The 144,179-nt window shown below is 41.4% G+C and overlaps 2 protein-coding genes and 1 pseudogene across 8 annotated transcripts; 1 reads left to right on the top strand and 2 right to left on the bottom strand.

Annotated features, from left to right (window-relative positions):
• Positions 1–41,236: 41,236 nt before the first annotated feature.
• SLC9A6 (solute carrier family 9 member A6) lies at positions 41,237–97,373 on the bottom strand. Of its 7 annotated transcripts, none has more exons than XM_041740803.1 (17): positions 97,301–97,373; positions 96,936–97,160; positions 86,716–86,915; positions 85,255–85,332; positions 84,879–84,955; positions 84,455–84,567; positions 81,746–81,851; positions 76,988–77,129; positions 74,617–74,722; positions 73,933–74,021; positions 70,488–70,601; positions 65,942–66,053; positions 64,875–65,028; positions 59,482–59,512; positions 57,112–57,191; positions 50,812–50,917; positions 41,237–44,020 (listed from the first exon to the last, which is right to left on the bottom strand). In XM_041740803.1, the coding sequence occupies exons 2-17, from the start codon at positions 97,102–97,104 to the stop codon at positions 43,748–43,750; spliced, it is 1,950 nt and encodes a 649-aa protein (XP_041596737.1). In that variant the 5' UTR covers positions 97,105–97,160; positions 97,301–97,373; the 3' UTR covers positions 41,237–43,747. The 7 variants fall into 7 exon arrangements, 6 of the variants coding, with proteins under 6 accessions (XP_041596737.1, XP_041596741.1, XP_041596736.1 ...); XM_041740807.1 differs by lacking the exon at positions 97,301–97,373 and adding an exon at positions 60,699–60,788 and having other exon boundaries at positions 96,936–97,291; XM_041740802.1 differs by lacking the exon at positions 97,301–97,373 and having other exon boundaries at positions 96,936–97,291.
• Positions 97,374–107,118: 9,745 nt separating this feature from the next.
• Positions 107,119–117,856, top strand: MMGT1 (membrane magnesium transporter 1). The gene is made up of 4 exons (XM_041740808.1): positions 107,119–107,359; positions 111,168–111,220; positions 113,172–113,275; positions 114,889–117,856. Exons 1-4 carry the CDS (start codon positions 107,281–107,283, stop codon positions 115,046–115,048), a joined length of 396 nt encoding a protein of 131 aa, XP_041596742.1. The 5' UTR covers positions 107,119–107,280; the 3' UTR covers positions 115,049–117,856.
• A 22,222-nt stretch (positions 117,857–140,078) lies between these two features.
• LOC121482681 lies at positions 140,079–141,572 on the bottom strand (annotated as a pseudogene).
• Positions 141,573–144,179: the final 2,607 nt, after the last annotated feature.

Genomic DNA, 144,179 nt, shown 5'->3' with positions numbered 1-144,179 from the left:
CAAAACAAGCTGGACATACGAGTATATACCATATGAGTTCATTTATATGAAGTTCAGGAACAGACAACACTAATCTATAAGTGAGGGGAAGGAGCATGAAAGAGCTTTCTGGAATGATGGAGATGTTTTATTTTATGTATTTCTTTATTAATTTTTAAATTTTAATTCCTATATAGGTAACATACAGTTTTATATTAGTTTCAAGTGTACAACATTGCGATTTGACAATTCTATACATTACTCAGTGCTTGTGATGGAGATGGTTATGGCTTGATTGGGTATATAATTGTCTAAACTCATTGAACTTAAGATTAATGAATTTTTACAAATTTATAATTAAAATTTAATTAAAGTATACATTAAAATTCAGGGTACCTGGGTGGCTCAGTTGGTTAAGTGTCACCTTCTGCTCAGGTCATGATCCCGGGGTCCTGGAATCGAGCACAGAGGGGAGTTTGCTTCTTCCTCTCCCTCTACCCCTTGCTCATGCTTTCTCTCTTTCTCTCTCTCAAATAAATAAATAAAATCTTTTTTAAAAAGTACAAATTAAAATTAAAAATAAAGCCCTGAAAGCTGAAACAGCCAGAAAGGACCTCCTATATCCAACTACTTAATTGACATCACTACTTGGATGATTATGTAGGTATCTTAAATGGAACTCAGATATGGAATGAGTCTCAAAATCCTTTGACACTATGAAGAAAATAAAATAAGGTCATGTGACAGAGAGTGACTGGACAAGGGACTATTTTAGTTGGGGTAGTTAGAAAGCCATGCAATGAGCTGACGGAAGAATGTTCCAGACAGAGGGAAAGCAAATACAAAGACTAAGCTAGGAATGAGCTTGACACATGCCTGGAACTTCGTGAGCAAGGGAAAAGTGGTGGGAGGGGCGGTCAAAGAGGTAGGGTTAGAACATGTAGGGCCATATAGGCCATGGTGGGGAGCTTGGATTTTCTTTTATGTGGGATGAGAAGTCATCAGCGGAGTTTAAACAGGTGCATGGTGTGGTGTGACTTGCATAGTAAAGGATCACTTTGGCTGCTCTTTTGGGAATAGACTTGGTATATTGGGAAGAGGAAGCAAAATGATCCATCAGATTCCATGTTGGTTATTCTCCTTTTCCTCTTTCCCTCTTACCCTATTACATTCTCTGCCCCCTCTGACCCTGAAGGCTGAACCCTATAGAAAGAATCTTTAGGGCTTCTTTGCTGGTTGGTTTTTTGTTGAGTTTAGCCAATGGCAGGTGCTGGAAGGAGATCAGAAGGTGGGAGAAGAGAGATCAGGGTTCTTGCTACCACTCTCTCTGCCCCATTTCCTTTCTTTCTCAACCAGCTCCTAGCTGTGGCTGGGTTCCTGAAGCGTCCGGTGCTTGCTCCTGGTGCTTCACCACCTTTTGGTCCATTTGTTCTTTCTTTCTTTTTAAGAAAGAAATTTATTTATTTTAGAGAGAGATAGCAAGAGAGTGCAAATGGGGAGAGGGTCAGAGGGAGAGAAAGAATCCCAAACAGACTCTGAGCTGAGCGTGGAGCCTGACGTGGGGTTCAATCCCAGAACCCTGAGATCATGACTTGAGCTGAAATCAAGAGTCAGATCCTAAAATGACTGAGCCACCCAGGCACCTCATGACCTTTTGGTTGTTTTCTTAAGCCTACCCACACCTTGGCTAATGGTCAGTAGTTAATGGTTTATAAATATTGGTTAAGTAAGAATATATAATATATATAGTAATAATAATATATATTGGTAATATATAATGATTTATAGTGAATAGTTAATTAGTTACAGACTTTCTTTGGTAACATCTTTTGAGCATGCCATCTCTTTCCTGCCAGTGCTCTGAATGGCACAAGTGGCTGCTGCAAGCAGAAAGACTCTGGCTTGGACAACAATATTAGTGTTGGAGGTAGTGACAAGAGGGCCAATTTGAGATATATTTGGAAGTAGAAACCATAGAGAGTCCTTATGTATTGGGTGTGGAGGATGAGAAAGACACATGGAGGGAAGTCCTTAAGATTTGGGCTTGAGTGATTGGTGATGTTCTTTCCTGGGGGCAGGGAAGTCTGAAGGATATGTAAGCTTGTAGGGAGAGGCAAGAATTTCTTGTTTGCTTTGATTAAGTTGAATTGTTTATTATACTTTAGAATGGAAATGTCACATACAAATCTGGAGTTCGGTACAGATGTTGGCTTGAAATAGAAATTTGGGGGAAAAAAAGAAAGAAATTTGGGGCCATTGCTGTGTTGTAGCATTTAAAGCCAAGGGGCAGGATGAGATCATTTAGGGAGGAAGGGAGTTGGGGAATCCCCATTGCGTGAGTTGTGATGGGAGGCAGAGCCTGGCTTGCCCTGGGAGATTGAAAATGCCAGACACTCACTTTCCTTAACCCCTAGCAACCAGGGCACAAACATGGGACCTAGCTCCTCTCTAGGACTTTGAATCTGGAGCCAGTGTTACAAAGAAGCAAGGGATGGTTTTGAATTTGTTCTGATGGCAGCAGCTGTGGCCTCTAAGTGGCAGTGGTTGGTGGTGACGGTGTCAGCATTCAGTGTCCAGTGGGGATGGCAGAGGCACCTAACCACTCTGTTTTTGTGGTGTACACTTGGCTGGGACTCCCACCCCTGAACTTCCCTCAGTCTCAGATTGTTTCCAAGCCTGGTTCACTGGTTTTCCTGTCAATTCTGTGTGCTACCTGATTTCCTGCCAGTGAATTCCTTTTCTCCTTTGGTTAACCAGAGTTGATTTCTGTTGATTGCATCTGAAACTCTTTTAGCACAATGCCTTGGACTTGGATGGCATTCAACAAGTATTTGCTGATTAAGTGTCTGAATAAGTTCCCCCTAACTCAAAATGACTCAGTGAGGAATCCCCCGCTTTTCCACCATGGCTTCCATGGTTGAATGGTGAGTACACTTTTTTGGTTCATTGACATCTTTCTTTGGAGATTTTGAAGAACTGAGAAACAAGAGGTCAACAGCTGAAGTAACTGTCATCCTAATCTACTAGGAATAAACATATTGACTCATGGGTGAAGTCAGTCTCCTTCTAAAAATAACACGTGGGAATTATCATTCATGGGGAAGGACCTTCTCTGGATCCTCTCTTACTTCATGAGGAACCCACTCACCATTCACCATATTTCAGGTGGCGGCTCTAGAAACCTGTGACCTTCCGATTTTGAGACATGTATCCACAGTGCAAGCCAGGATGCCTTTTGTGCTCTGCAACTAGAATCAAGAGATCACATTTTCCTTTTCCAAACTTCTTGAGGTAATTCAATTCCTCCCTCCCCTCCAGGACTTTTAAATGAAAGTCAACTGTTGTCTTTGAGGAGATTTAAAGACATTATTGAAACAGCTGGAGTCTAAATCTCCTTTGGCAAAAACAAAAAAAAAAGTGGAATTATCCTTCACTGTTCTATCTTACATTTTATTGATTTTGAGCTGTGTAAGAGGCCATCTGCTGGGACTCCTGAAGAGAAACCAACTTTCTGTCCACAGAGGACTCCAGCCCCGAGATGAAGGCCAGCTCCTCAGCTGTGGTGGAAACCCGGTCCAGGAGGGTGTGCAGCCAGTTGGAGCCCTGGCTGATAGAAACGGAGAAGTGTCAGCAGATGGAGAAAAGAAATTCATTTAAAAAGGATCTCTATCTCTTCTGCTAAATTCTGCATGTTCCACCTTAATAGCTGTCTCATATCTATACCCTCCTGTCCGTCTTTGTTTAGTCTTGGTCAGTACTTTGCCAGTTTTAATACAGACCCTAGTCACCGGGGAGAACTGGTTGTGATGCAGATCAGATTCGGCAGGTGTGTGGTGGAGCCTGAAATCCCACATGTGTGACAAGGTCCCCAGTGATGCACATACCACTGATCTTGGACCACACTTTGAGTAGCCAGGGTCTAGGCTGCCGAAACACACCTTACCTGGATGTTTACGGCACCTTTCTGGCTGGTCTCCTGCCTCCATTCATTTTTCAATTCATTCTTTACAGAGAAGATAGGAATAGTGGATTTCTTGTTTTAAAGATTTTATTTATTTATTCATGAGAGACACAGAGAGAGGCAGAGACAGGCAGAGGGAGAAGCAGGCTCCTGCAGGAAGCCTGATACGGCACTTGATACCAGGACCCCGGGATCACGCCCTGAGCCGAAGGCAAATGCTCAATCACTGAGCCACCCAAGTGACCCGAAATAATGTATTTCAAAGCTAATCCTGGATCTGTAACATTATCTTTGCCTTTCTCCCCTTAAATTTCCCCAATAGCACCCAATGTTCTTAGAATACAATCTAGACCCCTTACAGCCACACCAAGGCTCTTTGTGTCTACGAGCTTCCAAACACCATTCTTTTCTATTCCCACCCTGCACCCCAGGTGGCCCACAGTGCTGTCTCTTGCAGCTCTATGTCTTTGCAAGTCTGGTTTGTACTTCTTCAATTGGGCCTCTGCCTGGTGAGTGATGGTTTGCTAAGTCTTTTCCTTTTCTCCACAGCTCCTGCTTCCTTCACGGAAGGAGGACCTCTTCCTATGTGCTCCCGTGGTAGCCTAAAAATATCTCTGCCACCAATTTTATCAAACTGCATTTTAATTGTTTATATGATGATTCCCTAGTACTTAATCATGAGCTCCTTGAAAGCATAGACTTCCTTCTCTACCTCCTTTCTTCCTTCCCCCTTCCTTCCTTCTACTCTCCCTCCCCATTCTCTCTCCTCCCCTCCCTCCCTCCTTCCGTCCTTTCTTATCTTCCTCATCTGTTTTTTAAAAAGATTTATTTATTTCAGACAGAGAGAGAGAGAGAGTGGGGGGGGAGGGGCAGAGAGAGAGGGAGAATTCTTAAGTAGAGAATTCCCACTGAACATGGACCCCAATGTGGGACTCCATCCCATGACCTCGGGACCATGACCCTAGCCAAAATCAAGAGTCAGACTTTCAACCGACAGAGCCACCCAGGCACCCATTTGTTTTTTTTTTTTTAAAAGATTGTTTTTATTTATTGAAAGAGAGAGAGAGAGAATGCATGAGCAGGGTAACAGCAGAGGGAAAGAGAGAACCTCAAGCAGACTCTGCACTGAGCGTGGAGCCTAATGTGGGGCTTGATCTCATAACCCTAAGATCATGACCCAAGCTGAAACCAAGAATTGGGTACCCAACTGACTGAGCCACCCAGGGGCCCCTCTCCCTCATTTCTTTTTTTCTGTTACACTGAACTATCTGAAATTTCTGAAATCTCTGGTTTATGGGATTTTGCAACACTATTTTATCTTCCTGGAATATCCTTTCCCTACCTTCTAGACCTGGTAACTCCTATTCATTGTGCAGGATTCAGTTGAGATGGCACATACTCCCAGGAGCTTCCGTCAATAATCCTTACCCCTACTCCATCCCCCAGCCTGACAAGGGCCCGCCACAACACTCCATGCAAACATATCATAGCATGGGTTATGCTGTACTGTAACTGAATGTTTACTTCTCTGCTGACCTAGACTATGTGCTCATTTATTCATTTATTCACATATTCGTTTTTTCAAATATTTATTGAGTACCTGCTGCTTCTAGGCACTGAGGACAGAGCAGTTTACAAAAAAGACAAACTCTCTGCTTCTGTTTCTTCGGAGCTTACATTCTAGTGGAAGGAGACATATAATAGACAAATACATATGTCAGGTGATGATAAAAACTAAATAAAAATAAGTCAGATCAAGGTGATAGAGAGGGGTGAAGAGGTGTGTTACTTAGAGCAATGAGGAAAGACCTCTTGGGTAAGATGGTATGTTTCGGCAGAGAACTTGAAAGAAGGAAGCAAGCCATGCAGATATCTGGGAGTGTTCTAGACAGAGGGAATTGCAAGCACAGAGGCCATGAGAATGGAATGTACTGGAAGCACAGAAACCAGAGTGCCTGGAATAGTATGAGTAAGGAGAGTGGTGGGAGACATGGCTGAGCCTTTGAGTAGGACAACCTTCAAAAATAAAGAAGATTGTGCACAGGGGAAGACAAGGAGCTTCACTTTGGTCCAGCACCCAACACAGAATCACGTTTCATGAGAGTCAAGAGCTGTCAAGAGCCCCTGGCATGGGCTCATTATCTTTAATACTCACAATAACACTGCCAGGGAGGGGGTGTTAGCCTAATTGTACACATGAAGCAACTAGGGCAGAGGGAGCACCACTTGGGTCCATCTAACTGCCTGATGTATCCTTATAGGTAACAAGCAGTATTGAATAATGCCAAAGCCTGATTTGGGGAGTGAAATGAAATATTCTCATAGCTTGATGGTTGGAATATTACTCAGCCATTAGAAATGACAAATACCCACCATTTGCTTCAACGTGGATGGAACTGGAGGGTATTATGCTGAGTGAAATGAGTCAATTGGAGAAGGACAAACATTATATGTTCTCATTCATTTGGGGAATATAAATAATAGTGAAAGGGAATATAAGGGAAGGGAGAAGAAATGTGTGGGAAATATCAGAAAGGGAGACAGAACATAAAGACTCCTAACTCTGGGAAACGAACTAGGGGTGGTGGAAGGGGAGGAGGCCGGGGGGTGGGGGTGAATGGGTGACAGGCACTGAGGGGGGCACCTGATGGGATGAGCACTGGGTGTTATTCTGTATGTTGGCAAATTGAACACCAATAAAAAAATAAATTTATTATAAAAAAATAAAAACGGGTTTGGCACATAGTTTAAAACTTAGAAGCACAAGAGATACCAGGAACATAATGTCATGGTGTTCAAAGCAGGACATGGACATTCCGAGTGAGAAGGGTTACATGGTGTGTTAGTCTGTTGTGGCTGTTTTAACAAATGACCACAAACTGGGTGGGTTGAGAGGACTGAAAAGTATTCTGTTCTGGAGACCAGAAGTCCAATACCAAAGTGTCAGGCAGGGCCAAAGTCTCTGGGTGAGAGTCCTTCTTTGCTTCCTCCAGCTTTTGGTGGCTTCTCAAATTCCTTAGCTTGTGGCTGGTGTCCCTCCAGTGTCTGCCTCTGTCTTCACATGGCCTTCTCTTCTTGCATCTGTGTCTTCTCATCTGTCTTCTATACTTGTCATCAGATTTAGGGCCCACTTGGATAATCCAGGATGATCTCATTTTGGGAACCTTAACTTTTTTGGGGGGGGGAACCTTAATTTAATGACATCTGCAAAGACCCTTTGTCCAAATAAGGTTGCACTCACAGCTTCTAAAGGTTAGAAGATAGTGGGGGAGCACCATTCAACCCACTACAGTTGGTGACATGACATTAAGAGATACTTTATTTTCTATTTATTTAATTTCATTTTTTCAAATATTTTTTATTTATCTATGATAGAGAGAGAGAGGCAGAGACACAGGCAGAGGGAGAAGCAGGCTCCATGCCAGGAGCCCGACGCGGGGCTCGATCCCGGGTCTCCAGGATCATGCCCTGGGTCGAAGGCAAGGCGCTAAACTTCTGAGCCACCCAGGGATGCCTAATTTCATTTTTTAGTAAAAAAGACTTTGAAGTCAAAAAATAAAACTCTTGAGGGGCACCTGGGTGGCTCAGGCAGTTAAGTGTCTGCCTTCGGCTCAGGTCATGATCCCAAAGTTCTGGGATAGGGCCCTGTGTGGGGCTCCCTACTCAGTGGGGAGTCCGCTTGTCCCTCTACCCCTCCCCCTGCTCATGCTCTCTCTCTCTCAAATTAATAAAATATTAAAAAATTAATGAAGCTCTTGATATAATTTTCTGAACCCTTGAGTCAGCTCAGGGAATATATAATCAGTAATTTAGGGATCCCTGGGTGGCGCAGCGGTTTGGCTCCTGCCTTTGGCCCAGGGCGCGATCCTGGAGACCCGATATCGAATCCCACGTCGGGCTCCCGGTGCATGGAGCCTGCTTCTCCCTCTGCCTGTGTCTCTGCCTCTCTCTCTCTGACCATCATAAATAAATAAAAAAATTTAAAAAATATTAAAAAAATAATCAGTAATTTAGCTGTGTAAGATTAAAGAGCTGTTACTTTACTTAAAATAAAATATATTTTAGTTCTTAAAATGTATCCCATAAAGTACATATTTCCTTATAAACTCCCTACATAACAGGTTAAAAAGTAAGTTAAAAAAAAACCAACAACATTAAGATTCATAGTCCTACCATGACCATCCTGACCACATTTGGATTCCTGTACTCCTCCTGATTCCTAGTCCTTTCAGAAGCCTTGGACCCTACAAAGGAGAAAAAGAAACAAAGTAAAATTAAGTGTGTGTAAATTATTGCATTGAAGTATCATAAAGTTAATCTAATAGGTTTGTTTTAGACATATGTGTGCTTGTCTGTCATTCCAGACAACCACTAAAGTGATACTCAAAGTATTTAACAACAGAGATGCCTGGGTTGCTCAGTGGTTGCACGTCTGACTTTGGCTCAGGTTGTGATCCCAAGTCCTGCCTCAGGCTCCATGCAGGGAGCCTGCCTCTCCCTCAGCCTATCTCTCTGCCTCTCTTTCTGTGTCTTTTATGAATAAATAAAATCTTTTTTAAAAAGTATTTAATAACTGATCTGATGCAGGTGCCAATCCATCAGAATGGGCACTGCAGCCCATCAGGATGGTACTCACTATAATCAATGGGCACTTCTATCCTGGTGTCTATTGGTGGACAAGCAGTAGTAAGTAGTTACTAATCCCTCACATTCAGGAAGTCTCTTCGTTTTCAGAGTTTTTTTTTTTATATTATTTATACTATTTGGTTTCTACAATGACTCTGGGAACATAGTAGAGCATGTTATCCTACAAGTGAGCAAACAAAATCAGAGAAGTTAGCTGACTTACCTTTTAAAATTTTTTTAAAAATTTATTTTTTATTAGTGTTCAATTTGCCAACATATAGAATAACACCCAGTGCTCATCCCATCAAGTGCCCCTCTCAGTGCCTGTCACCCAGTCGCCCCCGCCCCCCGCCCACCTCCCTTTCTACCACTCCTTGTTCGTTTCCCAGAGTTAGGAGTCTCTCATGTTCTGTCTCCCTTTCTGATATTTCCCACTCATTTTTTCTCCTTTCCCCTTTATTCCTTTCACTATTTTTTATATTCCCCAAATGAATGAGACCATATAATGTTTGTCCTTCTCCCATTGACTTACTTCACTCAGCATAATACCCTCCAGTTCCATCCACGTCGAAGCAAATGGTGGGTATTTGTCGTTTCTAATGACTTACTTTTTTTAAAAAAAAAAAAAAAAGAGATTTTATTTATTTATTTGAGAGAGAGAGAGAGAGAGAGAGAGAGAGAGAGAGAGAGAGAAAACGAGGAGGGGGAGGGGCAGAGGGAGAGGGAGAAGTAGACTTTCTGCTGAGTAGGGAACCCAACATGGGACTCTATCCTAGGACCCCAGGATCATGGCCTGAGCTGAAGGCAGATGCCTAACCAAGTGAGCCACTCAGGTGCCCCTAGCTGACTTTTCTGAGATCACTTAGTTGTGTGTGTCAGATGTAGGCCTTGAACCCTTCTAATTCCTAGTTCCACATTATGAGGCTTGGTCGGCTAGGGTAGACTTACTTTATTTTGTAATAAACATAATGAACACCCATAGGAGATTAGGGCTAAACGTCTCTTCAAGAAGTTAAATGGAGGAGCTAGGCCAGTGGTCAAAACCCAAAATGCCAGGATGCCTGGGTGGCTCAGTAGCTGAGCATCTGCCTTTGGCTCAGGGCATGATCCTGGAGTCCTGGAATTGAGTCTCACATCAGGCTCCCTGCGAGGAGCCTGCTTCTCCCTCTGCCAATGTCTCTATCTCTCTCTGTGTGTCTCTCATGAATAAATTAATAAAATCTTTAAAAACAAAACAAAACAAACCCACAAACCCCAAAATGCCTCCCATAGCTGGCAAGTGAACTAAAAGGGCACTGCTGTGGGTGGGGGGTAGGAACAGAGAACATGATGGAGACTGCATTGATCTGGAAAGCACATATCTTGCCTAACGGTGTTTAAAATAAAAAAAGTTTTTATAACACCAAGCTATCCCAACACAACACATCTGCTGACTTTATTCAGTCCCAGGACACCTGTGTGTCTGTGCCCTGTGATACTCTAACCATCTCGATGACAGATGATGAACTGGAGAGTCAAAGCAGTTCTCTCAAAGTCAAACATTTTGTTACTGACAGCTGACATGAAAACTGGGCTCTGCTCACCCTCTGCTCAGTCCTCTTCCCATCCTTATTCTCAGGCTGCACTTGCCCCTACAGTGCCCTGAGAAGCCTACCACCCCCTGACTGTGGCTCATAATCCAGGCTGTGACTATCCCTGTGGCACCAAACTCCCTTGGTCCTCACAATTCATTCCCCAAACCTTCTCCCTGTTCCCCATGGCCATGGCCCATTTTTGGCCTAACCCGAAAAAATAATTCATGCTGCAGTAGCAATGCAAGGCAATGCCTTAGTGTGAATCAGCACAGCCAGTTAGGTCAGCTGGTTATACCAAGTCAAGGATAAATCCCTTTATAGCAAAGTCATTGGGGAAGGCAATATAACATCATGGCTCACAGATGGGGAGCTCAGGTTATAGAGACCTGGGTTTGAATTCTGACACATGTTACTTTGGAAAAGTTGCCTATTTTCTTGAGGCCTTAGTTTTATTCTCTGCCAAAATTGTTTCAGATACTAGTTTCTACATCATAGCACTACAGTGAGGATTAGAGAGAGTACACGTGAAGTTCTTAGCACAGTGTCTGGCATATGGTAATTCATCACAAGTGACAGATTTTGGGGAAAAAAATCAACAGAAAAATTGCATCCCATTATGAGTATTCCTTGGCAGTCTGGACTGCTTCTGTTCCATGTCTGACTGGAATTCGGAGAAGAAAGGGGTGAGAAGGGGAGAAAAACCTTCTAGGTCAAATGTGCTTCCATATGTGAATGTGTATAGCCAGATTATGGGCTCTTTCATATACTTTACCTGTAAATAGGGGTTACTTGACAGGGCTTGGTGCACCAGGAATAAATTTAGAAATGAAATAATCATGGAATAGACAAATTGGAGTCAATATGCAGAATTGGGAGTGTCAGCCAAGAAACTGGAAGAGGCCAGAGATGACTGGGAATAAACCACAGTGAAAGAAAACAGGGGAAAGACTCCTTACCTTCTTTTTCTGCTCAACATTTCTTATTGGAACTAGAATCAAGACTAGAGGAAAAAATAATTGAATTTGGAAGTGGCATACAGCTTGGAAGGGGATGGTTAAACACCTTGCAAGACAGAATGAGGTTTAAAAGCCCTGAGGGGTGCTCGGCTGGCTCTGTTGGTAGAGCATGTGACTCTTGATCTCAGGGTTGTGAGTTCGAACCCCATGTTGGGGGGTGGAGATGAATTAAAAATAAAATCTTAAAAAAAAAGATCTGTAAAGAAATCTGACTTCCTGATCCAGTAATATAGTTATTACCACTAAAAAACCCTGGACACAACAGAACAAACAAACATATGAAGACTCTAAAGGTGTAAAGAAGAAGGCAGACTTGGCTAGGGACCTTGAGACTGAGAAACAACATGGTAGTGAGTTCTCTGGGTTTCCCTTTGTCTTGAGAAGCCTGCAACCTGGAACAACCAACAGGCAGAGATGAAAAAATCTTCAAGAAGGGTCTGCGTTTTTACCCAAAGCACTGGAAAAAGGGTGGCCTAAAGAAAAGAAAACGTTTTTGACAAAACCTGCCCTACACCAGCTAAACACCAGTCTGTGTGTCTATCTCTCCATCAATACCACACTGTCTTGATTACCATAGCTATGTAGTAGAATGATCTTACATTAGGTAGAATGATCCCTCCCACTTGAGACTCCTTGTTCAAATTTGTTTTAAGCTATTCTAAGTTCTTGCCTTTCCATTTCAATTTGAGTAGGCACTTTTATTGTTGCCTTGACACATTTCCTCTTTTCTAAAGTGTGAATTTAGTGCTATAAAGTTCCCTTCAGCCCTTCTGTAATTGTGTCCCACAAATTTTAATGTGTTGTACGTTCATTGTCATTTTGGGGAATGTATTATTTAGTTCCCTTGAGCCTCGTTTTTTGAACCTGTGGATTAGTTAGAAGTGTGTAACTCAATTTCCAAGGATTGGAGATTTTTCTGTTACCTTTGTGTTCTTAGTTTCTGCTTGGCTTCTGTTTTGATTCCATTGTGGCTAGAGTGCACACTCTGTATGATTTGAATTCTTTTAAATTTTGGGGGCAGCCCGGGTGGCTCTGCGGATAGCTCTGCCTTCAGCCCAGGGCCTGATCCTGGAGACCCAGGATTGAGTCCCACGTCAGGCTCCCTGTATAGAGTCTGCTTCTCCCTCTGCTTCTCCCTCTGCCTGTGTCTCTGCCTCTCTCTCTCTCTCTCTCTCTCTCTCTCTGTCTCTCATTAATTAATAAAATATTTTTTTAAAAAAGAGAAAAAAGGCACAATTATAAAAAATTGTGAATGTTCTTAGTGAATGTTCTATGGGCACTTGAAAATAATGTGTGTCCTGCTTTTATTGGGTGGAGTGTTCGATAAATGTTGATTAGATACTGTTGGCTAATGGTGTTGTTGAGTTCTCCTATATCATTGCTGATTTTCTGTCTAGTTGCTCTATGCATTGCTGATAGTAAGGTGTTGAAGTCTCCAACTATATAATTGTGGATTTTCGTTTTTAAAAAGATTTCATTTATTTATTTATTCATGAGAGACATACAGAGAGAGTCAGAGACATAGGCGGAGGGAGAAGCAGGCTCCCTGCGGGGAGCCTGATGCGGACTCGATCCCAGAACCCTGGGATTATGCCCCGAGCCAAAGGCAGACGCTCAACCACTGAGCCACCCAGGTGCCCTAATTGTGGATTTTCTATTCCTTCTTTCAGTTCTTTTCTTTTTTTTTTTAAGATTTTATTTATTTATTCATGAGAGACACAGAAAGAGAGGCAGAGACACAGGCAGAGGGAGGAGACGTAGGCTCCATGCAAGGAGCCCAATGTGAGACTCAATCCCAGGAATCCTGGATCACACCCTGAACCAAAGGCAGATGCTCAACCGCTGAGCCACCCAGCGTACCTCCTTCTTTCAGTTTTATCAATTTATGCTTTATGTATTTTGAAGCTCTGTTGTATGATGAATACATTTAGGATCACTCTGTATTTTTTTAGCATCATACAAGTTTATTGTTCTCTTATTTTATAGTCCAGATGGATTGGTTAATAAAAAAGTGAGTGAGGGAGGGCTTCTAGGTGGTACCATGTACCAAGAAACACATGTAAACCCTTCCCTTAGACATAGTTTTTTTTAATAATAAATTTATTTTTTATTGGTGTTCAATTTGCCAAAATACAGAATAACACCCAGTGCTCATCCCGTCAAGTGCCCCCCTCAGTGCCCATCACCCATTCACCCGCACCCCCCGGCCTCCTCCCCTTCCACCACCCCTAGTTCGTTTCCCAGAGTTAGGAGTCTTTATGTTCTGTCTCCCTTTCTGATATTTCCCACACATTTCTTCTCCCTTCCCTTATATTCCCTTTCACTATTATTTATATTCCCCAAATGAATGAGACCATATAATGTTTGACCTTCTCCGATTGACTTATTTCACTCAGCATAATACCCTCCAGTTCCATCCACGTTGAAGCAAATGGTGGGTATTTGTCATTTCTAATGGCTGAGTAATATTCCATTGTGTCTTACTGGTGGATTGATCCTTTTATCATTATGTAATTTCCCCCCTTTCATCTGGTAGTTCTTACTTTTGTCTGAAGTCTACACTATATGATATTAATATAGCCACTCCTACTCCTTAAAAATTAATGTTTGCACAATATATCTTTTCCTTCACTTTTCCTTTCAACCTCTTTATGTCATTATACTTGAAGTGGATTTCTTGTGGAGTTGAGTTATGCTAATTCACTCTGCCATTCTTCTTTTAATTGATATATTAGGACCACTTATATTTAATATAGTTGTTGATATGTTAAGATTTAAGTCAACAATTGTATTATTTTTTCTCTTTGTTCTATTTCCTTTTTCCTGCCTTCCTGTGGATCACTTGAACATTTTTTAGAATTTCATTTTGATTTATCTATATTTGAAAAATGAAGAAGGTAAAGAATTCTACCAACATTCTTTTTATGATGACATGAATTCTTTAAGGTGATAAAAGCTTTCTTTACCATGCTCCCAACTTCCTCATGAGCCCTCCCCAGCAGAATCTTTAACACCTATATTTCTATCAACAGTCTGTCCAAACCAATGCAGGATGTTTCTATCATGCTTTTCGAAATTCTTTCAGCTTCTACCCATTGCCCAGTTCACGAGTCATTTCCACGGGTTTAGGAATTTGTTGTAGCATCACTCTCCTGGTACAAAATCTGTATCAGTCAAGGTTCTACCAGAGAAATATAACCAGTAGGAAGGATGCCTGGCTGGCTCAGTCAGAAGAGCATGCAACTCGTGACTTCGGGGTCATGAGTTTGAGCCCCACGTTGGATATACAGACTACTTAAATAAATAAAACTTAAAACTAGTATGAAACATATATTGAGATTTATGGGAATAAATTAGCTTATGCAATTGTGGAAGCTGGCTAGGCAAGTCTGAAATCCACAGAACAGACCAATAGGAAAGGCAGTCTGGAATTCTGGGTCATGAGCTGAAGATGCTGTCCACAGGCAGAATTTCTTCTTCAGGGAAGCTTCAGCTCTGCTCTGAAGGTCTTTTACCCAATTAAATCAGGCCCATCAAATTATCTGGGAAAATGTCCCTTACTTAAAGTCAACTGCTTAGGGATTTTCATCACATCTACAATGTACTTTCAGAGCAACACATTTGATTGAGTAACTGGGGACTGTAGGGCACATAAAACTGGCCATCACAGACTTTAAATTGCCACAATCACATTTTAAAACTGTTAGACAGCGTATACTAAAGCTAAGCATATATGTACCCTATGACCCAGCAAGTATCCATCCAGGTTTATACCTAACTTAAATCCATGTATCCATCAACAGTCATGTACAAGAATGTTCATAACATTATATTATTAGCCTGAAATTGGAAACAACCCAAATTTCCATCAACAGGAGAATGGACAAATACATTGTGGCATATCCACATTTAGCAATGGAAAAGAACAATCTACTGCTATATGCAAGAGTACAAGTGAATCTCACAGACATCATGGTGGAGCAAAACAAGCCATTCACAAATGAGCACATTCTGTATGATTCCATTTACATGAAGTTCTAAAACAGGCAAAACTAATCTACAGTTAGAAGTCATGATAGTACTTACCTTGGGATGGGAGTTATTGACTGGGACCCTCCTGAGTACTACTGGCAATGTTTGGTTTCTTGATCTGAGTAGTGATTAAAAGTGTGTGTGTGTGTGTGTGTGTGTGTGTGTGTAAAGATCAGTCAAGGGATCCCTGGGTGGCGCAGTGGTTTGGCGCCTGCCTTTGGCCCAGGGCGCGATCCTGGAGACCCGGGATCGAATCCCACATCAGGCTCCCGGTGCATGGAGCCTGCTTCTCCCTCTGCCTATGTCTCTGCCTCTCTCTCTGTGTGTGACTATCATAAAGAAATAAAAAAATTAAAAAAAAAAAGATCAGTCAAGCTGTGCACTTAAGACTCATACACTTCTGGGCAGCCCGGGTGGCTCAGCAGTTTGGCGCCGCCTCCAGCCCAGGGCGTGTGATCCTGGAGTCCCACGTCGGGCTCCCTGCATGGAGCCTGCTTCTCCCTCTGCCTGTGTCTCTGCCTCTCTCTATCTCTCTGTGTCTCTCATGAGTGAATAAATAAAATATTTTTTTTTAAAAAGACTCATACACTTCACTTTACCTAAGTTATACCTCAATAAAATTGTTTTAAATAATAAGATCCAGACAGGCTAGAATAATGAGCTGAAACCAACAAGATGATCTTTAATGTCTAACAATTGTAAAGCAGAGGATGAGGAAGACCTGATTGGCAGTGTGGAGAAAAACATGGGGGCTTCAGCTAACCACAAATTCTGTAGGAGGCAGCTATGTGACATGGCAATTTTAAAAGTGCATGTAATTTAAGCTGCTTTAGCGAATGCAAATACTCTGTTATATTTCATCTTTTTGGTTCTAGCCCATCATTTTCAAATCTCTTTGCATCTTCGTTTTGTCATGTGGGACAGAATGCGGTTGTAAAAAGAACTCCTAGCTAGGAAAAGAAAGCTTTGAAAGTCTTCTTAATTAAGACAACCATTTTTAATGTTGAGCAAGAGTCCAATGCATTGTTTTCTTTATATCTGGACTTAGGTTTAGAGACCAAATGTATGCTGTTCAAAAGTTCTTGACAGGGGCCCCTGGGTGACTCAGCAGGTTAAGTGTTTGCCTTCAGCTCTGGTGATGATCCTCCAGGGTCCTGGGATTGATCCCTGTATCAGGCTCCTTGCTCAGCAGGGACCCTGCTTCTCCCTCTCCCTCCGCTGCTCTTCCTGCTTGTTCTCTCTCTCTCTCTCTCTCTCTCTCTCTCTCTCTCTCTCTCTCTCTCCATCAAATAATTAAATTAAAAATCTTTGTAAAAGTTATGGACACATTTAAGAGGATCCAGAGGCCAATAATTGGGATGGTAATGAGAAGCAACTCTGCCATACATGGAGGAGCTTGAGACAAGAAAACTAAACTAAGGAGGGACGTGGAAGGTTCTTTTCATTTTGAATATTGGAAGGGCTGACATACGAAGAGGGAATATCTGCTCATTCCTGAGGGCAGAGCTAAACCTGCAGATAGGTGTGATGGTGAAGTTTGCCTGCGTTCTCTATTGAGAAGGAACCGCCTGATGTCTGGGACGCTGAGAAAGAGAGAGCTGGCTGTGATGCTGTGATGGAAGAGTTTAGGCAGTCACTCAAAGACCACAGGTGCTGGCTAGTGTTCAGAGGACAACTGCAGCATAATACTTCTTTCCAGATGTGAAGAAGCAAAGGATGGGAAGGGAGGTGAAATCTCAAAGATCATGAGAAAGGACACATGCTAATACCCATGCTTCATCACTACTCTCCATTTGCCATGTCTTATAAGTGGTCAGTGGGAGTTCTCCGTAAAGGTAAAGGATCAAACGTTTTTAGCTAGAGATGGACCAGTAGAAGGTAAGGTTGTTGCAGCTGCTGCAAGGTACCTCTGTAAAATGGAGCTAAGATCAGCCACCACCATTATGTTTTCAGAAGACAGACCAGTTCCAAGTGCTGTCCAGACTCTCCAGTCCATTTATGGGGCCACCCATTTCAAAATCTTGCCTCTGTCAAGCAGCATAGAAAACACCTTATTTATAACCCTTTTAAAAACATCCTCATCAACCATACTCCCACTGCCCCTCCAAAACCAGAGTCCAGCCAAGTGGAAAACCCAAAGTGATTTTGCTTTAACTGTATTTTGTTTAGTAGTTGGCATAAAATATAAAGGATCATGCCAGCAAGTGTTGGTCAATCTGACCCTGTCCAGAATGCAATGCTTATTTTATTATACGGCTGCAAAAACATTGTCACAAGTATCTATGGCTATCTATAAAGTACATAAAGTTATTAAAACACATTCTCTTACCAAAGCAGTACAAAAAATGCATAAACAAAGCTAGGAACAAGCATATTTCATTTGTTTAAAAAACACTAAGGAAGCCACTGAAGCAAAGCTTCTGATGGGCTGGCAGGCTGCAGGGAGGTAATTTCAGTGATGATATGACATGATAAATTGCCTCTGCTGTACACAATTTTCACTCTAGAAAATAACTCATCTTCTACTCCCATCACATTGTTCTTTCTCACTGATGCGTGTGTCAGCTCTGTCATCTCTGGTGTCTGAGCAGGACCGAGTTTGTCCTTTGTGGCTGTAGCTCTGAAGATGCAAAACCGTGAAAGGAAAATAAACCCACAAAGCACAGCCTGCTTTTGGACAACTTCTAAAATGTAAATGTCATTATTTGGGTTCCATTTACATGTTTGCATTGAGAGTCCCATGGATACCCACAGAAAAATACTCTTTTGAGACAAGGTACTTTGAGAGGAGGCAAGAACAGCCACACCTTGACCCTCTGGAAGCTTGATTTGGAGTTCTAGCACTTACAAGACGTGTGAGTTTCAGTAATTCACTTAGCTCTCCAGTTTCCTCATATGCAAAATATGGATATAAAACATCTTTGTAGATTCCTTAAGAAAATTAGGTGGTGTCATAAATGTCGGATGTCTAGTCGCAGTTTGTGTCTGTTAATAGGCATTACCTGGTATAATAATTCAGTCATTTAATGAATATTTAATTTTCAATTTATTTTATTTTTTAAAATATTTTATTTATTCATGAGAGACACACAGAAAGAGGCAGAGACATAGGCAGGGGGAGGAGCCTGTTGCAGAACTCGATCCCAGGACCTCAGGATCACGACCTGAGCTGAAGGCAGATGCTCAACCACTGAGCCATCCAGATGCCCCTAATGAATATTTATTGGCTACGTATTTTCCAAGCACTGTTCTAGGTGCTGAGAATACAGCAGAGAATAAAGAAACCAAAATCCCAGGGTGCACCAGGCTGGCTCAGTCGGTGGAGCTTGTGACTCTTGAACTTGGGGTCATAAGTTTGAGCCCCATGCTGGGTGTAGAGATTAAGTAAATAAATATTATTTTTAAAAGAAACCCAAATCCCTTCACTAATAGATCTTAAATCTATGGAAGGGAAGCAAAAAATAAACAAAATAGACAAGTAAAACCTGTAGTTTTTCAGAAAGCAATAATTGCTGTGGAGGAAAACATAGCAGGGAAAGGAGACTGGAGAGTGCTTGGATTGAGTAGGGGGTTGCAAGTTTTAATAGGGGTGGTCACATAAGATGATGGCATGTGAGCAAAGAGGAAGGAAGTGAATGAGTGAGCCATGAGCCATGAACCATGAAGGGATGTCTGGGGGAAGTATGTTTCCAACAGAGGGGATAGCAACTCAAAAGCCCTGAAATGGGAGCATGAATGGGGTGTTCAGCACAGCAGAGTGGCCATGGTAGAGTGGTATGAATGATGGGAGGAGTAGTAGGAAATGAGATCAGATAAGTCATGGGGTCAGATCATGTAAGGCGTTGCAGTGCCTGGCATGTAATAGGTCTTCTGATACAATGCCATCATTATCACCAAATTTAAGTATTTGAAGAATCATCCTCTTCTGGGTTAAAAGCTATAGAAGGCACAAGAGTGGCAGCAGGGAGATTCTTGACATAATAAGATGAGAAATGATGGCAGCTTGGACAAGAGTAACAGCAGTGGAGGTTGGGAGCCATGGTCAGATTCTGGATATAGTTTGAAATTAGAGCCTCAGAATTTCTTGTAAATGTCAGGTGTGAGTGGAAGAGAGGAGTCAAAGATGACTTCAAGGTTTTGGTGCCTGAGCAACTGGAAATATGGGATTGTCATAATCTAAGATGCTGACTATATAGGTGGAGCAGATTCTAGACTCTCAGCACCTTGTTTTGTGAAGTCTATTAGACATCTGTGTGGACAAGTTAAGTAGGGAGGGGGGATATATCCAAGCCAAGAATTCAGGGTAGAGGCCCATGATGGTGGTATCAGTTTATGGATTGTATTTAAATCCATAAGCCCAGGATGAGATCACTAAGGAATAAGGATAAAGGGGAAGAGGAACTGAACTCTAGAGCAAGAAGAAAGTTAGAAAAAAGAATAGGTCAATCCAAAGAGATGGAAAGTAGATTCATGGTTGGCTGGGGGTGGAGATGGAGAGTAACTATTCATACATAAGGGTTACTTTTTACAGTGATGAGAATGTTCTGGAATTAGATCATTGTGACGATCACCAACTCTGTGAGTACATTAAAACCCACTTAATTGTATACTATAAAAGGGTAAATTTTATGGTATGTGAATTATATCTCAATTTTTAAAAAACGGAAGTCAAAGGGGGATCCTGGCTGGCTCAGTAGGTAGTGCATGTGACACTTGGTCTCGGGGTCATGAGCTCAAGCTTCATGTTGTATGTAGAGATTACTTAAAAGAGAATTTAAAAAAGAAGTCAGAAGAGGAGGAATCACCAAAGGAAACTGAGGATCAGTCAGTAAGGTGGGAAGAAAACTAGAGTGGATTGTTCTGGAAGAAAAGAGAAAAAGAATGTTTCAATAAGAGTATGTCAAATGCTGTTGAGATTTATCCTAGGTTGAGGCTATATCATTGGATTTAGCATCATGAAGATTATTGATGACCTTGACCAGAACCAGTTAGGTGAGATGATAGGGGTGAAAGCTTGACTGGCCTAAGATGGGAAAGAACTCCATGGTCACTTTTGGAGGGTACTAAGGATCCAACTCATTATTTTAAGAACTGGTAAATAGAAAGAATCAAGCATCTCTCCTGCCTTTCTATAGAAATGGTACCACTATAAAACCATATAGTAGATGAGGAGACATTTCTATTTTTTGAAGTATTTCCAGCTAATAAGTGAAGATGGGATGGTAGAATTCTAATATCACCACATGGCAATCCCCAATGGAAATCTATGCATGAGATTAGCTGTATTAGCAATAGCTGCCTAACAAAGAGGCATTATCACATTTTCGTACTTCCCAATGGAAGCACACACCACTACCACTGAAGTGGTCTGGCTAAAACAAACAAACAAACAAACAAACAAACAAACAAACAAACACAATCAACCCAAATCTGGTTATGCCTCTAGATTCAACCACCAGTACACAAAAAATACAGGAGACATATCTCATTAAGTATCTCGTGACTCTTGTCTCCATCCACCACCCTGACTTAAGCCAACATCTTCTCTCATCTGGATAACTGAATTCACCTCCTAGCTGATCTTCCTGCCTCCACTCTCACTCCCCTGTAGCCCAGCTTCCCCACAGCAGCCAGAACAATGGTCTTTTCAAAGCATAGATTGGATTATGTCTCTCCTCCTCTTAACACAGTTTAATCGTTCCTCTACTGTCATCAAAGTATGAATCCCAAATCCATAACGTCACGGTGTCTGCTTCTCCAGTGTCCCCTCCCAGGACTCTCGCCCCTTTTCAAGCTCTGGGCACTTTCCTTGATCCCTCAGACAAGCCTACGCACTATGAGCACTGGCCCTTCAAGTATGTCATCCCTTGTCTTCACCTCACCTTCACCCTGCTGACCTGGCTGACTTCTCATCCTTCATGTCACCGCTTATATGCCACTTGCTCCAGAAAGCCTACTTTGGCCCTTACACTCAGCCTTTGGGGCCCTTGCTCTTGTTTCCAGAGCTCTCTACATATTCTTCCTGTCATAGCATTGATTTCACTGAATTATAACTGTCTCTTTTCTGTTTCTCCATCTACATTAGAGGCTCTGGAAGGCAGAGACCTCTTCTCTCTTGTTTCCCTCTGTATGCCATGTGTCTAGCTCATAGTTGGCTCTTTGCTCCAGCTCAGCCTTATACCCTCATCTTTGAGAGTCTGGCTACTACTACTCATCCTTTGCATCTCAGGCTTGTGGACATCTCCTTATGGATGCTGTTCCTGGCCACCTAGTCACTCTACCACATTACCCTACTTTTAACTTTTTAAAAAGATTTATCCATTTATGAGAGAGAGAGAGAGAGAGAGAGAGAGAGAGAGAGAGAGAGCACATGAGCAGGAGAGGGAGAGGAAAAGGGAGAGAGAATCTCAAGCAGACGCCACACTGAGTGCAGAGCCCAATGAGGAGCTTGATCCCAGGACCCTGAGATCACAACCCTAAGCGGAAATCAAGAGTCGGACGCTTAACTGACTGAGCCCCCACATTTGCTGCATGGAACTTGCCACTCTTGAATCTTTTCCTTGATGTTTCTTTTTTGTCTGTTTATCATCTATCTTTTCCAGTAATAATGTACACTCCATGGGAACAAGGACTTTGTCTTGTTTTGCCCCACACTGTAACATGGCACCTGGATTAAAGCTCGGTACACGACAGGATGAATATTGAATGAATATATGATGGGTGAATTGGATGAATGAACTGATGAGTGAATGAATCATATGTAACCCTCAGAGGAGAGGAGCAGTACCCAGGTGGAAGCAAAGCAGTAAACTAAGTGGGGAGCCCACAAAGTCTGAGCTGGGGCCAAAGATGGGTCACCAATAGTTCCCTAAGGGCCAGGCCTACCTTCTTCTAGCATGAACTGCCTCTGGCACTCATGAAAGGACACTGGGACAGGTGCTTTTAAAATATTTCCAGATGGGACAGACCCTTGATATGGCAAGAAGGAAAAATAGCACCCCATGACTGGCTGAAAAAAAAAAGGGGATGGCAGAGAGTGGCTTCTCAAAACTTCCAGTGGCTGCTGGAGACTGGTTAATTGGTGAAAGGTAGGGCCTGGGGCGCAGATGTCCCATGAACACTTACAGACACCTGCATGTCACTGGCTAGTGATAAGACAGGACCAAGGGGCCCTGATGTCTAGTGGCCCTTTTGAACAGTCCCAGGCCCTTTTGAACAGTCCTAGCTTTTCTGGAGAGCATTGGAGAGGAATTTTGGCCAACAGTCCCCACATTCCATCTCTGTCACCTCTTCCCCCTGCCTGCCACCTGTGATCTTCAGCAGTCCCACCTACCTGGCCCCACCATACACGACACGTTCCCCCATACCCCACCCGCACCAGCAGGAACAGAGTCATCATTCCACCTCCAGAAGTTCTGCCCACAGGAACCCGTCCGACCTACTAAACAGAGTTCTTCACTCCTGTGAATACTAAGCAGGGAACCCAAACGGAACCCTTGCCAACATAACTTCTCCCTTGCTCAGCGTCGAAATTGAGGTTCTGAGCTTTCCAACAAACATTTCTAAAGCCACCTCCTTTCTTTTGTCGAAAATGCAAAGTAAAGAGCTCTCTCGCAAAAAGTCTCTCTTCCACCTCTCCCTTTGGTGGGGAGCCATGCCAGTTTGGACATCTCCCAAGGACCAGACTTTCTATGCCAGACTTTTTATGAACAAAGCACAAGTTCCCTCAAATGCTGCCTGATGGATGGAGGTCCTGTGGGATTCAGCCCTCAGAGGATTCACACCCAAAGGCCTCTTGATTATTAAGTATTAGCAGAATGGACACTAAACTCAAAGTCTAAAAACCTAATGCCCAAAGTTCCATTTGCTTGCTATTTCCCGTACCACTGCAGACAATTCAGCCCTTTATGTGCCCCAGGTTCAAAAGACCTTGCGTGGTGCTGCCCGAAAAATAGGAGACATAATTCCTACCCCCGAAAGAGTCAAGGGGGCCCAGATCCACGTATGTGAGGAGGACGTACATGTTAATGTAGAATCGTGCTGTGCGGTCGCTGCCAGACAGGGCAGCCAGCATTCTCCCTCTGCACCGTCTCTGGCCTGTGGTTACAGGCTCTCGGTGGCCTTGGGGCTCCAGAACCTGAGGACCAGGCCCTGCCCCCCACCCAGGGACTAGAGCTAATAGCTCAAGTTTCAGTTCTGGTTTCTGGAGCGAAAGAAGCTCAGAAGAGCACCAAAGCCTCCCAGCCGAAATCTATCTTCTTTAGATTTCCATTCTGCGTGAACTAAGTCACTGGGAGCGCGCCAGCCTCGCCCACTCTCAGCCGGGGTGGGGCGCGAGCCCAGGACTCTGGGGAGGAATGCACCCTTGTGGCTCCAGTCCTAATCCTCCCTGTTTCTCAGCCACTCTATCTGTCTCCACGCAAGTTCGTGGCAAGTATAAGCTCAAACACGGAGCCGAGTAACCCCTCCGCGGAGGCTTGCATCTGAGACTTAGCTGAGCAGAAATGAGCAGAAATCAGCCAAGTGACAGTGAGCTCAGGAAATGCAGACATTTTGTGTGGGAGGCACTGGCTTTTGGGGGGTGGGGGGGGGAGAGAAAGCAAGCAAGCAAGCAAACACCAAAAAGCAACTTGCTGAACTAGTTATTGTTTTTGCATCAGAGCTGGTCTTGCAATATCTCCATCGCAGAATGAGCTTCAGGGAAAGGAGAAAGCAGAAATGAGGAGCAGAAAACAGGCATCTCGTGGTTTTCAGAAACCATCAAACTCTAGAGCCTGCCCCCCCACCCCACCTCTGCAGTCCAGAGCACAAGGCAGTTGGGTCCCTGAGACAGGTGTGACCGCCAGAGGTTGACATGCCCACTGCACATCCCCTCCACCCCACCTCCCACTACCAGCCCCTTGGCCAGTGACCCTGGCCCATCCACTGCAGTCCTTGAATAGGGAGTAGAAAGCCCCGGTGAGAAACCACATGGCCCAAATGCTGAAAACATACACCCTAATCCCAAAAGGTGTTTCTGAAATAGAACCCTGATTCCCCATCCCTTGGGTAAGGCTGCCCTCTTTTTTTCTGAAGAAATCTTACATAGAGTGTTTTTTAGGGAACTCCCTTCATTCAGAACCTGCAGCCAATTCCTTGGGATAGCCTGAGTGCCAAATTGATTTTTTAAAAAATTGGCCAATGTTTGCTCCATGGCCATTAGGCCGATGTTCCAACGAGGCCATGCTACTTTGGGTCCGAAAAGGTGAAGGAGATTTTCTCAGGTGTCCCATAACTGGGCTCCTAGGAGCGCCCCCCCCACCGCCCCGAGATGTCCAGCACACTGGCAACAGCATTGGAATAAGTGAAGTTCCCAAGGGAACTTCTTGGAAGGACAACGCTCATTTACTAAATGTAAAAGTTCTGATGTCACGCATTAAATATGAAAGCTTTGATATGCTTGTCAAAAATCAATCTCTCTTTTTTGTGTGCCACGTGTTTTGGGAGGAGGGGAAGGGAATGGGGGAGGCTACCAAATTCACATGCTCACTTCTGGGGGTGGGGGGCTTGGCAAAATTTCTATAAGGGCCACATAGTAGATGGGCCATGTGGGTTCTGTCACATGGGCTCAACTCTACCTTTGTTTTGCCAGAGCAGCCATGGACAATGTGCAAACCAATGAGCATGGCTGTGTGCCAATAAAACTTTCTTTGCAAAAACACCCGGACTGGATTTGCTCTGTGGGCTGAATTTGGTCCACAGGCTGTAGTTTGCAACCTTTGCTCTCTGCAAAGTGAACACTCACTTGCAGACTTCTTGTTTAACATCTCCAAACAACTTGCTGAAAGGTAAGGGACAAGCTTGGTCCCTAGGCTCCCATAATCACTTCTCTTTAGCCATTCTCAGTTTAATCCCATGATGTCATTCTGCAATGCACTGGGTCATTGACAGGGTCACATTACTCAGAGAAAAACAGGATGTTTGACACCTAAAATATTCAGAACAAGCCCAGAGCTCATCTCTGCAAAAATGCTCTTACATAATGGGAAGCCAGGACAAAGGCAAGGCAGCAAGGGGTGACTTGCGTGGGGACAGTCACTCACACGGAGGAGGAGGAGGTGCACCAGGCCAGGCTCAGATGGCAGGCCCGCTGCCCCAGAGTGCACCTCTCTGGTTGCAGCTGTCACTCTAGAGGACAGATGACTTCATTTCAGCTCCCCCCCCCCACAAAGAAATGGGTAATCATCTCTCACTTGGGAGAAATACCATATGGCAGATGCTTTGAAAAGTTGTAAGAAAAGTATAAAGTACTTAGGGGGAAAAAAACTATATCCCAAAGCATGAAATTTGTCTAGAAAAGGATCAGGCAGTTTCTTTGAAATGCCATAGCTTCCTAGAAAACTGAGTCTAAAGCAGTGGGATTAGGTAACAAGAGGGGTATTATCAAGGCAGATCACCAGGGAGATCTGTTTCTTGTGTTTACATACCTTTAGCACAGCTCAAATCCGGAACATTTATCCGCAAAGCCTCCCCGTGACTTGCCCCTGCTGAAATATCGGTGCCCACAGCCCTTTGCCTTGTACTCCAGGCTCCAACCTACATCACGTACCGGCTTCTCGTGCCCTGGAGGCCGAGATATGTGACCTTATGCTTGTTGGGATTCCTTGTTCTGGAAGGCCCTTCTCCCCCTTCCAAATTCAGCCTCCTTTGGCTGTTCCCTGACTCTCCCAAATAGTTGTGCTCAGCAACCCCTCTTCCGGGCGACCCTGGGCTCTTACCCATGTTTGTCATGTTGCACTTACCACACTCTGCAGTCATTTATTGGTTTATATGACTGATTTATTCCAGTGGAGCGTGAGCTCCTTGCTGTCTGATTTGTCTCTGAATTCCCAGGGCATAGACAGCAAGGGCTCGCGGGAGGAGCTCCATAAACCTCTGTGGAAGTGGGTGCCTGATCCTGGAGACACCTTCCTTGCCCAGCTGTTCTGTGGTGAATCAAAGCTGTCATTTCCAGAGCTAGCCCGAGTGAGGGCTCCAGGTTAAGGTCTCTAGAATACAACCCTGGATTCCTCGGCGTGAAGCTCTTGTCAACTGAGTCACTGGTATAGCACCTCCATTAAATTTCTTAACCCAACTCCTATCCACCAAGACTTCCAGTCCTACTACTGGGGGTCCCCCAGCCAGCTCCTTCTTATCCTTCAGGGGCTCATCCTCAGGGTCTCCTGACAAACTATTCCTGACTCCCGCTCACAGATAGGTCTCCCCATGGCTCTGTCATGGCCCACAGTTCTTTTGCTTTGCCCCACTCATCACAATCTGTAATGATTGGTAATATTTCTTTATTTGCTTATGGTCTGCTTCTCCTACTAGTGGGTTAGATCTGTGAGGGTAGGGGCCATCCATCTTACTCATTCTTGTGGCTTTGGTTTAGCACAGTGCCTGGCACGCAGCTGGCATTCAGTAGCTACCTGTGAGATGCATGAACGAATGCAGTGAGGTCTGGGTATCATGACCCACCTGGAATGCCTCACCCAGGACCTGCTACCTGTAGGCATACCGTGAATGTTCTCTTTATCAACATCTCTTCAAACATGTGAATCCCAGGAAACAACTAGAATAATGAAGCCACATTTCCCCTGCTCCAGTCCTCCTAAAAATGCTCCCCTTCACCCACAGACGAATGTAAAAGGAGATGATTGCTGAACAGAGGATCAATTGTCATCTTTCGTGTCCAAATGAGATGGGTGCAAAGCTGACAAGCATGTTTCCTTCAAGTGTAGCAGAATCTAACTCCCCCACAGCCCGGGCAAATGGAAAGACCAGAAATGGTCACACATAACCTTAAAAGTGGATCTGACCATGCTGCAGAGCGAGACAAGCCCTGGTTAGGAGATTATGTCCATAAAAGGCCCTGCAGGCAGCTCCCAGTGGAGCCTGAGATAATTTGGCACCTCTCGGCAAAGACCAACAGGATTGCATTCGGGGCTTTGTTCACAAATAATCCTCGATCTGCTGTCTATGTTTTCTTATAAACATTTGAGGAAAAACCTTAATACCACCCTGAACATTTCAGGCCGCAAAGATTCTTGAAAGAAGTGATGAAAATAACCCAAAGGCAGCCAGCCGTCATGGAGATGCTCGCTGGAAGCTCCCTGGAGCAATCCCTGGGTTGCTGAGGAAGAAGTTGGGATAGGAGGTCTGGGCTCTGGAAACCACTTCAGTTCAGACATGGGCTGAGACCTGCTTTTTTTTTTCTCCTGCTAGTGACCCGCAGGGTGATGGGGTGGCAGTGGGGGGGTTGGCAAACTCTTCCTGTGAAGAACTAGAAAGCATTTTCAACTTTGTGGGCCATAAGGCCTCTGTCATGACTCGACTTCATTGTTGCTGAGGAAAAGCCTTGGACTATGTGTAACTGACTGGATGTGGCTGTGTCTCAATAAAACTTTATTGATTGACATTGAAATTTGAATCTCGTGTAATTTTTACTTCAGAAAATATTCCTCTGGGATGCCTGGGTAGCTCAGTGGTTGAGTGCCTGCCTTCGGCCCAGGTCCTGATCCCGGGGTCCTGGGATTGAGTCCCGTATAGGGTTCCCTGCAGGGAACCTGCTTCTCCCTCTATGTCTCTCTCTCTCTTTCTCTCTCTCTCTCTCTCTCTCTCTCTCTCTGTGTGTGTGTGTGTGTGTGTGTCTCATGAATAACTAAATAACAATCTTTAAAAAAAAGATGTGCATGTACTGGGTGCTCAATAATATCTTGATGAATGGATGATGAATGAATGAACAAATAGCTATTGCCCAAGCCAAGTCTTTTGGTGTTTGAAGCCCAAGAAAAGAGACCCATTCTCCCTCATCTCTAGAGCTTATGATATTGGAGGGCATTAGATGAGGGGACCCCTCTGGAAGTCCGCTTGGCGAGGAAGAAAGTCATCATCCAGTGCTACCTGTCCACCTTCGTGTCCTGCCTTCTTTGGCTAGTCACACGGGGGCTACTGGCCCACCCACCACCTGCCTCCCTAGGAAACACAGCTTACACAAACAAAACTGGGGCTTTTTCGAGCCAAAATTGTTCTCTGCAGACGCATCCTCATCCAGAGGCCCATTGCTCCAGCTGCTAAGGTAAAAGAGGGGTTAGCCAGTGATTTGGGCCCGTGTGCTTCATGGGGGGAAGCCATTTATTTTTATAAACAGCATATGGTGCTCATCTACCCCTGAGCTGGAGGCTGTGGGGGTTCCTGGCACGAGGGCAATTTGAAGTTTCAAAGTTTCTCCCAGGTCTTGGGGAAAAAAAGGCTGCAGAAAATACGGGATGGGAAATCATCTTGAGCCATCCGCAGTGGTCCCCAAACAGCAAATGGCATCATGAGCAGATCAGAGGCTCCAGCAAAGGGCTCGCTGGAGAGAGGCCCCAACAAGGCCGTGCCAGCAGACCCAGTGCCAATTTCCCCACCCGGAGACCTGGTGTGGGGGTGTGGGGGTCAGTGGGCAGACTCTCCCCACAGTTGCCTGCCTGGAAGGCCTCAGCCCCAGGGGCCACCAGGAAGGGGCCTGTGGGCTCTGTGAGCACTGTCCAGACCCTTAGACACTTCCACCTTTCCTCCAGAGGAAGGCTTGACTTGGCTCCGATGACAAATGTCCACCACATTATAGCTGTTTCATAAAAGCGCTTGGACAAGGGAAAATGTTTGGGGGTATTTGTGGAGGCAAACACAAGCATGGCATCATTTTTTTCCCACCACCCAAGGAGCTGCCTTCTCAGGTCTTGAAGAGTCAGAAAGGGGGACAGGGGGTCTCGTGGCCCACTGATCAGGCTTCTGTGAGCCCATGGCATCAGCCACTGCTTGTGCTGAAGAGTAGTGCTAAGATCCATAACAGCTACCACCGACAGTGTTCCCAGTAGCACTGTGCTAAGTGCTGACATTTACTGAACCAATCTGAGCCTCAACTGGCAGCTTATTCTGCAAAGGAGGGATAATAGCAGCACTTCGCTCAAAGGGCTGTCATAAGGACTCATCAGGGCAGTGTGTGCAAAGGGCTTAACCATGTCCCTGGCTGTGTGTAAGTACTCCGTAAGTGACCACTAGCCCATGTGAAAAATAATGCAATGGTGAGGATCAAAGGGGGAAACAAGAAGAGTCCTAACTCTGAATTCTGCCCTCCCTTGCCCTCCCTCTTCTCACTTTACCTGGGCTCTTAGACCCAGACCCTTTCAATTCTCTCCTGACGCCCCCAGGAGGGCAGGCCGGGCAAGAACTGACCGGCCACCAGGAGAAGCGTGAACACATCCTCCGAGGTTCTGTGTGCCCATAAGCAGCAACTCTGAGTGGCCCACCTCTTTCCTTACTCCCTGCCAGGCCCACCTTCTGCATCTCACATCTCCTTGACAATGAGACTTTGGCCTGCCTCCCTAGGGCCAGGTATGGGACGAGCCCCAGTGGCGTGAAAACTTGTCAGTTGGCTATCGTGCTGGGCTGAGTAGCTGAGAATTAGAAATGCCAAGTCATCCTAAAGTAAAATCCACTCTTTCTGTGATGGCCCACCAAAAATAAGGCCCCCAGGGGGATCTCTGAGGGTAAAGCAGAAGAGGGAACAAAAATGAGTGGTGTCAACTGGTCCAGTGAAGGGGGTGTTTCATCTTGGTGTGTTGTCCTGTTCATTCATTTCATTCTTAGTATCTACTATTCACTGAGTAATATGCCACAGGCGTGGGGGGAAAATGGGGCAAACAGGATGAGGTCACTGTGCCTGAGGGGGATAGCATCTAGTGAGGGAGCTGGATGGAAGACACAAACACTTTTTTTTTAGATGTATTTATTTATTTGAGAGAGAGAGAGAGAGAGAGAACATAAGCGCGGGGAGGGGCAGAGGGAGAGGAAGAAGCAGATTCCCCCCTGAGCAGGGGCCCCAATATAGGGTTTGATCCCAGGACCCATGATCCAGGATCATGGCCTGAGCTGAAGGTAGAAGCCCAACTGACTGAGCCACCCAGGAGCCCCAAAACGAACATTTCTAATGTGCCCTGCAAAGTCCTCTGCAGGAGAGGAGCACAGGGGTGTGGTGGGCCCCAGAGGAATGGGCCCCCTAGCTCAGCTTGGGAGAGTGTCTGTTTTAGTCTGAGAAAAAGCCAGCAGCAGCAACAAAAAAATAGACTTTGATGAAAACAAGTGGAACTCAGCAGCCCAGGAAACCAAATGCAGCCAGTGAGGCGCAGAACTTGCCAGAGGCAACTCTGGAGCTTTGCTCCTCTGGGTGAGGGCGATTCCGGTTTTCTCCCCTGTCCACCAGGCCCGAGCCTGCGATTAGGCTCTCGCTTCCAACTCTCCTGCAAGAGATCATCCTTCAGAAAATGCTCACAATGTGAAGTTACAAAATACAAAATGAAAAGACAAAATCTTGTAGACAATGGGATTCCAATTTTCTATAACACTTTCTGTATGCAGGAGTGCAAGTGGATATATAGCAAAAGGACTGGAGGGAAACCCATCAAAATGCTAATGAGTGCTGTCTTTGGGAAGCATTTTTATATCTTCCTGTTTCTTAGCTAAACATTTAAGTTTTTCCCGCACTGAACATGTATTAATCTTTATTATCTGAAGAATAGTGTTAATTTCAAAACCAAAGAGCCAGGGACCCCTGGGTGGCTCAGCCGTTGAGCGTCTGCCTTCAGCTCAGGGCGTGATCCCAGGGTCCTGGGATCGAGCCCCACATCGGGCTCCCTGCACAGAGCCTGATTCTCCTTCTTCCCATGTCTCTGCCTCTCTCTCTGTCTCTCATGAATAAGTAACTAAAATTTTTTTTAAAAAAATGTGATAGCCAGCAAAAGGTTCATGCTGTATGACTCTGTTTATGTGACATTCTGGAGAAGGCAAAACTATAGGAACAGAAAACAGGTCAGTGGTTGCCAGGAGCCTGGGATGGGGACACCCCGGAATTTTGCAGGAGTGATTAAAAATATTCTGTATCCTTCTTGTAGTGATTACGTGACTGTGTTTTTCAAGACTCATAGAACTATACACTAAAAAGGAGAAATTTCACTGTATATAAATCATTCCTATTAGTAAATCATTTTTTTTAAAGTTACAGTGTGGATCATTTCTCCAGTTCTACTATTGTGAGGGAATCTGATAAACCTAGGAAGATCATGAAAATTTTGGAGTACACAATTTTGAAAGGAAGATCACAGAAACAAAGACAATTTTCCTATGCCTGTCAGTCTCCCCAACTTCAGCTTTAGATGGCTGGGGCTTGAGTCTTGTTTTTCATTCTTTACTCCTTTTCTTTTCTTTTTTTTTTTTAAAGTCACTTGGGACTAGGATTTATGTGAAAGGCATAGTTTTTCTTGGTATTTAATAAGGTGGCTTTAATATGAATTCAAGTGTATGATTTACAACTGGAATGATATCTTTATGAAACATTTACATCTGTGACAACACCTAATAAAACTTTTTATTGGAAACACTGCTTGTATAGTTGGAGCTGACTGTCAAAGGAATCCCCCTTGGACCAGATGCATTACAAATTGATCATTTATACCGTTGCTCTTGCCAGTGTCATACCTAAATTCAATCGGTTGGGGAATCACAGGAAGGGCAAGTCCATGATGTCATTTTCTTTATGAAGCTTGGAGTTTCTATTTATTGCAAAGGACACAATGTAAAGACTATCTTAGAGCAGGAAACTATATGAGCCTGAAGCTGGCAAGAAATGATTATCTGTAGAGGTGTGAGAGAGAGATGCTTAGACACAGACCCTACCCCTCTCACATAAGGACCTGAGGGCTTACTCTATCTGCGGCATAGGGACAGGCCCTATGATTCCTGTCCTGAATGACCAGGGTAGGCCCTGTGGGATTCAGTCATGTCATTTAAATATTCAAGACTGCCAGGGCAGTTGGGTAGCTCAGTGTTTGAACACTTGATTTTTGGCTTGGTTAGTGGTCCCAGGGTCCTGGGATCGAGTCCTACATCGGGCTCCCTGCAGGCAGCCTGTTTTTCCCTTTGCTTATGTCTCTACCTCTCTCTGTGTCTCTCATGAATAAATAATCTTAAAAAAATATTTGCGACTGCTTTGTGCTTTCTTTCATAGAGAATCAGATCATTGTCCATCATTACTGACGTTAGCTGCTGTATAAATGAGATCAAATCTGAAGCTACCCATTGGTTTCTTCCTTAGGTTAACAACATGAGAATGGTCTATCATAATACGTCAATGCTTTGGAAAGGAGGTGGGTAACAGGCTCAATACAGAGAGAAGAGCTGTTCCAGCTCCTGTAAATCCTTCTGTTTTTCCTTACATGGCTCCAAATGTGTGGTACAGAAACTGTATGTACAGATGCTTTGGGTTCAAATAAAATCAGTTGAGAACTCACAGAGAAATACCGAGAATCAGAAAATGTCTAAGCAATTGATCCTAAGGGCATAATGAAAAGGTGGCATGGAGTTTCCTAAAGAAAAAACTGGCCACATCAGTTTACTTGATTTATAAACTCGGATTTTGAGGCTCTTGACCCATCTAGCTAATGGCCTACTGGCCATCCTTGTGTTGATACCCACAGGTACCTCATTCAATGTGTCCAAACCTGAACTCCTTCCCTCTCTCTCTCCCCCTATCTGCTCTTCCTGAGTTCCACATTGTGGCAAATGGGACCGCCACTCACCACTCATTCAGATCAAAAACCCGGTAGTTGGGCAGCCCTGGTGGCGCAGCGGTTTAGCGCTACCTGCAGCCTGGGGTGTGATCCTGGGGAGCTGGGATCGAGTCCCACATCAGGATTCCTGCATGGAGCCTGCTTCTCCCTCTGCCTGTGTCTCTGCCTCTCTCTCGCTCTCTCTGAATGAATAAATAAATAAATCTTTTTTTAAAAAAAACCTGGTAGTTATCTGGAACGTTCTACTCTTCCGTCACTTCCTACCTCCAAGCGGTCAATACGTATTTCCTAAACCTGCTTTTGCCATTCTCTTACCATCACTGTTGGTCAGTGATGTCTCCATATTCCTGGACTCAGTGGATGCTCCTCAGTCTATTATTTGGTCTCTTGACTGATTTTGACATTACTGACCATCCCTTCCTTATGAAAACTTTTTCTCCCTGGGTGTCTGTGGCGCCACTCTCTTCTTGTTTCCCACCAACCTCTCAAGTTCTTTTCCACCAGTCCCCTTTTATTCTACTTTCCCTTTAAATGTCACTGGTTTTGTTGGCTCTGGTTTGGTTTTGGTTTATTTCATATTTTATTTCTAGAACTCTTTCTATTGTACATTGCCTCTTGGTGATCTCATCCACACGCAAAGCCGAGATCTCTCTCCTGTGCTTTGGGCTCAGAGATCTAACATGTCCTTTAAAGCTCCACTCATTGCCTCCTTACCACAGGTCTGTCTCTACCACTATTCTGTGAGCTCCTCGAGGGCACAAGCCTTGCCTTATTCACCTTTTTTTTTAAAAAAAAGATTTTATTTATTTATTTGAGAGGGAGAAGGAGAGGGACAGAGAATCTCAAGCAGACTCTGCACTGAACGCAGAGCCCAATGTGGGGCTCAATCCCACCACCATGACATCATGACCTGAGAAGATACCAAGAGTCAGATGCTTAACCGACTGAGCCACCCAGGTCTCCCCCTTTCTTATTCACCTTTGAATTCCCAGTGGCCAGGGTAGTCACTCAGACAAAGTATGTTGAGTTAATAAATGATTAGTAGAATCAACTAATCAGTCACCTATGAAAGGTAGAAGTTTGACTCCGACTACTGATATCACTACCAACGGGTCAGAAAAAGTAGAGCTCAGCTGGATACAGTACAGAGTAATGAGAGCAAAGTTGCTGGCTCTATCATTCCACAGACCAGCCAGCTTATCCTGGATAGCAGCCATCAGCCAACTTTGAACTCTGACCAGCCATCTTGCAAATGTAATGTTGGTCACCAAGAGGCGTGGATGAGAACAGAGAATTATAAGCCCCAGGGGTGGTAGGGTCTGGCCCCAGCATATTATCTTCCCCTCTCCTTGGTGTCTCCCCCTGAGCTCCCTTCGTGGGGTGGGGTTGGTGCTGGTTCAAGAAAATGTTGGAGAGAGGGAGAGACTTTCTTCCTCCTGCAGCGTTTCCAGGGACTCTGTGTCTCACCCCAGCCTCTACTGGGAAAGACTTACGGGAGCCAAGAAAGTCTTCTTTGTAGTGTGAAAGGTATACTTTGTGAAGTTCTGAGCTTAATGCACATTTTTAGGTCAGCACAGTAGTCTTACAATATCTGGGTAGAGGATTAAAATCCTGCTGAGGAAGGACTATAAGAGTTAAACATAAAGGCAATTTTAGGAAATACCTATCAGGACTAATATTACATTGAAAAAAAAAAAACCCCAAAACGAAACGACACCTCTCTGCAGATCATCTTTCTCTCAAGGTGGTTCTGAAGTGACTTTCCCCAACGATTCTGAAGGCCATGAAGCCTCCATTTTGAAAACATTGGCTGGGCCAGCTGGTGACTCACACCTCAGATGAATTAATAAAAGTTAAGAAAACAAAAACCAGATGTTTCCTTCACTTTACTATAGGTCCCTATGCTTTTTGGTCACTGACACTGTCTGTTGCTGATTTCCTTCTATTGAGGCAAAGATCAATTTTTTTTTAAAGTTTTGGTCCCTGCATATGTGATGTACTTGGTCTCAACACAGTTGCTAGTTGGCTCAAACTTCCACGAAGACTGTGGCTCAGGAACCGACCCTTCAGCAAGCCAACGGCAGAGTGTTGGAGAACAGTCCACCAGAGAGCTCGGGGTTTGCTAGAGAAGCTTGTGACAGCCTTTGGGGAAAAGCAGAGAGTGCAGCAGTCTCTGCGCTTGCACATTAACCTCTACGGAACCAGCCAGAGTCTGGCCAACCAGCCGCGGCTTCCTCCCCAGATCCAGTATTCATTCCTTGGCCCTTGACCCTCCTGGAAAATGCTAAGAACTGCATTTTCAAGAGCCCACAACATATATTTTCATTCCTCTGGCCAGACCAGTTGGGGATACACTGAAATCCAGAGTAAAGCACTTTTTAATTTCCTAACAACACCACCCATCGTTCCCTGAGAACTTCGGAAGCTTTCTGCTTTTTGTAAGGAGGGAAAATAATTTATTTCTTCCTCCATCTATTGTACTTTGGTTCAAGCAATTCTTTTCCCTAGACACCACCCATACCAGAAAGCTCCAGATGTTCTTGGGTTATAATGGGAGAGTGGATTACAAGTCCTGGTGTTTCTCAAACTTTGCATTCTCCCTCAGATTTCTTGTTGGGGGCCCCTAGTCCCCTCCTCCCACCCCTTCCCAGTAGGGCTCTGTCTTTTCTTCCCTCAGTGATCCAGGGGCAAACTTACATTTGTACCTTGATGGCTACCTCTCTTAATTTTTTTAAAGATTCTATTTATTTATTCATGAGAGACACAGAGAGGCAGAGACATAGGCAGAGGGAGAAGCAGGCTCTGTGCGGGGAGCCCGATGAGGGGCTCGATCCCAGGACTCTGGGATCATGACCTGAGCCAAAGGCAGATGCTCAACCACTGAGCCACCCAGGTGCCCCTACATCTCTTAACTTGTCAGGAAAGTATTCTCTAGAACTGCAGTTACTGCCATTCTGCCCCCTCATGTGCCCAACCCAGATTGTGAGGTGTCACTGTAACTGCCCCCCCCCACTCTGGTCATTCCCTATAGTTAGTTGCTGAGTCCTGCCGAGCCTGTCCACTAAATGACTTTTCTCTAGCCTGGGCCAGCTCTCTCATCTGGCCAAGGGTTCTAAACCATTCTTCTGTGTCCACTTCTACCCCCATCTGGATAATTCATCCATCCCACTGCGGCCCCCAAGGAGAGCAACCTTTCTAGAACCCAAATAGGATCATGTTTTCCATATACTGCCACCCCCTGCAAATGCAGTGGGCATGGTGGCCTGGGTAAATTCCTTACCCCAATGAGTGATGTGGAAGTGTTCAAGTCATGGAAATGGCAGGGCCCTCCCAACCTCCTGCTCCTTCCCCTGGCTGTGCACTTGTCATCTGGACTTTCCTCCATCATGGTGCCATGTTGTCCGTATACTTGCTAGCCTTCCCCACTGGGCTGTGGACTGTAGATCTTTTTCAGTGGTCTGTCTGCAGCACTGAGAACAGGGCCTGGCACAGAGCAGACATTCAGAACTAACTGGCAACCGAGATGACACTCTCTTCCTCGAAGGCAGCATGTTAGTGACCTATTGCTGCCGTAACAAATTATCACAGACTTAGTGGCTTAAAACGATGCCCGCCTGTCATCTTATGGTTCTGTAGGTCAGAAGCCTGACCTGGTTTCACTGGGCTTAAGTCAAGGTATCAGCAGGCCGCATTCCCTCTGGAGGTTGTATGGGAGAATCCATTTCCTTGCCTTTTCCTGCTTCCAGAGACTGACTTCCTTTTGCTTCAAATCCAGCAATGTCACATCTCTTAGAGTCTGTTTCTGTTGTCACATCTCTTTCTCTGAACACAGCCCACAAAGGGTCTCTGGTTTTGTGAGCCTGTGTGATTAGATTGGGCCCAGGATAATCTCCCCTTCTCAAGATCAGCTGACTCACAATCCTGGTTTCACCTACAACCTTAATTCTCTTTGCCGTGTAACCTCATATATTCACAGGTTCCCAGGATGTCCCACGGACATCTTTTAGGGACCACTAGTCTGCCCAAAAGAAGCAGCAATGGGTGAGGTAATTCCATCTGAAGCCCCTTGCTAATGCTTTTCACACAATTGCAATGCTTTTGCCTAATTGGCCACAGTCACCTGGAGATCAAAACCATGACTGAGTCACCTTTGTGTCCCCAGGGCCTGGCCCTGGGCTCAGTCCATATGACATGTTCAGTGTTTGCTGACGAGAAGTTAGGGAGTGAAGTGTCAGTTGGCTGGAATGTTCAAATATCAATCTCTTGGCTCCTCTTAGAAAATGGAACTTTGACTGTTGAGGTTTCAAGAAAGTGTTAAAAAAAACAATTTTGTATCACAATCAGGTGTCCAACTGCTGTTCTCTTGCTTTCTCACACTAAACCAGCTCCACAGTTAAAAACAAAACAAAACAGGCATCTTCCATTATTTGAGAGAAGTCTTCCAGATTTTCCAGACGAAAAAAAAAACAGCTCACATGCTTTTTGCCTAGTCTACACGGGAACACAGCTGTATAGGAGATTCAAATGAACAAAAGAAGAAAAAAAAAAGCATGCAATAAAGCCTTGTGACTCCCAGAGCAACCAAGAATTGAATACTTCTCAAGCAATTTTTAAAAGATTAGTATTTATACACACAACGAGCCACTTCAGTTACAACAAATCTGGAGAAATTAAACCTTGTTTCCAAGAAGTGCTCACTGAGCCTTCGATGCATTTTTTTCATCATTGCAAAAGAAATAACTCGTACGACTAAGCTGTGTCTCTTTAGATGGACCCAGCTCCCATCAGACAGCACCAAGTGGAAAATGAGTCAACCTGGTGTCCAGGCAGATGCCAAGGGCAGGACTCCTAGGCTACTATTGCAGTATGGTGCATGGAAAAGGAGAGAAGCTCTTTCACTAGGGCAGAAAGAATTGTCCAGAAACTGTTGGGTCTCATAGAGTTCCGGCTCCAGCTATGACAGCCCCAGCTAAGCCAGTTTTCAGAGTTCAGTCTTCACCGTGGCAACTGTTTGGGACACCTCCAACTTGCTGAACTGGAGATTTCAAAGGGAAGCAGCCTGGAGTCAAATCATGGTCTGTAAAGTGTTTTCCATATTTTACTCATATAGCACCTCATCAGCAAAACCTTAAGAGTACTCAACTTTAGTTTCAAGAGCCTTCTGAATCCTGGTCAAAATGTTTTGACGTACGTCACTTCATCTGATTCCCCGAACAAGGCTGGCAGCTCCATGGGGCTGGGATCAGAATCCAGTACCTACCACAGTGCTGGCACCTGACAGCAGCTCAGTAAATGTTTACTGAATCAGTGAACTGGCGTCATTCTATAAGGGAAAAAAACAGGCTCAGAGATGTTTAAGTGGCTTCCCAAGAGTGCCCAGTGGTAGGTAGGGTGGGGCCTTTGGCCTATTGCTTCTCTTATTCCACCAGGAAGTCCAACTGAGTAAAGGTCAGGAGGACATTTTGCTCCTCTTCAACAGACATTTGTTGAGCATCTACCCTAAACCAGACCTTGGTACCACTCTTCTGTTTGTGGTCTGCCTGGCTTGTTCCCTCAGGCCTTGGTTTTAACGCTACCTCCTGAGCCCTCCCACATTCCCCCCACTGCCTCCTCATGCCCATCATCCTCTCTTATCACAATCTCTATTTTATGTGCACACTTATTTATGGTTGGCCTGCTCTGACTGGAATATAAGCTCTGTGGGGGCAGGGGGCTCGCTGCCCAGACTTCCTGGGGACAGTCAGCCCAGTGTAAGATGAGGGAGATGTGGTCACTGAAACAAAAAGCCAACATGGTCTCGAGCTCATTCATAAATAAGTCTAGAATAACAGACTCCTGGTGCGTGTTCAGAAATAGGAAGAGAATGGGGTTGTCAGCTGGGGACGGAAAGACCCAGAAGACATACCAGCTCTTTTCAAATGTCTAAAGGCTATATGCAAACAGAGGGCATGGACTTGCCTTGCAGGTAAAGCAGAAAGGTCTTAAGTGGAGGAAGTCGCAGGGACAGGTTTGGCTATGAGGTACCCCTTGTTACGACCGTTGGGTGCTGTCATCCACCGTGAAACACAAGTGGTATGACGGTAGCCTGTGTCTATTTTATTCCTCACTCTATGTATATAGCGTAGTGCACGGTATGTTTGTCACTCAGTAGCTATTTGATCGGAAGGAAGGTTGTGTGGAAGATCAATAATAGGTGACGAGTTGTCACTGTTCACCCTGCCCAGAATGCTCCTCGTCCTCACCCCCCTTCATCTGGTTGACCCCTTGCTTAGCTTCAAGGTCTCAGTTAACTACCACTTCATCAGGAATATCTGCCCTGCTCCCCTAACACCAGACAACAATAGTCCCCTCTCCCAGCCTCCGGTACTCTGCCATCATACAGTTATCCTTTATGACTGTCTCTTATGTTATCTTCTGATGATTTAAGACAGACATTCCCCTATCAGAAGGCCCTCCATCTTTCTTGCATGTTGTGATTCCTAACAACCCCATGAAACAGTTATTGGCATATCCTGTAGAATATGCTCTGTGAGAGCAGGGATTGTTGTGGAGTTGTTTGCTACTACAGTCACTGCATGTGGCACAAAGTAAGCACTCAAATATTTCCCGAATGAATTAACTTTATAGCTAAGGAAGTGGAAAGGCTTGGCAAAGTCAAGTAACTAGCTGGCATTACATGATAAGCAAATAGTGGAGCCTGGATTTGAAACCAGATCTGTGTAACTCCAAAGCCTGGGATTTTTCTACTATGCCAAATGACATGGGCACAGAACCACTATTCAGGACCACACGCTCTGCCACAGAAGATGGTGAAAATGGTGGAAGACAGAATGGGAAGGCATGGTGCTAGCTAGGTTGCCTTGCTAATGGGCTCAAAAAGACACAGGAGGTCACTTTACCAAGGATTCAAGAAACTTCCCAAACAGGCAAACTCATGTCTGGCAGCCAAGAGTGCAGCAAATGCACTTTGAGGGACAGTGCTAAGACTTCATGCCCGACCCTACCCTGGCCTGATGTCAAGCAAGTGGTGGGCAGGAGATGGAAATCCCGAACCATCCTTCTAGTTCTCAAGATGGATTAGCCCATAGCCCTTCACTGGAGCCACTAGAGCAGTAGTTAATGATCTAGACTTTGATCAGGACTGGATTTCAGTCCTGGCTCTGTCACTTACTAGCAGTGTGACCTCTCAGCACCTCATCTTTCGCATCTGTGAAATGAGAAAAATAGAATGTACTCGGGGCACCTGGGTGGCTCAGTCAGTTAATCATCTGTCTTCGGCTCAGGTTGTGATCCCAAAGGCCTGGGATCGAGCCCACGTTGGGTTCCCTGCTCAGTGGAGAACCTGCTACTCTCTCTCCCTCTCCCCCAGCTTGTACTGTCAAATAAATAAAAATAAAATCTAAAAAAAAAAAAAAGAATGTGCTCTCACATCATGATTAAAATGAAATGTAGATTTAAAAAAAGCCCATGTTTACACATAGTCTGTATCTAAGAGGGGCTCAAAAAATGAGAATTAGTAGTATTATCATTTCCAACTTATTCCTTATACTGCATCATCTGTGAGAGGTGCTACCTATCAAGGGTTGCCTGATGAAGTTAAAACATCAATACTTTCATCTCTTTTCGTTAAGTAAACTTAAGTTTAAGTAACTAAAGTAACTTAAATAAACTTAAGGAAAGAAACCCCCTGCCAACATGGGGCTCAAACCCACAACCCTGAGATCGAGTCACATGCTCCACCAACCGTGCCAGCCATCTCTTTACACTCCTGTGCTGAGTCAGGTTAACGAATGTACTTACTCAAATTGAACGTTGGGTTTTATTTGTGAATTAGAAAACATGGTTTGTTCCAGAAAGGAGATGTGTGTACACCCACTACCTATGTCTCTCACTGGATCATAAACAAACAAGCTGGCAACAAAACACAGTACTAATTTGGCTGGTGCCTTTGCTAGACAAAGCTGCTGTCAGCAAACCCTAACCTATGAGACTGCTCATGTACAGAGAGAGTTTCTTTAACTCAGAAAAAGGGCTATTTGCATGAGCCTGCTTTAAATCAAACTTGTGGATGGTCTTTCTACCTAACTGGACACAGAATCTACTCTCCCCATATCATGGAACTAACATTTTCAAGACATATCCACTACTGAGCTAACAGGCTACAAATCAGTGTGACAGAATTTGACTGCTTTGAGTGTCATTTCTTAAATGGTCCAATTGTGACCACAAGCAAATATGTCCAGCCTTACACAAAAGCCCCCCAGATTAGCAACCCCATACCTTATGTTCTGGTAGTTTTGTTTGTTCTTTTTTAAAATATCAGCCTTCCCTGCTTTCCCAGTAGGTGTATAGGTAGAAAAACAAATGAAGTCAGCACTCTTTACTACTCACTAGAATAAACTGTGACTCAAATATGGTGAGTGGTTATTTGCAAGGCTATAATTTTTTTAATGACAGATTTTCCTAAAAGAAACCACTATAACATCTGTCCAAGTACTCCAAGGGAAAACAAAAAATACATATAGATTAAGTCTATTTCTTTAACAGCACATTGCCAAACACAGACAACGAGGATAAAATGCCAAGGAACCTTACAAAATAACTTTAAAAGATGCAGTGTTTGAGTCATTCAAACGTGTAGGGTTCACAGAGAAAAGAACAGCAAGTCCAAGAGCAGCTCTACTTGTGCGTGATGGTAACTCAGACTGTCCTTCATTCAAGTTGACTCAGGTGTTGAAAACCAACGGGTATATGAGCACAGTTTGTTGTTTCTTCTTTGCTTAGAGATGTGCACACAGATTAGAGTAGAGGAGAATCTTCCAGATGCTGACATAAGCACAGCAGCCTTGGTTCTCCTTTGATAGAGTACGAAGGCAGATTTAGTTGACTCAAGCTGTATCGGTTTCCCTAAGAAAAAGTCTTATGCATGCTGAAACAGACAAGTTACTGAATTTGTCATGCTAAGTATTTACAGCCATTTTCATAAAGTGAGCTCAGTAACCTGACAGAATAAAAAGGTAGTTGTTAATTTCTTGTATAACCTTTTACAACTTGAATAACTTCGTGGGTGAATGACGCTGAAGCTCAAAGCCCCTCAAACACACATTAACAAGAAATTAGAGACAGCATGAAGAGGCACACGTCATATAAAATGCACACTTCACAGGGTTCCTGCATAGCAGGAAAGTCGCTACCACTACATAACAAATGGCTATGCCAACAGTTAGAGCTGCCACTCAAGGGTACAACAGTAGAATTCCCTTAAAATCTCAAGGAGTGTTTGCAACAGTACAAGTACCTTGGGGGAGAATAAGTACATACTTTGTTTGGAAAAACAGCTTTTGCTGGGAAATTTGAACATCATGTGAACAAATCAGTTTTTGAATTGGGTGAGATTTAAGGCATTGCTACTCGGACCTGAGTGGGGAAAGACCCACAAAAATTCAAATCTGTCTTCCAAAACATTAACATGTCAGGATCAGCATCAGAAAGTAGCCCCCTTCTAAGCATTCAATGCACCTGGAGGCATTTTCAGTGTTACAAAATAGAATCTACTGTCATTCTCTGACTAGGAAATGGAAAGTTGCTGTGTACTCTTCCTTGAAAACTGTAAAAGAAAAAAAAAACCCACACTCACACTCACCCACCCACCCGCCCAGACACACACACACACACACACACACACCCCTACACGGCAGCTTAAGTATTTCATATTAAAAAGTAACATGGAAACGAAGACAACTCCAGCCAGTACACATAAAGGAATGACTGCCCTTATGATAAGCTCTCCGGAGTGGTGCACTTCTCTACGGACTGACTTCGATGTAGTGTGGAACGATCATGGAGTCATAAATTAACTTTAAACATCAACTACAGACTAACGAATGACAATTAGACACAGTAAAGTTCAAAAATTTTACATTTTGCTCCTGTTCAGCTGCTAAAGAGCAGCGATTTAAATTGATATAAAAACATCTGACCACAAAGCTTGCTATACAGATAAAGTATATAATCAAAAAGTAAGCAGCAACTGAGTTTCTTATTTAAACTTATCTGGTATTGACTATTTACACGTTTGGGAAGAGAGATCTCCGAAGCACTCCCCCCCTTTCTCTTTACTCAGCTCTTGTGCTCTGCCCCAACCCCTGCTAGTGGAAACCATGTGCCCTGCACTATGTATACCTGTATTCTGGCTAACCTGGCTGGGTGATGTGACTCCTTCTTCCTATGGTCTTGGTCTGGGAGAAAAGCAACAAAGTCTTGGATGTCATTTGTACCCCTTCTTTTCTAAACACCAGTGTGCTATAGTCAAAGAATATGTTCCTTCACAGTGAGGGATGGGGAAAGAGGTGCCCCCCCCACCCCAACAACTTCACTCCCAACTCCAACGGGATATGATTTGATTGCCATCAACCTCTAATGCCACAACAGGCCACCAGAGGAAAAGGAAAGGCAAAGGTCATGACCAAGGCAGCAGCAATAAACACAAGTTTCCCAACAAAGGATATTCTCTCTCCCTGGGCTTCCCCAGAGATAGCACTCCCTCTTCCCTCTCCCTCCCCTCCCACAAAACAAAATTAATTCACGGCACAAGAACTTGGTACTCTAGTTAAGTATCCAGTAAGTGTAAAGAGTAAATCTGTCACTTCTTATACTTTAACTGAGACATAAAACTAACAGAACACACAACATCACTGTGAAAATAACTTTTTTCTAGAACAGATCCAATCTACATAGTGCAGCCAATGAAATGTAAAAGAATAGTTTGTTCACAATCTGCCTTGTACAGGATATTTATATTCTCTCAATGCCATATAAAGAGCATTTATATAGCTTAAACATTCAGAGACATGCACTGGGACTTTTTAGGTAGTACAAATTTCTTCACAATCACATGTGCAAATTTTACAAATCACTAAGGGAGTATTAGTAAGCTTAGGCTGGACTGTGTCTTGTATTATCTAACAAATTTAATGGGGGTTCGGAATCATCCATAGGAAGAACCAGGCGTGTTCCCCGAATGACCAGTTCGTGGTCCCCAAATGCAAGCTCCCGATCCAAGGCATCTTCGGAACTGTTTCCCATAAACCTTCTAGGGGCACCAGATGCTCCTGATTCGGTGTTCACAGTAGAATCCCCATATGTCAAACTAATATCACCATCATTGAGAATAAGATCGGAGTCATCATCTTTCAATTGCTCCTGGTTCTAAATGCAAAAAAGAGAAGTCTTAAGAATTGCTATGCGACTCAACAAACATTTTCAATAGAAGAATTTGCAAGGGTTCCCTATTAAAAACCCTTTAGGGCTAGCCTGCTGCCCTCAGGATAAAGCCTATAGCCCTCACCTTAGCTTAAAGATATTGCGTGAGTCTGGCCCTCCCCTCCCCACCCCTAGCCCCCTGCATCTGCCTCACCCACTCCAGCCTCCACATTGTGTGCCTGCTGTCTGAACTGCTGAAAGGTGCCCAAATCACTCATGCTTCCTCTTACCTCCTGTCTCCCCTGCCCTCCTTCCTGGGACTAGAGCCTGTTTATCACTGAGGTCTTGGTTAAAGTCCCTTCCTGCTGGACGTCTTCTATGATCTAGCAAAGCTGGCTTCAGTGTGCCTCCTGTGTTCTCTCCCGGCATCCTGTGCTGACTCCTGGCCCTACAGTGCCCTTTATCCCTGTACCACAACTGCAGGTGCACTGGTCTGCTCTCACATCCCACACTACTAGCCTCTGAGCCCCTTTGCTGTAGTCCAAACACCTAACAGGTAGGGGCACACAGAAAGTATCCTCCAAATGTAAATTTGATGGATTATTGAGTGGATTTATGTAAGTGAAGCTATTACTTCCATATGAACAATGCCTAGAGATATAATATCCCCCAAATATGCTGAACCCTCACCATATACTTGTGTTCCAGCTCAATAAGCTTTTGGTTCTAATGGAGACTTTGTGGCCAAAAGAGTAGAATTAAGTAAAGTTCTACAAAAGGGGGAAAAAATCAAGCATATGTAATGCCAATTTGGTAAATAAAAGAATGTTATATGTGCAGAGAAAAGTTTGGAAAGGTAATCAACAAAACGATGATCATTAATTCTGCATAATAAAATTGCTAGTGATTTATCTTATGTTTCCACGCTGTTTGAAATTGTATTATAATAAGTACATATGACTTTTAAAAATCCAAAAGTCATTGTTTTCTAATATAAAGTGAAACAATCATTCTAAACACTCCTATGGATCTGGCAATAAAGCTTCTGTGACTAATACTCCTTCAGAGAAGTAGAGTTGATACAAACTTTGACATCCAGCTCTTCTAAACTGTGTTTGGAAATCTTCAATTTGTCTAAGATAGACTAAGGAGACTGATACAAATTTAAAACAGTTTTAATTTGCTATTGCTTGAAATTTGCCTAAATACTCAAAGCCATGTGAATTAAAAACGAAACAAACTCATTCCACCAACCAACCAGAATGCTCTCTTGCCTGGTGCAGTATAACGTGAAAGCTCACCAGGGTCTGTCCCCTTCCTGAGCAATACTCACAACAAAGCTCTAGGGTGCCTTTGCACACCAGCAGGGGCTCTTCAGCACCTTCTAAGGTCTTTATTAAGTTTGAGGTTTGGGGCAGTATCTATCAAATTTTAAAATGCATATATGCCGTTTGACTCAGCAATTTAACCTTAAAATCTATTTTACATACCTTTATATACTTGTATAAATTCCTAAGTACAAGAATATTTACTATAAACATGGTTTGTAATGACAAAAAAAAGGAAAAGAAACAACCTAAAGGTCTAGCTGTAGGAGACTGATTAAATCAATGCTGGTCCAGCCACACTATTCAGCCATGGATAAAGAGAAGGTAATGGTCTTCAGGTACTCATAGAAAGGTAGCCATGCTATGTCATCAAGTGAAAAAAAACCAAGTAGCAGGACAATGCAATTGTGATCTCATTTATATAAAACCGTAACAAAGCTATATAGATATGTATGTTTGTGCAGAAAAAATATATCAGGAAGGACACACAATAAATCCTTCATAAAGACTACCTCTGGGGGGAGGATGTAGTTGGGAGAAGGAGCAAACTTCGATTTTTCACTTTGTTCCATACTGTTTGAATATCTGGCCACAAGTATGGTAACTTTTTTAACTAAAAAAGCAGGTAATTAAATGAAAAATAACATTAAAAATTAAGTTTTATGGTTGTTATGGGTTAGATGATATGTTGCCCCAAAAGATGTTGAAATCCCAACCACCAGTACCTGTGAATGCAATCTTACATGGAAATAGGGTCTTTGCAGATGATCAGGTTAAGAAGTCATTAGCGTGGGCCCTGATCCAATATGACTGTTGAGTGTCATTAAAAAAGGGGACATTTGCCCCCCCCACACACACAATGTCATGTGAAGATAAAGACAAAAGCTGAGGAGAGGCCTGGAGCAGATTCTTCCTCATAGCTCTCAGCAGGAACCACCCCTGCCCACACTTTGACCTCAGACTTCGAGCCTCCAGAACTATGAGACAACACATCTCTGTTGAGCCATTCAGTCTGTGGCACTTCATTATGGCAGTCCTAGGAAATGAATACAACAATGTTGTATTTTGCTATATTCCATAGGACACAGTTATTGTGGAACTCCTGGCTTCTGGTGACAGTGAGTGGGTCTCTGGAATCCAAGAGCCAAGCCTCGCTGACTGAAGTGACAAAGCTGGCTGCACTCTACACAGAGACTCGTCTGACAGGGCACAGAGGAAAAGGAAACTGCTGGAGAGGGGAGCCTGGGCAATGTGGCAGGGAGACAAGACAACATAGGTGCTCCCCTCACCCCGGTATGATCTGTCAGAAAGGTACATGGACTCAATGTACCACAAAGCTATAGGGCACCCTGCCCTGTGGGTGCCACCTCCATTAAGACTCCTTTTCCTGTCCATCCTCTGTGGGCTCTGCCCTAACATACCACAGAGGACGTTGTAGAGAACTACATGCTGCATGACTACACTGCTTTGCCACTGCCTTGCTGCTCTATTCAAGTGGTTGCATCAGACTGGTCCAGGTGGTGGGCTTTGTTCATGTGGGTACTATATTTGATGCCACAGATTATTTCTGAAGGGTTGGGTTGGAAGAAAAGTTTTTTTTTTTTAAAAAAGAACTTGAAAAATAAGAAGTTCATGTTTTAAAATAAAGGCTGGTTAGCCAGGAGTTGGTTCTTTGAAAAAAATTCATAAGATAGATAAATCATTAGCCAGCCTTAAAAAAGAAGAGAGAAAAGACTCAAATTAATAAAATCATGAATGAGAAAGGAGAGATCACCACCAATACCAAGGAAACACAAAAGGTTTTAAAAACTTACTATGAGCAGCTATACGCCAATAAATTAGGCAATATAGAAGAAACGGACGCATTTCTGGAAAACCACAAACTACCAAACTGGAATAGGAAGAAACAGAAAACCTGAACAGGCCAATAACCAGGGAGGAAATTGAAGCAGTCATCAAAAACCTCCCAAGACACAGAAGTCCAGGGCCAGATGGCTTCCCAGGGGAATTCTATCAAACGTTTAAAGAAGAAATCATACCTATTATACTAAAGCTTTTGGAAAGATAGAAAGAGATGGAGTACTTCCAAACTCGTTCTATGAGTCCAGCATCACCTTAATTCCAAAACCAGACAAAGACCCCACCAAAAAGGAGAATTATAGACCAATCTCCCTGATGAACACAGATGGAAAAATTCTCAACAAGATACTAGCCAATAGGATCCAACAGTACATTAAGAAGATTATTCAGGGGATCTCTGGGTGGCTCAGCATTTTAGCGCCTGCCTTTGATCCAGGACACGATCCTGGAGTCTCGGGATAGAGTCCCACGTCGGGCTCCCGCATGGAGCCTGCTTCTCCTTCCTCCTGGTCTCTGCCTCTCTCTCTCTCTCTTATAAATCAATCAATCAATCAATCTTTAAAAAAAAGATTCAAAAAAAGAAGATTATTCACCATGACCAAGTGGGATTTATCCCTGGGATGCAAGGCTGGTTCAACACTCGTAAAGCAATCAATGTGATTGATCATATCAACAAGAGAAAATACAAGAAGTATATGATCCTCTAATAGATGCAGAGAAAGCATTTGACAAAATACAGCATCCATTCCTGATCAAAACTCTTCAGAATGTAGGGATAGAGGGAACATTCCTCAACGTCTTAAAAGCCATCTACGAAAGCCCACAGCCAATATCATTCTCAATAGGGAAACACTGGGATCCTTTCCCCTAAGATCAGGAACATGATAGGGATGCCCACTTTCATAACGCTATTCAACATAGAATTAGAAATCCTAGCCTCAGCAATCAGGCAACAAAAAGAAATAAAAGGTATTCAAATTGGCATTGAAGAAGTCAAACTCTCCCTCTTCACAGATGACATGATACTGTACTTAGAAAACCCAAAAGACTCCACCCCATGATTGCTAGAACTCATACAGCAATTCGGCAGTGTGGCAGGACACAATATCAATGCCCAGAAATCGGTGGCATTTCTATACACTAACAATGAGACTGAAGGAAGAGAAATTAAGGAGTCAATCCCATTTACAATTGCACCCAAAAGCATAAGATACCTAGGAATAAACCTAACCAAAGAGGTAAAAACCTATACCTTAAAAACTACAGAATACTTCTGAAAGAAATTGAGGAAGACACAAAGAGATGGAAAAATATTGCATGCTCATGGATTGGCAGAATTAATACTGTGAAAATGTCAATGTTACCCAGGGCAATTTACACGTTTGATGCAATCCCTATCAAAATACCATGGACTTTCTTCAGAGAGTTGGAACAAAATCATCTTAAGATTTGTGTAGAATCAGAAAAGACCCCGAATAGCCAGGGGAATATTAAAAAAGAAAACCATAGCTAGGGGCATAACAATGCCAGATTCCAGGTTGTACTACAAAGCTGTGGTCATCAAGACAGTGTGGTACTGGCACAAAAACAGACACATAGATCAATGGAACAGAATAGAGAATCCAGAAGTGGGCCTTTAACTCTATGGTCAACTAATATTCGACAAAGCAGGACAGACTATCCACTGGACAAAAGACAGTCTCTTCAATAAATGGTGCTGGGAAAATTGGACCACCACGTGCAGAAGAATGAAACTAGACCATTCTCTTACACCAGACACAAAGATAAACTGAAAATGGATGAAAGATCTATATGTGAGACAAGAGTCCATCAAAATCCTAGAGGAGAACACAGGCAACACCCTTTTTGAACTTGGCCATAGCAACTTCTTGCAAGATACATTCATGAAGGCAAGAGAAACAAAAGCAAAAATGAATTATTGGGACTTCATCAAGATAACAAGCTTCTGCACAGCAAAAGAAACAGTCAACAAAACTAAAAGACAACCTACAAAATGGGAGAAGATATTTGCAAATGACCTATCAGATAAAGGGCTAGTATCCAAAATCTATAAAGAATATATTTAACTTTACAGCAAAGAGACAATCCAATCATGAAATGGGCAAAAGACAGCTCAGAATTTCACAGAGGAAGACATAGACATGGCCACAAGCACATGAGAAAATGCTCCGCATCACTTGCCATCAGGGAAATACAAATCAAAACCACAGTGAGATACCACCTCACACCAGTGAGAATGGTGAAAATTCACAAGACAGGAAACAACAAATGTTGGAGAGGATGTGGAAAAAGGGGAACCCTCTTGCACTGTTGGTGGGAATGTGAACTGGTACAGCCACTCTGAAAACTGTGTGGAGGTTCCTCAAAGAGGTAAAAATAGATCTGCCCTATGACCCAGCAATTGCACTGCTGGGGATTTACCCCAAAGATACAGATGCAGTGAAATGCTGGGACACTTGCACCCCAATGTTTATAGCAGCAATGTCCACAATAGCCAAACTGTGGACGGAGCCTGGGTGTCCATGGAAAGATGAATGGATAAAGAAGATGTGGTCTATGTATACAATGGAATATTACTCAGCCATTAGAAACAACAAATACCCACTATTTGCTTCGACCTGGATGGAACTGGAGGATATTGTGCTGAGTGAAATAAATCAATCAGAAAAGGACAAACATTATATGGTCTCATTCATTTGGGGAATATAAAAATTAGTGAAAGGGAATAAAGGGAAAGGACAGAAAATGAGTGAAAATATCAGTGAGGGTGACAAAACATGAGAGACACCTAACTCTGGTAAACAAACAAGGGGTAGTGGAAGGGGAGGTGGGCGGGGTGTTGGGGTGACTGGGTGATGGGCACTGAGGGGGGCACTTGACGGGATGAGCACTGGGTGTTATGCTAAATGTTGGCAAATGAACTCCAATAAAAATTTTTAAAAATTTAAAAATAAATAAAGTTGTACATTTGAAATAAAAAAAGAAGCTGGTTAGCATTTGTCATTTCTTTCTGTGTTGCAATGCTTGCCGAATCACCAATCACATGTTTATAGCTAAGGAAAAAAAATACTGTCTAGGTTCTAACTAGATATGCTCATGCTGCCTAGCAATGTGGAACACTGGTAGATAAACTTTCCCGGATGTCCAAAAGTTGGCAGGTTTGAAGTAAAGGACCATCTGTTGCACTTTAGGGGTATCAAAAATTGTTTTATTAATCCTTTCAACATGAGTGTGGCCACTCTAATTAGTAGATGAAAACATAATACATTCAGCACCAAGCTTTGGCCACATACTGCAAATAAATGAAAACCCTGTGAAAATAGAATTATTTACTGAAATCACTGACAGTTAGATGAGGTCATACCCTAGATCTGTTTTCAAATGATGTTTCAGAGACTGTGAATTGCATCTATAGATTTCTCTATGTATCTGTATGTACTTTCTGGCTGGGCAAAATAGGCTTATATTCCCTCTTACGGGTTTTATCACCTTAAAGGCAAGCAAAGCAAAAACAAACCAGTGATGCAGTCATAGAGCAGATAAATTTAACTTCATGAAGAACTTAGGTTCTGGATAAAACCAACTTACTTCATAAGCTTGGGGACTGGTCAGGCATCTGGCGATGGGCCCGCAGCAGGCAGGGAGTGTTGTAGTGAGAGGAGGTCCACTGTGCGTCAACAGAGGCTTCAGATAGCTGTGCTGGTTAAGGAATAGCCACATACCTGTCTTCGCAAACGCAAAAGAACAAGTCACATGATCACTACCACCACCCTCAAGGTGTACCCGCCACTTCAAAGGACAGCAAAGGGCTTTCACATATGTTGCCTCATTTCATCACCACATTATGCCAGTGAGACAGGAAAGGGAGATTTTGTTATGATCTCTGTTTCATAGAAATGGAAACCAAGGTTCAGGGAAAGGAATGATCTGCTTAAAAGTCACACAATGAAGCAAGTGAAGGACCCACACACAAACCCAGATTGGTTGGATTCCAAGTCCTCTGCCATGTCCACTACATCATATTGCCTTTCTGATTTTACTAAAACCAAAGGGAAGACAGAATCACTCTCAATTTAGCACTGAAGGAGAGAATGGTAGAAAGTAAAGAGTGCTAAGAGTTAGAAAAAAGATGAAATTTTCCAGTTGCAGAATTTAGTAGCAAAAATATTTTTAATCATTTATTGTGAATTCAGCTGGCCTCTTGAAGGTGTTGAAACTTTGTATCAAGGGAAATTCAATTCCAAAAAAGTTGAAAAAAATATGTATCATGAATTTCTCTATCATAGACCCTCATTTCAGTATTCATTTATTCACCAAAAAATAAAAAGTCATGATAATATATATGATACCAGGAAGAAAACAAGAGGGAATCAAGAAAAAGTAGAGACAATGGGAGAAAAACACATTTAAATATTCTTCACTTTCTAAAGTCACAACCTAAGGCTGTCCTCAGTTAAAAATGAGGAATAGTCTTGGGACACCTAGGTGACTCAGTTGGTTAAGTGTCTGACTCTTGGTTTTGGCTCAGGTCGTGATTTCAGGGTTGTGCGACTGAGTCCTATGCTGGGCTCCACACTTGGTGCAGAGTCTGCCTGAGATTCTTCTCTGCCTCTCCCTCTGCTCTTCTCCCAACCTGTGCGTGCACAAGCTCTCTCTCTCTCAAATAGTCTTTTAAACATGAGTACTAGGGGATCCCTGGGTAGCTCAGCGGTTTAACATCTGTCTTTGGCTCAGGGCGTGATCCTGGAGTCCTAGGATTGAGTCCCACATCAGGCTCCCTGCATGGAGCCTTCTTCTCCCTCCACATGTGTCTCTGCCCCGCCACCCCCTCCCCCCCGTGTGTGTGTGTGTGTCTCTCATGAATAAATAAAATCTTTAAAAATATATAAAAAATAATAAATAAAAAGGAGAACTAGTCCTTTATCTATTAAAGAAATAAAAATCCTTCTCAGACAAAATACTCCAGGCCCAAGTGACTTCACTGGTACAGTCTTCCCAGCACTTAAGGAAGAAAAAATATCAATTCTCCAGAAAATCAAAAAAGAGAAAAATTCTTTCCCACTCACTTCATTAAACCAGCATTATCTTGTTATAGATGCTTGACAAGGACATTACAACAATGACAAAAACCCCACAAACTAGTATCACTCATGAAAACAGACACAAAAATCAGACACAAAAATGTCAGTAAACTAAATCCAGTGACACACACAAGGGATGTTTATCACAACCAAGTGGGTTTTTGTTCCAGCCATGCAAGACTGGTTTAGTATTCAATGAAAATAAGCAAAATGACAGATTAAAGGAGAACAAATTAAATACATGATCATCTCAACTGATGCAGAAAGAGCATCTAATAATATTCAATGCCTGTTCATGATAAAACTCTCGGCAGACTAGAAATAGAAGGGGATATCCTTTTTTTAATAAAGATTTTATTTATGAGAGAGAGAGAGAAAGAGAAAGAGAGAGAGAGAAGGCAGAGACACAGGCAGAGGGAGAAGCAGGTGCCATGCAGGGAGCCCGACGTGGGACTTGATCCCGGGTCTCCAGGATCAGGCCCTGGGCTGAAGGCGGTGCTAAACCGCTGAGCCACCCAGGCTGCCCAGAAGGGGTATCCTTAACCTGACAAAGGCTATCTCAAAACACAATAGCTAACATCATACTTAATGGTGATTTATTAAAAATTTTCCTTCTGAGGTCAAGAATAGGACAAAAATTTCCATTATCATCACTTATATTCAACACTGTACTGGAGAGGTCTGGCCAGTGTAATAAGACATAAAAAAATGTAAAGTATTACAAAAGAAAAAAGAACACATTCTTTTTCATTTGATTTTATGAACAGTAAATAAGAAAGAATCTACAAACTATTTTATAATAATAAGTGAACTTAACAAGATTGTTGGATACAAGGTCAATATATAAAAAACCCATTGTAGATCTATATATTAAGAGCAAACAAGTAGAAGATAAAATAAATACCTTTTGCAATAGCATCAAATACTTAGGGATAGTAAATATTATAAAGATGTGCAAGACTTGTCACTGAAAACTATAAAACATTAATCAGAGACATTAAAGAAGATCTAAAGAAATGGAAGGATCTACTGTGTTCACAGACTAGAAGACCTAACATTTTTAAGATGTCAGTTCTCTCCAAATTCATTTGTTGATTTAATACAAACCTGAGAGAATTGCCAGCAGGTCTTTTTGGTGAGTGGATGAGTGAGTGAGTGAGTGTATGGAAAGTGGCAAGCTGTTTTTATAATTCAGATGAAAATGCAATGAACCTAAAATAAACAAGGCAACACTAAGGAATAACATACCTGTAGAATTTCCCATATTGGATAGCAAGATTTATTACAAAGTACAATCATTAACAGAATGTGGTATTGATGTGGAAAAAAAAGTCAAAGAGAAAAGAAAGTCCAGAAACAGACTTCTACTCATATGGCCAAGTGATTTACAACAAAGGTTCCACTGCAATTTAGTGGATTAAGGATACCCTTTTCAATAAGTGGTGCTGGGTCAATTGCTTACTCATATGGGAAAAAAGTAGGTCTTGACCCATACCTCACACCATACACAAAAACTAATTTGTGGTGGGTCAAACAAAGACTTAAATATGACAGCTAAGACAATCACATTTTTAGAAGAAAGCACAGGACCTTGGGATATAAAAGATTTATCAAGACACAAAAGCACCAAAAGAAAAGTAAACTTCATTAAAATGAAGAATTTCTGTTCCTCACAAGACAGGATCAAGAAAAAGAAAAGGTGAGCTACAGACTAGGAGAAGATATTCTTTTTAAAATTAATTAATTAATTAATTAATTAAAAATTTAAATTGCAGTTCAATTTGCCAACATATTTGTTGTTGTTTCTAATGGCTGAGTAATATTCCATTGTATACATAGACCACATAGAAGATATTCATAGTACATATAACCAACAGAGAACCCAATTCTGGAACAAAAAAGAACTACAAATCAGTAAGAAAAAGATAAGACAATTCAATTAAATAATGGGCAAAATAACTAAAACACACTTCAAAAAAAAGAAGTCCAAATAGCCAATAAACATATGAAGGGATGCATGATCTCATTGGCCATGACAGAAATGCAAATTACACCACATGCGGTATCACTACCCACCCATGGAAATGGCTAAAATTTAAAAGGCTGATTAAACATCAAGTTTTGGTGGAGATGTGGAACAAGTGGGACTCCCTTGAGTTGCTAGTGGGCATGTAAATTGGTTATGACCCTTGTGGAAAACTGGTTGACAATATCTATTAAAGCTGAACAAGTATATTGTATTTTAGATTTAAATTTAATTACTTAGATTTTTCTCCTAGGCACGTACCCAAGAGGAATGAGTGCTGATGGTCAGCCAGAGATGCATACAAGGATGTTTAACTTTGTTCGTAATAGCCAAAAGCTGGAAACAACCCAAATGTTCATCCACAGAATGGTTGGAAAAAAACCCCAAAGAAATCTGTAGTATAATCACACTATGGAATGCCATACAGGAATGAAGAAGAAGGAATTACTGCTACAAGCAACAATATGGATAAATTACATGTTGCTAAGTGAAAAAAGCAAGAGATAAAATAATACATAATATATGATTCCATTTATATGAAGATCAAAGCCAGGTAAAACCAATCCATGTTGCTAGAAATCAGAATAACTGGTTGCCCTTTATGGGGAAGGGAGTGGTAGGGAAGGCACTACTGACTGTAAGGGAACACAGGGCAGCTTCTGGGATGCTGGGAATGTTCTATGTATCTTCACATGAGTAGCAACCACATAGGTATATACACATAGGTGGCAAGCTTAAGATCTGGGTATATTATTTAAGTTATATCTCAATTATAACAATCTGGCTACACAAAGGACTTGAAATCTAGAATGATGAATGATTAATTCTACTAGGGCACTAGGTATTAAAATTACTGGGTCTTGGGGTACCTGGGTGGCTCAATCAGTTAAGCATCCCATCTTGCTTTCAGCTCAGGTCATGATCTCAAGGTCAAGAGACTGAGCCTCACGTCGGGTGTGGAGTCTGCTTAGAATTCTCTCTCCTCCTCTCCATCTGCCCCTCCCTGCCCCAGCTCTCAATCTCTCTCTCTTCTCTCTCTCTCTCTCTCTCTCATTAAAAACAAAAAAAATTACTGAGTCTTAGTCTAGTAGTACTTAACAGTGTAGTACTGAGTCAAATCTTAGTGTTTACTTCTATAAGAATATACAGAAAAAATAAGCTATTATTCTACTCTTTCTCTGCATTAGGATTATTTATTTGTTTTGTAAATACATTATGTAGAAAATGTACAAAACATTTTATGCAACAAACATTAGACAATTTTTGTTAAATCAGAGGGAAGAAAAAGCTCCAAGAGATACGGGAGTGGCTTATAACCCAAAATGCTGATAATGGAGCCAAAATTAATGACATAATCATTAAACAATTTTAAAGAGGCAGGATCTCTCTCCCTATTGGGAGTCTTAATACCACACACATGCTTGCATTCTTATTTCCATATAGTAATTTAATCTTGAGTACTTGCAAAAAGTGACTATAAAGATCTCGCAAAGGGAATATAGTAAATAGTAGCTTCTAATGGTAAGTGCCATGTGCACTTTTCTTAAATATATAATGCTTCCATCAGAAAGTCAATAACAAGGGAAACATTTTTTACATGGTTGTCCCAAATTCTCTTTGGTGGAACATGAATCACTTTTTGATTCATTTACTAATAAGCCTCAGCCTGAAAGAACTACATGTTAGCTTTTTCCAGTTCAATTTTCAACTAAGAAGTTGATTTCAGGGTCCCTGAGTGGCTCAGTTAAGCATCTGCCTTTGGCTCAGGTCATGATCCCAAGATCCTGGGATCGAGTTCTGCATTGGGCTCCCTGCTTAGTGGGGAGTCTGCTTCTCCTTTTACCCTTCCCCTCTGCTCATGCTCTCTTTCTCTCTCTCATGTTTGCTCTCTCTCTCTCAAATAAGTTAAAAATCTTTTTTTTAAGATTTATTTATTTGTTCATGAGAGAGACAGACTGAGAGAGAGAGAGGCAGAGACACAGGCAGAGGGAGAAGTAGGCTCCTTGCAGGGAGCCCAATGTGGGACTCGATCTCTGATCCCGGGATCAGGACCTGAGCCGAAGGCAGGGACCCAACCGCTGAGCCACCCAGGTGTCCCTAGTAAAAATCTTTAAAAGAAAATTCATTTTAATAAATAGTAAGGGATAAAATGTTTTTCAAAAGGCACACTTTAAACAGGTCATAGAACATAACACGACCCAAAGTAGCATTATGAAGAAGACAGTTACAACAGGAGAAGAAAGAGATTTGGTGAACAATGAAACACTGGCACCCTGAGTAGAGAGGCAAATCTTCCAGCCTCCTGAAAGCTTAGGGAAAACAGGCCCATCACTGGCTACTGTTATCTCTAATATGACTCTATTTTCATCTCATCCTTGAGCTCTTCCCTAAGGCAGCCTTTCCTCTTTTACCCTAGCAAGTGCACTGACAAGGACCAGCAAGTATCTTTTGCAAGATTCACTAAATCAGGTAAAAGACAATGACTGCTCAATAAATAGGACAAAAGATGGAAGAAAAGTCTACCATAAGGGCTCCTGAGGCTCTTCACACAGCCACGTTTTGCATGAACTGGTCCCTGGTGGCTTCATGGGTTTTTCAGGGGAACTGGTTTGTGTGGATTGCCTTTAATAACCTTCTCCAGCCATCACACTGAAGGGGAAAGGGAAGACCCAAGGTAGGTTTTGTATTCCACTTCAGGAAGGGAAGAGTCAGAAGAGCTGTTCCATTAAGTTGAAACTGGCCATGTTCACACTACCATGTTTTCCCCTCAGTTAAGGATACTTATGGTCAAAGTTGTACCATATCCGGAAAAGCCAGGCACTCTCTGCTTTGGTGGTTCTTCTCTCATTTTCAGGAATACCCTGCAAATAGATAATAAAGAAATCAATACATATACCAAGACAAAAAAAAAACATTTATTTAGAATCATTTATTTGTAGACTTGGAAATAGGGCCTACTTCATACAAGATACCCTCTATCATGGGTAACATTAGAAACTTAATAGCTTGTATATTGCAGCTTTGGAATACAAAATTGAAATGTTTTTCCAAACACCTCTATTACTCAGGCTGCCTGCTGATTTATGAGTCTATTGTCATTAAAAAAAATCAATGTGGAATAATTCATCCTTAAATCTGAAAGACTTATACCCACAATGTGAACTGCATCTTAAGTAGAAAATATCACATTGACATCCTATCCCTATCTTTGGGAGTTGTTATGGGTTCCAAAAGTAACTGGCGTTTGCAAAGATGCTACTAGGTTCTTAAAACACTAGCAAAATGAAAGCTAGCAAAAAAAAAAAAAATTCCATGGTAAGCCTGACTGGCTAGAACTGAAAACTAACATAGCAAGCAGGCCTCTTCTAAAATAGTTTCCAAAACCAAACTGGGTCCTTATTTGTAATGTGGCACAGTCAGCAATTGGAGTTAGGTAATCTGGTTCATCTCAGCTCTGACATGAACTAGTTGGACAAGTCCCTTCCCCCCTCTGAGCCTGGATTTCTTTGTGTATGTGGTGCAAGGTGTAAAGAATCTCAAAGGTCCTTTCTAGCGTGGATGTTCCACGGTTCTATGCTTTCTGAGAACACGGAGTTTATATACTGGATTTTGGTTCTTTCCTATCTTCCTAATCTTCAAAATCAATTAATCAATCTTCCTCTCAACATGTATCAAAACATATACAATATAAGAATGTTTGAGAATGCTGTATGGGCTTAGGAGAGCTGAAAAACACCTGTACTTCCTTCCTTTCACACTGGTAAACAAAGGTTTGTGTATCTGTGTTTTGAAGAGCAACTAATCTATAAATCTCACGATTCCCTCACCGCAAAACACTTATACACCTAAACCCTATATACTTCATTACTTACTATCACATTCCTCTCTGCTTCCCAGGGGACACTTGAAATATTGCCTACACAATATAACAAAGCAAGACACCCATAGGGTTTGGAGAGCAAGGGAAAAATGGTATTTTTTTTTCTGTATCTTACAGCTAGTACTCACCTACCTGGGTTTCTCCATTCCCCTTTCTCCTCTGTGGTGACAGAGGTGACATAGCAGGCGGAGACTTATGTGGATCATGACCAAGCATTTGTCTGGTGAATTGTATGATACTTTATTCTTGTTCGGACACGAGGGTGGAAGCACTGAAGAACTACTACCTCTCAGAAACTAGCCCAGCATCTCGGCATCATGGGGATTTATCCAACCTGGTTTGCACAAGTATTTCTAGCCCGTGAAACTATACTTGTCCAGTTCGGACCACAAAAGAGGCAAGTACTTACTGTATTACATACACACTCATCACTCAACAGCTAACAAAATTAGCATTTAGGAAATGAATCTGAGAAATGTTTTTCTTTTTTGAACTACACCCTGAAGACAAATAGACCACAGCTTGTTTCAGACAAGAAAAAGAATATGTTTTGGAAGAGAGGCTTTCCATCTTTTAAAACATAATTTCTGTGATTTCCTATCTAATGTCTAGGATAGTGTCATGTATTCAGTGGTGCTCAGAAGCCATTAAAAAGCAGATGGAAAACAGCAGAAAAGGTGGCCAGTCTAGAGAAGTGACCTACCGGGCTCAGGTTCAGAGGAACAAATGAGAAAAGGACACCTCGAATTAAGCAAGGATTCATGGGCAAGGTAGAGGCAGGGGGAAAGTACAAAAAAGTACATTCTCCTGAACAGCCAGGGAAGACTGGTTAAAGATTTCAAAGCTTCTAGGAGGTTCTCAAGGGCAGCTGCTGGTCATCCAATTTGAAAGTTACACAGGAAGAGCAGCTGGAGTGGGACTGACATCAGAGACAAGCCTTCATGCGCAAACCAGAGTGGAAAAAGGCTCCATGTGCCAGAGCAGTCGCTTGAAAACCCAGGAGCGCTTAAGGGACTGTTCCCCTCCACAGCCAAAGCTCAGGCTGGCCCACAGATAGGAGAGCCGTCACCCCTGATAACCACATGTTGTCTAAAATTTGGTTTTGTCTCTATGGAGCAGTGAGAAAAGCCAGTAATGATGTCAGTTAAAAGCTAGTACAAACAGGACAGGATCTAAAATAATAGTGGCATGAAGTCTACAGGAGGCCATTTTCTTTCTGAACGGCTGCACGTTTGGTGGAAATGCTAGAGACAACACAAATGCATATTTACCAAATGTTCTTGGTCGGAATCAACACCAACCCTAAAGGAGAAACACAAAAGGCAAATGAGATCTTGAGGCCAAAATGAGGTCTATTCACATATGTGCCACATTGGGCCCCTACTTTCCCTGACACACAAGCTCTGGAATGGTTAACATTTTCTTGCTTCTCTCTGGTTGCTGATGTCCATTTTTGGCTCCTGTTACTTTCCTTAGCAACAGCCTGGATCCCGAGGCAGGCATGGTCTACTAACAATTCTCCTCCTGCAATCCCACTTACCAGTTTCAGAAAAATAACATTCTCTTCCCTGAATGGCAGGGCACTGGAAGCAGAGGCGGGGAAAGCAACACTGCCCTAGTTGCTGAATAGGAACCAATGGGTAGTTCCAAAAGCAAGGCTGGCATAGTGCAGTTCCAGGAGAGAGCTGCGTGTTTTCGGACCTCTCGGCTCTCATGGCAACATTCTGTTATGATGACTGAAGAGAGGGCCCAGTTACAGTCCCCCCTACCGCCGCCCCACCCCGTAGGCTAATGGACAGATATTAGCCTGGGTTCTTCATAATTCTCTTTTATCTGCTTAAAATTCCTGCTTCCCGTATCCCAGGGAACAGCTTCATTATGAAGTTTTGACTCCACTCTCTCAACACCGGCACCCACTACTCTGTCTGTTCTTTCTCTAGACCATTTCTCACATCTCTCATTTCCATTCCAACAGCTCAAGCTCAAGGCCTCGTTGTGACTCATGAGGTCTGTCGCAATTGGTAGTAAGGTTGTCCAGCTGCCAGGCTGTCCTCTGCAGTTAGCTGTCTAAAGCATAGAACACACTGGGTCGTTCCCCCGACAAAAGACTCTCAGAGTGGCTTACAACCCAGAGGGTCAGGTCTAAAGCCCTTTGGGTGGCACTGAAGACTCTCTACAGACTAGCGAGCCCTGCCACCCCAAGCTACCTTTCCACTCTCATTCCTCTCATTCTCTTCTACATACCTTATATTAGACATATATTTATACCACCTACTCCTCTTCCCAAACTCGTCCTCTCCCAAGCCTCCATGCCTTTGCCCTCTATCTGAAATCCACTGTCCCCTATGTTTTCCTTATTCCTTTGGTGAGTTCCAAATAAACCATTCTATGACCCCTGCAGGTGGAACCATTCTTTCTTCTGGGCTTCAACAGCACTTTCTATATTCCTCTATTACAATACTTAACACAGTAGAGTGTAATTATTTACCTGTCAGTCTCCCCAAATAGACTGTGAGCTCCTTGGGGGTAAAGGCCATGTCTCAATTCATCTCTGTAGCCCCAGAGTCTAGCACAGTACCTGATACACAATAGGTGCTCAAATGTTTATCGATTAAGGTCACTACTACAGATAACACACAAAAAAATAGCAGTGTAAGAAGCTGTAGCAGTAGCATCCCAGAATGCGAATACACCATAGGGAGGAAACTGATGCAAGACCTCATCTGGAAGGCAAGTGAGTCATGGTCAAGTACTTGAAAACAGATGGCCACGACCAGATTCATAATTAAAAGAAAGGCTCGTCTCGTCTTTGTTAAATGGCCAGAAGCTGTTTAATACCTTCTCAGCCACATTAAACTCTAGGCATATTTGTGCATCTAAAGTGACATCTAGTGGTCTTGAAGATAGCACATTTGTAATACTAAGATGGAACGTTACTGGAAGCTAGTTCAGTGTAATAAACATTTATAGAGCATTTATTATCTGCCAGGCACTGTGCTAGGCACAGGGCATAGACACGAATGAGACACAGCGCCTGCCCTCAAGGAGCTCACAGACTAGTGGGGGGTACAGACATAACTAGAGCACTATCCCCAAGGGCTTTGCAATCGGAGAGGGCTGGGCTCCACGTCTGGCCTCAGCTCCTTTCTAGCTAGGTGAACTTAGGTTACGTAGCCTGAAGAACCCTGATTTTATCACCTGGAAAACGGGGACAATATCCACCACATAAAGTTGATACAAGGATTAAGTGAGAAAATGTATCTAAAGATTTTAGAAGTGTCTGATGCCTCAGCTCACACTCCCTGAACAGTAGCCCTTCTGGCACTGCTATGATTACAAGGCTGGCTGAGATAAGCGCTCTTACAGGCATGCCCACGTAAAGCAAAGGGAGGAGGGGGTCTGACAGAACAGGGCAAAGGGAGGAAGGGGCGTCTGAGCTGTGCTGTTTCCTGGGAGTGAAGGGAAGTCCCGGCAGAGGAAACAGTATGAGCAAAGGCTCAGAGACCAAGAAGTGCCAAGTCTATGTGGGAAATGACAGGGAGCCAAGTGTGACTGTCACAAACCATGTGAGAAGATGCAGGGAGAGCTGGCTAGCTGGCTATAGCTCACTGAGGATCCTTTGTCCGCACAACAGCTGGAGCGATCCTTTCACACTGTCAAATAGATCATGTCACTTCTTTGCTTTAAAGTCCTACAAGATTTCCGATTGGATTTTAAAATTCAAACTCCTTACTATGTCCTTCAAGGCCAGATATCAGGGTTCACCAAACTACGGCCCATAGGCCATGTCCAGTGTGCCTCCTGTTTTGTTGGAATACAGCCACGCCAACTGATTTACGTGTTGTCTATGGCTGCTTTCATGCGAGAGTTGAGTAGCTGAGACAGATACCATATGGCCTGCAAAGCCTAGAATATTTACTATCTAGCCCTTTACAGGACACACTTGCCAACCCCTGCCCCTGTAGGATCTTGCCTATCTCATCTCCTACCTACCCTGCAATCACCATATTCCAGCTATGTGGGCTTTTTTCTGTTCACTAAACAGGCAAAGTATGCTCTTGCCTCAGAGCCTTTGCACTTCTTTCCTGTACTGCTTGGGCCACTCTTCTTCCTGCTCACTGTTTAACTCGCCATATCTTGTCATTCAGGTAGACTGGGCTCAAATGGAACCTCAAAGAGACCTTACCGGACCTCTGTGTATAAAATTCACTCTATCCCTGGTCACTATCACAGTATCGTGTTTGTTATCACAGCACTTAATATCACCTAAATTGTTTTCATCCATTTGTTTACTAGCTTACTGTCTTCTTCCAGTAAAATGTAGACTTCATGAGACCAGAGACCTTTCCTATTTTATTGCTACCACTGTATCCCTCCAAAGCAGGGTCTTTTAGCTTTTGCATTACTGATATTTTGGCCCAGACAATTCTTTGTTGCGGGGGTGCTATTCTGTGCCCTATAGGATGTCTAGAGGCATCCTTGGCCTCTGCCAACTAGATGCTGGGAGCAGCCTCCACTCTTTGATTGTGACAATCAAAAATGTCTCCAGACATTGCCAAATTGCACTCCTCCACTGAGAACCACTAAGAGCCTAAAACAGTGCCTGGCACATGGCTGGTGATCATTTGGCATTAATCAAATAAATAAAAGGCACGTTGGAAGTGCTGTGCTAAGAGCTTTACAGACATTAGCTCACTGAATCCTCACAACAACCTTGGAGGAGGCAGGTACTATCACACAGGTTACAAATGAGGAACTTGAGGCATAAAAAGAGTCAAGAACTTGCCCAAGAACACAGAATTGGAGAATGAAGGAGCAAGAACTCAAAGTCAAACTTCAGTCTGTATGAATCTTAAACTTTAAGGACTTCTCAGCATCTTCAGAATTGTCCTAGACAAATCTGGAGTGGGGAGGAGGAGGGAAAAGAAACTTAAAATCCAGCCTCTGCTCACAGAGGCCAAAAAAAACCCCCAAACAACCACAAGAACTAACCTAAGGCAATGCGTATAATTAAGTGTCAAGCTATGCTCCAGGACAGGCAAGATGGGGCCAAAGGGCTTGCAAGTGTGCTGAGGTAGATTCAATTCTAGGTGGGGTTTTTAGTTGGGAGGGATAGGCATGGGTATTTTGTGTGGAGGGCTGCCAAGAAAGAGAATGGAGTCCATGGAAACACTGAGACTCTACTGAAGACCATTATTTTTCATCCAATATCTTATATTTAATTTGTTCTCAGTAGAATAAGGAAGAATCTTCATTTACAAGCTCTTAAGGAAAGGAGTTTAATCCTTCCAAAAGTTAACACCCTCCTTTCTTGAGGCAGCATAGTCTATGAGAAATGAGGTGAGACTGGAGGCTCCTCTGTCTGCTACTTAATTCTCTGTATGACCTTGAACAACTTAGAAACTTTTAAAGCCACTATTTCCTCATTTGTAAAATGGAGCTATTGTGATTAGATAAATATGTGACATGCACTTAGCACAATGCCCAGCATATAGTAGGTGCTCAACAAATGCCAGGCCCTCCCTGAAGTAATGATCAGAATTATAAGAACATTCTTTTTGATTATACACAATAATAGCACAGAAATGTTAAGAAAGGAGTTTGAACAGTAAAAATAAATAAAGACAATAACATACAAAGTGTGGTTTAGGGCCAGCAGGTCTTTAGAATGTTTAAAAGAAAGTTATAATACAATGAAAAAATGGAGAACAGATTCTATAAAATGTGAAATACTGTTTTCTGTAATGAACTCTACACATTCTATAGGCTCAGTAGAAGGTCTATGAAGTTTCAGCCAAACACAGAACTAAAATCTACAAAAGCTTTAGCAACACAAGCTGCTGTATCCATGGAAACAATACAGAACTCTTGAGAGACCAGAGCTTTCCAATTGAATACATTAACTAGTATGCATTTAACACTAAGTCCTCCAAATCTTGGGTTTGGATAATCAGGTCAGAAACAATGCTGATCATAAAGTTGAAAAAGAAGGATAATGTTTAGTATTGATTAGGGTTGGGATAAACTGGACTCTTTCATATGCTGTAGATGAGAAGAAACATTTTTGGTCTGATCAGGTGATATGAATCAAAAGCCTTAATATATGCATTATCTTTTGACCAAGCAATGCCACTCCTAGGAATGGATCTTAAGGAAATAATCAAACAAGTACACAATAGTGTGTGCTTTTATGAATGCTCACACTGTTAATGGTAACATTAATAGCAAAATTCTCAAATGGTAATGGTAACAGAAAAATCCTAGAAACAATGCAAAAATACAAAGATAGGGATTTGGTTAAATAAATTATGATGTATGCAGCCATGAATTTCTAATGCAAATATATTTCCTAACATACATGTCCATGCTATATTACATTTAAAAATCGCTTTACAAGAATACCTGCAGTGCTGTCCCTTTTTGTTAAAAATACATATAACACATAGCAAGAGATCTGGAAAGGCAACCCTCAAAGTGTAAACAATGGTTTTTAACTTTCTTTTGCACATTTCCCATTTTCTCTGTACTACAGGTTACATAATTTTTAAAAAGAAAAAATAAAACATTATACATTCGCCAAAGCTTAAACTTTTCTCATAATTGAAAGAAAAAAACCCTAAATTAAGAGTTTAATATTGAAATGAGGTCTCCAGACATGACCTACCTTATATGCAAGCACGACAGCATGGCAGTGGTGCCACCACCAAATACCCACACAGTAAAAAACACAATCAGAAGTGTGGTGCTGAACATCATTTGCCGTGCGTAAGTGGCAGTATCTCGAATGGCCAAAGCAAATGCCATTGCGCCACGGAGGCCTGCAAGGGCATGAAAGAGGCATTTTTTCAATAACTCATTACCAATGCAAGCTTCGGAAATTCAGAAAAATAAGGAACAGTCTTAAGAACTTAGAAGCACGTGAACAAATATGTAGTATATATTAACATACAAAAGTATGTATAGGTACAGAGAATTAGAGGATCCTGACATGTGCTGGCCTTTAGAAATATTTTAAAATTTATTTTTATATTTACATCCAGTAAAATCCACTCTTTTTTCACATTCAGTCCTATGAGTTTTAACAATGCACAGGTGCATGTCCATTAGCACAGCCAAAGCACAGAGCAGTGTCACCACCCCTACCTTCCCCCTCACCAAATCCTTGGTGCTATATCTTTTTAGCCCAACCTCTCTGTCACCCTGCCAAACCCCAGGTAGCCATTGAGCTGTTCACCACCACTGTGCTTTTATCTTTTTGAGGATATAATCCTTGGAAACTGGCTTCATTCACTCAGGGTGATGCCTCTGAGGTGCATCCATGTTGTTGTACGTATCACTAGTTTGACGTTTTAGTGCTAAGGAACACCCCATGGCCTCATGGATGTCCTACGATTTGCCTATTCATTCACCCACTGGGCTGTTTCCAGGTTTTGGCAATTATGACTATAACTGCCATAAAAACTCACATATAAATTTTTGTGTAAAAATGCAGGAATCTTTATCTTCTCCACTACATGTGACATATTTCTGAATCAGGAATTTGAAACCAGAAAAAAATTATCACATAACGGAACAGGACACTATAAAAAGAATTTTCCATTGGAGGTTGCAACTTCAAGGTTTAAGGGAGTCTTATATTATTAGCACATCATTTCTGTTTAAAATCAAGCTAGCATATGTGTTGTGAGTGGTTTCTTGGAGTGGGCCAAGAGAGGGAAAATTACAACTTACCAGCAAACATCATCATGTGCTGAAAATTTGATCCAATCTTACTTCTTCTACCCAAATTAAGTAAGAGGGACAAGGGGTAAATATTAGCAGCTCTTCCCAAGAAAATAGCAATCTGAAATTAAAATGTTAAGGCCGATTTCTTTTTACTATTAATATTATCTAGGCTACACATTCAAGATGGTGAGAGACTATCTTCAGCTCAGTCTCTGGGGTACCTGGGTAGCTCAGTTAAGCATCTCTTGATTTTTGGCTCATCTCAAGGTCATGAGATTGAGCCCTGTGCTTGTCCTTCCCCCCACCACCACGCATGCGCACTCTCTCTCAAATAAATAAATAAAATCTTAAAAAAAAAAAGAAATTCAGTCTCTAACAGTCTTTTGCCTCTGCTAACAGTGCTATCTGATGCAACTTTCTGGGATGACAACAATGTTCTGTATCTGCACTAACATGGTGAGTGCCTGAAATGTGGCTAGAGTAGCAAGGAAATAAACTTTCAATTTTATTTCATTTAAATTAACTTAAATTTAAATAATTACACACAGTTAATTACTACCAAATTGGACAGTGCAGCTCTAACATATGCGAAATGCATTAGATGAATAGAAACACATTTAAAAGCTGATCTTCTTTGGTATAATGGTAAGATTATTAATATCATAGGTTAAGCCATCTTAATTTAAGTCTGTGTTGGTGGGAGGGAAAGTTATACAGACTAAACTTGCCCTTGCTTCCTCAGAACAAAGAAAAGGGCAGCTCTAATCTCTCCTACAACTGAAATTCCTACTAGCCTAGATGTGTTCCTCCAAGTCTATACTTCCACGCTGCTTCAAATGGAAGTCTTAATGGAAATTCAGACTGGCTTTAACTAGAAACCAGTCCTCATGTCTTTTTGCCCAGCTTGCTGTGTGTAGAGATTCCTGCTTTGCAATTATAATGTTTATTTTGTCATAATACAGCCTCCGTCCCATTTTCTAAAAGGGATATAAAGGAACATTTAAGATGAAAAAAAAAAAAAACAAGGTTGGGGAAACTGGAGGAGGAGAAAAAACAAACTAGTTGGAGTAAACAGTGTTGACCTAAGTAACACTGGAGGTGTACAGAGGCTGTAAGATTACCAGCACAAGGAACTGCACATAAGCATCATGTGCTTGTTAGTCAAGTTGTTTGCTATGGGAGTACTGGTTAACAATTCTGATACTCCTATATGTGCTGGAATGGAACAATTAAGGGAATAGGATGGTGGACGGTGGAAGCCAGGTTTCTCACTACCGGAATGGGAGTTCACAGATTATCAAGAGGATGATTCTGAGAATCTGCATTAAGTATGAGCTTGATCTAAAGATAATGTGTCAATACTGGTTCATTAATTGTGGCAAGTGTATCATGCTAATGTGAGATATTAATAACAGGCAAACCTGGGTGTGGGCTATATGAGAACTTCCTGTATTATCTTCACAATTTTCCTATAAATCTAAAACTACTTTAGATTGCAAAGGTTTTAATAACAATAAACAACAATTAAATAAATAACAATTAAATAACAATTCAATAGCAATTCCCTAAAAAAATAAGAAAATAATAACAAAACACATGGGCCAATGTAGCAGTGACTGCTAGTTATATCCTCATTGTCTAGACTTCTCTTCCTCTCTAGTCATAGACCCTCCTCACTTTTACCTCCAAATTTCATCTGCATACATAGTCACCTAAAGAATAGAATGCCCAGCTTCTCTTGTAAGTCCGTGTAACCCAATGGATGTTAAGCGGAAGTGATGTGTGCCTATTTGGGGTCATGTCCTTAAAAGGAAACGGCAGACACAGGGGTGAGCCATGCTGGTCCCTAAGAATAATGGCAACTCCCTAAAGATGGGTACAAAAAGGCTGCTTGGGTCCCTGATGACCCTGTGGAGCACAGCTGCCACAACAGTTCAGACTCTGACATGAGAAAGAAAGAAACTTCTGTCTTGTTTAAACCTTGGTTAGGGCAGCCCAGGTGGCTCAGCGGTTTAGCTCCACCTTTAGCCCAGGGTGTGATCCTGGAGTCCCAGGATCGAGTCCCACATGGGGCTCCCTGCATGGGGCCTGCTTCTCCCCCTGCTTGTGTCTCTGCCTCTCTCTCTCTCTCTCTCTCTCTCTCTCTCTCTCATGAATAAATAAATAAAAATCTTTTTTAAAAAGTGAAAAAATAAAAAAAAAATAAACAAACCTTGGTTAATTTGGGTCACTGGCACATAAAGTCAAACCTATATCCTAACTAATACAGCCAGCAAGAGGACAACTCTCCCCTGGTAAAAGTCAATTTTCATGGTAGGCTTTTGCACTGAGGAACCTGAGTCCTTACAGACTCAGAAACCTATAGAGAATATTTAGGCTCATTTCAGGATAAGATAGTAGATCGAGCCAGTTGACTGCTCAAATGTTTCTCAAAGACTAGCAGGATATGAAGTGACTGATCTCATGGGAGTCTTACAGCTAGGTTTCTTCTCTTAATAGGGTTTTCCTCTTTTTTTTTTTTTTTTTTTTTGCTTGAAGTTCATTCCCAGAAGATTAAATACAGAATGGCATTTCAGTAATACCTTGCTTTCTAATAGAGATCCTGCTTCAAGCTTTAATTTTAAAAATATTTCTGGTAATCTCTTTGGCTTCATTCTGAAGTAGTTTTAAAAAACAGTTCTTTTGGAAACCACTAATTTAAACATCTCCCTCTCTAAACACATTCTCTGCTTTCATGTTTCAGGTTTATCTATTCCCCTTGGATGGCTCCTCACCTCTACCTCCCTGGGACCTCCCATCCAAAGAGCCCTCAAGTCTTCCCTCAAACAACCAGTCCTCATTTCTTCACTTCCTTTCTCAGCCACATCTTAGTAACACTCTTCCCTGTACCCTATACTCATTTGCCCCTCTCTGGGTTTTCACTGTACTCACTTGACTAAACCCCAAACCTCAAAGGACCCATCTCTCTCTTTCCTCCATGCTTCCAGCCAAGTACTCCTGAACAAAGTTGTACAACAGGGCAGACTTGATTCTACCATTAGTACCTATTCCTCAAACTCAAATGAGTCCTTAATGCTGCTCGGCAATCCTACTGCATTTCTTCAGTCAACTCACTCACTTGCTCGTCCACTCTCTATGTCTATTTCCAAGCCTTCTCCTCAAAACTCCTATCATCCATGGAAGCCAGCCTTCAAGATGGTTCCCAATCCCTGCTTCCTAGTATTCAAACCTTCGTGTAGTCCCTGTTCACACCGTACCAGGGTCCACCAGTGTGACCAATAGAATGTGGCGGAAGGGATGATGGTCACTTTCAAGATTAGGTTATAAACAGCACTTCAGCTTCCATCTTGGTGCTCTCTCAGCTTGCTCCCTCTGGGGGAAGCTATGTTGTGAGCTGCCCCATGGAGAGGTCCCCTGAAGCATAACTTAGGCCTCTGATTAATGACCATGTGAGTGAACTTGGGGAAGATCCTGCAAACCTCAGTCAAGTCCTGAAAGAGTATAGCCCCAGTCCAGAGCATGACGCATCCTCACGAGAGATCGCTGTGCCAGAACCCAACTAAACTGTTCTTGGGGGCACCCCCGGTAGTGCAGCAGTTTAGCGCCACCTGCAGCCCGGGGTCTGATCCTGGAGACCCAGGATCGAGTACCGCGTCGGGCTCCCTGCATGGAGCCCACTTCTCCCTCTGCCTGTGTCTCTGCCTCTCAGTCTCTCTCTCTCTCTGAATAAATAAATTAAAAAAAATACTTATAAAAAAATAAATAAACTGTTCTAGGATTCCTGACCCTCAGAAACTGTGTGAGGTAATACATGTTTGTTGTTTTAAGCTGCTACACTTTAGGGGACTTTGTTATACAATAAATAACTGATAGGCCACCTACTCCTCCCTCCCTCTCAGCAGATGCTCTCACCACCTACTTTACAGATAAAAATAGAAGCCATCAAACAGGAACTCCATCTTACAGGTGTTTACCTGCATCTTTACATTCCCTGTCCTCTCCTGGAACAATGGTGGGGCTGTTCCTCCTCCTTCTGGAGGCCAAACCCTGCCCACATGTTGGATTTCATTTTCTCCTGCCTTCTCCTGAGGCTGGCACTACTGAGTGCTCTCTTTCATGTACCCAGCTTTCCCATTTTGGCTGGTTTTTAAAGCCAGAGCCAGAGCCAGAGGAAAGCAGCCTCATTTAGCCTTTCACCATCTTGCAACTACTACCCTGTGGTACAGACTGGCAAACTCTTTCCCAGGATCTACTCTCTCTCTCTCTCTCTTCCATTTAGTGACAGAGGATAAACAGTTTTATTCTCAGGGACTGGTGGAATGAGCGAAGGCTTTTTTTTCTGTCATTTCAACCTGTGTTATTTGTGTAATAAACGAAAATGAAAAGAGAACAGAATAAAAAATAGAACAGGAACAAGAGTTGGAATCCTTCTTTGTTTCACTGAGGAAAATTTTATATATTTAAATGTATTCTTATCACCCATCATCCAGAAAACATGTGCAAATCTCAACTGAAAAGAAGTTTTCAAAACAGAACACATAATAAAGGATACAAATGCGCCTACTACAAATGTTGGGTTAAAGACATGGTTCTGGAAGGTGAACAGTGTCAGTCCCATGTAGGAGAAGATGAAATTCTCTGCCAAGAAATTGAGAAGCTCAAACAACTGAAACGAAATTTTAAAAGGTTAGTCCAGTAAATACATTAAGTTACGTAATCTGAAAACACAAACATCATGGAGATAAAGATGAAGACACCTCACATACATAAAACTCATGTATATCCCTAAAATATGTGCTTTGGGAGGAAGCAAATGCAGAGATGACATTTTCTAGTCTCTCAGAAAAAGCCAGAAATGTTCCCGCATATCCCCCATTAGCTTCCTTTGTCAATCCCCATGTTCAGTCACTGTCCTCCGCTTCCTCCTCCAAACCCTGTCAAGTTTTCTTTGGGGATGTTTCTTGCCCGTCACTGCCTTAGTCTATAGCTTTCATTACACCCCACCCATAATAATGCAAAGGACCCTGAACTGTATTCCTGTTGCCCCTGTTCTGCACCCTCACCCAGTGAGTCTCTCTTGACATGGCAGTTTGAAGACGCCACCCTCCTTTAGACTGGAAGATCCAGTTCAAATTCTTTTCTCTTGGCATCAAATGTTTCATGACAACTTTCATATCACCACCTTGTTGCTGATTTCACTTTTTACATGGGTCTCAGCCCTTGTTCAGGGAGTATGGGTTTACGCATGATAGCCCTGTTCTCTGTCCCCCTGCTGCTGTCTGCCCACCCCTGCCCCTTCACGCCACAGCTTGTCAAGTGTTCCTGACAGAGCAGGGATCTGAGCCTGGTGACTTGCCAAATGAATTCCAGGCCCTCTGTAATCCAGCATCCCTCTGTCCATCCGAGTTATCTACCACTGCTCTTGAACACAAGCCCTCTGCCCCACTAAAACAGGGTGGTGGTTAAGTAACAACATGGGCCCAGGAGTCAAAATGCCTTGGCTTGAATCTTGCTTTTCCCACTTGCTGGCTGTGTGGCTTTGGGCAAGATAACCTTTCTAAACTGGGCTTGCCTCATTCTTGAAAAATGGGAATTAAAAATGGAAATAAGCATGTACTTAATTTAAATGACTTAATATACTATTATCATTAGTTACTTATTTGTTTAATGATAATGGCTTAACTTTATCCATTTTTTTACTATGTGCCTGATACTATGCTAAGGACTTTACAAGCATTATTTCATTTTAATCTCACAACTCTACGAGGTAGGTACTATTGTTACCCTCATTTTAAGGATGACAAAACTGAAGCACAGAGAAGTTATGGAACTTGCCCCTGGTCACACAGCCAGCAAGTAGTGGAACCAGGATTTGGAACAACACAGACTCTCTGCTTTAATCCATAAAATCAAGAGCTGGCAAATTTTTCCTATGAAGGACCAGAGAGAGAGAGTAAATATTTTGAGGCTGTGCGGGCCACATAGGGCCCATCACAATCATTCAATTCTACCAATGTAGCACAAAAGCAGCCACAGACTACATGTTAAAAAAATAGCAGTGGCAGTGTGCCAGTAAAACTACTAATGGACACTGAAATTTGTATGTCATATAATTTTCATGTGTCACAAAATCTTTTGTTTCCAACCATTTAGAAATGTAAAAATCATCCTCAGCTCACAGACTTTACAGGGAGGTTTGGCCATCATTTGCCCACCCCTGTGCCAGACTTTTCGGCCTTCCTTTCGCTAACATTAGCTACCTTTTTGTTCCTGTCCTTGCCAGTATTGTTTCCCTTTTGATTTTTTTCTTATGCTTTTTCTGTTTTTCTGAATCCTTCCTGTCTTTCTAGGTTAACCATTTCTTCTATGATAGTTTCCTAGCCTCCTCAAGCCTCAGACCATTTCCCTTGTGACCTCTTGTATGACATATCATGTGAAACACACAATATAGAAGTTCTATTAATCTGGGTTTTTAAAAAGATTTTATTTATTTATTCATGAGTGACAGAGAGAGAGAGGCAGAGACACAGGCAGAGGGAGAAGCAGGCTCCATGCAGGGAGCCTGATGCGGGACTCAATCCTGGGATTCCAGGATCATGCCCCGGGCCAAAGGCAGGCACTAAACTGCTGAGCCATCCAGGGATCCCCTGGGTTTGTTTTTTTTAATGTTATACAGCTTTGTATTACCAACAAGACTGGAAACTCCTACCTTGTTTTCCTCGAATTCTCCACTCCATTGTCTAGAAAAATACTGAACACCCCAGCTGATTTTCCTCTCTATGCTTACTGCAGTGAATTAATTCATAAAAGGGATGGATTTGTAGCCCAGTGTATATGCTTGGGGGAAGAAAAATCTAATCTCTTTTGAGAAGTTAGGAAAAAAACACAGGCCATATACTAAATTTGTAGCTCCAGAATAAAGAAAAAAAGAATAAGGACATTTGCTCCTGCTTTATCAGGAGCCCTTTCCAGGGTACCTGGGTGGCTCAGTGGTTAAGCATGTGCCTTTGGCTCAGGTCGTGATCCCCGGGGTATTGGGATTGAGTCCTGCGTCAGGCTCCCCATGCGGAGCCTGCTTCTGCCTCTGCCTGTGTCTCTGCCTTTCTCTCTGTCTCTCATGAATAAATAAATAAAAATTTTTAAAAAGGAGCCCTTTCCAGGCTAATCTCACTGTGTAGTCATCTGGCAAAACTGAAAACATCTAATTATAATCAAGTATGCATTTGTTTCTATTGTAGACATTACATATTGTTCATTCATGGTCCCAAATGCCTCATAAGACTAGGAAATGCTGGGACACCTGGATGGCTCAGTGGTTGAGCATCTGCCTTCGGCTCAGGGCGTGATCCTGGGGTCCAGGGGCTGAGTCCCTGCGTTAGGGTCCCTGCATGGAGCCTGCTTCTCCCTCTGCCTATATCTCTGCCTCTCTCTGTGTCTCTAATGAATAAATAAATAAAATCTTAAACAAAGACTAGGAAATGCTATGCCTATTTCCTTTATAGTTCCCTCCAGGTACTCTGCACACCTGATCATTCAGTACCATATGAAACCTAAACACTGGTGTAGCTGACATTCCTGGAAACAGAGCAGCTGTGAAGGGCCTGAAACAGGTCGATCTTCTCTGTATCAGCCGGCAGTAGATCCAGTCAGATCAGAAATTAATCTTGTTTCTATCACTGAGCGGTACTCCTAGTCAGACCCGAGTGAACTTCCAAAACATTCCTCATAAAAGCAATTTGATTAGGGAAACAAGGAAAGGAAGCCAACTGATCCCTGGAGCCACAGTAATAATGGCCCCTAGCTATTCTGCTGAACTATCTCTACCTTAAAGCTGCTACTCTTCAACCCGCCAATCCCATCTATCTCTAGAGTCAAAGGAAGAGGAGCTGAAAGGAGTAGACATTGTTTGGAACCAATTAATGATTTTTCAGTTAAAAAAACTTTGGTTTTGCTGTAAGGAGGAAAAGTTTATTCACAAACTATAAAGTTTCTCTTACCTGTTTAGTTCTATGCTGGGATTCTGTGGACAAATTATTGTATGTATAATGGGCCTGTGTGATACCACAAAACAACACTGCAACCACACCTACAAAGACAACAAGTTCCAAGTTCACATCAAAGGAGACTTCTTGACTTTCATATTGAGGCTTTTTTTTTGTATATTTTTTATTGGGGTTCAATTTGCCAACATATAGCATAACACCCAGTGCTCATCCCGTCAAGTGCTCCCCTCAGTGCCCGTCACCCAGTCACCCCATCCCCCTGCACACCTCCCTTTCCATTTTCCCTTGTTCGTTTCCCAGAGTTAGGTGTCTCTCATGTTCTGTCACCCTCACTGATATTTCCCACTCATTTTCTCTCCTTTCCCCTTTATTCCCTTTCACTATTTTTTATATTCCCCAAATGGATGAGACCATATAGTGTTTGTCCTTCTCTGATTCATATTGAGGCTTTTATTTTACAGAAGATCATGTGCTTAGCACTGAAATTTCCAGTTGTGACTTACTTTGTTAAGATGAATCACTTCTATTAAAAATCTTTTTTATATTCTAAAGGGACAGCATAAATCCCAACCCTAGTAAGTATGTTCAGATGCTAGAAGATGTGCCCACGTGTAGAAAAAATGACTGGCAAAGTCATTCCCCATGAAGGCTTAGAGTCAAAAAGAGAAAGGACCCTACCTGTGAAACCCCATGCTTCAGCCAAGAGGAAGGTACTCCAGGACATCAAGAAGAACAAGCCTGTCTCCAACAGCTGGAACTCCCGTAATTTGGTGAACTTTGTCACGTAAGACTGTCAAGGTCGGTAATGAGATCTCGTAAAACAGAAGTAAGACTACAAAAAATAATAGTTGAGGCAAGGCAACCATGAAAGGGCAAGAAGGGTTCTCCAATCTAACACAGGACACAGAATAAGGAGGTGCCAACATGAAGGACTTCTTAAAATGAGCATTGGACTGAGGAGTCAGCAGTCTTTGCTTCTATGAGGGAGCCACAGTTTTGTCAATCCAATTGTTTTATGGGTATCGCACGCCTTGCCAGAAACCAGATTATAAAGGACAGAGACATGAACAACAGATCAGATATACAACAGGCCACGTCTATTAACCTGCAATCCAAAGCAAGACGGCTTCCATAATTATAGCAATTTACACTTACTAAGAATATGGCATTTCCATGAGATTTCATGTTTATTTAATCCCCTAGCACCTCCGTGATGTAGAGTATTCTGTGATGAAGAAACCATGGCATGTCACTCACTTACCCTAATCTAAAAAGTATTTGTTAGTCAACCAGAGAAGGGCCCGTGTAGACCTGTGACAAATCTCAGATGAATTCTCTCCCTACCCTCAAGAAGATTATAATGGGACAGCAGTATGATTTGTCCTGGCTTATCTTTCAGAACTTTTTTACTGTCTATCTGTGCCTCAGTTCACCTGTAAAAAGCCAAAAGACAAGTCTCCTCCAGCACAAAGCTGAATTAGAGCAAACTTACAAATCCTTGAAAAAGGTATTGGTTTTTTAAATTTTCTTTAAAGATCTTAATTTTTAGTAATCTCTACACCCAATGTGGGGCTCAAACTCATAACCCTGCGGTTAAGAATCACTTGCTCTATTAACTGAATCAGTCAGGTGCCCCCAAAAGTATTTGTTTTATATGAATATTTCTTAGAAGTTTTAGAGCTAGAAGCTCTTTAGAGATCATCTAGTCCCACTCATATTCCTGCTGTCTGCCACCTTCCTAAACTGAGGGCCCACAGGTCAAGTGTTGGTTCTTCTATACCATAAGCTCCAATAAGGCAGAGGCCATGTCTGTCTTGTCCATCTTTGATGCCCAGAGCATAGCATCTGGCATGCAGCAGGCAAGCATTTCAGGAAGCATTTTCTGAATGAGCACCAGAATGACTTTTCTAATAGCAAACTAGTAGCAGTGCCAATGACTCGAGAACCGAAGGTTAAAACTTGTAAGAGCTGAGATGAATTCCCATCTGTCCAAACCCAGGAAGCCTATTTTGTTCAACTGACATCATTGTCGTACAATTCCTATTTGTCCTATTCAACAAAGAGCAAATGAACAGCAGTGCAGAATATCTAGGGGCTCACTGAAATGTATTTACCTTTATGTCAATTTAGTCTACAACCTTAAAATTCACTCCCAGAGGGTCACTGTGTCTAATTAGATTTTTGTAGTGAAAGTTGGAGAGCATGGAGCCTAATGCAAAACAATGAAATTCCTTTATTTATTTATTGGTAAGGGTGATTACCTAATGTTTTCAAACCAAGTCTTTGGTCATAAGGTTAAGAATTATAGGGATACCTGGGTGGCTCAGAGGTTGAGCGTCTGCCTTTGGCTCAGGGCGTGATCCTGGAGTCCTGGGATCAAGTCCCACATCGGGCTCCCTGCATGGAGCCTGCTCCTCCTCCTGCCTGTGTCTCTGCCTCTCTGCCTCTCTCTCTCTGTCTCTCTCGTGAGTAAATAAATTCATTAAAAACAAAGGTTAAGAACTATAACACAATGGAGGTGCCTGGGTAGCTCAGTCGGTTAAGCATATGACTCTTGGTTTCTTTTTTTTTTTAAGATTTATTTATTTATTCATGAGACAGAGAGAGAGAGAGAGAGAGCGAGAGAGAGAGAGAGAAAGAGAGAGAGAGAGGCAGAGACACAGGCAGAGGGATAAATATGCTCCATGCAGGGAGTCCAATGTGGGACTGGATCCTGGGTCTCCAGCATCATGCCCTGGGCTGAAGGTGGCGCTAAACCGCTGGGCAAATGGCGCTGCCCTGACTTGTGGTTTCAGCTCAGGTCATGATCTCACGGATCATGGGATGGAGCCCCACATCAGGCTCTGTACTCAGTGGGGAGTCTGCTTGAAGACTTTTGTCCTCTGGCACCACCCCCTCCATTCTCACTCTGTTTTTCTCTTTAAAATAAATAAATAAATCTTAAAAAAAATAATTTAAACACAATGGAAATTATGGAACTAGGAGAGACCATGGAATACAGTATTCAACCACTTTTTAGGTTAACAAGGAAAGATTAATAAAAGGATATTAAAGCTGTCACCACACCAGTAGCAGCACCCATCGCAAAAGATCCACTGAAGATCCCAAGGAAAATCCCAATAGACTTGAACATGGCTGTGACATCAAAGGTGTGGCTGTTGTCTCCAGCTGGCTGGTATGCCACTATTGAGCTACAAAAGAGAGATTGTTTTTACTTCTAGAAGCAATTTTTACTTTAAAAGTTATCTTCAAAAATAATAAACACCTTCTCTAATGTAGTATCAAAAACAATGAATACCTTCCCCAATGTAGCTTAAAAGATAAAATCAGGGTGGGGGGAGAGGTTAGGGGGAGGGGAAAGAGGACAAAAACTTTTGATCTGAATTGCCAAAATAAGGACAGAAGGTTACCAAAACACCCTGTGGTGGATCTAGCTAGCAAGAAAATCCCTCTTTTACTTAAATGATAATTTCAAGAGAGAGAATGTTTTAAGGTCCTCTTTATGAAGTTGTACCAAGCCTTTTTCTCCAGTGTAAAGATACTGTGCAGAATTATTCTTTTATGACTCTGTTCAAGACTTACTAGCACTCAGTGCCTACAAGCCCCAACATACTAATGTGAATGAACTAATGAAAAATTCTACTTGTTTTCAGCAGAGGCATAAGAATATAATGAATACTGCTCAATACTCAACCTGGTCACATTTTGTTTTTCTTATGGGAAAAAAAGATGACTGAAGTACCCTTTCAACTTTTAGAATACCAGAATGGGCCCAATGCCTAACATCTATTCACTCACTGAAATGGACTTTTATAGGGAAAAGGGCTTGAAAGTCCATCCAAGGAATTAGAATCCACTTAGCTTACCCAGCTGGACCTCTACCTCAAACTTTGGAAAGAAAGTCACTCTGTGAGAGGCCAAGAAACGCAATTACAGAAGACACTTTCCATCTTGAACTTACAAGTCCAAACCTGGTCTAGAAATACTTCTTTTTGAAACGGTCACCCTGGGAAATAGAAATGGCTGAGAAAATCACTGTTGCCAGCAGGTGTCTGGCGAGAGTGCCTACCATTACTAAATCAGTTCTCATTGCAGCTAATTGACATATTAGTGTTTTTATAAAAAATCTGGACTCAAAGACATCATGCAAGTCATGTCAAAGAAAAGAAGGAGAAAAAACACATTCCTAGGAATATAATTAATTCTCCCTGTGGTTACCATGATGTATTTTAACGTTCAAGGCTGAAAAGTGGGCTTGCTATACCATGTACACCAAGTCTTTTTCATACCTTCACAATTAAAAAAAATATTTTAATAAATATGAAATGGTCTCTAATGTCATGCTATCTCATCTATACATAATGGGTCCCACCACCATAAATGATATCTGACCACATTATAACAGGAAAATAAAGCAGCTGCTGGGAGAACAGAAAGAATCTTGCTGCTATAACCTTCTTTCTCTCTGCTGACAATTTTCAAAATGCTGGCTTGGGAGTGCCTGGGTAGCTCAGTCCATTGGGCATTGGACTCTTGATTTCAGCTCAGGTCATGATCTCTGGGTTGTGAGATCGAGCCTCATGTTGGGCTCTGTGTTGTGTGGAGAGTCTACTTGGGATTCTCGCTCTTCCTCTGTCCCTCTTCTCCTCCCCGGCCCCCTCTCTCTCACTCAAAAAAAAAAAAAATGCTGGCTGGAACAAAATGTCTATGCCATGCCTCCTGAGACTGTTTTCCCTGAGTTAATTCATATAAATTCAAGATTCACAGCAATCATTATTTTATTTTTTTAATCATGAAAATGTACAAGAGCACATGAAAGCATGGTGGGCTGAGAACAGATGAGAGGCTTGTTTTCATCTTCTTTTTCTTTTTTTTAAGATTTCATTTTTTTTTATTTGAGAGACAGTGAGAGAGCAGGAGAGAGGGACAGAAGGAGAAGGAGAAGTAGATTCCCCACTGAGCAAGGAAGCCCAATGCAGGGCTCGATCCCAGGACCTGGAGAGCATGACCTGAGCTGAAGGCAGACACTGAACCAACTGAGCCACCCAGGTGCCCCTTGTTTCCTTCTTCTTTGCCAAACACTGGCCTCTGGATTGAAATCTTAACTGATTTTTCCCAAAATTTCAATATTTTATCTTCAGGCAGCAACATTTTATATACTTTTTTTTTAATCATAAAGGTAATACAATGTGTACAACTCAGAGGGAAAAATCATCCCATCCTTCTACTGCCCTGACAGGGCTATCTTATTTGCCTTCTGTATTTCTCTCCCCTCTTCTTGTTACATGTATGTTATTTCATGTTTAGTTATGACTGTAGGGAACATACAGTTTTGAATTGTGCTTCTTCATCTGATAATGACATAAATTACTGGTCTCTCTACGGTTTTTAAGACTTCAAAAGTGGTCCAAATGGATGTAAGCATTTGTTTAACCATTTCCCCACTGTTAGACATGTAAAAGGTGCTTCTAGTATTTTTGCTACTAAAAATAAAAATGTGAAAGAGCATATTTGCACTTTTTTTACAAATTTTGGACTATTTCCCTATGCTACATTGCTAGAAGCTGGGTATTATCATATGTATAGCTCTTTTTACATGTAGTGCAACTGGTTTCAAGTAGATGTTTATTACATTTTTAGAGGGAAATAAGACTGTACTTTTCAATTTTTTTTACTGATAATATGCATTAGCCTAGAAATTCTACTTCTAAAAAGCATCCTACAGAAAAGCTCACAAGGATTCACAGAGACTTACACATAAATATGTTCACTGCAGTGCCATTCACAATAATACATTATTAGAAAACACCAAACGTTAATCAGTAAGGGATATCAGAGGTAAACTTGTGCTGTATCCATACAATGGGATAATAGAAGCATTAACACACTAAAATGTCCAAGTGAGAAAAGCAAATTACAGAAGAGTATGTTTAGTACTATGCCTTTTTTTGCTTAAAAATTATTAATATATGGGTGGGGGATATAGGATAAGTGGGTGATGGGCATTAAGGAGGGTGCTTGATGGAATGAGCACTGGGTGTTATATGCAACTGATGAATCACTGAACTCTACTTCTGGAACTAATAATACACTCTAAATTTAAATAAAATTAAAAATAAAATAAAAATTATTAATATATTTAGATGCATGTTAATATCCTAAAGGAAAAGCCTAGATGAAAACCTTAACAGTGGTTATCTGAGGACTGAAATTTCAGAAATTTTCTACTTTGTAAGTCAAATACTTTGATGTTTTTGTTACAAACGTATTAATTTTGTTGTCATAAATAAAGACAAAGAGATGCTATATAAAAGTGTAGGTGATTCCAACTGCAATATGAAGAACAACATTCTAGTGACTTTGATTAAAACATCAGGGTGTCTCAGTCCTGGCACCACTGGTATTTGGGGCCAGATAATTATGTGTTGGGTGGTGGGTGCTGCCCTGTATACTGAAGGATATTGAGCAGCATTGCTGGCCTTCACCCACTAGATGGTATGAAGTAAAGGCATCTGTCTACGGGGCTAGATATTTGCTTAGTAGGAGTAGGCTGGCAGGACTGAGTTCCTCAGAGGTTCAGATTCATTCTTTCACCTGCAAACACCTTCTAATAACATGTATAGTAACTTCTATAGGTAGATTAAAGTATTGCTCATTTCAATAATTGTGTTTTCAAAGTATATATTATTTAAAACTTCTAAAAATTAACAGACATTTCTGCAGTGCTTATGTTAAATATGAGAAATACAGATTAAACTACAATGAGATATTGCTCAATCATCAAACTGGCAAAAATACAAGTCTGACAAATATTCTGTTGAGGAAGCTATGAGGAAACAGGCACTCCCATAATTCAGTGGTTAATGTGCAAAATGGCATAATCTCTTTGACAGGTAATGTAGCAATGTCTAACAGAATTACGAATGTATTTACCCTTTAACATAGTAATCTTACTACTGGAAAATTATCCTACTAATATATCTATGCATGTATAAAACAGGTGAGTTCAAGGTTAATCACTGCACCATTGTTTGGGATAGCAGAGGACTGAAAACTCTTTTATGCTTCTAGCAATATGAGACTGATTAAACCAACTATAAGTTCATAGTAAATCACATGGGATACTCTGTAGCTGCAAACAAAGAATGAGAAAATTCTCTGCTTCCATATGATAAGATCTCCAGGATATAGTTATGTGAGAGAAGCTAGGCATAGAATATGTTTAGCATGCTACTTTTAAAATAAGAAATGAGGCAAATAAGTATATTTATTCATATGTGTGCCTGTATTTGGATAAAGAAGTACAAGGATACACAAGAAACTAATCAAAATGGTTACATATAAGGGGCTGGAGGGACAGGTGGATGAGAACAGGAATAAGAATGTGGCTTTTCTAGGTTACCTCTATACATTTTTGATTCTTGAACCACGTAAATACATTATCTGTTCCAAAAATATAATTTAATTTAAAAAGAAAATGTTCATGTTATAATGTTAAAACAGAATAAAAAAGTATATACACACCACAATCACAACTATGTAAAAACAGCATGCATAGAAAGTAAGAATAAAAGGCAGTGCCCTCAAATTTTTATAGTAATTGTCTTTAGGTGTGAGAAGGATATACCATTTTTTTCTTCCTCACATTTTCCATGTTGTCTGTAAGTAGATATTTCTTTAAGAGGAAAAAAATACCTCAGTCTTTCAAACGTCTGCATTTGTAATGCACTTCATTCAATAAGTGACTTTTGGTTCATAGTACCCTAACATTCAAAATATAGAAGATAACAAGAAAACAAACACTTACGAAGACAGCACTATGGCAACAGCATCGTTGAGGACACTCTCCCCAAAGAGAAGTGCATAGAGTTCAACATCTACTTGAAGCTCGTGGAATATGGCAAGTACAGTCACTAGCAAGTAGAAAGAGTCAGAGGAGTATTTAGACATTACAAAAATAACATAGTCTCCTTCATAGATGATTATGATGGTTACTAAGAAATGCATCTTTTCCTCTTAGGATCTGATCCCAATAAACATTCTTTTACCATATTAAAGATTCAGTATGTCCCTTGTCCATACTTCTGTTTTCCCTAATTGTGTACCCGCAATATTTCCTTTATCTTATAAATAGTTGAAATTAACCCTGGAGGACTCAGCTGACCTACATGTTTCATGCAAATGCTAATAATCTTGTCTTGTACATTTCTTCTCCATAAGGAATATATGCAGAATTTCTTACAGACCAGGTGATCATTAATCTTTGATGAAGAAGGGTATTACTAAAAGCATTTTTTGCTGCAAACTTCACCTTCTCCTTGGAGCTTTACAACTCATTTCTATTTGACTTGCAAATTTCAAGCACACTGGTTTAGTTTAGCAAAGACAGTAGGAAATGAAAGCACAAGTTTGGTTTTTGGTTGAGATAAAATTTATGATCAGAATTACAGCTGCTATATTTAACTTAATGAGAAGCCAACAATTAGGCTATTACAGCCTGAGAAGATTAAAAACAAAACACAACAACCCTTCTTCTAGGCAACAATTCTATGAGAAATTCTTAGAAAATCAGATGAGATTGAAGTTGCATTATAACCTTAATTGCTGAGTCATATATAGCTCACCACTAAATAAATCCAAGCAGACATGAGAGATTATTATAACCAGGGATTGGAGAGCCCCTTCAAATGCCAACCAACAAAACAGGAAACTTGCATTTTAAAAGATGTAGTTTTTACTGCAAAGCATTTCATCTGGAAAACACTGATACAAAAACTTACCAAGAGGAGAAAAGGAGGACAGAAGTAGTACTGAAGAATTTTGCAAAGAGAACCTATGGCTCACTCTTTTAACAAATAAACAATTGCAGAATAACAAATGATTATAGGAGCAAATAAATGCCTATATAACTCAGAAGAAATGTAACTGTCCAACTTAATATGAGCAAAACAGTTTATCTTGAGCCATTCAGGCAATTCTTCTACCAACACAAAGCCAGAAGGTTGAAGTAATGTAGCCAATCCAACTGACAAGATTTCTCAGACACTGAAAAGTCGAGCACCTTGCTTCTAAGCAAAAGGACACAGAAAACGGAGACCACTGGCTCCTTGCAAAAACCATCTTATCTTCATACAGATAATGGGAGCAACTCTAAACAGTAAAGGGGGCAGCCTTGGTGGTCTTGGAGGGAACAATTTGATTTTGTTTTTAAAATGCTAAACTATGCAAACGCCTCTCTAAAATGCCCTCTGAGCTTGATAAAATCATCTCATATAGAGAACAAATTTTCCTACTTCCTATATATAATGCCCTATGTTATCAGAGTTAATACAGGAATTCAGAGATAACCTTAGGATCCTACCTTATATTGTGCTGAATGACAATTAAAGAGGATGATTAACTTACAAGGCCAAAAGGTAGAACAAACCTTTGCCAAGGTCCTAAAGTCCAGTGAAAAAAACCTTGCATCCTTAGTTCAAAAACTCCAGTCTCCAGTCCCATCGCTAGGTCTTCAGCCTGCATCCTCTCTAAGTTCCTACCATAAGCATAGCTGTGAGACTCATCAATACCACAGTAGGAAAACTACAACCTAACTATATAGAATGACATCCATTCTCCAGCTGTGCTCATATCAGAACTACATCAGGGGTGCCTGGGGGGGGGCTCAGTCAAGTAAGCATCCGACTCTTGGTTTTGGCTCAGGTCATGGTCTCAGGGTTGTGAGCTCGAGCCCTGCATGGAGCTCTGCACTCAGCACGGAGTCTGCTTAAGATTCTCTCCCTATACCCCTCCCACTGCTTGCTCACACACACTCTCTCTCTAAAATAAGTAAATAAATAAAACCTTTAAAAAAAGTCGATTTTATATAAAGTCGATTTTATATAAAAACAACTAATGCATAGTAAGGCCTACCAGTGACACCAAATCCCACGGACAGTAGCAGAACTGCCTTCTAACAATCATTTAAAAACTGTTTTTCCTGCTCTCACATGTGGATAGCTGAATACAAACAGAGGATATTTAGGGAACTGGCTTTCCTGAAGCATGAAATAAGTGTGTACCATTATTACACATTTTAACTAATCTAGTTCATATTCTCCAAATCCCCAATTACTAAAGATAGACACCAACCTGAATTTCTGAAGAAAAGGCCATAAAGCCCTCATCTCAACAGCATCAAACTGAGGGCCAGTAATGAGCAAATAAAGTAAAGTAAAGTAAAGTAAAGTAAAGTAAAGTAAAATAAAATTAAATAAAATAAATAAATAAAATAAAATAAAATAAAATAAAATAAAATAAAAAATAAAATAAAATAAAATAAAATAAAATAAAATAAAATAAAATCAGTGTGTTTAAGCCAAAAGGATCCATGAATTTTGTTTTTTCCTCTACAAATGGAAGTATCATACTGTGGGAATTTATGAATCTACACCTAAAGGAAGGATTACACATGTGTGCTTTTGCTAGCAAAACATGGTACGTTAAGTCCTGAAGTTCCACTCTCACATGCACATACCTGGGTCAGTTGCTGATACAATGGCACCAAATAGCAGACAGTCTGTAAAGTAAAAATCTCCTGCAAGCTGTCCGGTTACTTTCATCAGTGTAACACAGCCGTACATTATTGACCTGGTCAATAGACACATTTCTACTTTAGAAAAAACAGCAACTATTAAAGAAGTTAGAATATAGTAGGAAGAAAAAGATGCGTCTGCTGTAGTATTCTGTGACTAATCTCAAATTTAACTCATGTCATTTAAGTATGGTAATACCTTGACCTTTAAGGAAAATTCACACAATTTATCATCTAAGTGAATGCATTTTACTGAAGAAGGTCCGCAAACACAGTCAGGAATACAGTACTGCATAAATTAAATATGCATTGTTTTTTAAAAAGCATAATTAGAAGGATAAAAAGTGTTTCACCTTCAAGTACTTACCCAATTACAAAACAAGAAATTGCCGTTCCAAGAAAAGCATATGCTAGGATAGACCCAAGGTTTCGAAAGAAATGTCTCTAACAAAAAAAAAAAGAAAGAAAGAAAAGAAAAAAGTTACAGTGTGTTAGAATACTTACCGATTATTTGAAAAAGGCTTTCTATTCTAGGGTGCTTTGCTAATATTAAATGTATTATTCATTAAAGGAAATAAGTAAGAGAATTTTTTGTACAGGCATAAATTTCAGCAAGGAGAGGAGAAAGGAGGGAAAGCTGGAAAAAAAACTGCCTGTTTCTGTAGTGTCAGACAATGACAAAGTCCATGGAGTTTCAAAGTATATGAAAGTGTTCAAAGTATATGAAATACACAAGCACTTACTCTTTTCAGACTATATCCTGCATAAAATATGATAGGAGGAAGTAATATGTTGAAAAATACTTCTGGATCAAAGGTAACCTGTTAAAATAAAGAGTTCTTTTAGATGAAATCCCTTAGAAGAGTTCGTATTACATTATCAAATTATCAAAAAGAAAAAAGATTGTTAAATTGGGGAAAAGGCAAGTACAATATTGTGGTCACTGGAAAGTATTTCATATAGGATAGCTGTTGTTATATTTCTCAACCAAATGACAAGGAGACAGTATTGGAGCAATCAGTTAAAGTCATATCTGTGGAAAGGGTGATAAAATACTATGACATTAAAAATCTTAAAAAAGGAAAAAGCATGAACATATCTTTGCTTTAAATAAAAGAGACCCTAAGCTGGTAACAAAATTTGGAGGTATGGCACGATTGCTGGCAAGAAGAAACTGACTTCTTGTATAGGTCATGCCTCTAAAGGTATATGGCAGCATATTATGGTATGACTAAGATTTCTAGTCCTGACAGCCTATTTGTTTTCATTCTAGTCCCTATAATAACATAGGTGCCCTTTTCTGTTCATGAGGCTGCAACAGGATCTGACATGAACACAAAGCAGCTACACACATATCCATGCTAAAATTTTCGTTTACTAGGACTTTTAAGGAACTGGAATTTTCCACAGGTAGAAAGAACTCTTGCAAAGTCAAGTAAGCTCGGATGAAATTGTAAAAAGCATTAAAGATGGTCTGAACCACAACCAAGTAGCTATGAAAGCCAAGTCCTGCCCATGCAGAAGACAGAAGTGGAGGCACATAGCCATGGGTGGGCGGAAGAGAAGAGACACGAGCAAAGAGGCCCCAAGAAGCTTCGGCGGGGGGACTATGGCAGGGGACAGCAGAAAGCAGTGCCAGGATTGTCTGGGTGCCAGGAAAACTGCAGTATAGCCTCCCACATGGAGCTCGATACACAGCATGGTACAGTGACTGATACTCAGAATGAAGCCCCTGACGTTGTGCCAGATTATGAATCAAAGAAAGATTGAATTGTCCTCCAGACACAATGCAGTCAAAACAAGAAAAAAATAATAATATCCTAAGAAATATTAATGGAATATTTTAGGTATTATCAAATAAACTCAATGTGCTGAAGGACCATAAAACTCTAAGGACCATCTGCAAATTGAAAGAAATGCTTATAAATTCTACTTAAGTCAATACTGATCACCATTTATTACAATTATAAATATCACTGAATGAAACAAAAAGGATTAGAGTACTTAGCCTCAATCAGAAAATGAAATGGACAGATGTCCATTCATTTCCTTAGCATTATATTACACTTGTTGAGATTTTTCTCCATTTTAAAAGAATGATTTTAAACATCATTAAAAATTAACTATTAATTCTCCTGAATTGCTTTGCTGCTAGTTATACACTTTAAAAAAAATCCAAATGTTCCCTTTAACAAAGAACTTACCTTTCTAAGCATTTCATTATCTTGAACGTTATTGAGTTCATGTGAACTAATCTCTCCTTTAAGCGTATATTCATAAAATTTTCCACTAACATTTACCAATAAGGTAGTTGGGCTTGACTGTACTTCACAGCTCAGGGTCACATTATTTACATCACTCGGAACGTGAATGCCATATCGAAGCACAAGGCCCACCAAAAGACCTGGAAATAATAAAAGAACCATATAAGCTCTTCTTTTGGACAAAGGCTACTTCTGTACCACACACGTCCCTTTGGATTGATAACAGAAGAACTCTTAGCATAGTCCTCTGTGGTTCAGAACAAATTTCTAGACTGAATGCAGTTACATTTAAAAGTATTACTATATTTGCAAATCTAAGAGTTTAATATTCATATAATCCAGTGGGACAAGAGGGGAAAACATTCCCTAGGGTACAGCATATATCACGGCATTTCTAGATCAAGATATAAGTAAGTGATTAGGAATGTAACAAAATAAAAAATAACTTCAAATTATCTGTACATAGAATAAGGTATCCCAACATCACAGTGTAATCATGTTAGAAATGTGTTTACCACCTCCATCTCCATCCATCAATTTATAAGACTTAAACACACAACACTTCTCAAATTATTCCTCCAGTACCTGGCTGGCCAAATAATACACATTTAACAAACTGGAGCATCAATAATATTTGTAGATCAACTGAGTTCTTCTACCACTAAAAGGTCAGATTTTTATTTAAAAACATGTGTTTCAAAATCAAAACATGGAATAGAAGTCCTCCGTCCAGCACTATGACATCAATATATTGCAAGAATTGTACTTGGATTTTTTTAAGATTTTATTTATTTATTCATGAGAGAGAGAGAGAGAGAGGCAGAGACACAGGCAGAGGGAGAAGCAGGCTCCACGCAGGGAGCCTGATGTGGGACTCGATCCGGGAACTCCAGGATCGCGCCCTGAGCCAAAGGCAGACACCCAAATGCTTAGCCACCCGGGTGTCCCAAGAATTGTACTTGGATCATCATATTGATATTAAAACGTACACAATGTTCTAGGTACCAAAACCTACATTGATCTGTTTAATAATGGCTTTATTGAGATGTAATTCACATATCATAAAGTTTACCCTTTTAAACCATACAGTTCAGTGGCTTTTACTATATTCACAAAGTCGTATATTGATCATCACAATCTAATTCCAAAACATTTTCATTGCTCCAAAAAGAAACCCCATACCTATTAGCAGTCATTTTCCACCTTACCCCCCAACTCCCAGCCCCTGGAAACCACTACTATCCTTACTTTCTATATAGATTTGCCAACTCTGGACATTTCATAGAAACAGAATCCTAGGGATGCCTGGGTGGCTCAGTGGTTGAGCATCTGCCTTTGGCTCAGGGTGTTGATCCCAGGGTCCTGGGATCAAGTCTCGCATCAGGCTCCCTGCAGGGAACTTGATTCTCTGTGTATGTCTCTGTCTCTTTCTCTATATTTCTTATGAATAAATAAATTAAAAATCTAAAAAAAAGAAACAGAATCCAACAATATGTGAATTTTCATGTCTGGCATTTTTCATTCAGCATCATGTTTTTAAGGTTTATCCATGTTGTAGCATGTATTAGAACTTCATTCCTTTTCGTAGTTAAATAATATTCTATGGTATGGATCTATCTCAACTGCAAATTGAACTCAAACTTCTGGAACTTTCCTTTACTCCAAGAGGTACAGAGGTACAGAGGCTAGAGTACCATGCTGAATAGGCCCCCAGGGTTCTGAGATGAAAACAAGGTCCCTCCTTCATGTAGCTCTCAGTCTAGTTAGTGAAAACAGACTGAATAAACAGTGACAGTATGATATATATGGAGACAAGGTGTTATAAAAATAGAAAAGAGGTACCTGGTGCCTATTCAAGCCAGACGGAAGAGGGACAACAGGGAAATCTTTCCAGAGGTGTCACATAAGCAAGGAAACAAAGTAAAAGAAATGGTTTTCCAGGTAGGAGGTACAGTAGTACACATCCAGTCATAGAAGAGTGAGAGAACACAGTCTATTCAGGGAATTGCACGTAATTTGGGATGGCTGGGTTACAAAGTGATGGAGTTGAGGTGTGCAAGATTGGCAGGAGCACTGTCATAAAAGACCTTGCGAGTTGGGGAAGGGAAGTTAGACTTTATCTCAAAAGCAAAAGGAAGCCATGGAAGGGTTATAAATAAACAGGGGCTTGACATAAGATTTCTATTTTAGAAAGACAGATTGCTCTAGACCATAGAGGTTCGAAGAGTCCAGACAGAAGGCCACTGCAGTTTTCAGGCACTGAGGGCTTCGGGCCTCATCCCAGAGAGCAGAGAAAGGCATGGAGAGATTTTTAGAAGGTATTAGTTTTTAGAAGAACTCAGTGACTGAGTACACCAGGAGGAAGGGAGATGGGGAGAAAGACTAAGGGAAGCCAAGCTGACTTGGCAATTGGGTGGGTAAGCTGGCCTAAGCAGCCAGATATGTAGCAGGGCCATTTGGGGAGAAAGGGAACAGGTTCATGGTGGAAATCCTACAGTTCTGTTTCAGATCTGTTGAGTGTGAAGTACTTGTGACACAGGCACAGCTGAGTGTATGGGATCTGAAGCTCAAGGAAGTGTGTGGGGGTCTCAAGTGGAGATAGTTGAAGTCAGGTACCTCTGAGATAACCTGCAGAGCAAATAAAATGCGAAGAGGACTATGGATATATGCCCAGAGTTTTACCCCAACATTTACTAGCCAACATAAAGGAGCTGGTGGGGAGGAGGAGCTGATGAAGGAACCAAAGGAGGACAAGTAGCAGGAGTAGGAAGAGAAGAGGAAGAAGTGATGAAAACTAGCCAATTCTGTGGTCAAGTCAAGGATGACAGGTGTTATGAAGTGTCCGTCAGGTTTGTGAATGAGGAGCTCATGGGTGACCTTGGTAAGGGTAGTTCCAGCGGAGCAGAGGGAGCAGAAGCCAGTCCAGAGCGGGAAATGATAAAATGCAGGGAGGGGAAAGGAGCTGGGAAGTGGGGAAGGCACACAGATGGGGGATTCTTTGAGGCAACTTGCAGTCACACGATTTTTAAAGTGAGTGGCAATGAATAACTGCTAAACAGTAGGATGACCTCAACTTGTAAAAAAGTTTTTAACAGGGACATCAGCATGGCTCAATGGTTGAGTGTCTGCCTTTGGCCCAGGGCGTGATCCTGGAGTCCTAGGATCGAGTCCCACATCAGGCTTCCTGCATGGAGCCTGCTTCTCCCTCTGCCTGTGTCTCTGCCTCTCTCTCTTTATGTCTTTCATTAATGAATAAATAAACTCTTAAAAAAAGTTTTTAACAAAGTTCCAGGTTGAAAATAAATGGAAGAGAAAATATTTGCAAATCATCTATCTGATAAGGGGCTAATATGCAAAACACATAAAGAACTCACATAAATCAATAGGAAAAAAAATCTGATTAAAAAATGGCCAGAAGATCTGGACATTTTTCCAAAGAAGACATAGAGATGGCCACCAGGTATATGAAAAGATGCTCAACATCATTAAGCATCAGGGAAATACAAATTAAAACCATGATGAAATCACCTTACACCTTTCAGAATGGCAAGATCAAAAAGACAAGAAATAACAAGTGCTGGCAAGGCTGTGGAGAACAGGGAACCCTCATGTACTGTTGGTGAGAATGAAAACTGGTGCAGCCACTGTGGAAAACAGTACAGAGGTTAATTAAAAAATTTAAAATAGGGATGCCTGGGTCGCTCAGTGGTTGAGCATCTGCCTGCGGCTCAGGCTGTGATCCCAGGATCCTGGGATCCAGTTCCATATCAGGCTCCCTGCAGGGAGCCTACTTATCCCTCTGCCTATGTCTCTGCCTCTCTCCCTGTGTTTCTCATGAATAAATAAGTAAAATCTTTTAAAAATTTAAAAACAGAACTACCATATGATCTAGCAATTCCACTTTTGGGTATTTATCTGAAGTAAACAAAAACACTAACTCAAAAAGATCTATGTACCTGCATGTTCATTGCAAAATCATCTACAATAGCCAAGACATGGAAACAACCTAAGTGTCCATCAATGGACAAAAAAGATAAAGGAAATGTGCTGTATATGCACTATGGAATATTATCCAGCCATAAAAAAGAATGAAATCTTGTCATCTGCAACAATATGGCTAGACCCTGAAGGCATTATGCCAAGTGAAAACAAGTCATACAGAGAAAGACAGATACCATATGATCCCTCTTATATCTAAAACAAAACAAAAGACCAAGTTCATAGATACAGAGAACAGACTGGTGATTGCCAGAGGTGGGGAGTGGGAGGTGGAAGAAATGAGTCAAGATGTATTAATTTATTTAAAAATTTTAAAAATGAAAAATATCTTGTGAAAATATCTAATCTCTTAATAAACAAAATAAAAAAGTTATGGTTGGGTATCAGCTGAGTTTGATAAACATTACCTGGGTGAGAAAAGGCTATAGATCCATAGTCATCCTGCTTATATGATAAATAAAGAGCTCTTTTCTCTGCTATCCCATAAGATCTCCTAATTAAGAGGCTCAGTAAAAGTTGCCCCCCTTATATTTATGTGCAAAAATCATAGCTAAGCTACTGTAAGTAATAATAACAGCAGTACAAATTCTTTCCGTGTCCTAACACAGTCTGATTGTGTAAGGAATGGTATCTACCAGTTCTACAGCACTCCAACCCAATGCTGAAATGTTGCTGGGCGCCTTAAGGAGGGATCAGCACTTGGACAAATTTGAAACACATGCTTTGGCAGTTAAAGCTTCAGCAAGGAGAATAATTACTTAGGCTGGAAAAAAATTGAGATCCTTTCATTACAGCATCAGACATCTGAAAAATTGGAATTTCTCTGAATAAAGTTGATAGTTTACTTTGGGTCCTGTAAAAGGTCAAATCGTAATCATAGAGTTAAAGTAATTCTCAGTGAAGAGAAAGTACACAAAAAAGTGCTTTGTTAAGGGGATAAGGCAGAAACTTCTAGGCTCCTACATAGAGGCACAAAAAATATTGGTATCTCAAAGTTTAAAATTACCACTAACAGGCAACAAAGAATTCAACTGCAAAGAGATATTGTTCACAAAACAGAGAGGTACCACCTCTCCTACACATTCCTGACCCTCTTGTGCTGGACGCTGGACCCCCTTCCAGGGATAAAGAACCCAGTATCACCTAAGGCCCCAATACTGTATGGGGCTCACGGTCAATGGAAATTGGTTTTCTAACGGATCTCAGCCCATTCTCCCAGGCTATGACACTAGATGCCTCTGATAGTCAAAAATATGGAAGAAACAACACTGGGATATCAAAAGTAGTCAAAATTGATAAAATTTCTACAGATTAGCAAGTGTATTATGTACATAGATTTATATATGTGTATGTGTGTATAATGTTTATCTACTTCTTGAAGAATGCTGTTAGATTTTGTCTTAAAAGCTAATTCAACTTCAAGACAGCTAAAAAAAAAAAAAAGCAAGGTCTTTGCCATCCTCTGGTTAGTTTTACATGTGTTCATTCAACTTTTTGTCTCCTAGCACATTCTCTACAGCAGTTCCTCCAACCTTTATCTTCCTTCTCAAATCCTCAATCTCACTGCCTACTTTTCAGAGAAGCCGCAGGCCATCTGATGTAAGCTGCCTCAATTCCAAGCCTCCCTGTGTCAACATTAGCTCATTCGTCTTTAGCCCCCATTCTGGGGAAAGATCAACCTCTTTTCCAAGGGGATTCTTTCCAATCAGTCCCCATCCTAATTCTTTCTGCATATGTTATCTGCTCCTCGTAATCTTACGCAGTAGATAATACTATAAATCTCTCAGTCATTGTTTCCTTATCTCTTAAATGGGGATAAATGACTTGGCCAACAGTATTTGGCATTAGGTGATAAAACCAGCATTGAAGTCTGGTTTTTCTATTTCCAAAGCCTCTCTAATCTTTTCCTTCTCCTCCTTCTTCAAGTAGTAGGCTCCATGTTGGTGTGGAGCTCAATGTGGGGCTTGAACTCACAACTCTGAGATCTAGATCTGAGCTGAAATCAAGAAGTGGATGCTTAACCGACTGAACACCCCAGGAGGCATAAGCCTCTCTAATTTTCTAATCATCTCCTTGCTCTCATGTCACAATGAACTGCTCCAGTGGTTAAGGCTTCTACTCCCTCACAGCCTTCTCTCACAATCCACCTCCAAAACCCCTACAACCTAAGTATTATCTCTCTACATATACGATCTTACAAAATTTTAGTATAGTATGATGTAGGAGAAAAAGCACAACTTTGAAAGTCAGATGGATGTATGAATTCCAGCTCCATCAAGTTCTAGTCTGTGACTTTACGATGGATAACCTCTCCTTGAATCTCAGTTTCCTTATGTGTAGTGATAATAACACTAACCAGTTTATCTTTATAATTAAGTTTTATCTCTTCAATATAAGGCAATAAAGTTAGAGGCTAAGAGAATGGGATATCTGAGCCAGACTGACTGGGTCTGAATCCTGGCTCAATACTTACAAATTATGGGACTTCAGGAAGGTCATTTAACTTCTCTCTGCCCCAATTTCCTTGTCTACAAAATAGGAAAAATAATAGTATCCATCTTACAGTGTTGTTAAGAGGTTTAAATAAATATATTAGAATGGTCAATAAACATTACCTATTAAGGCACAAGATTGTAAGTGCATTGTGGTTTGGGATGATGACTCATATCTGTATTTCCCATCATATCTCATACGTCAAAGACACTTAATATTTACTGATGAATCATGTCAGTTAAGTGTAGGACTCTAGTTGCTGTAAGTTTCAGGCAAAATTTTTCTTCCCAGTCCCTCGCTTTCTTTACCATCTGTAAGCACACTACAGTGAGTGATCACTTTTCAGACTTAACTACCCTGACAATTTTTACTCGCTTTTAAGCTTCTTAAGCAAGCTAGCCCAAAGAACAGAACACTTCGGTGCTTGCACATTGTGTTTATAACTGGAGTAATTAGGCTATATTACAATCTAGAAACTGACCACAATTTAATCTTTTCTTTTTTTACTCTTGATTCTCAAAAAGATAAAGGAGAGGCTTATTTTAAATAGCATTTTTCCAGGAGTTATGTAGCTAAACCAACATCACAGACATAAAATCATCAGTGAACTGAATCTTGGAGGGCTGGATATTCTCAGAATATGGAGCCTTTTCATCCAGAAGTCAAGCTGAAAAATAAAGGTCTTATAATATATTAGCAAAACAGCTATGATGGTATAAGACTCAAGTAAAAGGTAAATGGCAGACAGTAATTAGTATTAGAAAATATCTATTTCCATGGCACTTAAAATACTTTGATCCAATCCCATCTATTCACAAACTAAACTTGGGAATTGGTCAGGAGGCTGTTTATTCATAGCCCCCATTGCCATATTGAGAAAATGAAACAGGCTAAAGAATGCCAAGTCGTGGCAAATCAAGCCCAGATCTGACTCCCAGATAACCCATCCCCTTTATATTCCACAAGAAATACCCTTGTTTTTCTTTCACAAAACACTAACACTAAGGTACTCCATTACCTTTTACTGACTCAAAAACATCAGGAAATGCAGTCAATAATCCCACTTTTGTATTTAACTCAAGAATTAGAGGAAGTTAATGATATCAACTACTGAGGAGCAAATATTTTCAGGGCACTTCTAAGTCCTTATTTGATATTAAAAATAAATACTGTATTTGCCTCTTATCAGACTAAGCAATTAAAAGAACTGTTTTGAGCCTAACCTGAGAAAATGCAGTTATAAAAACAATAGTATTACAGCTATTGTTTATTGAACACTTACTTAGGGGTCAGGTACTAAGCTAAAAACATTTCTTCCTCACAAAATCCTTCTATCATTTTCCCCAATTTATAGATGACAGTGTAAAAGGGTAAGAGACTTGCCTAAGATCACACAGAACTACTGGCACAATGGGACAGGAATCCAGGTCGGACTCTAAAGCAGGGGTTGGCAAACCACAGCGATGGTTTGTTTCTGTATAGCTCAAGAGCTAAGAACAGTTTTTAAGTGTTTTAGGTTTGTAAAAGGAAAAAACAAAAAGAAGAAAATGCAAGAGAGAATATAGAGACCTACTGTGACCCACAAAGCCAAGAGTATTTACTCTCTGGCCCTTTACAGAAAAAAATTTGCAGACCTCTGGCCTAAAGCCCTGCACCTTTATTTATTTTTTTTTTTTTAATTTTTTTTTTAATTTTTATTTATTTATGATAGGCACACAGTGAGAGAGAGAGAGAGGCAGAGACACAGGCAGAGGGAGAAGCAGGCTCCATGCACCGGGAGCCTGATGTGGGATTCGATCCCGGGTCTCCAGGATCGCGCCCTGGGCCAAAGGCAGGCGCTAAACCACTGCGCCACCCAGGGATCCCAGCCCTGCACCTTTAACCAATACATCATACTCTCTCCATATGAAGGAAAGAGGCTTCTGTGATGGGCTCCTTATTTTAACACCATAATACTCATTTGACATTTAATTGAATTTAAGACACCATTGTTTTCTTTATATGACCTGTCTACCCAGGAAAGCAAAGTTCCTTGAAAGTGGGGATCTTTTTTTTTTTTTTTTGTATTTTCTGTGCTTAATAGATAGTTGGCTGACTAGCAAATGTTTGAAGATAGTAAATATAAATCATACATTGTTATACAGAGAAATAATATAGAGGTGTAGCTTAAAGGGTGCTGCAAGTAAAATGCCAAAAATATGAAATATGAAAACCACCTAACATGTTTAAAAACTAAGAATCCTAAGAAACAGAGATATTTGTACACAGGCTTAGAATCGTATTACCTTACAGATGAAACATAACCTTGAGTTCACGCATTTTCCTGATGCACACAACTACCTTGTTTTGCCACGCTTGAGATGAACATATGCATATTCCAGAAGTCTGTATTTACTGGAACGGGCTGGGGAGGGAGATCCTGGAGAAATATCTTTTTTTGTGTGCCAAAACTGCTTCTACCTATTTGCAAGTCTAAGAAGTAAAGCTCAACAAGCTCATCAGTTTTAAGCCCATTCCATATGAAGATAATCTTCATTCAGAGACTGCACGGAAAGGATTGTTTGTGCACCCTCATCTCTTCAGCCATCTATACCCTCACAGTCACGTTAAGACAGCAATACGCATCTTTACCTCTCATGAGGCCTCCCAGCAGGCCAAAATGCCTGAGTCCATAGTTTCATTTGCCCTTCTCGCCTTATGACCAAAATATAAAAATACATAAGAAACCTCAAAAAGAAAGCACTCTAAAATGCAAGAAATGAAGCCATTTACTCAACGATCACATCAATAACGTTATGCCACCAGCAAGTCACCCATACTGCATATGCGTGGTGTTCCTAATCACTATTTGGCTGAACTGTCCTGATCATCGTACAACACACTGCTGGGAGATCTTTTAACTCTTTCCTGTCCTCACCTCGGTACGCCTGGATTAGGAGGGTAGACCATATGTATCCTAATCAGATATGCTGAGCATAGTACAATAAATCAGGACGTCATTAAAAACACCCTAAGCCTTTCTTGTAGCTTTTTTTTTTTTTTTTTTTTGCATTCGAGTTTCACTTGGGCTACATGGCAGTATGGTTTTCATTCTCAACCTCAAAAGGACAGGGCGTAGCAAGAGCTGGGTGATGGGAAAAGGTGGACTCTGCCTCCTAAAGAACACCAGATTCTGAGCAGTAGCGATATTACTGCAGCTTCAATGGACCTTAAACAAACTGACACCCCGGAGAAATAGATCGCTGTGTTGTCTTCCCCTCCCCCAGTCCCCAGCCCAATTCGAGACACCGCACCCACTCCCTTCCCATCCTCAGTCCCGGGTCTTGAGCTTAGTAGGCAGAGGCGGGGGGTGGGGGGAGATGCGTGGAAGAAAAAGGGGGTGGGGTCGGAGGAAAAAAAGGTGTGGACAAGCAAAGGAAAGGGTGTGCGAAAGCAAAGAAAACGGGGGGCGAGGCTGAGGAGGAAATGGGGTGAGGCAGAGAAAGGGGGACATAGCAGAAAAAAGGGAGACAAGGCAGAAAACGGGGGTGGGGGTGGGCGAGGCAAAAATGAAAGGAATCAGAAGGGGAGTCGAACACAGGCCGAGCCGGACCAAGAGAGGAGGCGAAGCAGCCGGCGGGCAAAGATAGGGGGAGCGCCAGAGGGCGGACATGGGTTGAGGCACTTGCCATAAATCATAGCCAGGCCGGTTTCGTGCAGGAAGCGGGCCCGGCGGTGCTTGAAGAGCCAGATGGTTAGAATGGTGAGGGTGAGGAGCAGGATGAAGATGAGCAGGTTGGCGCTGTCCTGCCGGTGGCTCTCCTCCGCTTGCTTCTCGGACACTATCTCCTCGTCCATGGCTCTCGCCGTGCCGCTGGCGCCGTCCGAAGCCCCGGCCCAGCCAAAGACGCCCACTGCGAGGAGCAACCAGAGCGGCCGCATGAGCCGGCGGGCCCCGGAGCCGCCGCCACCGCCACCGCCGCCGCGGCTGAGGGGCGCCCGCTGCCAGCCGCGCCGAGCCATGACTCCCCCCGCCCCCCGCCCCGCTTCTCACCCGCAGCCGCCCGCGGTCGGACCACTCCCCGAGGGCTCACGGGAAAGGGGCGGGGCCCCAGGGTAGCCGCCGGAGCGCGCGCCGCCGCCGCCGCCGCCTCCACCGCGCTGCTCTTAAAGGGGACGCGTCACACACATTTTCCCCCCCCTCCACCCGGCTAGCTCAGCCCCATTCCTTTGCCCTTCCGGCCTCCACCGCACCAGCTCCCCCTTAGCCCCGGACACGGACGCTCAGGTGCTGCCAGGGAACGAAAGGCTGTCGAATCTAGCCCATGGCCTTCTGGAAAAGAAACCTCAGCTCGGGGTAATCAAGAAGAGGTGGATCAAGCTAGGTCTACTTTGGTCCTATTCTTAGAGCTCTCAGGGGAATCAAGCTTTCATAAACCATCTCAATATTGTCCCCCAGTGTCTCTTAACTGGATAAGAAGTTGTCCCCTTGGGAGATGCCTAAAACTCCATCTCGTCATTTAAATCGGATTCTCGGGCAGCCCCGGTGGCTCAGCGGTTTAGCGACGCCTTTGGCCTGGGGCGTGATCCTGGAGTCCCAGGATGAGTCCCACGTCGGGCTCCCTGCCTGGAGCCTGCTTCTCCCTCTGCCTGTGTCTCTGCCTCTCTCTCTCTGTGTGTGTGTGTGTGTCTGCCATGAATAAATAAATAGAATCTTTAAAAAAAAATAAATCGGATTCTCCTTGTTCTATTCTCACTGGGGAAAAAAACACCACTGTAGTAGTTCATAAAAGAACTGACTCAAAGGCAAGGAATATGCATGTGTCTGTATGCTCAGGTGCGAATCCTCTCTCACATCAGAAACCTGTACAGAGACACTCATCCATCTTGCAGAAAAGATTCAATCCATGTGCTCAAATTTACCCGAGCTCCAAACACTCTTCTCCCTTCCCAAAGAGGAAATCTTTTGAGGTGTGGTGCTTTTCTACCCCCCCCCCCACTTGCTCCCTTTTCCTGCTGTTTTAACGCAGATTTCCTTGGCTGGCAAGTCACCTTTGACACCGTTTCTCATCTCTCTTCCTCCAAGAGCATTTTCTCTATTCTCAGCCTCTCTACATGGCACACCAGAAGATCCACAGTTCTTGCCTCTTCAAGAACAGTGGCTTCCTGTTGTCTCCATACTTAACAAAATCACATCGTAGTCTGTGTGGGCTTTTTGCTTTCTCTGGACTTTCATTTATACCTCTACATGGATGCACTACAAATCCCAAGCCCTGACCTGTCACTCTCCCTTCGGTCCTCTACCCACTAGTGGGATACTAAGCACATCTTGCTGTGGGACCTACAAAGCTCAACAACTACAAGTGCTTTAAAATGAGCTCATTTCCCCTCTTACAAACATGAATTCTTTCTCAAATTTTGCATATCACCAGTGGTGCTATCAGTCCAATTCCTATCATTCTGCCTGGAAGTCCTGATTCTCAAATGTTTTCATCTTGTGACCATATAACCCCCTTGCTAAGACAAATAACATCCAGGCAACTCCAAGCTACTCCATTCTGGATTCACTCCCACTAACCAGCTCTTTTTTTTTTAATTTTATTTATTTATTTATATTTTTTTTATAACCAGCTCTTTAAGTTCTGTGAGGATAGTGAGCTTTTTTTTTTTTTTTTTTTTTTTTTTTTTGTAAAGACCCAGAACCCAGTGTTCAACTCCAAATTCTGTCCCTGTCGCATCAGGAACTATCCCAGGGACTGTGAGCCCATTTTCTTTGGATAGTATCTGGGTCTGTCTGTACCTTCCCAAGAAATGTCAAGGCTGCCCGTCCCCTAGACTCGCTCCAGCCTAACTACACTGCCCTGTGCATACAGGGCTGGCCTATAAGGAACCCAGGTGAGGATCCTTCCCAGTCTCTCCGCTGGCCCCTCCTCAGACCTATCTTGGTTACCCCAGAAGATCTAGCAAATTAATTTACCTGTTTCTTCAGGCCTAACCACCTAATCCGAGGCTGTTTTGCCTCAGCACAAAATCATTTCTCAGTCTCTTAGTGTTAGGAACTTGAAAAAAAAAAAAAAAAAACCAAAAACCCCAAAGTCAGAAATTGCTTGCTTGACCATAATAAGCAAATGTCTTCAAGTGCCAGACTCTACCTATTTACAGGCCCCAGCAACTTAGTGTGCTCCCTCGCCCAGTCACACCTTTATATCACAGTTCCAGGAGGAATCTTGAGAGGGCAGTAACTCTATCAAGTGAGCCAATCCCCATGAGTTTTGGCTCCACTGAGAATGTACCCCTCTCTCAACCCTACCCAGTTGCTGCACTGATGTTCCTTCTGCCTCTTCCTTTAACTGGTACTTGAGTCTCACTCAGAACATCATGTGCTCTGAAGCTGTTTCAGCTAGTGCAATTTATTTCCTCACCACCCCACTGTCCTATACATGCACACATATATACTGGCAACTCATGCCCTGTATCATGTGTCCTGAAGGGATTGCCACTCAGCTCACTTCATTGTTATTCCAAGCTCATCACTCCTCCAGCCTTCATTTTAAGCTCTAACACTCTCCATTCCTTGTCACCTAAGGACTTCCTGGAGGAAGGATGTGGGCACCCAGGTTATAGCTCCCCCACCCACCATCACAGCCCCAGCCCTGCCTTCATCCTGGCTGATTCGATGCCCATACTGATAAGTCACCTGAAATTTGAGCCTTGTCTCCTCTTTCACAGTGAAAATGAAGATCCTCTAGAAAACAGTCCTTACCTTCCTTACCTTGCCATCTCTTTAAGTGTCCTGTTAGTGTCCATCCTTTCTTCCTCCCCTCCAGTCTCAGTGAAAGAGACCTCCCTTATGAAACATACACTGCAACCTGTACTCTACATTCCATCACCTCCTTCCTGCCTCTTCCAGGATCGACTCCAATCATCATCTCCTTCCACCATCCTCTAATGGCTCCTTTATCCACTAGCTTTCTTTTTATCAAAGGCTAGTTGACACACAGTGTTACATTACCAGTTTTAGGTGTACCACATAGTGATTCCACAAATCTCTACATTATGCGGTGCTCATTGCAAGTGTAGTGCTCTGTCACCATGCACTTGCAAGTGCAAGTGCTCTGTCACCATGCAACGCTATTACAATACCACTGACTATATTCCCTATGCTGTACCTTTCATCTCCATGACTTATTTATTACAAAACTGGCCCACTATCTCTTCCTGTTCTCCAAAACCACTTCCAGGTCTCTTCTGAGAAAACAGGCCTTTGTCTACACCTTCCTCCACTACCACATTAGCTTTCTCTTCCCCTCAGAGATGAGCTTCTCAAAAGGGTTGGCTATACTCCCATCTGCTAGTCCAGAGATTCACAATGTACACCCAATGGAATCCAGTCTGCCACCTGTTTTGGTAGGCACGCTTTATACATTTTTTTTAATGGCTGAAAAAAATTAGAAGAAGATTTTGTGACACATGTAAATGATGTGAAACTCACATTTCTGCCTCCATTAGTAAAGGTTTATTGGACACGGATGTGCCCATTTGTTTACCTATGGTCTGTGGCGACTTTTGCACTATAAGGCAGAGTTGAGTAGTTGCCAAAGAGACTGTAGAGTCTGCAAATAGCCTAAACCATTTACTGTCTGGTCCTTTACAGGAAAGGTTTGCTGACTTCTACCTTGGTCTCCACCAATCATCCTTCCATACTTGTACTAGAGGGATCTATCTGAAGCACAAATCTGATTATAGACAGCGCAGCCCTGCTCCAAACCATCCAGTGACCACATTGTCTTCAGTTCTGGCTCCTTAGCCTGTCACATGATGCTCCACAAGCCCCAACTCCCGATCGCTTCTTCATCTCCTAGTTGACCCTTCTCCCCTAAATGTATTTTGCTTAATCCGTTCTGAACTCTGCAGTTTCCTGAATGCTTCATGTCATTTCCTATCTGTACGTGCCCTTCTGTGTGCTCCCTCTGCTTGAATGTGCTTCAACCCTTTCCTCACTTAACCTCAGCTCCTCTGACAAAACTCAATATAAAGGTCACTCCGTTTTCCAGGAGGCCCTCAGGCTGACTTTGGGGCCCCATGTATGCACTCCCACAACCCCCCGGGCAACTCTCTCTCTCTTAGCCTTCCTGAAGCATTATCAGGCTTGATTTGCAGGCTTGTTATTCCACAAGTCATTGGTATCCTGAGGGCAGAAACCAGGAATTTGTTATTTCTTTATTGACAGCAACCAAAATAGGTATTCCCTAAAACATACCTGAGCATCAGTGAATGTCTCTCAAATTTCACTGAGGACCATGGAAATCTCCATGTTTGCAGATGACACGAAATTCTCTTAGGGACATTGATCCAGTTCAAGGATTAAACTGAAAGAGGACTTTATAGTCCTGGGTATACAGTTAGTGCTCAATAAATACGTGATCACTGTAAAGTGTAGATAAGTTTAGCTCAGTGGTTAGCACAGTCCTTGGCTCACTGGATGTGCTCGATAAACACGGAATTGATTAAAATTGATTAATTCCTGTATTGAGAGAAAGGTCTAAAAACAAAGCTGAGGCCAAACGGTGGGAGGCCTTTATGTGGCAGACATTTTTAACTCATTAATTTCCCTGGTCAAAATTTCCCCAATGTTAATTTGGCAGCAGAAAAGGGAATGAAGGGCACCTGGATGTCTCAGTGGTTGAGCTTCTGCTTTTGGCTCAGGGCAATGATCCTGGGGTCCTGGGATAGAGTCCTGCATTAGGCTCCCCACACAAGGAGTCTGCGTCTCCCTCTGCCTGTGTCTCTGCCTCTCTCTGTATATGAATAAATAAAATATTTTAAGAAAAAGGGGGGATGAATGAAATGCAGAGAGATGGACAGGAGGGGAGGCCAGTTAAGAGGTCAGAAAATGAAAAAAAAAAAAGGATGGTTTAGAAAAGTGGTCTTGCTAAAAAGACAGGAGACCTTAACTTACCAGATGCAGTAGAAATGGAAAAGTGACAAGGGAGGATGGGTGCAGGAGCTGATGCAGAGGTAGGATTGACCCATCATGGCAACTGATTGGGTGAGTAGATGGGGAATGCTTGAGGAAGACCAATCGGAAGACTGTTCCATGGGATACCTGGGTGGCTCAGTGGTTGAGGGTCTGCCTCTGGCTCAGGATGTGGTGCTGGAGTTCCAAGCCCCGCATTGGGCTCCTGCATGGAGCCTGCTTCTCCTCCCTCTGCCTGTGTCTCTGCCTCTTTCTGTGTCTCTCATAAATAAACAAACAAACAAACTTTTTTTTTTTTTTAAAGGAAGACTGCTCCAAAGTTTTGAAGCTGCAGAACTGGAAAACGTGGGGCTACTAAGAGCATTAAAATGGTAACCAGGAGGTACAGCTCGGCTCTGGGCAGACTGGATTTAAGGGAGTGGTGGGATATCCAAGTGGAGGGTCTGTAATTCATGAGTGAAGTCAGGACCAGTGAAAGATGTGTGAGCTGTGTGCACGAGATCGAAGATATGGGAGTTCATGGGTTCTCCAAAGAATAGAGGGTAGAAAGAGACTCAGTTTTAGGGCAGTGGTATAGAGAATGTCTATATTCAATAAGTGGAAGGGAGCACCTGGGTGGCTCAGTTGGTTATGTGTTGGACTCTTGATCTCAGCTCAGGTCTTGATCTCAGGGTCATGGGTTTAGGCCCTGCCTTGGACTTCATGCTGGGTGTGGAGCCTACTTTAAAAAAATAAGAAGTGGGAGAAAGAATGGGTCACAAATATTAGTTGAGGGGAGTGCCTGGGTGGCTCAGTCAGTTAAATGTCCCACACTTGATTTTGGCTCAGGTTATGATCTTAGGGTCATGAGACTGAGCCCTATGTTGGGCTCCTCATTCAACCCAGAGTCTGCTTGGGATTCTCTCTCCCTCTCCCTCTCCCTCTCCCTCTGCCCCCTTCCTGTGTGTGTGCTTGTACACTCTCACTCTCTCTACAAACACAAACAACAACAACAAAACCCCCAAATATCAGTTAGGACCCAGTATAGCCCTCAAGTTTTACATTTATTTCCTGAATATACCAGCTCAGTGTGCTAAAAAAGCAAATAACACTTTTGGTGTCATTTTCAGTGTCAAGGCTACTTGAAGTAAATAATCATATTAACCCCAGACAAGTAACCCAGTATGCTTTGTGCAGATATGGTAATGAAACCCCAAAAGAGATATTAGTAAATCTAGAAATGGTCCAGAAAAGAGCAATTAAAATAACCAAAGAGGAGAAGCAATTGATGTTTTATGAGATTAAAGGGATAAAGAACCCCTTTAATCTGGAAAAATAGCTATAAGAATCTACAGTAGCAGCAGTAGTAATAATAGTGGCTAACATTTACTGAATAGTCACCATGTGAGATTATTCCACACCCAACGTGGGGCTCAAACTCACAACCCAGAGATCGAGTCGCACACTCTGCTGACTGACTAAACCAGCCAGGTGCCTCCTGTGTGGGATTATTCTAAACAACTAATATGTATCATTTCATTCAATCCTAACAACAATCTTACCAAGTAAGTACTATTATTATCCCCATTTTACAGATGAGGAAATTGAGGCACAGTGAAGTTAAGTAACTTGCCCAGTCTTCCAGAGAGTAAGGGAGAAGCCAGGATTCAAACCTGATCTGATTCTGGAGCATATGCTTTTATCCACAGTAGTATAAGTCTTTCAGTAAACAAGTCTTAAGATATGAATCAAGTGACCACAGTCTTGTTTACTGAGATTCAAAACTTGAGATGCCAGGCACAACTTGAGATGCATTTAAGAGGTATACATTGTTCCACTGTTTGAACTTACACTGAACATACACCATTTTTGTAAAGAAATAAAAAAGAGGTGATGCAACTTCGATATAAATGTTGAAAATATCCATTTACCCAGTAGGTAGTGAAATTCTAGAATTCATTACCCAGGGAGGTTGGAATAAGTATAAATGGTTTGAAGAATGGTTTAGTACCTATAATCGATATATTCCTCTTATAGATAACTGTAATGGCAACATATTCCTAGGGAAAGTGGATTTTTGAACTAGGTAGGAAAGAAGAGTGTGCTGGAAAGAGGGAGAATCTGCATGAGAAATGGAGGCACATCTGAGTGGTGTATGAAGTCACTCGCCTAGTTGGGTGGCATGTAACCAACTTAATTAACTTGAAGACAATTTGGGATTGCAGTGCCTTCTCTATTCGACAGACCCTCCTGGGAAGATATGATGAGTCTTCATAAATAGCATCTGGGTAGGAAACACTTTAGAGATCCTTATCCCAGCTCTTAACCAACCCACATCATGTATCCTCTGTGCATATTGGAAATGGTTGTTTCTCTAGGGAAACTAAAGGCACTTCTGGGGTTACTTAGGAATTTAAATGCTCTTTCGAATGAAGTTTGACTTTTGTTCTAAGATCTCATGAAAACAGTGCTGCCCCTAGCTGTACCTTGTACATTCGGGATGAACTCCAACCTACAAAACAATGTATGAACGGACCCAAGGTATTTATTTAAATGATACAATCCTTGGTAACTATGATTATGAATATCTTGGCTTCCCTTCATGTTAATATCTACAGATGAGACCATTTAAATCCCAATCCCTGAATAGGAGCTAACCATTTATTTCTAGAAAATGTGAAACTACCCTCATTTCTTTTGCATTCTGTACATGGGTAAGATATTCAAAAGAAAAGAATGGGAGCATTTGCCTTAAGAGTGTAATGGTGGAAAAAAAAGAGTGTAATGGAAAAAACAAAATTCAATGACTGGCTACTTCCCTGAAGACTAGGATGATGTATTGGTGGCTTATACAAATACCAGATTCCTTACTGTCTCTCTCTTTTTTTCCTGTAACTTCATCTTTTCAAAACAAAGGAATCAGATCCCAGCTCCCTTAAGAAACCATATAATCATTTTTCTGTTTTGGATAAATTAATATTAGCAGAGATAATTTAGTAGGATGCCTGAAAAAGCTATTTTCAATTTGACCATCATCAAAGCTAAAGTCAAGTGTTAAGACTTTTTTTTTGGTCAATTATCTTCTCTATCTCACAACCTCCGAGGGGGTGAAGGACCTGTCAAGTACAGAAAGATCATTTCCTGGTTCTTCCTGATTGTGAGGTTTATAAATACTCCTACATTCCTAGTACAGTACATTACACTGTACTTGACATTGATCGAGTACTGTGTTAAATCTTGGCTTAGAGGTGAAAGAATTGGAATGGGCCCAGAGAAAGATAATGACCATAATTAAAGGTCTGGAAAATGGGATGGAGGACAAAAACTATATAAATTGAGGAAATCTGAAGGCTCTTGGATGCCTTCTTTATTTTCTAATATTTTAATTTTCTAATTTCTTTTCAGCATTGAGGAAGCTCAACTATATCAGAAAATGTTTATCATCAATCAAGGGGTCATCAAAATTTGAGTGTATGCAAGTCACAGTGATTTCTGAACCCAATTCAAAAATAATGGAAAGACCATAGAGATCCTTTCAAACAAGGATACATCACTCGCGCCACTTCTTCCCATAATTCATTCAGCAAACATTCCTTGAATGCCTACCATATGTGACAGGCAGTGTTATAGGTATGGACAGAAACATTTGTCCTCTAGGAACTTACATTCCAATGAGGGAGGAGAGACAGTGAACAATAATAAGACAGCAAACATAATCAAAGGATAAATCATAGAATATTTCAGAAGGTGATAGAGAAATGGAGCAGGCGAAGGGGACCAGGAGTGGGAAGAGTAGAAATTTAAAGGGGGTGTCCAGGATAGGCATGTTTGAGCAAATGAGAGTCAGCAAAATTGTTGCAGGAAAAAGTAGAATCCTGACAGGGCTGAGGGCATTTACCTCGTGATAGGATGCTTACAACGCTGTGTCAATCAGTCAGGGGGCACTGGAAGAGTTGGTGCAGCGTTTAGAAAAATGGATGAATTCCGTCTTGGCTGTAAGTTTGAAGTGTCGCAGGATAGAAATAAGTAATTAGCAGGTCTGCAGCCAAAGAGAAACATTTGAGATCGAGATGTCGCTTTGGAATTACTTATCCACAGTGGCTGAAGCGGTGGGAATGAAGAAGTGAGCTCGCCAAAAGAAGGGGAGAGCCTCACTAATGAATGTGTGCATTTTAGGAGATGGAGACAAAAATCGAGAAAGGGGGGTACACTTTTTTTTTTTTCCTGATCAGAGATAGACGAGACGAGCCGGCATCGTGCGCGTCCTTTTATTCCTCCCCTTTCATTTCTCCCTAATGTAAACTGGCTCTCTTCATGACAAAACCCTCCCGCGCGGCACCACACCCCCTTGGGGCGCGAGTCTTTCTTCAAGACCTTTTGAAGGTAAGGAGAAGAGAACTAACTTTTACGGAGCATCCCACGCGTGCCACGTGTTTGGGGTACCAAATCCCGGGTTGCTCTCCTCTCCATCCCACCCACCTCTTCGCTGTCACACTCTTGCCTCCTTCAGCAGTGTCGGCTCCCGGAGGGCTGGAGCACTGGACAGGCCGGCAGAAAACAAAGAGCCCAGCTGGAAGGAAAAGCAAAGCAAAGCAAACAAAACCCCCTGCTAGGGGTAGAGACCTGGCGCCGCGGCCTTGAACCTCCGCCTCCAGCCCTCCCGGCGCCCTGCCCCTAGGCCTCGCCCCTCGGCCCCGCCCGAGCCTCTCCGCAGGCCCTGCCCCTTGCCCCGCGGCCCACGCTCATTTGCCGGCGCCCTTCCGCTCCGCTTCCTCATTGATCCGCGGTCACCTCCTTCAGTGTGCTCTCCGCTTAGCTCCGCCCCCCGCGAAGAGGCCGCGCGGCGCAGGCTCGGCTCTTGGTCACTCGCGGACCTTATTCCGTGTAGCTTTCCCCTTCTTCCCGGCATTCCTGCTTCCGCTTTCTCACAGCTCTTTGCTTTTTCCACCTCTGAGGCACTTCGCGCCCAGAGGTTCGGTGACGTCATCTCTCTGCGCTGCGCGGACACCCGCCAGTGGAAGAAGGAACAGCTCCGCCGCCCTTCGCCTCTTTTGTTGGGCTGCTGCTCCTCCGGAATCATGGCGCCGTCACTGTGGAAGGGGCTGGTGGGCGTCGGCCTCTTTGCCCTAGCCCACGCGGCCTTTTCCGCTGCGCAGCGTAAGTGCCGCTGGGAACCGCGACCGCTCTTGTGCGGGACTCCGGGGACGGTGTGTGGGCGCACCCTGAGGGAGTGTAGGACTGAATTGTCCCAGGAATGATCATTTGAGCCCTTAGAGTTGGGGGTGACTCCGAGAAGCGGCGCGGGGCTTCCCGGTGGAAGGCTCCGAGTCTGAGTTTGAGATGGGCATCTGAGACTGCGGCAGAGGTGGAAGGGGAAGGGGAAGGGGGTGTCTGGGAGAGAGCTCCGAGCGGGCTGCAGGGTGGGCAACGAGGGAGTCCGTCGGGCCGCAGGGTGGCCAGAGAGGGAGTCTGTCTGGGAATCCGGGACAGGTGATGTCAGATCCAACGTGGGGCTGAGCAGGCAAAGTGTCAGATTGAGGACCTCGGATGCTCGTGGTCCGATGACAGCTAGGTGGACAGTATTTGGGCACTTCTGGGCTGTCCAGGCTAAGACTGAGAAGTTAAATGACCGTTTGCCTCATGGGAGCACTGTGGTACAGAAGAAAGAGCACTGGACTGGGAGTCTGGAGGGCTGGTTCTGAAAAACTTGTCTTACCGCTAAATCTGTGTGACCTTGGGCAAGTCATGTCCCTTCTCTGAGCCTTCATTGAGGTGGATTTTAATTCTTGCCTTTTCTGTGTCACAGAGTGATTGAGAAGTTTAAAAGAAAAAAAAGTAAAAGTACTTTAACATACGAATACAATTGTATCATCAAGAAGAAACTTGGAGTCCAGCAGAGGAGGTAGTGCAGTCTTGAGACAGCTGATCTCTTTTGAGGTCTTCCTTCTCTACTAGAACAGGGGTCAGCAAACTCTGGTGGGTGGGCCAAATGCAGTCTCTCTCCTGTTTTTGAAGTGAGCTAAGAAAGTTTTCACATTTTTAATTTGTTGGGGGAAAAAGCAAAAGAAAATCATTTTATGATCCATGACAATTCTATAAAATCCAACTTTCAATGTCCATCAATGAAGTTTTCTTGGCAGACAGCCACACCCATTCATTTAGGTATTGTCTGGCTGCTTTCAAAGTGGGGAGTTGAGTAATCGACACAGAGACACTATGGCCTCCATGGCTCAAAATATTTATCTGACTCTTTACAGGAAAAGTTTGCTAACCTCTGTCCTAGCCTATAGAGCCCACGAGGGCAGCCCATTTTGTTCATTGCTGCGATCTTTGTGCTTAGCACAATGTTCCCCACAGTGGGTACTCAATAAATTGGTTGAATGAAGGAAGTGAATTCAAAGTTGAACTTTATTCATTTGCTAGATTACTTTCCAACTGTAGGAATAAAATAGAAAATGAAATGTGAATTCCTTCAAAGCTCTAATTTTCTTTCAAGATAAAACCATTTGTTTTATTATATACAAGTAAAATGATCCAGTTACTTTAACTATGTTTTACATACGTGTATTGACATTTGTCTGACAGAAACTTAGCTTTATTTTTTAAATATGTTTTTATTTTGAAATTTTAGATTTACAGAAAAGTTGCAAAGATGGTACAGAGTTACTGTATACCCCCACCCAGTTTCCCCGCACTGGTAACATCTTATATTACCATGGTATATTGTCACAACTAAGAAACCGACACTGGTATGATACTCTTAACTAAAGTCTAGCTTTTATTTGGGTTTTACCCGTTTTTCCAATAAGGTCTTCTATTCAGGAATCAATGCAGGGTGTCACATTACATTTGGTTGTCATGTTTCCCCAGTCTTTTCTATCCTGTGATGGTTTCTTCAAAGCTCCAGTCTTTAATGATAACAATAGTAATAGCTAACCTTTATTAAGTGCTTGCTACGTGTCACCGAATTAAGCGCTTTACATGTAATATCTAACTCAGTCCTACCAAAAGCACTGTGAGGTAGCTATTGTCATCGCTTTTGAAAGATGAAGTCAAGACACACATAGCTGGGAAACTTGCACACTTACAGAGATGATGGTGGGGCCAGGATTCAAAGACAAGCAGTTTGACTCTAGAGCCTATGTGCTACACTGCTTTATGAAATTCCGTTTCGTGTAAGTGGCTGAAATTGTGCTTGTGCTTAGGTGCTAGAGGTACAGTGATGCCCCAAGGGAGTTCAAAGTCAAGTGGAGAAACAAGTAAAATCAATAAATAATCACAATAAAGTGATAGAGATGCTACACTAAGCATGTAAGGATGCTTGGAGACAGGCCCCAGGGTGGGAGGTGGGGGGCACGGGGGTTAAGGAAAGTATCTTAGAGCCTTCCTGCTTGCAGTTCAATGGACCAGCTTTGGGAGAATCACCTGGGAGCTTGTTAGACATGCAGAAAGTCAGACTCCACCCTAGAGTTTTTTGAATCCTAATCTGCAGTTTAATAAGATCCCCAGGTGATTTGTCTGCACAGTCATTTGAAAAGCACTACCCTAGAAGAGATTAGGATAGTATGGAGTACTGCATCATTTTCCACAGTTGACTTCAGCTGTAAAAATTTACAGTACTTTACTCACTGAAGTCCAACCGCTTCATTTTCCAGATGAGGAAATGCCTGGTTAGAGGTAGTGTTAGAGTCAGATTAGGTTGTGTGCAAAGAAGAAAGCTGTCTAGGAACTGAACAAACAGTAGGAAGTTAGCCAAACCTATTTTTGGTATTGGATTGATGTTTCTTTTACACTGGTCCTTATGTTAAACTTGTGAGATAAAACTTCAGAAATGTCTCTAAACACATTCTCTTTTAAAAGTCACCACGTGTTCACTCACAGCAATTTGGGTTTTTTTTTAGTCCACAGCACATTGTTAAATAGGGATTGTGCAAGGTTTTTTGAGAATTAGAATTTTGTGTTTCTGTTTAGATGAGGATGCCTTGGGGCATTTGTCACTGCAGTGGGACCTCTTTATAATGCTTATGTTGGGAAAAGATTGATATTTATCTTTGAAGCTAGTTGTGTCATGTCTGAACTGTAGCAGTAGATAGCATACTGTTGTACTATGGCATGCTCTTCTTTGCTGTAATGAACTTTATTATGGCAGAATGGCTACCATGTGTCTAATTTAATCTTCACATTATCCCCATTTTACTGTTGCAGAAGCTTAGGAGAAAGATACTGTATTTCTTTGATTCTAAGACATACTTCCCCTCCCACTCCTACATTTTAACACTCTGCAATTGAGATACATGTTACAATGCATGAGGATGTCTTATGGTTCAGTGAGATAAAGTCAGTGCCAGTAAGTTGAGGAGCTGGTTTTATGATCCAGGTTTATCAGCTTCCAAATCCTCATCCTTTTATACCTTGCTGCTTCCCGAGGCTAAGGCAGCAGCAGAATTATAATTTAATCGGAGAGGCAGAAATTGATGTCCTGGAATTTCTCCTATTTGACCACTGCCCCAGCTTATTCTCTCAGGAAGAAACATCCCTACCAATCTTACTTTGTCCATACTGTGTGATGGTGGTGCTATTTGAGTTGAGATTTTCTGTCGGCTTATTCATTTTTAAATAATTGTGATTTCTTTGACCAGTTAGTGAAAGAAACTTATTTTTAGAAGATTCTAGTTTTCCCATAGTACCGAAAGGAAAAAAAACATGTTTAGGTATTTCTTCCTTGTACTTGTTCACCTTTGACTTTTACTGTGTTTTATAAGGTGACAAAGCAGGTCATGATAAAAGTAAAATAGTTCAAGATCAGGCTGACTGCCTTAGAAGATAGAGGTTTTTGAGGAATCCGGGATTAGCATTACTTTATGTAGCATATAAGTCAGCTGCTTCTTTGATATATTGATTTGCTTGCATTTTAAGAAAGAAAAATGGGCTACAATTTCCTTAATGGTATGCTTCTGGTTTATAGATCGTTCTTATATGCGATTAACAGAAAAGGAAGATGAATCACTGCCAATAGATGTAAGTTGGTCATTTATATTCCGTTAAAATATATTTTAAAAATTAGCCACATAGCTTATTATAATTTTTTTTTACTGGTTCTTGTTCTCTTAAAATTTTCCAGACATGAAGTAACATCTGTTCACTACTTTACTCTTTGTCCCTCATTGTAAAACCCAAAGATTTGGAAACAAAAGATTTTTTGTTTGGTTTCTAAAAAAGATTTCTGTTTGGTTTCTAAAACTTTAGTTTTAAGTAGTCATTCTAGAAGTTGCTCTGTTCATAGTCTGAGTTGATTACTTGACTTTTTCTTAGCAAAGTTCCTTTTTATGTAAAGTCTAAGAACAAGCAAAACCAAACATTGTTGGGGGACATATATGTCGGTGGCAAAACTAAAAAAAAACCAAACAAGGAAGTGTTGTTTTTAAACTGAAATGATATGTGATCTTCACTCACTATTTTTCATCTTTAATGGATTTTAAATGACAAAATAGTAATTTCTCTGCAATAGAATCAAACAGTAAGTGTAAAAAGAAAAACTGACCCCATACAGTAAAAAAAGAATTGACCTCACTGCTCAGCAGTTCTGCTGCTACTCCTACCAGCTTGGAGTATGTCAGTAGTTCAGCTTTCCTCCTGTGAATGAATAAACAGCACTATACTTACTTACATTATGTATAGTTTTGCCTAATGAAAACAGCTTTTCTTTTGAAAAGTTATTATCTATGTGTATACATGTACAATTTTATAATTTGCATTTTGTTACTTAACAATTTATCTTGATGTAACTTCACAATTTACCACATTCTTGTTAATGGTGCTTTTGATTGCATTGTATGAAATAGGTCTTGGTATGCTGGTGGCGGGAATGTGTAAACTGGTATAACATGTAATATTAGTTTTAATTTAGAAAGTTAGAGTAAGAGCTTGTGGCTAATTTTGACTTTAGTTTGTAATGAAAGTTATGATAGATGAGACTATTAAGCCACTCTCCTGTATCACCTTTGCTTTGTAATAGATTACGTCCCCTACCACCACCCATATACTCATTTAAATCTGTTTAAAATAGCTGCTTCTGTTTACAAATTGGGAAATTTGAAAAATACGGAAAAATCACAATCAAGAAAATCAAATGTGCCTATAATCCCAGCTTGTTTAACATCAAACATTGCAAGTCTTTGCTTGCACAACCTCTTTGGAAAACGTTTCAGTATTACCTAATGAAGTTGAAAGTGTGTATACTCTCCCCAAGTGATTCTACTCCCATTTGCCAGGAGACCTACTCCAGGATATCCATATTGGCATTGTAAAAGTAACACACAGGAAACAGCCCACATAGCCATCAGCAGTGGAATGAATAAATTGTGGTATTTTCATATAATGAAATATAAAACACAATGAAAATGAATGGACTACAAGGAAATACTACAACAGGGATGAATCTCACAAAAAAGTTCAAAAGTGGGAAAAAGTAAGCAATATACATTTTAGAGGTACATACATAGCTGGTAAAATTATAAAGAAAAGCCTTAAAGCATTTATATATAATTCAGTACAGTAGTTAACTTTGGGGGAGGGTGTGTGGGACTTGGAAAGGTACTGATAGTTTTATTTCTTAAGCTGGCTGGTGGGTCTAGGGATGTTCTTTTTATGCTCAGTGATATTTAACAATAATATATTAACAAATTCTTAGTTGCTCTTGCAAACAGGTAATAGTTGGTAACTGAGTTCTGAATGGCTCAGTACCTGTTTGCTATTTGGGCAAAACCTACAAGTATTTTTGCAGCTGATCCACAGAGTTTATAGAAGATTTTATTGTGTCTGAGTTCAAATTATTTAAAGTGAGGATTGACTCCTTGATAGGATCTGGGAGAAATACCTGTCAGAGGCTAAAATGAGATGGAGGGAAAATTGTAAATTTTTATGATAATATTTGTATGTTATTTGATAATCTCAATCTTTATACTCACAGATAGTTCTTCAGACACTTCTGGCCTTTGCAGTTACCTGTTATGGTATAGTTCATATTGCAGGAGAGTTTAAAGACATGGATGCCACTTCAGAACTAAAAAATAAGTAAGTCTTTCCCTTTTCACAGGCATTTTGTTTCATAGGGGTTTTGCTTCACTAATGTAATTTAAAATGTCTGTTTTCTGGTACATAAAAATTGATTTTGTTTTTACATTCGATGATGCAGTTTGTGTAAATAATGAGGTCAAAATATTGAGGCAGTGTTTGATATGATTGAAAAATGGAAGTTGAATGACAGATTATTGACCTTAGATGTCATATTATATTTGCTTAAAATTATTTATCGGCCAGATGGTTGGAAGGGAATAGACAAATAGGAAGATAGTCCCTCAGAAATGTTTTCCTTTCATCCTTTCTTTTTTTCCTTCCCTCCCCTTCCACCTTCCCTTCCTTTTTTTCCCCCTCTTTTTATCCACATGTCCCAGCTTAGTCTTTGGAAAAATAGGGGTTTTTGGTTGTTTTCCTCAATCACTTGAACCTAGACTGTGACATAAACTGCTCGCTGGCCCTTTCTGTTTCGTGGATTACAGTATACTTGTCGTCCTGCTTTCTGTTTTCTCCTGTACTTCTTCTAAGCTATTTTCTTGAACTTGGATTGCTTTTCTTTTCCATGTTTCCTACTTTCATAAAATTATCCTTTAGCTCTGTTCAAATCCATCCCTGGACTTTACCTACCTTCTTGAGCCTGGAAATTTTAACCCTTTACAATGTGTTCTTAGAAGGGTTCACAATAAACATTTATTTGTTAGAGGAAACTCACCCCCTCGCTATTTTTACTTTTTAATTTACATTTTAAATAGTCACATGTCAGACTTCCTGTTTTATGTGGGAGTATACTTGGAATTTTAGGTGGGTTGACTTTAAGATTTGAGTTTTTTAACAAGGCAGAATTCTGCTCTTTTTTTTCCAGGAAAATTATGTTAAACAAACGAATACTAAAAGCCATACATTTAGGTGTTTGTGAACTTTATTTGACTATGTATATCTCACTAGGAAAGAAGAAAGGATACTCTACTATCACCACCCACTGTAGTTCTTACAAAGAGTCTACCAAGAATCACAGGCAAAGGGCCAGGAAAGAAAGAAGTAAAACAGAATGGCATTAAGTAGGTGGTAGCAAAATATATAAATTTAGTAGGTGGTAGCAAAATATATGAGTTTGGACAACAGTAGGTACTGAAGGGCCAAAAGGAGTTTTTTGTTGTACTTGAAAGATTCTTGGAAACAGATCTGTGAAATGATCATATTGCTTGAATAGTGAGGGCCAAATGCGAATAATCAAAGGTACAATCTATGTACTGGTTTTTTAAAAGACTATTTGGCATGGGCTAGCTAGTTTGAGATTTACAAAAGTGATTAAAGTTGAGCGATTATTTGTGCTGTATTCATAATCATCTTGGAAGGAGTGGCTTAAAGAAAGATTTGAGAGCTTTATGTTGCTTTCCAGGTTTCTTATTTACCTTGTACAGGAAAAAAAAAAAAAAAACGAGACACAGTATGCTTACCATCTATAGTCTGATTTCATGGATTTAAACTTGGTTAAGACTATAATCTATAACAAATTCATAATTCATTAGAAGCCTGCTTGTTTTCAAATAGGCTTTTGTACAGGTTTATCTGAAGTGGATGCTTTGTTGTTGTTTTTTTTTTCTTTAAAGGACATTTGACACATTAAGGAATCATCCATCATTTTATGTATTTAATCATCGTGGTCGAGTACTGTTCCGGCCTTCGGATACAACAAGCTCTTCAAATCAAGATGCATTGTCCTCCAACACATCATTGAAGTTACGAAAACTTGAATCACTGCGTCGTTAAGATTTTTACAAATTATGATAACAGGACAGGACACAGAGCTGGAATATTGGAGTTTGGGGTATAAAACACTCCCCCCCCCATCATCAGTATTTATATTATATTGATCTTTCAGACCTAACTAAAAAAAGTCTATGGCCCTTGTTTGTACACTGTTAATCAGATCATTCATGGAGTATAAGTTATCTGTGAAATGAGTCTTTGATCTTTCATAGAGAGAATTCTTTCTTTCCATTTAAAACAAATTCATATCTTTTGTAAAGTCACTGTTTCGAACACATTTCCTTGAAAAATGTTGATGATTTTGTAATTATTTATTTTCTTAGATTTCTTTTGCACTTGAGTTCTTAGGATCCTTTTGGAAATAATGTGACTACTGCATTTTGCAGCATGAATGAAAGTTAAAACGTCTTTGGTTCTTAATGACAAATTAACTTCTCTAAAGAGACCAAAATGGTGGCTTATCAGTTTTTCTCATGCCCCCTAAAAAATGGCTCTGCTTCAGCAGATGCTTGCCAGTTTCTAATTTCTCATGACTTCTTGCCCCACCCCACTCCCATATACCTTCTAACATCGACTGTCTTGTTTCATCACTTCTCTGGGGTTCTGTGTGCAGTGAGCAACTCTTGTGTCAGAAATTCTTTGTCATAAATATATTTAACAAATTCAACTTGCTGTAAAGCTACTGTGTTCTCTTCATTTCTCTGTCAAAAATTTCCCCAATTGATTATGTAGTTAAAGAATAGTTGAAGATAGACCAAAAAGACCATTCATGATTTCATTAATTATCCTGCCTGTGTAGAAGAATAGTAATCACTGAAGAAAACTGACTACTTGTCATCAGCCAGTTTAACTTATTCAGAGTCTCTGTTATTTTATTGCATACTAAACTAGTGAATTAGTAAAACTCAAGGAAACTTCTCATCAAAGATAGGCTTCAAAGGCATTGGAACAAATATATTTTAAATATTTGGAACTAGTATCTTCAATTAAAAACAAGATCATTTAAGAAACTTTTTCAGCTTTGGATTTGTTAGCAGGCTTAGAGCTTTTCCATCTTTGTTGGATGCTGCTGAAGGTGAGGATGAGGGGACAGAGTAGACTTTTTCTAGAAACGGTAATTTTGGGTTTAGGGAAATTTGGCTAGCTCTTTGATCTGCAGGGAGCTTAGCATTTCTTTGTAGAGCAGATTGCTTTTGTTGAACTGTGCAGGCAAGGAAACATTGCTTTTGTTGAGTCGTATAGGTGCAAAGGGAATAACTATGCAGACTTGAAAAGCAATATGCTTTTGGCAAGAGTCATAAGATGTCCTTCTGCTTGATGGTTTTTTTCCTCTTAGAAATGAACCTCAGCTCTTCTGTTTTGCCTGGTAACAAACAGTCCTAAAGCATGAGACTCTTTGGTCATTGAGTTTTTACTGTTGTTTAGTTTTGTTTTGCCAACCCAGTCTGTCTGTGGAACACTGACTCTGATCTCTAAGGAGAACAATGTTAGAAATCTGCTGATAGCCTGAGATAATGTAGAAAAGACTGAAAAATGGAATCAGGGGTTAATGTGGTGATAATTAAATCAAAATATTGTATGAGAAGCTCCTTCTATCAGGCTTGTCTACCATTTCTTCAGGTATGACTTGATTTGCAAGAGCCTCTTCTCTTTGAGGGCTGCCTTCCTTTTTTATTATTCGCATACTTTCAGTGCAGCCATTTAAAGGGTACAGTTCTGTGGTTTTGTAATATAGTCGCAAAGTTGTACAGCCACTACCATAATGAATTTTAGAACATTTCTATCACCCCCACGAGAAATGCTGTACCCTTTAGTGGGCGCCTCTCATATCCTTCTGCCTCCCAGCCCCAGGCAGCCGCTAATCTACTTTCTGCCTCTATAGATTTGCCTGTTGTGGTCATTTAATAGGAATGGATTCGCACAATGTCTGGTCTTTAGTGACTGGCTTCCCAAGTAGAGTTTTGTTCTATGTGGAGTAAGAACTTCTCCCTTTGAGAACTGTGATCAGTTTCTTAGTCAATCTTAGGCTGAATAGTTTTTCCTCATAACCAAGCACTCATGATATACTACTATTTATAATATTTTGGCTAGTCTCTAGAATGGATACTGAATCTTTGCCCAGTCAGGAAAGTCCTGATGCCCGATAATTTGGCAGATAATTGACATTGTTTTCAGGTGTGTCTGACTTTGCTAGCAGCTTGTATCCCTCGGGCCAGGTGAGCTTTCCAAATTTCTTCTTTATAATTTCCTCCAATGGATTCTGTTTTCTTTTTCAAGTATGTATCATAGGACTAAAGGTGATTTGGGTGCATCGTAACAGTGCTAAATGGATTAAATTCAGAATTTTATTTATAATATTTTGAGACAGTTATGACTACCTAGTGTAGTCCAAAAAAAATGTAGTGGTGTGAGCTAGTTAAGCCTCCAGTTGACTGTGATTTTAGTGACGTTCAGAAGTGTTTGCTATTGAAGGCTCTCTAGAACATAGGAAGAGACTTTTTAATAACTAGGGAACCAGCCAATGCTATGGGCTAATGGCCCAGCCACAGAAAATGCAGATCGGTGGACTGGAGACCATGATGCTCTGTAATTCCCTAATGATTGTTTCCTAAGCACTGTGGCTTATTTTTGAGTGGCATGACAGCATCTTCCTGGTTGTATGTGGCCTGTTTCCATGATGTATTGAGTAGTGTTGTTTGTTGTGAACATCGATGCCTGTAACACCAAGCTAAACACCTTCTTTTGGATATGTTTCCTCTCTTTAAATGGCCTTGCCCTGTCCAATAAATAAATGATTGTCTCACCCTGTTTTTGGTAGTGGTTTTTGTTTTTGTTTTTGTTTTTAAAATCCCATTCTCTTCTGCTTCTCTGTCCCCAGAAAAATGTAAGAGCTAATCTTATGACTGTATTTTTTTCTCCCAGTGTGATGCTGTTCTACTAAATTCAATAGATACTTTTTATTGTACATGTAAAGTCGAACTGCAATTTTATGGTTTTTTTAGTGTCAGAATGTGTAATCTCATTTATATTTATCAAAGGACCTTTGGGGTAGAAGAATTTTAGTCCTTGAATATCAGCATCCAATCATTCCATCACAAATTTGTTATAAGTTTAGATTTAACAGAAAATCATTATGATTCAGAAGTATCAGGGGGCAAATCCAGAGTCTGATGAAAACCCAAGGGGAGGTTCTGGTTTGTCAAACTTGGCATGTATCTTGAGTAGTTTGACAAATAGCACTAGCAATATTCAGATCTACCTAGGAGTATCTCAAAGTAACCTACAAATCAAGTATTGTCTAAAAAAGGGAAAAATCAAGATGATATATGCACATGGCAAAAACAAAAAAATCAGATGGTACAGAAAGGCATGTCATTAAAACTTGCCTTCTTCCCTTCTGTGCCTAATGCTTCTCTCCAAAGGTAACCAGCTTAGAGTGCCCTGTATATTCTTTGGGGGGAAAATTATTTGCCAGTGAATATATATTTAAGAAATTTTACGTTAATGGAGTCAAACTGTATATACTCTTCTGTACCTTGCTGTTTTTGCTGTGTCTTACAAGATCTTTCTGTATCAGGATATACAGAAATACCTCATTATTTTTAATGACTATGTGGTATTCCAATGTATGAATGTGTTACAAATGTTCAAACAATGATGGGATCTCAGATTGTTTTCAATATTTTACTATTGCTAGACCATTTTACAGTGAACATACTTGTACATATAAGGAGATTATACCCGCAGAGTTAATCTTAGCAATTGAATTGCTAGTCAAAGGGTACTTTTCATTTGCACTTAAGTAGTTATTGCCAAATTGTTCTCCAGGAATCTTGGCCCAGTTATTCTCCCACGTATAATTTGTAAGAATAATTATTTCCAAGGCCCACGTTGATACTGGGCTTTGGATTAAACATTTGATCATCTGAAACTGAATAAATGATATCTTGCATCTTACTTTAGCTATATTGCATGTTAATGAAGGATATGGAACACATTTTCATGCTTATTGGTTACTTATATTTCATTTTCTGTGAATTGTGTGGTCATGTTCTGTTTTCTATTAGATGATTTGTTTTTTATTGATTTGTATGAGCTCTTTGTAAGCTAAGAAAATTGGTCCATTGTCATATGTTTAAGAATATTTTCCTGAGATTTATTTATTTATTTATTTACTTATTTATTTACTTATTTATGTAGCTAAACTTATCAGTCTTTATGGCTTTGGGGATTTGTGCCTTGCTTAAAAAGGCCTTCTTTACATTTAAGAATAAATTCAATGTATTTTTCCAGTACTTTTAAGTTTTTTTTTTAACCTTTAAATCTTTGATTCATTTGGACTTTATTTAGGTAGAAGGATAAGGTAAGAATTCAACATTTTTCTCCCCAAATGGCTATCTGGTTATCCCAACTCCAACCCCACTTTTTTACTTTTTTTTCCCACACTGATTTGAAAAACCATCTTCATTCATACACTGAATTTCTATATATATTTCGATCTGTTTCTGAGCTCTGCAGTCTGTTACAAAGATTACCAGTCTTTCAATTATTTTAAGTTGCTATATGGTTTCATATTTCACATTACTAGTCCATACCACATTATTATTATTTCCAGGATTTTTTCCTAGTTATTCATGCATGTTTATATTTCCTGAGGGACTTTGGTATCATTTTGTCCATTTGTAGAATCCTACTTATATATTTCTAAAATTTTACTTTGAAAATTTTCTAACTTACACAAATCGTGAAAGAATAATGTCAGGAATGCCAATATACTTTTCATTTAGTCACCATACCTAATATTTTGCCACTTTTGCTTTTGTTGTCTCCAAATGTGCTTTTGTCCCCTCCTGGATAGTTTATGGTAAGTGTGGATTTCAAAATCACACCTCATGACACCATGACATCCCTAACTATGTCAGTGCCCCATTCCTATAAGGATGAGGACATTTCCTGTTTAACCACAATATCACTCTCACACTGAAGAAAATAGTGAACCATCCAATATTATATTCAAATTTCCCCATGTGTCCCCAGAATGACTTTCATGCCAACCCCCACCAAGGTTCACAAATTACATTGGTTAGTGTGTCTCTCCAGTCTCTTAAACAGTCCCCCTACCTCTTCTTTTTAAAATATTTTCAAAGTAAACTTTATTTTTCAGAACTGTTTCCGAGTTACAGAAAGATTGGGAAGATGGCGCAGAGTTCCCACATGTCCCATACTCAGTTTCCCCTACTGCTAATATCTTATGTTACCATGAGACATTTGATACCAGCAAGGAACCAATATTGATACATTATTATAAACTACAGTTAATATTCAAGTTTTCACAGATTTTACTTAATGTCCTTTTTGTATTCCAGGATTCCATCCAGGATACTGCTTTACATGTAACTGTGATATCTTCTTAGGTTTTTCTTGGCTGTGACAGTTTCTCATACTGTCCCTGTTACTGATGACAACTTTTCTTAAGATTTATTTGACACAGAGTGAGCATGAGTTGGGGGGAGGGGCAGAGGGAGAAGCAGACTCCCCACTGAGCAGGGAGCTGGAGGTGGGGCTCCATCCCAGGATCTCAGGATCATGACCTGGGCCGAAGGCAGATGCTTAAAACACTGAGCCATCCAGGCGCCCAAAGCTTGACAGCTTTGAGGAATACTGGTCAGGTATTTGGTGAAATGTTCCTCTGTTGGGATTTGTCTGATGTTTTTACCATTATTATACTGGGATTATGTGTGCTATTGTTATCACATCAAGGGTACCTATCTTTTTAAAAAGATTTTATTTATTCTTGAGAGACTCAGAGAGAGAGAGGGAGGCAGAAACAAGCAGAGGAAGAAGCAGGCTCCCTGCGAAGAGCCCGATGCGGGGACTCCATCCTAGAATTCCAGGATCACACTCTGAGTTGAAGGCAGATGCTCAACCACTGAGCCACGCAGGCGTCCCAAGAGTACATATCTATTAACGTGACTTATCACTGTTGATCTTATTTTTGATCACCTAAGTTAGTGTTTGTCAGATTTCTCCACTGTAAAGCTGCTCTTTCCCCATTGCCATACTGTATTCTTTGGAAGGAAGTCACTTTGCATAGCCCACACTTAGGGAGTGGGGAGTTATGCTCCACCTCCTTGAGGATGAAGTATCTACATCAATTATTTGGCATTCTTCTGCACAGGAGATGTTTCTTCTTTCCCACTTATTGATTTATTCAATCATGTATTCATATGAATTTGGGCTTTTTTTAATACTCTGGGTTATCGTGTAACACTACTTTATTTTGAGGTTGAAATTATTCCGGTTCTGGACACTGGTAACTTTTTCATTGGACTCCTGTGTCTCTTTGACATACTCCTATTAGAGTGGACTTCTTTGTTTTGTTTTCAGCTCTTCCTTTTTGGCACTACAAGATATTCCAGGCTCATTGTGTATATTTCCTTTCCCAGTCCTAGAATCAGCCTTTTCTCCAGGGAACCTGGTGCCTTTTATGGAAGGATAGTATTAGAAATCAGGATCTGGGTCCTGGTTGTGCCCAGTGCTGCAGGGGTTTTGTTGCTTCGAGGCCCTTTCAGCTCACAGGGCAAGGAAACATATGTGTGTGCGCCAACCTGTGCATATACACACACATATATAAATATTTCTGGATGTAACCTCTGTATTTCTATTTTTTTAAAGATTTTATTTATTAATGAATATATATAATGAATATATATATATATATGATATATATATATATCATATATATATATGAGAGAGAGAGGCGGAGACACAGGCAGAGGGAGAAGCAGCAGGCTCCATGCCGGATCCCGGGACTCCAGGATCACGCCCTGGGCCAAAGGCAGGCACTGAACCGCTGAGCCACCCAGGGATCCCCTGTATTTCTATTAAGTGGAATGCAAGTTCATACTGATGTTACATCCATCACCACATAAATCTTTCTAACCACCTCTCCTGCTGATCTGCAGACTTCTACTCCCACACTAAGAAACCTGGTTCCCACCATCTGCTGCCCATTTACTTGAATTGTTTAAATCCAGTATATACAGTTCCAGAAACATTACCCTGTACTCCCATGGAAGACATTTCAAACTAAAGCAGCAATTATGTATCTCTATTTGCTATTAGTTTTACAGACCTCACTCATTTCCAAAGTTAATTAGGTCAGTACTCCCGCCCCTTCAGTGTGTTTGTTTCACAAATTTGTAATACAGATAGCTTTGTCACATCTTAAAATCTTTAAAATGATTTTTAAAAATTTGTATACACCAGGGCTCACTTTTCACGCCCTAAAGTTCAATGGATTTTGACAAATCTACAATGTTATGTATCCACAATTGCATTATCATATAGAATAATTTCAATAGCTCTAAAAATCCCTTGTGCTTCACCTACTCAACCCTGTCCCTTTCCTTGGGGCTCCAGTTTATGACTGATCTTTTAATTGTCTCTATAGTTTTGCCTTTTCTAGAAAGTCATATGGTTGGAATCATGCAGTAGGTAGCCTTTTTAGACTGGCTTCTTCTACTTAGCAATATGCATTTAAGGTTCTTTCACGTCTGTTTGAGGCTTACCTAATTTTTAAAATCTCTGAATAATAGTCCATTCAATGAACATTCCACAGTTTGTTTACCTATTAAAGGACATCTCCAGTTTTTGAAGATTATGAATAAAGCTGCTTTAAACATTTGCATGCGGGTAAAACCCAAAAAACATATTTGCATGCATGTTTTTGTGTGGACGTAATCATGTTAGTTTAGTAAATATTAAGGTGCATGGTTGCTGAATCATATGGTAAGATTATGTTCAGCTCTAAGAAATTGCCAAGCTATCTTCCAAAGTGGCTGTGCCATTTGGTATTCCCATCAACAATAAATGAGAATTCCTTTTGCTCTGCATCCTCATCAGCAACTGGCATGATCAGGTTTTAGGTTTTAGCTATTCTAACAGGTGTGTAATGATATCTCGATTGATTGATTGATTGATTGATTATAATTTATTTACTAATTTTAGTGAGAGAAAGAGAGTGAGGGAAATGGGCAGAGGGAGAGGGAGAATCTCAAGTACACCCTGCTAAGTGCAGAGCCTGACATGAGGTTCCATCCCATAGCCCTGAGATCATGACCAGAGCCAAAATCAAGAGTGAGTCGCAAAACTGACTGAGCCACCCAAGCACTCCATGACATTTTATCTTAATTTGCAGTTCCCTAATGACAAATGATGTTGAGCATCTTTACATATGCTTATTTGTCTCCTGTCTTTTGGTGAAGTATCTATTTGATCTTTTCCCCAATTTCAAATTATGGTGTTTGTTTTCTTATTGTTGAGTTTTTTTGTATCTTTTGAATACAAGTCTTTTACAGATGTGTGTTTTTCAAATATTTTCTCCCAGTCTGTGGTTTGTCTTTTTATTCTCATGACTGTGTATCACAGTGAAGTTTTTCATTTTAGTAAAGTCCAACTTATCAAATTTCTTTTATGAATCATGCTTTTGTTTTGAATTTAAAAGCTCATTTCCCAAAGGAGAGAGGGAAACAAACCATAAGAGCCTCTTTTTAAAAAGATTTATTTATTTTAGAGAGAGCAGGGAGAGGGGCAGAGAGAGAATCTTCAAGGAGACTCCCTGCTGAGCATGGAACCTGATGTGGGGCTCCAGGTGGAGCTTGATCTCATGACCCTGAGATCATGACCCTGAGATTATGACATGAACTGAAATCAAGGTCAGATACTTAAGTTACTGAGCCATCAGGCGCCCTACCATGAGAGACTCGTAATGGTGGAGAACAAACAAGGTTGCTGGAGGGAGGTAGGTGAGGTATGGGCTAGATGGGTGATAAGGATAAAGGAGGGCACCTGTGATGAGCAGTGGGCGTTGTATGTAAGCAGTGAATCACTGAATTCTCCTAAAATCAATATTGCACTGTATGTTCACTAAGATTTAAATTAAAAAATTGAAAAAATAAAAGCTCATTTTCAAACCCAAGGTCACCTAGATTTTCTCCTGTTTCCTTATAGAAGTTTTATCATTTTTCACTTTATTTTTAGGCCTACGATCTATTTTGAGTTAATTTTTGTGAAAGATGAAAGATCTGTATCTAGGTTCATTTTTTTTTCCATACAGACACTCAATTCTTTCAACACCATTTGTTGAAAATACTGTGCTTTCTCCATTGAATTGTCTTTGCTCCTTTGCCAAAAATCAGTTGACTATATACATGTGGCTCTATTTCTGGTTTGTCGACTCTATTCCATTTATCTATAATATCCACTCTTTTGTTAATACCGTACTGTCTTGACTACTGTAGCTTTATACGAAGTCTTGAAATTGGCTAGTGTGAGTCTTCCATTTTTGTTCTTATTTTTCAGTATTGTGTTGGCTTTTTAGGGTCTTTTATCTTTCCCTGTAATCTTTACACCCAGTTTGTCAATAACTACAAATAACATGCTAAGACATTGATTGGAATTGCTTTGAATCTATAGATAATGTTAGGCAGAATTGATATTAATATTGAATCATTCCAATTTGTGAACATAAAGTATCTCTTTATTATAACCAACTGAGCTACCAAGGTGCCCCTATTTCTTGTTCTTTTCCACGTAGAGATCCTGTACATATTTTGTTTAATTTATATGTATTTCATTATTTTGGTGGTGTTGCAAATGGTATTGTTTTTTGAATTTCAAATTCCAATTTTAATTATTAGTATTTAGGAAAGCAATTGAAATTTTCATATTAACCTTATGTCCTACTCTTTGTTATCATTCTTTTTAAAATTTAGGAATGAATATTAAATTTTGTTATTTGCTTTTTTTGTATATATTGATATATTCATATATTTTTTCTTCTTTTACCTATTAAGGTGGTAAATTATAAGAATAGCTTTTTAAATGTTGACCCATCTTTGCATTCATGGGATGAATCAGGTATCCAGTAAAAAATAACAGCTTACCACAAATTACCAAAACTGCAACAGAAAGAAATAGAAAACCTGAAGAGGCCTATAACCAGGGAGGAAATTGAAGCAGTCATCAAAAACCTCCCAAGACACAAGAGTCCAGGGCCAGATGGCTTCCCAGGGGAATTCAGTCAAATGTTTACAGAAGAAACAATACCTATTCTACTAAAGCTGTTCTGAAAGATAGAAAGGGACAGAATACTTTCAAACTCGTTCTATGAGGCCAGCATCACCTTAATTCCCGAAACCAGACAAAGACCCCACCAAAAAGGAGAATTGCAGACCAATATCCCTGATGAACACAGATGCAAAAATTCTCAACAAGATAGTAGCCAATAGGACCCAACAGTACATTAAGAAGATTATTCACCGTGACCAGTTGGGATTTATCCCCCAGACGCAAGGTTGGTTCAACACTCATAAAACCATCAACGTGATAGATCATATCAACAAGAGAAAACACAAGAAGCATATGATCCTCTCCATGGATGCAGAGAAAGCATTTGACAAAATACAGCATCCATTCCTGATCAAAACACTTCAGAGTGTAGGGATAGAGGGAACATTCCTCAGCATCTTAAAAGCCATCTATGAAAAGCCCACAGCAACTATCATTCTCAATGGGGAAACAGAGAGCCTTTTCCCTAAGATCAGGAACATGACAGGGATGTCCACTCTCGCCACTGTTATTCAACATAGTACTAGAAGTTCTAGCCTCAGCAATCAGGCAACAAAAAGAAATAAAAGGTATTCAAATTGGCAAAGAAGAAGGCAAACTCTCCCTCTTCACAGATGACATGATACTGTACATAGAAAACCCAAAAGAGTCCACCCCAAGATTGCTAGAATGCATACAGCAATTCAGTAATGTGGCAGAATACATAATGCCCAGAAATCAGTGGCATTTCTATACTCTAACAATGAAACTGAAGAAAGAGAAATTAAGGAGTCAATCCCATTTACAATTGTACCCCAAAACATAAGATACCAAGGAAGAAACCTAACCAAAGAGGTAAAGGATCTATACCCTCAAAACTACAGAACATTTCTGAAAGACATTGAGAAAGACACAAAGAGGTGGAAAAATATTCCTTGCTCATGGGTTGGAAGAATTAATATTGTGAAAATGTCAGTGCTACCCAGGGCAGGTACACGTTCAATGCAATACCTATCAAAATACCATGGACTTTCTTCAGAGTTGGAACAAATCATCTTAAGATTTGTGTGGAATCAGAAAAGACCCCAAATAGCCAGGGGACTATTGAAAAAGAAAACCAGGGTCAGGGGCATCATAATGCTGGATTTCAAGTTGTAGTACTAATCTGTGATCATCAAGACAGTGTGGTACTGGCACAAAAACAGACACATAGATCAATGGAGCAGAATAGAGAACCCAGAAATGGGCCCTCAACTCTATGGTCAACTAATATTCTACAAAGCAGGACAGACTATCCACTGGACAAAAGACAGTCTCTTCAATAAATGGTGCTGGGAAAATTGGACCACCACGTGCAGAAGAATGAAACGAGACCATTCTCTTACACCATACCCAAAGATAAACTCAAAATGTATGAAAGATCTAAATATGTGACAAGAATCCATCCAACTCCTAGAGGAGAACACAGGCATCGCCCTTTTTGAGCTTGACCACAGCAACTTCTGGCAAGATACTCTATGAAGGCAAGGGAAACAAAAGCAAAAATGAACTATTGGGACTTCATCAGGTTAAAAAGCTTCTGCACAGCCAAAGAAACAGTCAACAAAACTAAAAGACAACCTACAGAATGGGAGAAGATATATGCAAATGACATATCAGATAAAGGGCTAGTATTCAAGATCTATAAAGAACTTATTAAACTCAACAGCAAAGAAACAAACAATCCAATCATGAAATGTGCAAAAGACATGAACAGAAATGTCACAGAGGAAGACATAGACATGGCCAACAAGCACATGAGAAAATGGTCTGCATCACTGGCCATCAGGGAAATGCAAATCAAAACCACATGAGATACCACCTCACACCAGTGAGAATGGTGAAAATTCACAAGACTGGAAACAACAAATGTTGGAGAGGATGTGGAGAAAGGGGAATCCTCTTGCAGTGTTGGTGGGAATGTGAACTGGTGCAGCCACTCTGGAAAACTGTGTGGAGGTTCCTCAAAGAGTTAAAAATAGAGCTATCCTACAACCCGGCAATTTCACTACTGGGGATTTACTCAAAGATACAGATATAGTGAATTCAAGGGGCACCCGTACCCCAATGTTTATAGCAGCAATGTCCAGAATAGCCAAACTGTGGAAGTAGCGTTGGTGTCCATCGAAAGATGAATGGATAAGGATGTGGTCTATATATACAATGGAATATTACTCAGCCATTAGAAATGACAAATACCCACCATTGCTTCAACGTGGATGGAACTGGAGGATATATGCTGAGTGAAAAAAGTCAATCGGAGAAGGACAAACATTATATGGTTTCATTCATAAGGGTAATATAAAAAATAGTGAAAAGGATTAAAGGGGAAATGTGAGAAAATGAGTGGGAAATATCAGAGAGGGTGACAGAACATGAGAGACTCCTAACTCTGGGAAATGAACAAGGTATAGTGGAAGGTGAAGTGGGTAGGGGGACGGGGGGACTTGGTGATGAGCACTGGGTGTTATACTGTATGTTGGCAAATTGAACTCCAATAAAATATATACAAAAAAAAATAACAGCTTGCTAGGATTTTTGTTTTTCATGATTTTCTTTAATGTTAACCCTGCCTTTATAATAATTTCTTCAAACTATAGGTTCACTAGTAAGACTAGAATTCTGCTAAAAGTTGGATTTATTTCTTCCATGGTTATTTTTTGAAAGATTTGTTTATATATTTTAGAGAGAGATAAAGAGAGAGTGGGAGGAGGGGCAAAGGGAGAGGGAGAGTCCCAAGGAGACTCCATGCTAAGTGCTGAGTCCTACACAGGATTTGATCTCATGACCCTGAGCTTTCAACCTGAGCCAAAACCAAGAGTCAGTCACTTAACCAACTGAGCCATCCAGGTGCCCCTATTTCTTCTGTGGTTATTAAGGGCACTGACCTCCTTCTCTGCCATACTTTGTGCACCTTTCTTCTTCCAGTCAAACATTTATGATGTAATTTCATCCATACAAGAATATATGGGGCACTTATATAGATGAAACTTAATAAAAGTGACATTTGTAAACTTACCATCAAACTTAAAAATGAGAGTATTACCAATACCATTACATCAACCTTTTATGTTTAGTGATTTTTATGTCTTCTTTAAGAAATCTTTCCCTATTTTGAAGTCTTTCAAATTTATTCTAAAGTTTTGTTTTTTTAAAATGTAAGTAGTTATCTAAAATTGTTTCATTTTTGTATATGGTGTGAAGAAGAAACCCAATTGCATTATTTTTCACATAGATTGCTAATTGTCCCAGTGCCATATATTGCAAAAAGAAAAAAAGTCTGTTCTTTCCTCAGTGATCTGAAATGTTATCTGTGAAATGCATCAAATTCCCTCTTGTGCATGAGACGATTTCTAGGCTCAGCTTTGTTCGATGTATATACTTCTGCATCTCTAGCACACTATTACTAAAAGCTAGTAAGTTTTGGGATAGTAAGGTAGATCCCCCTAATTTGTTCTTCTGTATGTGTGTCTTGGCTATTTTGGGGCATTTACCTTTCCATTTAAATTTTAGAATCAGCTTGTCAAGTTTCATGAAAAACCTTGTTGGGGTTTACATTGTAATTGTGATAGATTTGTACTTTAAATTGAGTGGTGGAGGAAGTGGAGACCGAGTCTCCTATTTATGGTTTTTATGGTGTAGCCATCTCTTTAAATATTGTCTGATGTCTTCCAATAAAATTTCATAATTATCTGCATACCGTTTCACACACATTTAGTTATATTCATTTCACACACATTTTCTCTGTCATATACGTATCCCATATATGCTATGTATATTTCTATCTTTATATGTTTATTCCTTATTTAGTTTTGCTAATTTTAACAATAGCTTAAAAACTTACATTTCTAAATTTCTTGTGGCTGTTATATAGAAATGCAATTAGTTTGTATGTGTTTATTTTACATCTAGCCTCATTGTTAAATTCTTTGTCTACAGACTACTTTGAGATTTTAGTTTAGTTAAATAAGTTATCTTTTATTGTCTCAATGTGCAAGCTAGGGATTCTTGTAGTCCAATGTTGAATAGAGGTGGTAATAGTGGGCCTTCTTTTTTATTTTATTTTTTAAAGATTTATTTATTTGAGAGAGAGAGAGAGAGAGAGAGAGGCACGCAAGAGGCAGAGAGGGAGAATCTCAAGCAGACTCCTCACTGACCCAGGAGCCTGATGTGGGATCCATCTTGTGACCCATCAGATCATGACCTGAGCCAAAATCAAGAGTCAGATGCCCAGCAGACTGAACCACGCAAGCGCCCCTCTTGTCTTGTTCTTGATCTTACAAAGAATACTTCTAATTTTCATGACTAGGAATACTGTGCACCACTAGGAATAATCTGGTAGATTCCCTCCTCAACAAATGCTTTTAATTTTGTCCTCATGAATAGTGATCACATTTTATCACTTACGTTTTCTACATTGATTAGGATTATTTGTATGACTTGGCTCGTTTGTTAAATACAGTGTACTGGTTTCTGGATCTCTTGACTCTTGTCTCCCAATTCACCTGCTTGGCCTGCTCTGTGGAAAGGGCCTGATTTCTTTAAATTTTTTCTTGTGGCACTTGTTCTGAAGTTTGTCTATAGGGGGCGCCAGGGACACGGCAGAGGGAAAATTTTTGCTTCCTGGTTCCGTTGGCTAGCATAGCAGACCCCTGCTGGGCATGAGGCTTTTCCAGCACCAGGCTCCCTCCGCACCCCACACCACTTTCTCAGTGCCCAACTGGTACAGGGCATTGTGGCCAGCAGCAATTTTTGGCCAACAGCTTCTCTTTAAACCCTCCCAAGCAGTAATACACCAGAGTACCTCCAGGGTGTCATCTATGGGTACAACATTATCAGATACCCCTGAGGCTGATTTCTGGCTGCTGTCAGAGGGGAAATTTGTAGAAAGTTCCACCGGTGTGGCACCACAACCTGACTGCCATCCTTTGAGTTGCTTCTAGTCCCCTTCAATAAGATTTCAACTCTTGGCATGGGAATACTTTTCCTTGGGAACTTTATCTCTGCCCTGGAAGGGAATTCTTCCTTGGGTGTTCTCAGCCCAGGGGGTGGTACTATTCCTTGGTTAATCTATCTCAATTCCGGGAAGGAGAACTCTTCCTTGGGTACTATAGATCAGCCATGGGGTGGGGGACTCTTCCTTGGCTCTTCTGCCTTTAGCTATGTGAGGGTGTCTTGCTTGGGTGACTGTTTTAGCCCTGGAGGAGAACTCTCCCTGGGGCACTCTCAGCTGCGTTGATGAGTGGTCTTTATTTGAGTCCAGTGAGGAGGATCTCTTCTTTGTTACTCAGTACTGGGGGAGGACTTTCCCATGGGTGCTCCCTATCTCTGCTATGTTGGGGGAAGGGATTTCCCTTGCTTATCAACCCTGCAGTGGGGAGTTCCTTTCCTGATTGCTTCACCTCAGCCCTGGGTTTGGGGCTTTTTCTTAGATTCTGTATCTAATCCCTATAAAGGGAAACTCTTCTATGGGTGCTTTACATTGTCCTGGGGTGGGGGCTCTTCCTTGAATGCTCTCTTAGACATGGAGAGAGAAGGGGCTTTCACTTGAGTGCCCTGTCTGAGGCAAAGCAGGGAGGATATCTTCCTAAGGCCCTCTATCTCAACCATGTTAAGAGAGGAGTTTTCCTTCAATGTTTGCTCTGAGCCATAGACAAGGGGATTCTCCCTTGAGTGCTACAGCTCTAATTCTGGAGGGTGGGTTTCCAGCACCACAAAAATCTTCTGCTGTGTACTGAGTCATAGCTCGGCTTCTCCAACAAGACCTAGACATCACCCCTTTGGGGGGTGGGGGGGATCTTCCTCTTTCTCTCTAAGTCCTGGAGAGGACTTTTCCCTGGGTGTTCTATTTCAGCACAGGTGTGGCACTCTTTCTTGGTGTTTATGTCAGCACCGGGGGAAGGGTATCCCTTAGGCACCCTGTCTCAGCTATGCAGTAGAGGGATTTTCTTTGGGTGCTATATTTCGGCCCTGGTGAGGATGCTTCTTTTGGTGCTATAACTCAGTACTAGGAGGGGTGCTTTTCCTTAGGTGTTCTTTCTAAGCCCTGAAGAGTATCTTTTCTCTGGGGCTGTATCACAGCCCTGCTGAGGATGGGAGAGACACATTATATCTGCACTTGTAAAAGAGGTCATTGGTATGAAGGCACAAGACAGGCAATAATCCTTGTCTCACAAAAACTAGACTTGACGGTATTCCACTTTACCCCAGTCTTCAACTGATTAGAGTTTCCCTTAATCTTTCTGTGCTTTGGTTTTCTTATTTATAACAATGAGGATAAAAAAAAATTAAAAAAAATAAAAAAATATAACAATGAGGATGATAATCCCACCTAGTTCACAGGGCTCTGCAAAGGATTAAGTGAGTTAATACATGTAAAACATTTAGAGGGGTCCCTGGGTGGCTCAGCGGTTTAGAGCCTGCCTTTGGCCCAGGGCGTGGTCCTGGGGTTCTGGGGTCGAGTCCCACATCGGGCTCCCTGATTGGAGCCTGCTTCTCCCTCTGCCTGTGTCTCTGCCTGTGTCTCTGCCTCTCTCTCTCTCTCTCTCTCTCTCTGTATGTGCCTCTCATGAATAAATAAATAAATATTAAAAAATAAAAATAAAACATTTAGAATAGTCACCGGCAGCTAGTAAATGCTGGATAAAATGTCTTCGCACTCTTCTATTGTGGGAAATGCAAATTGCATGAAAAATTCTTTCTTGTGGTTTTGTTCAAATAACAGGGGGCATAGTTTTGGTTATTCTTGACTGATAACAGCTTAAAGATAACCTTTTTTTTTTTTAAGATAACCTATACTTGGTCCTTATCCCCCGACATTGAAAAGCACCCCTCTCAACCAGGCACCTAGGTGGACATATTTGATCTGTGTTTGGGGACTTAAATTTTTAAACTACCCTACCCTTCACCATCTATGTGCGGCATTAGGTAAGTGGTAATCAATATTTGTTAATGATTAGTTTAAAGTATAAAGAGACCCCTACACACACACACACACACACACACACACACACGTGCACACATGTGAATGATTTCCCCTAATGAGGGTTGACACAGAATGGATTACACTTCTTCAATGGGTAACCATGTGTTTGGTGATGAGAGTCACTCATTCCCCAAACATTTTGATTAATCATGGTGGTATCATGTTTGGCTTTGGACAACACTTTGTATTTTTCACTTCTTCCTCATTCCACTTAGATTGGATTAAAATTAAGTTGCATTTCTGAGAACAGATCATGTCTTGGTGAATGGTAAATTTTTGCCGCATGATGAAAATTTATTTTTTTAAAAATATTTTTATTATTATTATTTATTTATGATAGTCACAGAGAGAGAGAGAGAGAGAGGCAGAGACACAGGCAGAGGGAGAAGCAGGCTCCATGTACCGGGAGCCCGACGTGGGATTCGATCCCGGATCTCCAGGATCGCGCCCTGGGCCAAAGGCACGCGCCGAACCGCTGCGCCACCCAGGGATCCCCTGAAAATTTATTTTAATGACACAAATGCATGATTTTATTTTTTAATTTTTGTTTATTTATGATAGTCACACACACAGAGAGAGAGGCAGAGACACAGGCAGAGGGAGAAGCAGACTCCATGCACCGGGAGCCCGACGTGGGATTCGATCCCGGGTCTCCAGGATCGCGCCCTGGGCCAAAGGCAGGCGCCAAACCGCTGCGCCACCCAGGGATCCCCTCAAATGCATGATTTTAGACACATATGCAGACTTTCCGACTCTGCAATGGTTGCATTGTTATCATTAATGGAATATGTTGATTGATTTTTTTCAGGGAATGATGACTGATGAAACAGATGAGTTTGCCGCAGGGCTTGAAAACAAAATGAAAAGTCCTAGAGAACCCAACAGTACTTTGTCATCTAAGAGAAGGTAGAGTATGGCCTTGCTATTAATGAAATAGGAAGGAAGAAGGTAATTATGTCTTTGGGAAATAGATATAAGCATGTTTGGAAGTAGAAGGGAAAGTATCTAATAGCTGCAACCATTTGGAGTTGCTGCAAGGGTTAGTAGGACGAAGCAGGTCTCTGGGGCAGTAGGAGATGCTGGGCTCAATGGGACGATGGGCCTGCACTCACTCTCTGCACATCCTCACCTCCTGTTCATCCTCTAACCCAGTGCGGTCTGGCTTCTGCCTCCTCTGCTCCACTAAAACTGTCCTTGTCAACCCCCTGGTGTCTGCTGCATGTTGTCTTTAACTTCTCAGCAGTATTTGACACAGTCATTCACTCAATCCTCCATGAAAACCTTCTGAGGCTTCCAGAAACCACATTTTCCTCATTTCTTCCCCCTTACTGGCACTCTTTTTCATTCTACTTTTCTGGTTGTTTCTTTTCATTCCCATCACTGAATATTTTGTAGGGCCAGTAATCCAGATCCTGGGCCTTCTTCCCTTGAATATACTCTCTCTCTAGATGATCCCACATAGACTTGGAACTTTAAATATGACTATGTGTATTTCAACAAACTCCCAAATGGATACCTCTAGATTACAACTTGCTCCTGAACTCCAGACTCAAATTCAAATGGGTACATGGTATCTCCACTGGCATGTCTAAGAGAATTTAAAACTCGACCCATTCCATGTGTTTAAACTGAACTCCTGACCTCCCTCCCTTGCACACACCTTCTCTACATACAACACTGTCTATTTTGGCTTTTGGTGTTATATCTAAGAAATTATTGGGACACCTGTGTGGCTTAGTCGGTTGAGTGTCTGGCTCTTGGTGCTGGCTCAGGCCATGATCTCATGAGTTGTAGGATCGAGCCCTGCATTGCGCTCCATGCTTCCTGATTCTTTCCCTCTGCCCCTACTCTGCTCTCTCTAATGAATAGATAAATCTTTTAAAATAGAGAGAATTTTTTGTTAAGTCCAATGTCATGAAGCATTCCCCCCATGTTTTCTTTCTTTCTTTTTTTTTAATTTATTTTTTATCGGTGTTCAATTTGCCAACATATAGAGTAACACCCAGTGCTCATCCCATCAAGTGCCTCCCACAGTGCCTGTCACCCAGTCACCCCCACCCCCCGCCCACCTCCCTTTCTACCACCCCTTGTTCATTTCCCAGAGTTAGGAGTCTCTCATCCCCATGTTTTCTTTCAAGAGTTTTATACTTTTAGGTCTTACATGTAGGTCTTTAATGCATTTTGAGTTAATCTTTATTTATTGTGTAAGATAAGGGCCCAATTTAATTCTTTTTTGTGTGGGTATCCAGTTTTTCCAGTACCATTAAAATTTTTTTAAAAGTAAGCTCTACACCCAGTATGGGGCTTGAATTCATGACCTTGAGATCAAGAGTCACATGCTCTACTAACTGAGCCAGCCAGGTGCCCCCCCACCCCACCCAATAACATTTTTTGAAGACTCCTTTCCTCATTGAGTGGTCTTGGCATTCTTATAGAAGAGCATTTGACCATATATACAAGGATTTATTTCTAGAATCTCTACTCTTTTCTATTGGTCTATTTGTGTATCTTTTGCCAGTACCACACTTACTGAAACTTTGTAATACATTTGACAATCAGGAACGTGAGTCTTCCAGTTTTATTCTTCCCTTTCAAAATAGTTTTGGCTACTCAGTGTCTCTTGAGATTCCATATGAATTTTAGCATGCATTTTTCTATTTCTGCACAAATTGCCATGGCAATTTTGATAGGGATTGAACTGTATAGATTACTTTGGGCAGTATAACCATCTTACCAATATTAAATCTTCCAACCCATGGACATAGATGTCTTCCCATTTATTTGTGTCATCTTAATTTTTTCGGCAATTTTTCAAAGTAAACTCTGTAACCAACATGGGGCTCCAACTCATGACCGCTAGATCAAGAGCCACTTGCTCTACTGATGGAGCCAGCCAGGTGCCCTATTTCAGCAGTATTTTATTGTTTCCAATGTACAAGCCTTTCACCTTTTTGTTAGATTTATTTCTAAGTATTTTATTTTTTTATTTTTTTATTATTTTTTTTAGTATTTTATTTTTTAAAAAAGAATTTATTTATTTGACAGAGAGAGAGAGAGAGAGAGAGAGAGCACAGGAGCAGGGGGAGGGGCAGAGGGAGATGGAAAGGAAGAGAGACTCTCCAGCAGGCTCCCTGCTGAGCATGGAGTACAATGTGGGGCTTGATCCCAGGACCCTGAGATCATGACACGTGCTGAAACCAAGAGTTGGATGGTTAACTGACTGAGCCACCTAGGCACCCTCTAAGTATTTTATTCTTTCATTTTTAAATAAAACAGTCTTTAATTTTTATTTATATAGCTGTCTCTAAATAAAGGCTTGTACTTTATTTTTTAATTTAAATTCAATTTGTCAACATATAGTACATCTTTAGTTTCAGATGTAATGTTCAATAATTCATCAGTTACATATAACACCCAGTGCTTATCACATCACATGCCCTCCTTCATGCCCATCACCCACTTACCCCATCCCCCCATCCACCTCCCCCTTCAGCGACCCTCAGTTTGTTTCCCAGAGTTAAGAGTCTCTCTTGGTTTGTCTTCTCTGATCTCTCCCCATTCAGTTCCCCTCCTTCCTTTATGGTCCTTTGCAGTATTACGCATATGAATGAAAACCATGTAATTGTCTTTCTCTGATTGACTTATTTTATTCAGCATGATACCCTCCAGTTCCATCTACATTGATGTAAATGGTAGGTATTCATCCTTTCTGATGGCTGATGTGATATCTTACATCTTTGTTATCCATTTATCTGTCGAAGGACATCTCAGCTTCTTCCACAGTTTGCCTATTGTGGACATTGCTGCTATGAACATTGGAGGGCAGGTGCCCTTTATTTCAATACATCTGTGTCTTTGGGGTAAATACCCAGTCATGTAATTGCTAGGTTTTGGGTAGTCATTTTTAACTTCTTGAGGAACATCTGCACTATTTTCCAGAGTGGCTGCACCAGCTTGCCTTCCCACCAACAGTGGAAGAGGGTTCCCCTTTCTCCATGTCCTCACCAACATTTGTTGTTTTATCTCTTGAATTTTAGCCATTCTCACCCGTGTAAAGTGGTATCTCATTGTGGTCTTGATTTATGTTTCCCTGATGACAAGTGATGTGGAGCATTTTTTCATATGCCTGTTGGCCACATGTAGCTCTTCTTTGGAGAAAGATCTGTTGATTACTTCTGCCCATTTCTTGACTGGATTGTTTGTATTTTTGGGTATTGAGTTTGATAAGTTCTTTATTGATCTTGGATACTAGCCCTTTATCTGATACGTCATTTGCAAATATTTTCTCCCATTCTGTAGGTGGCCTTTTAGTTTTGTTGACTGTTTCCATTGTTGTGCAGAAGCTTTTTATCTTGATGAAGTCCCAATAGTTCATTTTTGCTTTTGTTTCCCTTGCCTTTAGATATGTGTCTTGTAAAAAGTTGCTGTAGTTGAGGTCAAAAGGTTGCTGCCTGTGTCCCCCTCTAGGATTTTGATGGATTCCTGTCTCACATTTAGGTCTTTTGTCCATTTGTACTTTATTCTTTTTGATGCTATTATAAATGGAATTGTTTTCTTCATTTCCATTTCAGATTTTTCATTGTTAGTGTACAGAAATGAAACTTATTTTTATGTATTGATTTAGTGTTCTGCAACTTTCCATAAAGATTCACTTTATAGTCCCATGCACATTGTAAGCTCCTTTTTGTATCCCCCACACTGTCTTGCACAGCATAGGTGTTTTAGGCACCTTTTGCTTAATGACATTTCTGTTTATTTTCAGGTTTAAAAAAAGATTCACAACCTTGAGAAGTTATTGGAAAAAGTAATTCTCACCATCTTCACAACAAAGTTAATTACAGCAGAAACTTAACCCGTTATCACAACTATCTCTGAGAAACAAGGATAAGTTTGCTGTGCTGTAGAGTGGTGCTGGATATAACTGGTTTCCTAGAATGTGGCACTCAAGGGAATTGCCTTCCAGAGGTTAAGAAAAAGCAATGGAGCTTTTTATAGTTGTGATTCTCCATCAGTAAAGTTTGGCTTTGGCCCTAAGAATATCCTTTGAAATGATAGTTTGCTTTCTTATTTGTTTTCCCACTTGAGGAAGGGTATGGTGTTAACTCTCTAGATGAAATCCTACTATAGTCCTGGTATCTGCAGCAGGTCATGTTGCTGGCACTGGCAACTGTCTTCTTTCACTACCATTGTCCTCTGCCACACCTTAGCTCCTCACGATTCTTTGCCTGGGGAGATGAATTGAACATTTCATTTATTCAATCATTTATTCATTTATGAGAGAGAGAGAGAGAGAATGTGCATGTGCAGACCTGAGAGAGCAGGGTTGGGGAAGGGCAGAGGGAGTGGCAGAGAATTTCATGTGCACTCCATGCTGACTGCAGAGCCCAATGCAGGGCTTGATCTCATGACCTTGAGATCATGACCTGAGCTGCAACCAAGAGCCAGATGCTCAACCGACTGAGGCATCCAAGTGCCCTTCAAACCTTCATTCTTGAATGGTTTGACCATTAGATGTTCTGTCTCAGGTTATTATAATTATCCTTTGGCTTTTTTTCAACTTCATTGACAAATAAAGTGTAAGATATTTAAAGTGTACATCATGATGATGCAATATACATACGCTGTCCATAGACTTTAATCACAAAACATGGGAGTATCCAGAAGCTCTCTAGACATATCAGACATACTCTTCCATAGCTCTTTTGTAGTAGGAACTCAATTTTCTTTGATAGTCAGGTTCAGTCACCCCAGTTGGTAGAGTACAGCTCTTCTTTGCCTGTTAATTGAGAGGTCTGGGGAGTCCAAAGTGGTCAGCTGGAAGTCTCAACTTCCTATTCAATGGAGTAATTGTTTTAGCCTCTGGTGAAAGCATTTATTTCTTTAGAATGAAGACTTCTAGCCCAGAAGAGCTAGAGCTCTTGTCGTGGGGAGAGGAAGCAAAAATTTCATATGGTTTTGCTAGGGGTAATAGAGAGGCACTCCCATTTCCATACCTTGATTGCAGGATCCATAAATCCATGTGATAAGAGGAACAGCACCATATACCTGTGCATATAAATACTTAGCTAGATCATGACCATCTCCTAGAGACTTTCTCCAGACCATCAAGTTACTGCCACTTATGGGTTCCTTGCTTAGAAGTGATGCTATTTGGAATACCTTGGTGGTGAATAAGGCATTTTTTAAATCTACAAGTATCGGTGTCGCAAAAGCGCTATAGGTGGAAAGGAAAATCCATATCCAGAGTAAGTGTCTATTTGAATAGGCACAAAGCACTGCCCTTTCCTTAATAGAAGTGTTCCATGGTGAACTCCCTGCCACCTGGTAGCTGGCTGATCACTCTGGAGACTGGTGTCATACCAGGGGCTCCATGCTGGCATCTGCACCTGGCAGACTGGGCACTCAGCAATGGCTGTAGTGAGATCAGTGAGTGGAGGCCCATGTTGCTGAGTATAACTTCCATCCCTGCCACTTGGTCACTTAGTTCTTGAGCCCACTGGATTTTGACATGACTGCTGGGGAAGGGCCTGATGGATATTTACATAGTGGGTCCCCTAGCAGATTATTAAACTTCTGCACCAGTAAGATTATTCTTTGCTGATCACCCATGTGACACACTTATCTTCATATCATATGTCTGTTCAGACAGATGTATCCACATACCTCTTCCTTAGACCTCCTTATCACAAACTTTCAGTCATGTATTTTCAAAGTCCCTGACCATTCAGGTAATTACTCAGACATGGCCTATTCATGTCTATACACTCATACCTCTGGTCATCTCTCCTCCAGGCAGAATGAAAAAGCAGGTACACTGCTCAAAATTTTCCCTCTGGGAGGCTTACCCTTCACCAGTGTCCTTCATGGCTGTCCCAGGTGGGACTGCAGTGCAGCAGCTGTCCACTTTTGGCCTGTGTGGTAAGCAAGATTCTAATTATGCACTGCCACCCCTCCTCCCCCAATATTCAGTCTTCTGGTTTATTTGAATACTAATATGAGCATTACTGTGGTGAGATTTTTTTTACTGCAAAAGTGATTATTTTTTTTTTGGTAGCATTGAAAGGAAAACAGCACAATGGTATTTCTACCATGAGGTGAAAACAATGTTTAAACATCATTATCAATCAAACATACTCCAAATGAGAGTATGTTTTATGAAGATACCAAAGCACAGGCAAATATTAACACAATGGTACAGGAATCTGTAATACTGAAAATAACTCTCTGACAGAATGTCTAAAAACATATTTTTTGAATTCTAAAACCAGAAGCAATCCCTTCCAAACAACTGTGTCAGGAGTGAAACAAGCATGTTCCATCAATACTCTAACAATTTCATTGTAATACTTTTTACTGCTGTGACACTTTTATATAAATTTTGCTGTACTTAAAATAGGCTTTGAAAGTGGAAAAGTGTACAATGTTCTAGATAAAATGATTAAGGGATGCAATTCAATAAGGTTTCCCCTCCTCTCCCTTACTATCAATGATTACTTTTATAGAGGTTGAATTTTAAAATATACCCCCTCCCTCTGGGGCACCTGTGTGGCTCCGTTGGTTAAGCATATGACTTTAGCTCAGGTCATGATCTCAGGGTTCTGGGTTTGAGCCCCACGCAAGTGTAGTGGGGCTCCCTGCTTGGTGGGGAGCCTGCTTCTTCCTTTGCACTCTCCACCCCATGCTCACTTTTTCTCTCTCGCTCAAGTAAATAAATAAAATCTTCAAAAAATGAAATAAAATACAGCCCCCAAATGGAAACCTAAGTTTTAAATCTTAATCATATATAACTGGAAAAGTAGACTTATATTTGAATACCTTTTATAAGACCTTTTCTAGTCCCGATTAGACTAATATCTGAACTAGAAGACTCACTTTTGCTTTTGTAATTGTGATTTTTCACTGCTGTCTTCTATAGCTTTTACAGAGCTCATGGTCCCTAATACCCCCCCCACCCCCATCCCTGTTTCCTGGGTGGGGAAATGGCTGCCATAATAAACTTCTCACTGATAGAGTTTCTGGAAACATGTGCTGTTTGTTATCATGTAAGAGGGACTCAATTTGGGCATTCTGGGTGGATGGCCTACAGGTTTTCTTCTGGTGCATACCGGTCTCCAGCATGAAAAATGCTAGGAACTTGGGGAACTGCACTTTCTAAAAGGTTGGCAGTCAGGGTACTGTCAAATATTGAAGAATCTGGTCCCAGTGATAATCAGCATCAGTACAGAAAGTGTCTGCGTTGACCCAGCTGCTGATACGCATCCTGGGTCAAGGCCAGCCCCATATTGTGCTTGGTGGCTTACCAAGTTTTTATGGTCAGCTCATCAGCAGTGCCAGAGAAACTGGGCCCCTAAAGAGAGAACATCGCACTCAGGACGTTCTTGCTGCTCTAACTCTCCTACCTTTTTGAAGACACAGTAAAAGCCTGAGGCTAAATAGTGATCCTTGTCTAGCATAAGTGTAAATCCAGCAGAGTCCTGAGTATTTTTAAAAAGATTTTATTTATTCATGAGAGACACACAGAGGCAGAGACATAGGCATAAGGAGAAGCAGGCTCCCTGAGGGGTGCCGGATGCAGGACTTGATCCCAGGACCCCGGGATCACCACCTGAGCTAAAGGCAGACGCTTAACCACTGAGCCACTCAGGCACATGGTCTTGAGTATTTTTTACCGTTTCCTATACAAAATGCAGCTCCCCCACCGATGTTTGGTTTAGGAGAACTTGGCCCCTCCCCAGTGGCCGAAGAAGTGGGGGAACTGGGCATGAAGCACCCCATCTTCCAAGCTGCATTTTTCTGTGGGGCAATCTCTGGGGTCACTGCCCAGGGACTCATTAGGGAACAACTGGATGGCTCCAGGACAGACACCGGCGGGACCAGATAGAAACCGTCCTCAGACTCCGAGGCTGCCCTCGCTGACTCATCCCAGCCCTGGAGGAGGGGGTGCCTGGAAGCCCCGCACGTCCCCGCCTGGCAGCTGCAGCACAGCCAGCGCCGCAGCCACTGGGAACCGGAGCTCGGGGTCCGCGGGGCCCGCGGGGCCCGCGGGGAAGGCGCCCCACTGCCAAAGGACTGCACCTCCGCTCTGCAACCTTGGCCTTCAGCGCCCTCACCTCCTGGTCCTCGCTGCTGCAGCAGCCCCGCAGCCTCCTCCCACCCTGGCGGTGACCTCCTGTGATGGGCTTTTGCAGCTGGCAGAAGCTCTCTATATCCAGTGTTCCTGGGATGGGCCTGTGGCTGGGCCTTACACACACAGGTGAGTCCTTTAAAGGCAGGCAGCTCGCTGGATCAGGGAGCAGAAGAGGAATTCAAGAAGGATTTGCCAGGCCTTACCGCTTTGCAGGTGCTCCTGTGCAGGTGCTCTATCGTTTTAGCCAACTCGTCCCTAGACATCGTAGGGGTCCGCGCCAGGAGGGTGGGAAGGTGTGCAGGAGGACCTAGGAGCTGGCAGTGGCCCCTGGCTGGCACCCAACAAGGCAATGGGGACCTCATTTTTACAGTCCTAAACACGTGAATAGATCCTCAGCATATCAGTCAGGAAGGAGCTGGAAATCAAAACCACAATGAGATCCCACTTCACACCCACCGGGTTAGCTGTTAACAGGTGTTTAACAGGTGTCCTGAGGAGACTGGGACCCTCCAACACTGAGGGTGGGAATGCAAAATGATGCAGCATCATGGCAGAAAAGGCTGGCATTTCATTAAAAAAAAGAAAAACTACACATAAAGTTACCAAATGATCTAGCAATTTCACTTCTAGGTATATACTCAAGAGAAATAGAAGCATGTGTCCACACAAAAATTTGTACATGAACAAGATCCAACATTGCATTGCTTCCACCTCCTTACCCCACCCTTCAGAACCATTCTCACACATTTACCCCAGGCTACTATATGTCTATTGGAAAAGTTGTGCTGTTCTTTGGGTGAATATCATGTCTCCTCATGGGTCTCATTTTTTAACTCACTGTTTTGGCTCATGGGCACTCAGGTCCAGGTATAGATAGGTTAAGGAGCAGTGAGAAGTGGTGGTGGGAGCTACAGAGGAGGATCAGCAGAGCCCTGCCAGGTCACTATCTCAGGTGAGACCCTTAGAGGTTCTTCAGGCAAATGGGAAATAACCTCCTCAGGCAAGAGTGGAAGGGATGCTTCTACTGGCAGACACTTCACATAGAGATTTGGGGACCCAGACCCATTGGCATGCACTCATATATTCCCATTCCAATTTCCAGTATCCTATTTCTCCCAGTCAGTACCCTAACATGAACAGAAGAGACCTGTGAGGTTCGGAATTTAATTTGTGTTGTAATTCCGCCACTTGAAGATGACACTTTGGATCTGGACTCCTCAAATCTTGTGCCCACACCTACAAGAAATAATGACGTCTTTCAGGCCGTTACAGAACTTTTCAGGTCCTTCAAGTTCTGAAGCTCAATTAGAAACAACAAATCAGGGGTGCCTGGATGGCTCAGTCAGTTAAGTGTCTGCCTTCTGCTCAGGTCATGATCCCAGGGTCCTGGGATTGAGCCCTGCAACAGGCTCCCTGCACGGTAGGGAGCCTGCTTCTCCCTCTCCTTCTGCCTGCAGCTCTCTCTTCTTGTGCTCTGTCTCTCTGTCACATAAAAAATAAATGCTATCTCATTTTTCTAAAAAAAGAAAGAAACAACAAATCAACTCCATAATGCTCCTTATTTTGATGAAAATATTCTAACATATCATATACTTGATCACCTAGAGACTTGTCTTTTATAGGCACTTGATTATAGGTATCTTAAGGTGGAAATTTCAGTAATGCTTTGCCACTTCCTGCTGTGGATTAATAGTGCCCACTATACTGTTGGAAACAGGGTCATTAAAGCCTTCCAATCTAATTAGAGATGTCTTCCAGAAAACCCAGTACAAATCCAGAGAACACTGGTTTTTTTTTTTTAATGTTATCTGTTTATTTGAGGGAGGGAGAACACTGAGGGAGAAGCAGACTCCCTGCTGAGCAGGGAGCTTGATGTGGGGCTTGATCCCAGGACCCTGAGATCACGACCTGAGCCAAAGGCCCACACTTAACTGACTGAGCCCTTCAGGCACTCCAGAGAACACTCTGTTAAGATTCTGTTCCTTTGGAACCACTCTCAGTACCAGAATCTGTATCAGTCAGCCTTCAACCAGAAACACAGAACTAATGGGAGATTTTAATGTGTGTATGTGTATTACATATAGGAGTCTATATATAATGAACTTGGTTGCTATGTGGAACTGGCTCAAGCAGTCCCTTAAGGTATATTTTGGAGCAGGTCAGGCAGGTAGGAAGGGAAGACCATGTGCAGGATAACTAGCACATTCTATGCTTTTAAAACACCAAAAGAGGGAGATGTTGGTCAAAGGGTACAGTTGTGGTTACATAGGATGAATGAGTCTAGAGATCTGATGTGCAGCATGGTGAGGATAGTTAATACTGTATCAAATCCTGGCAATTTGCTGAGAGAGTAGATTTCTGGTGCTCTCACCACCCCCCAAACACAAAGAAATTATGTGAGGAGATGGAGATGTTAATTAGCTTGCCTGTAATAGCCATTTCACGATGTATACGTGTATCCAACATTGTGTTGTAAAACTTAAATGTGTGCAATTTTTTATTTTTTTAAAAATAATAATTTTAAGAAACACTAAAAGAAAAACAAGATATTGTAAAGTTTTCCTTTCACATTTATACAAAAGTTCATATTTGGCAGTGTTATGCTCTTATTAATTTGACCGATGTTTTACATAAACAAGACTTTGTCTTTATATATATATATATATATATACACACATATATATATAATACATCTTATTGGTTTTTCACAATTTCATTAATGAAATTATGCTAGAGAAATTTCCAGTTATATCTTTCCTATGATTTGTCATTCTCTCATAGAAAAATAAATTTACCATTTTCTTTTAAAAAATTAAGAAGAGATCATAAGAATTTGGACTTTGAAACATCTCTCATTGTCATCAATAGTA

The sequence above is a fragment of the Vulpes lagopus genome, chromosome X (assembly GCF_018345385.1).
Source record: "Vulpes lagopus strain Blue_001 chromosome X, ASM1834538v1, whole genome shotgun sequence".
Lineage (NCBI taxonomy): Eukaryota > Metazoa > Chordata > Mammalia > Carnivora > Canidae > Vulpes > Vulpes lagopus.
Note: the sequence above shows the minus strand (reverse complement) of the source record. Positions and strands in the feature narration are given on the sequence as shown.

What these genes read in the sequence shown, in the direction of transcription:
- SLC9A6 (XM_041740807.1), bottom strand. Translation starts at nt 97,269, where the DNA reads ATGGCTCGGCGCGGCTGGCAGCGGGCGCCCCTCAGCCGCGGCGGCGGT. An exon ending in CGGCCTGGCTATGATTTATG is followed by an intron (nt 86,916 to 96,935) that starts GCAAGTGCCTCA and finishes TATTATTTCCAG; the next exon opens with GTCTTTTGGTGGGCCTTGTG. An exon ending in TGGTACAACTTTGACCATAA is followed by an intron (nt 50,918 to 57,111) that starts GTATCCTTAACT and finishes TAACCAGCACAG; the next exon opens with CTATCTGAAGCCTCTGTTGA.
- MMGT1 (XM_041740808.1), top strand. Translation starts at nt 107,281, where the DNA reads ATGGCGCCGTCACTGTGGAAGGGGCTGGTGGGCGTCGGCCTCTTTGCC. An exon ending in ATGAATCACTGCCAATAGAT is followed by an intron (nt 111,221 to 113,171) that starts GTAAGTTGGTCA and finishes TTATACTCACAG; the next exon opens with ATAGTTCTTCAGACACTTCT. An exon ending in ACTTCAGAACTAAAAAATAA is followed by an intron (nt 113,276 to 114,888) that starts GTAAGTCTTTCC and finishes TTTTCTTTAAAG; the next exon opens with GACATTTGACACATTAAGGA.